Source organism: Aythya marila (genome assembly GCF_965140915.1).
Source record: "Aythya marila genome assembly, chromosome: 3".
NCBI classification, from domain to species: domain Eukaryota; kingdom Metazoa; phylum Chordata; class Aves; order Anseriformes; family Anatidae; genus Aythya; species Aythya marila.
This window is the reverse complement of record NC_139044.1, coordinates 43505198-43649376: the sequence shown is the minus strand read 5'-3', so window position 1 is coordinate 43649376 and position 144179 is coordinate 43505198. Positions and strand designations below refer to the sequence as shown.

At 41.7% G+C, this 144179-nt stretch overlaps 2 protein-coding genes across 4 annotated transcripts; one reads left to right on the top strand and one right to left on the bottom strand.

The window, feature by feature from the left end:
* Positions 1-70898: 70898 nt before the first annotated feature.
* On the bottom strand, positions 70899-79885 carry DLL1 (delta like canonical Notch ligand 1). The gene is made up of 11 exons (XM_082756225.1): positions 78622-79885; positions 78130-78441; positions 77936-77996; positions 77514-77771; positions 75067-75127; positions 74446-74576; positions 74120-74289; positions 73768-73984; positions 72250-73042; positions 72020-72137; positions 70899-71637 (listed from the first exon to the last, which is right to left on the bottom strand). Exons 1-11 carry the CDS (start codon positions 78679-78681, stop codon positions 71632-71634), a joined length of 2187 nt encoding a protein of 728 aa, XP_082612351.1. The 5' UTR covers positions 78682-79885; the 3' UTR covers positions 70899-71631.
* Positions 79886-86569: 6684 nt separating this feature from the next.
* Positions 86570-140338, top strand: FAM120B (family with sequence similarity 120 member B). 3 transcript variants are annotated; one of them, XM_082756333.1, is made up of 11 exons: positions 86570-87190; positions 88770-89815; positions 93045-93225; positions 98707-98802; positions 104501-104673; positions 108747-108839; positions 125823-126029; positions 130044-130152; positions 131856-131966; positions 135050-135107; positions 138497-140338. In XM_082756333.1, exons 2-11 carry the CDS (start codon positions 88796-88798, stop codon positions 138507-138509), a joined length of 2061 nt encoding a protein of 686 aa, XP_082612459.1. In that variant the 5' UTR covers positions 86570-87190; positions 88770-88795; the 3' UTR covers positions 138510-140338. The 3 variants fall into 3 exon arrangements, with proteins under 3 accessions (XP_082612459.1, XP_082612457.1, XP_082612458.1); XM_082756331.1 differs by having other exon boundaries at positions 131853-131966; positions 138497-140337; XM_082756332.1 differs by lacking the exon at positions 86570-87190 and adding an exon at positions 88256-88276 and having other exon boundaries at positions 131853-131966.
* The last annotated feature ends 3841 nt before the right edge of the window (positions 140339-144179 follow it).

Genomic DNA, 144179 nt, shown 5'->3' with positions numbered 1-144179 from the left:
CTGTCCTGTCTGTCACTGGGGAAGCCCAGGCTAATGCTGCGGTAACGGAACATCCAACCCACATTGTTACAGCCAGGTTAGGAGTGAGATAAATCTACTGGATAAAAGGGTGAAAAGACCAAATCTTCCTTGCGGTGAGTTAATATGATAGGGCTGAATGAGGTGAGCTGAACCCCTGTGGATGCTGTATCCAAAGTCCAAGCCAAATCCTTGCAAGGCACAAAGAGGGGGCAGGATATTAGGCTTTGCTAGAGAGGACTGATAGGGATGAAGCAATCACCTCCTGTATAAATAAAAACTGAGGGGAAAAAAAAAAAAAAAAGTAATTTTTTTCCTAGTAGAGGAAAACATGTATTTGCACAGGACAGCCATCAGGCCTTTCCTTTGCAGGCCTAGTGTCCTGGGGTGCTCTGCTTAGAGCCAACCCACATGTATGCTGGGCTCCCAGGTAACGTTGCAGGGGCCACGATCTGTCCCATGTGTAGGCAGCTGGGGAATGAGACCCTTTGCACACCCCTCCCAGGGCAGCCACAGTTTCAGGGTCCGAGGCCACTTGCCAGCGAGTGGAACACTCTCACTGGGTCTGAGAAACAAAATAGGAACAAGCAAGTTGCTGAGATGTTCAACATTCACACCCACACCCAAACACACACACAAAAGAGCAGGAATTTCCCACTACCTGCTGATGGACAAGATATCTTGGGAGCCAGGTATAGTGGGAATGCCCTAACCTGCCAAGTAAATAGAGAATGGGAGCAAGGTTTCAAAACAGAGAGGAGAAATGCTGCAAGCTACAAAGACCACAGCAATTTGCAGGATGGGGTTTGCAAAGTTTCCTCTTCCTTCCAGCCCCTGAAAGACACCCTCCTGGTCCTCTTCTGCTTCCCCAGTCTGCCTGACCTCACTTTGTCCCTGCCACTGTGTCTCTGGAGCTGTTTAATAAACCCCCAGTCTCATAAATACCTTAGAAGTCCAAGAGAGCTGCAAGAGCCAGGTCTACTCTGGCTCTGGTGAAATGCAGGAAGTCCATGGGGGAAAATGTTGATAGTGAGGGACACAACACAGAGCCACAGCAGGCAGTGGGAATGGAGCAGGCACGTGGCTGAAAGCAGTCAGGATCTGATGGGATGTAGGGAAATGTGTAAATATAAAGCATCCTGTTGTCCTTCTGAACAGGGGAGCTGGAAGAGCCTGTAAGAGGATGTGACTGACCATGCCAGTGATAACAACTAAAATCAGACAGGTAGCTGCTGAAGGGGACTTCATGCTTGAATGGTACCAGAAGAGATATGGAAGCCATGGTGGTCTTCATGGGCACTACTGATGGCATCATCTGCCTGAGATGTCCCTCAGATTCAACTTCATATTCAGCAGATGACCTGGATCAACTGAAGGGCTGGAGACTTTGGAGACTGCACTCATTCCCCAAACTGTGAACCTCTGGGAGCCATGCCCCACTTCAAAGTGAAAATTTCAAAGTAAACATACAGCTGTGGAGACCTTCCAGGCCAGGCAAGCTGCTGCCCCAGGGAGATTTTCTACCATATTTTTATCTGTTATGAGTGCAAAAAGGTTCCTTTCATATCTTGCTGTGCTCCCTTCCCCAAACAGCCATCAGGGCCTCACGTTTTAGTCAGCTACTCAACAGTGAGGAGCACCCTTCAAAGCTTACCCTCACTTCATGCGCACAGAGCCAGCTGTTATTTACCGGAGCACAACATGCAGGCTCTTTCTCCTGCCCTGTGGGCAGTGCATGCCGAGTCTGGTCCTTCCAGCCTCTGCTAGCACAAAAGAAGGCAGAAACCTGAGCTTTTGCACTTGGGCACAGAAGCGCTGTCCCTGAGCCTTGCAGCATGGAGCTGACACATCCCATCAGGGCCCATCCCCAGGGGCCCTGCTGGTGCGTCCTTGCCTCGAAGGTGGCCGAGCATGCCTCCTGCACACTCCCAGTTCATTTCCAAAGCAGAACCCAAGGGCTTGCTGGCACTGTAAGGCATTCGTCATCCTCCAAAGCTCACTCCTTTTGCCCGGGTGCTTCGGGGGGGGGGGGCTGAGCGTGATGCAGCAGTTCGGTTGCCTCAGGGCAGCAGATGCAATCTGTCTCCAGCACATTCAGGTCTTGTTTGCGGTCAAACCCCTGCTCATGCTGCACGCAGATGAATGGCAAACACCCACAGGAATTCACCTAAAGGATATACACCTCGCCAGCTGAGCGGGGGAGAGAGTTTGGAGCGAAGAGGTGCTGAACAGCAGCTGTCACGTTTCTTATTGCAAGCACTCTGGCACTGCAGCTGCCCTCACAGACTGTGGCAGCATCAGGCTGCACTAGACAAACCCCACGTCCCCCCTCACAGCCGCTGGCACCCAGCAGAGATGTTGAATCCACCCAGGCCCCAGGTGGCTGCAGACACAGGGAATGCAAGCACCCAAATGCAACCTCCACGTGGGGCTAGGACTGGGGGTGACCAGCTCCCATCCTCGCCATGAAATGACTTCGCACCCTGCGACTGGCACCTTCCTCCCAGGCTCCTGAGCAGCTGCCCTGGCAGCACGAGGCGAGACCATGGCAGAAACGGAGGTGCAAGGGCCGGGTGTTACTGGATGCCGGCGGCGAGCGGGTGGTGTAATCTGTCTGCTTTTGTTCCGTTGGCGTGGTGGTGTGCTCTCATTAGCCCCCCACGGACAGTCAACCTGTCAGCAGGTCTGCGCTCCAGCCGCCTGACCTCTGACTCCCACTCATTCTTCCACAAATTAATTTCCCAAATTGACAAATTAAAGTGCACAGTATGCCCAAGGTCACTAAATCACACTGGGTTCTGGTAAATGTCATCCAGCATTGGTGGGGGAAGAGCAGAAATAGGGGGAGAGAAGGGAGAGAAGGTAAAAAGAAAAAAGAAGAAAAAAAAAAAAAAAAAACTTTGTTTGAAAGAAATGGACAAAATAAAAAGGGAACTGTAGTTTCTGAACTGCAGATGACAATGCTGTGCAATTAAAATGGAGGCTGAGGGTTCCCTGCACATAAGCACAGTTGGCTGGAAGCTGGTGCCTCGGCAGAAGGTTGGTGCAGCTGCTCCAAATGGCCTCAGCCAGCCTGGACAGGCCATGCCTCCCTCAGCACCAGGCTGGGCCCCCTCTCATTGCACTGCCACCACGCTACCATGGCTCCAGTACGTTTCTCTTTGAACTTCTTCACGTGCCAGCATCACCCTGATCTCAGCTTGTGCTTTCCTCTCCTGTGTGTTTACCCCTCCTGCATTTAAAGAAAGCTGCTGTGTCCCCTCTGGGCCACCACTTGCTGGGCAATGGAGGCCAGGGCTGGCACGATGATCTCCCACTCCCCTGATGCTCGTAAAAGGCTGGCTCTGCACCTGCGTTGGCTGGGCTTCATCTTTCTCGACCACAGCAGACAGCAGTGCTCCAGGGAAGCTCTCAGCCCTCTCCGGTGGCATTAATACCTCCCTGCCCCTTGGGAGGGCTGTGACTCATATGCCCTAAGCTCACATTTGCTTTTTCCATGGTTGCATGATATCTCTGCTTCTTAGTTACCCCAACCAACTAATACGCCCAAGTCTTTCTCTTCCATGCTTGTTTAGAGCTGATAAGCATCCAGCTTATAGTGGAAATTCATGTTATTAGTCCCTAAGTGCATGACCTTGCACTCTGCAATATTGAGTTTCATCCCATTTCTGTTTGTTCGGTCCTCAAGGTCAGCCAGTGCTTCCTGCACTGTACCCCAATATTACTCCACAATAACTATGCTCCCAAACTTATCTTCGTCAACAAATTTAATTTTCACATTCCTCCCTTTCAGTACAAAGTTAGTAATGAAAATATGAAGCAGAATCTGTCCCAAGACTACCCCTTTAGCAACTGCGCAAGGAGTGTCCTCCCTCCTCATCACTCCCACCCCAACACTACCTGTATTCATCCCTTCCTCAGCCAGGCCTCCACACGTTTACCATTCTTCTACCTAACCCCATCATCCTCCTCTGAACAAGTAATTTCCCCTGTGGCATCATATCAAATGCTTTGCTGATAGCCAGACAGATCAGCCATGTTTCCTTTACCAGGAAAACCAATTAGTGTACTTTGATAAGATATCAGGTTCTTCTGGCACAATTCACCTTTGATAAAGTCAAGCTTCACATAATCCACATTCTGTTTGCATCCTTTATTCTTTCCTGTAAAGATCTCAAAGGTGTTTTGCTTTGCAGAGAGTCTCAATGAAAGTACACTGCCTATGCAGACAAAAGGAGCGAGCACTGTCCCATTAGTGGTGTTTTTACCTAGGACGACTCCAGAAAGAAAGCACCACTGCTGCAGTGATCTTCCCTCTGCTCTTCACGTTGTATGATGTGGCAGTCACAGCAGCTGGTACAAGCCCTGGCCAAGTCCAGGTGTGGACCTGGTGTAGAATTTAGGTGCAGGTATACAGCCAGTGCCACTGTATCACCAAGAAGGTTACTGAAAAGCAGAGAATTGAGATGTTACTCTTCCTGCATCAAGGCAAAAGCATCAGCCTGCTTTTGCTTGGATTGATGTTGTATTTCTGTAGGGCTCAGTCCTGTGCAGCCTGCTGCATGGGGAAAGAAGTACGGGATGTGACTTAGGGCAAAGGTATGAAATGTTTAGATCCCCGGTTTGTGTTTAACCCGAGCAGGCAGAGTTTAAAAACCCATGGCTGTTTCGCAGCTCTGTGAAGGGAATCCCTGCCTCAGTCACCACTCTGCGAACTGGGGCAAAGAGAGGCTGTGGCTCTCATCCCCTCCCCGTTTCTTTTCAACAGGATCAGGATGGAGACACACAAGGGAGATGTCAGGTCTTCTCTCTCTGAAGTGAGGCAATGACTTCTAGGGAAGGGAACAGCAGTAGATTCCTTTGAATCTTACAGGGATTTCAGTAGAAATCCCTCTGGGCTTGAAGGAAAGCAGATGCTTACTGCTGCTCTGACACAGCACAACGGGACCACACTGCCCGTGGCAGCCGCTGATACAGCTCAGCAGCGAGGGAGAGGGGCTCTGCTCATCCCTGCCTGGAAAGTGCTACTGAGAAAAAGCAATCAGGCACATATCCCTATATATTTTATCGGTTCGGATAAAAGGATGCTTCACCCCACCAGAGGTATGACAGGAATCGTTACGCTGCCTGACTTCCTTGCACCATCACGAAGTCTGCGTCAAAGGCCAGCTGACAGCAAACTCCTCTCCATAACTCATGTGAGTAAGGCAGGCATGAATCTGTGCATGTTGCAGTGAAACTGCCTACTCTCCTCTTCCCTGCTGCCAGGTGGTAAACCACAGCACAAATGCAAATCGTCATCTGAAGAATTGTATTTCTATTTCCTTTTTAAAATGTGGTTTATTCTCTTCCCTGTAACAATGACATAACACCTCTCTTGGTCTGCAGTTCAGCTCATACAATTTGCTCTTCCAAGTAAAAACTGATCATGTCACCAAGAAGTCTTAATGTTACTTCTAAGACCACTAATTGATTCTGCTGCTCTGATATCCTCTTGCAAGGCATTCCAGAGCCTAGGAACATTAACAGGCAAATGCTCTGGCACCAGCTGTCTTAAGCCTAAATCTAGCCTCCACCAAAAGGCTGGCATTAGTTGTCTTCTCATTTTACATGTTTGCATTTTTACAACATTCCACGGTTTTGAGGCTACTCGAGGTTGGCAGACAAATCACTTTGGTGATGTACAAGCTGAATCTTACCTCAAGAGAAGAAAAGTAATAATTAGAGTAGAAAGGAAAAATCCAAGTTTTTTCTTTGTGCTAGCTCTGGAGAGTGTACAGCGGGGTGCACCTCCCAGGTCATGGGCATGAACTAGAGTGGTAACATCTTTTATTCTCCTGGGCCCAGGGCCCTGCCTAACCTAAGCAAACAAGTATGTTTAGTAGGCATACCAGTTGAAACACATGAAGTAGTATGTGTTTTTAAAATACTAGTTCCTCTGTCTTTTCAGGGTGCTAATAGTGTTTGAAAACCAGACATCAGGACAGATTAAAAACTGACATACTGGCCGTATCAAATGTCTTTCTTAGCAGTACCCTGTACAGAGAGTGAAATGGCAGCCTTCAGTGGCACAGCAGATGGGAAGATGGCACAATCTTTCTTTAATATCACACAAACACACACACAGCTCAGCTGGACATGCTGTCATGTACATAACACCACTGACTGATGGCTCACAGAGTGCTAATTCATGCCTGAATTGTGTTACTTGGTGCATGTGACACGGCATCAGGTCATCCCCTCAGTTCTGATGAGGCCAAAATGGCCTGGAATTTATGCTACAGTGCCAGGATGTGTTATGGAAATGTTAAAGAATTGCACACATTTTAGTCTTGTGCAAAAATACTCCCCTTTCCTTGTGATGCTGGATGATACCACACTTTTCTTGCTCCTGCTCACGGCAGCAATGTTGCTCTTCCACAAATCATCCTGACAAACAGGTAACACAAAAAACAAGTGGACACGAAGCCTGTTGGAGTAGCCAGCACAGCTTCAAGTCCCAGGGCACTACTTAGAATCAGCTCTCCCATCTCATAACGTAGCAATTTTAATTTAAGAGAGATCAAGCCCCACTCCTTTGTCCAGGTGTCCCTTTTCACAAAACACGCTGCCTACTCAGAGAAGTAAAAACCACAAGCCACAGAGAGCATAACAAAACTCAGGCAGGCTACCAGTCTGAGCTGCTAGCTCGGAGCTGGCAGGCAGGCACTCTGGCTTAGCTTGCTGCACGTGAGACCAGCATTTGACCCGTTTCTTTCACAGCAGTCTGCTGGTTGTGATCAGACTCTACACATGGGATTTGCTGCTTTCATTGCTGTAAAATAAAGCACAGCAAAGCAAGTACAAAAGTCAAACACGGGCACAGGAATGAAAGGCAAGATCATTTATTATAACCAAAACCTTGCACTTCATATCACCAAGTGGACGTGTCAGTCTCACATGCATAGCCAAGGAAATCAACCCTAGACCCCAGAAATTATGCTACATATCATATGACCTGCTGGCATATTAATACCCTTTCCTTTTTAAATCTTTGCTCTCCCTTTGGAGCCTGCCCTCTCAGTGGGGATCAGACTGACACATTATAGGCTCAGTTTTCTTTCTGAGCTGACAACTCGTCCAGGAAGAGCTGGCTAGGATGTCAGCCTTTGGAGGATATGTAGAAAATTCCAAAGAGGAATTTGCATATCATCATTTTACTGGAACGTATGGTGAGAAGAAATAAATACTTTGCTCTTCAAGGCAATACCTTCAACTTTTATTCAGCATACCTCACTTAAAATTTAAAAAAAAAAAAAAAAATTACTGAGTACTGTTGGTGACGATGTGCTCAATAATGCTGAGCTGAGAAAAAGCCAGCGCAGAGACAGCCGCTCTGGGCATCTCCCTTTTCTCGTCTCCCTGCATCTATTTATGGAAATATTTGGAAATTGCAATATAGCCCTTATTTTAGGTGACTCCAGTTGTTACCTTTGGAAACCTTCCTGAAACTGCCTATAAAAATGAACTGCATAAAAAGGAGTCCAGAAAGATAAAGTAGGAAACAGAAAACCTGAGAAATTGATTTCTGAAATTTCTGAGTTTCTACAGTCCTCCCAGCAGATAGACTGACTGAAGGAAAACCACACCTGAAGTCAGTATTGGCTGTCCCCAATAAAGAAAATGTTAGAGATTTTTTTTTTTTTTTAAAGCAGAGCAGAGCAGATGATTGCATAATTATGGCAATATGATCAAGGGGCTGGAGCACCTCTCCTATGAAGAAAGGCTGAAAGAGCTGGGGCTGTTCAGCCTACAGAAGAGAAAGCTCTGAGGTGACCTTTGGTGACCATTGCAACCTTTCAGTACTTGAAGAGGACTTAAAAAAACTGGAGAGCAACTATTTACTCAATCATATATTGACAGGACAAGGAGAAATGATTTTAAAATAAAAGAGAGGAGATTTAGGTTAGATATTAGGAGGAAATTCTTCAATCAGAGGGTGCTGAGGCACTGAAACAGGTTGCCCGGAGAGGTTGTGGATGCCCCATCCCTAGAGGTGTTCAAGCCCAAGTTAGATGAGGCCCTGAGCAACGTGATCTAGTGGGTGGCATCCCTGCTCATGGCAGGGGGGTTGGAACTGAATCATCTTTAAGGTCCCTTCCAAACCAAGCCATCCTCTGATTCTGTGATTCTGATTCTTGTAGTTGTAACAGAATAATCCTCCTCTGAGTATTTTTACTCTGGAACAAAGGTTTCTTTCCCCAAATTACACTGTAAATACACATTGTATTGATACAAGGTTAATGAAATTAAGGTTAAGAGCTACACCTGGGACCAAAGCAGAAGCTGTTTGATCATACCAGCAAACTTCTCCAGGCAGCTTTCACATAAGAGTCCAGACTGATTAGCATCTGGAAAATGTGTGCCTCTCTTCTCCACAGCTCAGTCATGGAATTCAGCAATGAGAGTCAAGTCCATATTCATGCCAGCTATTACTAAGGCCTAATTTAGAGGCAAATCTTTTGGTGATGTTCACGGCCAAGAGTGAGTAAAAATTGTATTTTCCAGTGCTGCCCACTCTCAGCAGAGACAGTTGGTCCGAGGACCCCAGCAGGTCTACCAGGCAGTCAGGTCTGCATGTGAACAGTAACATGGTGATGGGAAAAGCACCACCAGCCCTGGAGGCAACATGCTGAAATGCAGCTTTCAAACATCTTCTTTAGTGGAGTCCTCTGCAGCTGATGCAAAAAAAAAAAAAAAAAAAAAAAAAAAAAAAAAAAAAAAAGTTCTGATTTTGCCATCTTCCACAGTTCCTTGCCTCGTACTACAATTGGAAGACAACCTGCTCCCTCCTGCTGAACAACAGATGTGAAAACAGGGATTATTTAAGCCTTCTCAGCCAACACCGTGTTCTCCTGTAAAGCCTGTCACAATACAGCCCTTAATGACCTAGCTATGATGTAATTACATTTGAAGGTGCCAGATTTACAGGGGGCAGGCCACAGAAGTTTAACAAAAGTAGAAAAACTACCTACATCCTATGTTTATTTTGTGATCTGCCTTTACATGTTTTGGAGCTCCTTTCACTGGAAAGTATTATCTCACAGAGACTCTGCACAAGATTAATTTATTTAAGTATAGCTCAAACTTCTACCAGCAGGACAGATGAAGGATCAGAAATGTATGAACTCTTCTCTCACAGCTTCTGGTAACCAAATACTTTTCTCCTAAAAACTACCCGCAGAAGTGGGTTTGGGTGAGCATTTCCAGAGGCCTTGCTACTTTCTCTGAAGGTCAATGCCCACATGATCACAAGAGTCCCACCCTGCTTTAAAGACCATCTTGACTTACATCAATCAGGGAGTGATGTGTGTCCAACAGCTGCTTGTTTTTCAACTCTTGAAAAGAAGACCACTCTTCAAAAATGTGATATGCTTAAAGTTAAATCCTTTTCCATGTACTTCTATCCAGGAAGTACAAAATAAACATACTGTGGCTCCTAAAAGCAGCTTTAAATACAGACTTACTCCTCAAACCTGGGGCCATCAAGAAGATTTTAGTGCTTCAGCTCCGAATGTACCTTCTTCAACAGCTTTGGCCATGCTGGAGTGGATACATCTTTGTTGTAGTCCTTTGGAGTCACATTCACATGGGCCTCTTCATTGACTGCCTGACTTGTGGCAGGCAAAGCACCTTAAAAACTGATTACAAATCTCTGCAGCTAACAGGTAGTCAAGAACATGGCTGCAAGATGATAACAGAATCTCTTCCACCATTCACTGAGACCAGAAAAGTCCATGTCTCTTCATTCCTACATAAGACAGGTGAGAGCTTCTAGGGGCACATACCAGTCAGACCTACTGCCTAGGAAACACGATGCATGTTGGGCAATGCACACTTGTTGCACAAACTCAGTAGGGATGCAGTGTTCTTGGGCAGAGCAGTTTGGTCTCGATTTCCTGACACCTGTAAACCTAGCAATGGTCCATCTTATACTTCGGGCTATCAGATTGCTCCAGAATACAGTGCCCTTCTTCCAAAGCTGATAGATCAAGCAAGCCTGTATTTGGGGATTTTGTTTTTTTTCCTAGAGGGCATAATCTAGTCCATGGTGTTTTCCCTGTACAGTAAGCTCACACCATGTTTGAGTAAGAACTGGGATTTCAGTCAGGAAATCTCTGAAGAGAAACTAAGTACTTTCAGTGTTGGCTAGGGTTGGCGTTACAGATGAATCAGCCTCAAGAATAAAAGCCCTGGGTGGGGCATGGACGGGTCTCCCTCCTGGCCCCCACCCCCAGGGCTTTGAATAATGCAGTGTTTTGATTTTTAAAACATATGTCCAACAAATGTAGCAGTGATAATGAGGAACATGTCAATCTGCCATGTTTCCTGTTCAAATTTCCGTTTTCATTTCTAAAGTTCAAGTACATCTTGATCCCCAGGAGATAAACGTGAGCAAGTACAACAGAAGTATGGAGAGGAGAAGAGGTGAGAGCTCACAGTGGCAATGAAAACCAGAACCACTGCAAAACACAGCTGGGCTCTGTTGGGGAGCAGGGCTGATCCAGCAGCCCTATCTCTCCCTGAAGGACAGGTTAGGCTGAAGGATCTGACCCCTGATACAACAAGGCTTGTGCACCACCTTGACATTGCAGTCACTGTCTGATAGATTTGCTTGCTACTGCCAAAGAGATGGTGAAAGTTTCTCTGTTCCAGCTCTCCACTTCCCTCTCCTTTCACAACTGCACATAACTACTCTAAGCACCAAAAGCCACAAAAGCCAGCACTTAAAATCCCTGAACAGCTTTGTGCTAAGTTTTCCTCTGTCCAGGGGCTCTCCTGACTCAGAAGATGATGCTGAGACCTCGCAACCACAAGAAGTCACTTGCACACATTCCACAAACACACATGTCACCCTTCCATGCAGGAGAATGTTTCAGGAGAGAGACGACAGAGAGGCATACTGCTCTCTTGCAAACACAGCACACGTGTAACATCCTCCACTGTCACTCAGTGGAGGATGATAGCCACTCAGCTAAAATTTTATCAGCCTGAAAATACTATTCAAGTCTCTCAGCACACTCTTCAGATTTTTTTTTTAAACAACAACAACAAAAAAAAGTGCATTTTGACTCACTTTTTGAATCATGCACCAATTCCTAGAGTTTGTGAGTCAGTTCAGGTCAGTCCATCCTGACAGACTTTTTTATTTTTATTCTAAGAACATCTTTACTAAACTTAAGATTAGATATTATAAGAAATACAAAAATCTTGAGGGGAAGGAAAAGGGAAGAGTGAGAAGATCATTATCTAAGGTTATAAGATAACACTTAAGAGGTTTCAGAAAAGAGGCAAATAGAGCTACAGGAAAGTTGATTGGTTTAACCAAAAGTCTTGCTGAAAAAAAAAAAAAAAAAAAGTGTCCAGAAGCTGTGTAAGTAAGGGCAAGGAGGTAAAATATGGAAATGCTACAAAGAGATGAAATCTCATCTTGCTTGCCACAGCAATGAGCAGTTATCTTAGGCTACCAAATTCTAACTATCACCAATGGATTGGTATACAAAAGGGCAGATCACTTTAAATATAGTACGTTTATCCATGGCAAGCCTTTAGACCAGCAACCCCATGCCAATGAGCAGCATGGCCTACTGCCACAAATTATTCCTGTCTCACCAGGCAGGAAGGAGGGTCCCCTTGATTTCAAGGGTACCCTCTGAGGAGGGTCCTATTGCTATCTGGAATTTAGTTCTCTCCTCTTCCAAAGGAGCATCAGCCATTACAGGCAGTTTGGGCAATCGTCCAGTTCGCTGGCAACTAGAGCATTGCCTGCAGCTAGTGAACCATCACAATAGCTAACCAGCCTAACAAATGGGTTAAACACACTTGTGTCATATTTTACCAGTACTGTGATTTTTCCAGACCTCTTAAAATGCAGCCACTAGATCCAACCCATAGGTGTCCAGTGCCATTTTAGATGTCTTCAGGTGTCCAGGACATCTAGGGGAGATCTGCACCCCTCAGGAGTGGGAGCTAAATGCTAGAGGCATGTGAAGAACTGCACTGGGTGCCTCTGTGTGGGCACCACATTGCTTCCTCCCTCTGGGCTGAGCTAACAGCCTCTAACCACACTTGCTTTCTTGCTTTTCCTAGTTTGAAAGCACTGACATCTTAAAAAAAAAAAAAAAAAAAAAAAAAGATCAGTAATACTTCAGAAAAATCTTATCTTACAGACCTTGACAAGCCATGATTAAGCATTTTCCTGTCTATATATATCACTGTGGGGAAACACTAAGCATCGAGAGAGCAAGTCCCAAGACAAAATTGCAGAATCTGGCAACAGAGCACCCAAAATCCACTTCCATTTAACACATTAACTAACCCATCATCCCATCATTATTAATCTTTTTTTTTTTTTTTTTTCCCTGGCAACTCTTTACAATTCACAGCACTTATAATAATGCTGATTATTCATTAGTAATGCACCGCGAATCGGGTATTAACTGTTCATTATGTAATAACCTATCAACAGATACTTTTGTTAGGGAAAGGGAAGCATCACTTCAAAAGCTTAAAAGATATGAGGACATGCAGGGGAAGGTTTTGCTGCCTCTTGCCTAAGGTTGAGCAGCCTGATCAAGTGTCACACCCAAGGTCACCCTGCAGGCCCATAGCTCAGGAGGGACTACAGCACAGCAAGAGCCTTTGTGACTCCTGCTCTTGTCCTCTGAACTCTAGACCCCATGGCACCTCATCAAAATATGACCTGCTTGGATAAAAATATCTGTCATTGTTTCACCCGGGAGCAACCGGTGTACATAAAAACTACAGCCTAGCTTTGTCGCTTTTTTTTTTTTCTTCTCTTCCTCAGTGAACAGTACAGGCTTTCTGTCCTGCCCGTGTCACTTTCAATATAGTGTTAGTGGAAAAGTTACATAGCTAAATTGCTAGCTGGTGTCACTGGAAATGAGAATGTGCACAATCAGCATATGTTTACACAAACACACCTCACCCTGTAGTCAACACGTTTGGTAAGATCAGATCAATTAATTCTTTCACCATCTGCTGGAGATCACAGGAGGAAACACACAGCACACTGGTATAACTGGGGTTATAGTCTTTTAAAAAGTTCTGTCTGGGCTCCACAATCTGTATGCTTTTGCGATGAGCAGGACAAGTCTTGCGAGCAATAACCCGTGGTTTCAGGCATACAGTCTCCTTATGGGGCTTAAGGAGTTACTATTTGTCAGCCAAACCTCGGTAACTGTCTATGTCTGCATTTTTAATCTGTTTCAGTTTAAGCGTCTTTCATCAAGTTTTCAGCTAAACAGCATTACCTCACATCTAGGGCAGAGCAAGAGCATTCACAGCAAACAGCTACTGAGGTTACCACAGATCAGCTGACACATGGTAATCTGCTGGGCCACTGCTACTCGCTCCAGTGCTATAGCACTGGCTTTTGGAGACTGCCACAGGCAGGCAAAGATGAAGAGTGGTGGGTGAAAAATAGCTGAAGCTTTTAACGTTTTCTTTATTAAATTCAGAAGGTTCAGGAAACTTCTTTAAGGTAGAGAAGTTCAGAGTGGGAATCAAATCTTGGGATTTAGTTATTAAGGAGATGCCTCCAAAATACATTTTCAGCATGAACCCTTTTGTTGGAAGTTTTCTTGCCTGGAACTAGAGAAACCTAAGAGCTGTGCAACCACAGTGAGGTATTCCCTGCCTTAAAGCAAGGCCGTCTTACAGGGTCTTTGTTGATGTAATAGATGACCCTTTCAATGAAATCATAAACCTGAAGCTACTGAATTTTGGGAATCCACAGGAACTGAGTCCTCAAGAGGCACTCGTGTCTGATTACAAAAAGCAGCTGATGTCATGACGTTTCCGAGTTTCTCAAAAAGATCCTTAAAATGTTCAGTTTTGATTAAGGTTAAGGTTGTTATACGGGTTATGCATCATCAGTGACTTCCTACAAATGAGGAATATTCACGGCAATGCAAAGGTCAGAAAAGCACATCTTTCTGCTATGAGGATTTTAAGAGAAAGATGCTACTGTTTGAGGGCAAGGGAGCTGGGAGAGGCTATTTAAGCTGGAATGTTATCATTCCACTTTTCCAAATCAACAATTTCCATGAGACTCAGACATGGAAGTCCCTTTAGGTTTCATCTCCCATCAGAATCTACTGAAATCAGAGCTCCAAAGCACAACTGTGGACATTTCATTTTCTTTCTGTGACTTTCTGTGACACCTCTTCTCTAAAGAGAAAAGCAATAACTAGTATTCTTCACTGGAGGTGTTCAGGGGGTTGTTTCATGCTTGCTCAGCAACTTAAGGCCTTCAGATAGTCAGCAAAAAGAAATGCAAAAGAGGGTCATTATGTGAGGGTCCCCTGGGTTGAGAAAAAGGTTCTGCACTTTTCGGCTGCTGTTATTTGAACATGTGACATAGTGTGGAGCTGCTGGTTTTCGCAGCATTTAAATCTCAGGTGTTCTTGAAGACATTTCCGAAAAGATTCACATGGTGGGAGAACAAACATGAATTCCCAACTCTGTTACCAGCAGAGAAGTTTTTGCAAGCCAGGCTTTGCACACAAAGCTGGAAATCTACTTGATCATATTGGCATACTGTGGTGTGATAGAAAGGGTTGGTTTTGTTTTGTTTTGTTTTTCTCCTCTCATTAGAACTGTTCATTCCAGTGACAGGGAATGCACTTGGGGTGAAAAATGCCAAAGTTGGGCCTTCATTAGTTTTGGGTTGCTGACAGAACCTCTCTATTATGTTCTGGCAGCCTGTCACTCCCCTAGCAGGGCCACATTACACCAAATAAATGTCCTCAGAGCAACAGAGATCCAGCCCAGCCTACAAGTTGTACCATGAGTCAGGTATTTGCTTGGCAGAGAGCCCAAGACATCCTCCCACGGCATCCCAAGCTCTGCTGGATCCAGTTGTCCAAGGTGTCATACAACAAGAGATATTTTATTGAAGCAAATTCCCTTCAGAAAGCCTGGTTAGAGGCTAGGTGAGCCACCTTGATTCCTTTACAAGAGCTCCTGAACACTGTCTCAGGATATCCCAGTATAGGTCTCTGGCTGACAGTGGAGTCACAGCTGCTTTATACCTCATGAAAAATGTGGCCCTGTGCCACCAACATTGTAAACCGTCCTTATCATTCCAACCAGGACAGGCCAAAACATGCAAAGAGCCTGTGTCCAGCCACTCTCACTGCCTCTCCCCACTGTGATCACCCATCTTTTCAAGTGCTTCAGGAACACATTAAGTCATTCCAGACAAGCTTTGCTATCCAGTGAAACAAATGACCCTTTCTGAGCACCAAAAAAAAATAAGGTCTGGGGAACAATTGAAGGAAGTGCACCAAACAGACGCTCCGGCAGTAATTACCATCACTCACTTGGGGAGCAGGGGAGCACCCTCGCTAGGGCCACCCTCTCCTCTGAGGCCGGGGTCTGCTCCCATTGTTCTCACCGGGAGCCATGCTACCACGTCCAGAGGGAGCAGGATTGGGCCCTTAATCCCCATTTCCTCTTGGCTGAGTGAACTGCAGTGTATGCCAGTGACAGCTAAATGAAGGATTCCTTTTTCCAGTTCCAGCTCTTAACTCATAAACTCAAGGTAATTGACATTACAAACAAGCTTTACCCACAGGGACCCCAGAACAGTCAACAATTGAGCTTTAATGAGTAGGAAGGGAGAAGGGGGGAAGTCCTTGCACGCCGCTGTAGGACATTCTAAGAAAAGTTCTTTCCCTTTTCCAGGCAAAGCAATGATTAAAGTCAGTGCACAAAACCCAGCAAGGAGGGAGGCCTTGCCGAAAACGCCTTTCTTCCTGACTTTCCTGTGGAAAAAAAAATACCAAAAGGAATGAAAAATGGTTTGGGGGACTTGAGAAGGATGACAGCAGCCAGTTAACAAACCCAAACAATAAAAGAGGAAGCCAAGCTTAGATGAAAAAGGTGAAGATCCCAGAGCTTGCACACAAAAGATAGCTATCAGAGTCCAAATGAACTGACACAGAAACGGAGACTGTAAGGTGGAAGTGCCAACCTAGACATTACATGAACCCAGCAGCCTAACCAACCTAACAAATTACAGAGTCACCTGCCTCATGGGCTCTCTTCTGTCTCTCCTCCTGACTCAGCAAAGCCATGGTCGGTTGGGTGCTCTGTGTCAGCACTTCACAGTGATACCAGTCCCAGCCACAGAAGGGAAACGAGCAGTACATGGGATCATTAGTGTCTGCAGGACCATACTTGTCAATGCTTGACGGTGCCACTCAATTTTCATTTGCTGGGCAAGACGAGGCACTCATACTTAATAGGCACATTTTTGTTTAAATGGATCCTTCTCCTGAAAGCCTAAATCAAATGGACCTGAGCCAGAAATTGTGCATCTATTAGACACAACATGTTAGCAATTTATAGGAAAGAGAATGGCATAATAGAAAATCCTATTATTCATCTTTATGAAAAAATTAGTGTTGCTGGTGATGTGTCTAATTGCAAACCACAAAGCCAGTGAGCTATCTGTTGTACAAAGATGATAAGAATTGTCCCTGCCTAACAGGATTTTCACTTTGATTAGGACCAGGGAGATACAGACAGAGAAGCATGGAAACACTATGCTGTTTATTTGGAGGATTAACAAATATTCAGTATGGACATGCTTCTCTGAATGACCTAAGTGAGATTTGGTCACATCTAGAGGACTGAGAGATGGAGACAGATTGTGATGATCTGTACATGTACAAATCCCATATGTTTTATGTCACAAGTAAGTGGATGGACACGTAAGAACAGAGTGACATCCAGGAAGAGGGGAGAGTTTCTGTAAAGGTTGCTGTAAGATGGTTTAAACAGACTAACCTGTCCTGAAAAGCCTCCAGGAAAGGACCAAAGGAGAGCTGGGAATGTATAAAGGGTGTCCCTGAGCAGAGGCAGGGCCCATCACCTCCTCAGTCCGACACCCCTATGAGAGGCATCCTGTCCTCTCTTCTTCCCCAGAGGCATAGGACATGGAGGAGAAGGGACATGTCCATCTGCATTATGAGATACTTTCATGTTCTCATGAACTAGTGAACCTAGGAGGTTTGGGGTTCATGTATGCCACAGCTTTCATTTGATTGACTTTTTTTCTTTTGCCAGACCTTTGATGGAATGTAGCTGGGTAACAACAATGCACGCCGACGATGAAACATAATCAACTGGGTTGGGTCTTGCCTATTTTTTTCAGTACACACAGAGCTCAGTTTTTGCCAGAAAGGAAGGAAGGTCTTGTAGGTGAGCTCACAGGAACAACACTCAGTGTGAGCTGTCTCCAGCTCAGCACCATGCCCACTGAGCTGTGATCTCCACACCAAAGGTAAAGTGCATCCCGTCAGCCCAGAGGTGGAGCACAGGGCAAGCAGGGTCAGCTCTTCCATTAACCTGGACTCATCCTCTGGGGCTTTACATGGTGTGTTTGTGTTAGGAACCGTAATGTTGGCTAATGGGCCAACAAGTTTAAAAAAGCTTTTCTGAGACGGTGAAGCATTGCCATTCACAGCAATGGAGTGTGGTCCTGAAGCAGTCCTGTGTGCATGGGGATCCAGCAGTCTCATCATCCATCTGATGATATACCTCTAACAATACATACCCCAGTGATGCTAGACTACAGCCTTGAGCTCTAATCTTCCAAGGACACTGTTCAGACTGTCCTGGCATTCACAGTGCATGTTGTCTCCTGGTGAAATCGTGGGCTACAGTCTTATTCCTGCTGTAGCTGACATAGGACTGTCATGCTCACTGGAGGCAGCAAGGGTTGATACAATGCCATGTCCTTGCTAGCTTTGTCATCTAAAGTATAGTCACCCTGTGGAGAGGCAAATCAGACACAAATTCACAGCTTACAAATCTTGTCCAAAGAATACTGAGAGTTGTGTAGACTTTTGGCATCATTTTGTTTGAGGCCTCAGGCTGAGCCCACACCATGTTCCCAGCTCTTAAAGGCCAGTTTATTATCTGCTAAGCCACCCATCCCACTGGAATATCTCCTCCAGGTTCATGCAAAGCAAAACCAAAAACTGGGATGCTCTGGGAGCTACGCCAAGTTCGAACATGACACACTCCCCAACAGGCATGGAAAGTGTGGCACCAGGGCCTGGCAATTATGTACATGTATGAGCAGCCACTGACGGTTGCAACCTAGTCTTCACTCACAAAGGTCTTTATGCTGATAGCCTTGGGTATGCTCATTTGCTTGTAAGCTGCAGGTACGTTTCCTAACTAGTGTTATTGCATTCCTCCTGGAAGGGAGGGCAGAGCTGGAGAATATTAGCCATCAGTAGATCAGAAGTATTTGCAAAGAGACACTTTTGAAATGCAGGGCACCATCTTGTTTGTTCTTTTATTCTCTGTCCCCATGCACTGAAAGCATCTTTGTTTTTCAAAAATATTTACGGAGAACAGCCAGGCACACAGGGCGAGGTTTTCTTCAGCCTTGTTCTCTTTTTCAAAATCTCTGTTCACTGAAGTCATCTGTGAAAGAAATACAACTAGGAAGCCAAGCTGTTTCATATATTTCATAATGGGAGCTTCCTTTTAGTTATGCTCAGCTATTCTTTCAGAATACGTTCCATGTGAGTATCCATCACAGTGTGGATCTGTTGCTACTTTGACCAGAATGATTTACTGTTTTGTTCTATATCAAAGCAAGGGAATATTTATTGCCCTTCATCTATAGGCAAGGGGGGAACCTACATGACCCCTCTGAGGTCACCAAAAACGTGCCCATACTCAGCTGTATGTCATTGCAAATAAGCCACTTGGGCTTATCCCAACACTTTGGTCATTGGCCGATAACACTGCCTGCACTACCATGAGGAGATATGCTCCTGACGGTCACACAACTATTTCTTATGAACTTTCTTTATCATGGAAAGACTTTTCTAGAAATGTAAATGAGCGTACACGGCATTGGAAGAGAGCCTGCCAGCACCACCAAAGATAGGAAGGAGGGATTATTTTTGCATCTGTGAATAAAGAACAAGATGTACAAAAAAAAAAAAAAAAAAGAGCAGGAGCTGTTCATGTCACAGAGAATTGCAGTGCTGTTCCTTTGCTTTGCACAGTATTGATCATATTTACATTTACACAGCACAGATACCCCAGAAGGCTTTAAAATTCATGCACAATATTGTACATTGCATATCAAGAAGGCTGAGGAGCTGAAGTCAAATTGCATGCAGCAGCTCGCCTGATTAGCAGGAAAAGAAATTTGTACAGTGTCCTTCCAAGTAAACCCCTGTTTTTATAAGAAGCACCATACACTACATGCATCAGCTACTTCTGCATAGCAATCAGCTCAGTTTATCAGTTTCAGAATGGTGGGAGGCAGTATTGGTTTTGCCTAGATTTATATCTGCAGACCCAAAGTATAGAGATAAAACAAACTTGTGTTTAAAACACCAGTTGTTATTGGCTCTTTCACCATTTAGATACCGAATGAAAAAGACAAGCTGACACTAGTTCAGAGACCATTCAGATGCACAGGGAGTGTTGTCTCTGAAGCCCTACTTGCACACTGTCCACACCAAAGGAGCACCATGATGCTTTAAGACTTGCCAGGTGAGGCAGGGTTTTTTCCCAGCCACATATACTTGTTAGTTCACAGCATTTACCCCCAACAAGATCTTTGCTGCTCACCAAGAAATAATTCCTAGCTTTAGGAATTGCCTCAGATTACTCCCCTGAAGTATGATTGCCATCGGGTGCATGGTCACACATTATTTTATATGTGGAAGGTGGAAAATGTGAGCTCCACAGCTTCCTGCCCACAGCAAAGTGATCCTGTGGCTGCCTAAGACAAGCTTTCTTTTCTCAGAGTCGCTGTGTCATCTCTAAGTAGTGGGAGCTGTAGGCGCTCGGCACTAAAAAATATGGATTTAGAAGTCTAACCTTTATTCCCTGTGATCAATCACTTTAACCCAGCCTTGCTGCTCAGAGAATTAGAAGGAGAGGCACACAGCTAGTTCAGAGCAGACTTCTGTGGGCTGTGACTCCTACTGTGTGGCACATAAACATCTCATCGGTAATGCATAAAACTGATTTAGGCTTCTGGAGAAAAAGAGAGCAGTTTGAAACCAGCACCTTCTGCTCGCCAAGCCAGGCCAGCGCGGCTCCAGTGCCCAGCCTGCCGCCGCCCCACCAGCCACCGCACGCACGCGCTGCCTGCAAAAGGAACTCCTTCACTGGAGATGGAAGGAGCCATTTCTTTGTCATTAACAAAAGGCAGAGTGTCTGTTCAAAAATAAAAGGCGTCACAGGACAAACAAAATGATTCATTGGGATTTTAGGACTCACCTCTAAACACAGCAGGGGGGGAAGAGCTTGCCGTTACCCATTCTGGCTGCAGAATGGGATCAGCCAAGAAAAAGTGTGTTCCCACAGTAGACAGTTTGGGCTTGCTTTGTCAGACACTGGGGTTCAAATGACCTTTCCTTTTTGGCACAAGGATTTTGGCAGCCTGGAGAGCACTGGTGCTAAATAACAGTAACACCAGCTTTTCCCTGGTACCACATAGAGTAAACAATGCCAACAGTGTTTCAGGGACTTGGTGAGGCTGAGTTGCCAATTGGGATCCAGAGACGGATCAAACTCTGGTTAGCAAATGAATAGCTCCTATTTACTTGAAATCTCCACTGTGGTGTGGGACACAGGCATGCATGTGAGAGAAACTCTCTCTGTGAAAAGATTTTTCACCTTTCTTGTCTCCGTGCTCTGCTTCTTCAAATACCTTTGTGGATACCATGTCTGCAGCTGATGGGTCATGCAGAAAAGATATAGTCACAAGAACAGCATTGCAAAGTGAATGTATGGTATTAACAGCTACAGGAAAAACAAATATTATCCTGCATCACACATCTGATATCTGAAGTTACCTGATACCCTGAAGGTACCAAAAGTTCTGCTTTTGCTTGTTTCTGTCATGTCAACTTTCTGTTTAACAACTTTTGAATCCATAGGCCAATTTCAATAGCAGAGGGATAAGAGTGTTTTATACATTACCTTCTCACAAGCTTTGTGGAAGACCTGCTAGAGAAAGAGCCTGCCTTGTGGAGTGTCTTAGCCCTTATTAGACACTGAAGAATACGAACAGGGACTCAGCCTCCAGACACCACCGCAGGGATCCAGGTCTGTGTGGTTCCACCGCTTACAGTGCTGGTCACTATTTTATTGCACATTTCCACTGCCAAGAGTCTTTACCCAGGAGCTAAACCCCACAATGCCAGCCATCGCATAAATGTGTGGTGGGAAGCAGTGTCTGGAGTGAAATTCTCCTCATCCACATAAATGAAAAAGAAAGAAAAGAAAGAAAAGAAAATAAAAAAAAAAAGAAAGAAAGAAAAAAAAATGCACATTTTACAGATGGAGATTTTCCAAGAACCTGCACTACCAGAATCTCCCATTGCTTGACTTCAAGCCCAAGAAGCCTACAAGGTCTTCAGTCTTCCTCTTCCGGAACTGCCTCGTCTGTATTGTACTACCTGCACTCCACTCTGAAAGGGCTCCCTTCAGCTTCCTACCAGGAGCACATTTATCAGAAAAAAAAATCAATCCAAAGAGCTACATGGCATTACCTTTTGACCAGCTTTGCTTTAGATTCACTCTAAGCCACAAGGGAAGAGGTTTTGCTGGGAACCCTCAGTCAAAGACATGGGAAAGGTATCATCTGAAAATGTTTCATTTATTTCCTCAAGGCACAGTCCATCTGAAATGTTCCAAGAAGTTTACTTCCTTTTGGTTGTTCTTCTCTCTCCTACATTTCAGACTGACCCACCCCCCCTCTCACCACCACCACCACCCTGGCAGCTAAAAGACACCTTTATAATGAATTGTTTTACGTGTTTTTGCAACATTTAAATGAATCCAGGTGGGAGCTTTCAAAGGAGCTTAAGGTGGAAACTCAACATCTCATTTCCTTTCAGAACCTTTGAAGATCACATCTAATGGGCCTCAAGGGTTTTAAAAGTTGCAACAACAACAACAAAAAAGATGTAAATAGACCAACATCCTCCCTCAGTTTTGCACCCAACAAAGCTAGAGCCTAGAAGGCAGATTTTCAATACTTGAATCCTTGACTGAATTTGAAGGTGTTTGAGGAAATGAAGATAGCTGCAGTCTGTCTGCATTTATGTGGGTTTGTATCCCATCCCTTAAAGTTCCTACCTGGCAGAAGGATCACCACCTTGTATTTTCATTCTGTTTGTGACATAGGGGAAGTCACAGCACTTGACAGCCTGCTGAGCCAGCCCTAGAAATGTGGGACCACAAGGAGACCACTCTGACCCCTTCCATCATCCCCACCACATATCTCACCCTTCCTCACACCTGGTGCCAATTAGCTTGGCATCAGTGGTTGGAAAGAACCTCTGCATTTCCAGAGGAAAGTAGTCATGGCCCTCCCCAGTGCTGACCAGTGCTGGATCAGTGCTAGTGCTCCAGTCTGGGCCACATTGCCAGCCAGAGGTGTCTCCCCCACACCTCCTACAGGGATGCTGCCACCTGCAGAGCTACCTGTGCATTTGGGTCTTGCATGGGACTTGGCAGCAGGAGATGTCAGTGTGTTTGCTGGGTGGTTTGTGGCTGGGCCGTCAGCTTTGTTTTGCATTTTGGACTGGAAACCTCTAAAAGAAATGATTTCTAGTATATGGCACTTGGACCTCTCCCAAGGTCTACAAGTGAGGTCTACGTCAGCACATTCCACTTTCCACAGAGAAATCTGATGTAAAAGATCTATGGAAGCAAAATTTCTTTTCAGATTGTCTGAAATATAATAAGGTACATGGGGAAGTATTTTTCTTCCTTTGAAAATGTTTGGTACTGATTTTTCACAGAAAGTACATGAGTGAGTTACTACTTTTGATCTGTACAAATGTAACAAATACTGCCTTAACACAAAGAAAATAAAAAGTTAAGATCTAGTCAAGAAAAACTCACAGTTTGACAAAATAGTCAGTGGCACAGCCCCTTACTATTTGCTTGAGTCTGATGCACACCCAGGATAAGATGCCCACCTTGGCCTGGCATTTCCTGGCAGCAGACCAAGTCCTCAGGAAGCCCAGGGATGCCCCAGGAGCTGCTGCTCTCCTGCAGCCCTCCTGAAGTTGCAGTTGTGCCATGTCCACAGGACAGAGGAAATTAGACACTTATTTCCCCACTAACCAAAGTAGGGTATGGAAAGTCAGCTGAGTTGGGAGTATAAGCAACTCAAACTCCAGAACTAAAGGGGTGCCTGAGGTGGCTTGATCGTGTCCCATGAACTGTTAAAACCCCTTCTAGACCAGCCAGCTGTTCAATGTCTTTGTCATTAACCACTGATGCTTCTGTTCTCTCCCTGGGCAGGAGGTCATACTACCCAACTACCCATACTGTCTGGTTCCTCCTGCATCCCTTTCCCCTAGCCCTGTGCACAGTTTACAGACTTTGTATCCCCTGCAAAATGAGAGCCCCAGCTCTCTTCTTCAGGCTTTGCCCAAGGGAAACTTTTGCCACAAGTGATGCTCTGAGACTGGAGCAGGCAACAACCAGAGACCCTTTCTGCACTTCTGGGATGAAATGCCCAGTTTTCAGATGCAGAGAGTGAAGCTCAGCACTGTGGCCTGCAGCACCTCCCTCAAGCTTCTTTTAGATCAGATACTAAAATACAATAGATACTAAAGGACCGGTGCACTCATTTGGATGTTCAGACACAGTGATTTGGCACCCAAGATTGATTCTGGTTTAAAAACTGGGTCAACTGTTAGTTTCTCCTCTGATCTGACTCTTTGCACGGGTACCAGCCAGCAACAGCTGCTTTTCTCATTTGAGACCATTTCTCACAGATTGTCATAACTGGGCACTGCAGGAGAATTCTTATCTTGGGCTGCAAGAGTATGTGGTGACTTACAAAAAAGTTTGTCTTGGTAGGATCTCAGCAGCCTTTGCAAGGCTACTTCCTGAGTGGAAGCATAATTCTCCCAGCAGAGAGCTGTGAAGTACCTTTAGCCCTTGAAAAATATTCATATCCAGTGGCTGAAAAATGCTGTAAGCAGGGTCAAGAGACATCATTTGCAGCTTCCCATGAACAGATGATCAGGTAAAAGATTATATGAATGGCAGCTGAAAAGACCGAGCAGGCAGTGTTTGTGGAAAACACTTGTGTACCACAGGCTGAGTAGGTATCAGTTTCACTCCTGGTCACCCGTGTGAAGTCACAGTAATGAAGGCTTGCCGATGATGATTGCTCAGTTTTACTTTTTGTTGTGTCAATCCTGTACATAGAGCTGACCACAACCTGCAAGCTGGAGCTTTTTCTCTATTTCAATTTAGAAATTACCAAACTGAGAACTGTTGACCTCAAGCTCTCTGTTTGCTGGAACAGAACCAAAAGATGGCAACACCACAGTCACTCGCTTGGGTCAGCTACCAAGAAAAGTGTGCTCAGACCAGGCTCTGTGTGGTTCTGGACTGTGCGGGTATTGGATCCCTGCCCCATCCACAGTGCCTGTGAGAAGGAATGACCGAGGCAGAGAAAAAAAGCAAGAGTCAAGGCTGGCCACCATGGACTAACCTTGCCTTCTGAGATCATGATGCATTATCCCCAGCCCAACTTTTATCTCACCTGAAGGTTCATCCGTCACCCTGGATGAACACCCAAGCACCATTACCAACCCCAAGATGGCTCTTCACCATAGGTGCTACCCTGTAACAGAGGCAGCCTGTCATCCAGTGGTATCTTCTGAGCGTGATTCATTAGCAATAATTCCCTGTACACCATAATTGGTGGGACTGACACAACTCTATTTAACCTCTCTGAATGTTGTCTGTAACCTATCGCTCCCTGTTCCAACTCGTGTGAACTCATGCCAGTTAACCTTCATCCCAGCCCAAATCTTCTGTAAACATTAGGTCATCCTTTCCATCACAGTGGCATCACCAACTGTGGTGCAGACATCCTGCCAGGCTTCGGCCCCATCCTGCAGACACCACCCTCAGTGTCCCCCAGCTCGCCCATAGGGACAGGACTTCTCCAAGCTCCTGGGACATCCCACAGGAAAGAGCTGGGGGTGACCAGGGGATTACCTCAGTTGTAGCTTCAGGTGTTATTGTGAGCTGGTTTCAGTACCCTTGCCGCAGTCTCTGCTATTCTCAGCGGGCTAGAAATACTTTAATTTGGATTTTCATTTATTCTTGGTGTCTCTGTGTTACCCGGTAAAATCCAAATTGCCGTTCTGAACAGCACGCTGTATGTTTATGGTGGTAACTCATGGGATGTTCATATTGACAGATGCTTGTTTATTAGGCTGTCAAACAAGGCCTGAGATCATAGACTGTGTTTTGGCTATGATTTTTTTAAAGTCCTAATTCAAGGTAATTTTTGCCAGTTTCAAAGCACAACTGAACTACCAGAGGGTCTCATGCTTCGCTTGGATTCATTTACTGTCCAATGTATCACTATAGCTCTCATTTTTCTAAATTCTCAGATCTTGTGCTTTTGCCCTTTGTTAAGAGGCACACCCAACCATTTTTCAGTTTCAAAAGAGACATACAGAGCGGTCACCAATGCTCTGCCAAGACCTGGGCTTCTCCAAGCCCTATTTAAAGAAAGTTACCCCAGATCAAAGCCTGGCTCCAAGAGTGCATCACCCCGGCCATCCCCAACCGGTGGCAGGACCAAAGTGGGGAGCGTGGAGGGCCACCTGTGTGGCCAAGGACTTCCAGCTACTCACATCAGGATTTCTCCAGACACACACATACTTATACCTACTTCAGAAGCAACAGAATACTGCATCAGCACAGAGAATGTTTAAATCTTCCAGAGGGTTCTTTTAATTTTATGTAAGTAAAAGGGGAGGGAGGGGGGCTTGACCCATTTCACTTTCTGCTTCTTCTTTTCCTTCCTGCTTGTTCTATATTTTCCCATCAGTTGCTTTTCCCTTGAATGGTACTGCTGAGATGGCGAAGTTTCCCCATTAAAAAAAAAAAAACCTCTTGCTAATATTTCTGCAGCCTGACCAGACTCCTCTTGTTTTGTTCCAGTGTGCTCTGCTAGGAACTGTTAGGATGAGCTCCGCAGCAGGACCCGCGCTGTGAAAGCATGGGGGTGCACACAGAAAGGGAACGAGAGAGGCGAAGTATGTGTGTGTCCTCAGTTTAATTAGAAAATTTAATTGGATGGAGTTCGGGTCATTTTTCCCCCCCCCCTTAAGAGCTGGCTGCAATAAACAGACTTTTCTCTCTCCCTTTCATCCTTCAGTGGTTTGTAGTTCTGCATCTGCTCTGCTGGCATTGTCTCTGCTAACGGCCATACCGATCAGGAAGCCAGAGCCAGGAGGCAAATGAAGGGACTGCATTGATACCACTGATCACTGAGCCCCGGATAACTGGCAACTGTTTCTGTCTCTTACCTCTGGAGATGGGTTGAACAGATTGCGCAAAATTTGGTGGCTTCCAAAAAAAGAAAGGAGGGTGGGGGAGGAGGCAGAGGCATCTTACTGCCTGACTCCCTCTCTACCTGGCACCAAAAGGTCTGTCGAGCAATGCTTTCAGCACAGGAAGAAAAAGTGAAAAATTTGTGGAAGTGAGCAAATCCGCTGATTTGAGGGGACGTTTGTACAAAAGAGCGAGAGAGTAAATGTGCTGCACCCTCTTCTCTCTACGGGAGGATGCTACAGGCTTCAGTCCCACCACAGAGCCCTCCACCCTGGCTGTGCTGTGGCAGGAGGGCAGGCAGAGCCGTGCACTGGTTGCTGGGGAAGGTGCTCGGCTTGGACACGGGGCAGCCAGTGCTGGGAATGGTGACTAACAACCGAGAGAGGCTGATGGTAATGCGGGGAGCTTCTCACCGATGCCGTTCCCCCTTGCTCAGCAGCACCTCGCCTCACAGGATATGGGGCACAGTCATAAGGCAAGATGAGTATTTGTCATCTCTACCCAGAAAGAATGGCCTGGGAAAGCTGACTACTTGTTTTTGCTCTCCTAAGCCCATCTTCAAGCAAGACGGTAAAGAGCTGATAATATAAGTGGGCAAGTGTAGATTGCACCATCTCCTACAGAGGCGTGTTTTTAGCCATACGACACTGGTGAGAGCTCACCCTCCACTGCTGAGCACCCAGGTGCTCAATGCAGTGAGCAGCTCACCATCTGCAGGGCAGATCGGGGGCTGGGGCAGGCTGAAAGCCCAGTTGTTCCTCAGCTGATCTGCCCCACCATTTGCAACCTGCCAGCACACTGATGTGGGATGAAGAATGCTTTCCTCACTTCTCCATCACAGAGTCTTGTCACCTTTCCATACAAGTTTGGATGCACAGGTGAAGTACATATCAGTGGATGCTTGTCCATCTTCACCTGACTTTGAGGATTATAACAAAACAGATCTCTACTAGAGAACAATTTTTGCTGCAAACAGTTCCTTTATTTGAATCTTAGGTCAAATGGGACAAGGTGGGCCCCACCGCATCATCCTGCTGGTTCCTCAGGTGGATCAGGTTCAGACACAGGCATTATATGGTCCGCACACCCTATAATCTCTCTTTCTCTCTCCCTTTTTCTTCTTGCTCTCCCTACCCCCACCACCACCATGACCACATTACAAAGTCAGGCCAGGATCAAATTCAGCTTACGTGAATGTATATCATTTCCAAGTTGAAGTCTAATCTGCAGCCTTGTCCCCAGTGAGATACTCAATTTACCACTCCTGTAACTAAAGCTCATTGTTACGACTATAATAATCAAATGTATCATTTTTCTAAAGGATACTTCTGGTCAATGTTTTGCATTTTTTAAAAAGCTCTCTATAAAACTCTTCTATTTGTTAGGTCACACTCAGGCTTCCTACTCTATTCAACCTTTCTTTTTTTGTGTATGTGTCCCATTCATTACGCCAACGTGGAGGCAAAAAAAAAAATGATATTTCCCCTTGGAAGAATCAAAACTGTTCATGTCTATGAAAGAATACTAGCACAACCAGGGGACTACAGATCAATGTTATCCAGATCAGCACTTAAATGGAAATCACTCTGCATGAAAAATTCACGATGCCCTCTATCCTTTACATGGATAATGGGGACATCTGGTTACAGGAGACAGAATCATTTTACGTATGTATATATGTGGGATACAGACCTGTGTGCTTTTGGTGTAATTCAGACAATGACTGGCATTGCCTAAATTAGTCACTCTGTAACTATTTTGAGGTGTTTAATAAACCTTCCTCTAATGAATACAAGTCCCCAGTAGTGGTATCATCAGAGGTATGGATAATGGATAACACCACAACTGAGACCCCGTAATGCCTGCAGGTTACCTGCTGCTATTTTCTAACTGATGTCTTTCATATTAATAAAAGGGTCAGTAGCCCATCCTCCTGTCCATTTATTCCTCCCTCTGTGAGCAGAGCCCCAGCAAGTTTTCCACTGCCCTGGGATCTCAGCATCTCATGCACAAAGGAGGGAGCACAGAGCCTCACTACTCTGGCCCTGTGAACTCTACACCATTTTTCCCCACTGGTGTCAAAAGCAGCTTGTTCATCAGCAGCCTTTTAGAAAAGATAGTGGAAAACTGGGGAAATGCAAGTGTTTCTTAAATCTCTGAGCACCCTGCTGAGGATGGTATAAACAGGGCTATGCTGCCCTAACCCCCATTCTGATGGCTGGTCCCATGGGACTCAATCACATGACCCCACCAGTCTGGGCCGTGCCTTGGGGAAGGGGAACAGCCGAGAAGAGGCAGTGCCCTTCATCCACCTCCACCCATGGGTGGTCACCACCCCACTAGGGATGAAGGCTTCAAGGGCTAAGAGGAGGCACAACACCAAAGGGAACCCTACCCTGCAGTCTTTGCCTTTCAACGCATACACAGTGAAGGAGTCTCAATTTCTCGCTCCTGTTCCTCTGTGGATTCATACTTAATATGATCCAGTCTTTGGACAGAAGCTGCTAGTTTTGATTTGTAATGGGGATATATCTGTCTTTAGTTAGGCTTTTGAAAAAAAAAAATAATCAGGCACATATTGTGTTTCAGAAGTTTAAGGAAATCAGTGAGCTTCCCTCATATATCTTGGCAAAGCTTAGGGCAAGTTTGCAGCACTGTGTAGCACTCCAGAGTCCATGGAGCATCTCCTGCCCCTGCCCACTGACAGCAAAGGACAGAGGACAGGAGGGACAAGGTGTGGAAGGGGACAAGCAGCACCCTCCTCAGCATGAGGTCACACACAAGTGGGAAAAGTGGGCAGCCAGACCACTTTTAGTTGTCAGACGTGAAATATGAAGGCAGAGGCCAGCATGGAGAGAAAAGCAATCCAAGTAGTTTCAGGATACACACATGTATTTGCAAAGGCGCACATATGTTAACATTAGAGATTAAGACTAAGTGTACCTTATACCTGGAGAAAAGCCAGGAACAGAAGGTATCCAGGCTCAGCAACCCACAGATAGAAATGATACCACTTGCTTCAAGGTTATCTCCCACTATAGAGGGAAATTAAGTTGTATATTAGCTGTCCAAGTTAACGATAATATTGGCATATGCTTTTATTACCTATATATTTAGCTGTCTTGGATAATGTAACCAGATTAGACCAGCACAGGAGGATCCCATACCATGTACTTATGTCCTAATGCACATGAGAACTGCTTCACACGCTGCCCAGGCTGTGCTGCTGCTCCCCCCATGGCCATTAATATTGATTGGTGGTTAAGTGGAAGTCACTGTCGGCCTCTTGCTCTAGCTCTAACAACCACGGCCAGGCTCATTTCGGCTTCTAACGCAGGCCTTAACCTTTCTGCACTTACTGGTGCCCTTAGTGCCTGCTGTCTCCTCAGGAGTGCTGCCTCGACCAAATGAGGGCCCACAGCGCTGCTTATGAAAAGGAGAGGAGAAATTTTTTATAGGATAGCATAATTTGTTTATTCCCTATCACTCACACGATTTTCGACATTCAAATGAGGAAATTAACTGTTGAGTGGCACAGGCGAGATCTAATCTCATTAATCCAACGATAATTGAAGTACAGGGCTTCCCCTGAGGCCACGGATTAATGACCAGCTAGGTGGAGCTGCTGACATGAAGCGCAGCCAAGTGCCATTAACCCCAGCCAGGCATTATTTAATCCCAGAGGAAACGTCCTGCACAAAATTCGCCACCACTCGGGTGGGAGGACGAGGGAGGCGAGGGGCACGTGGGCTGGGCGCAGGGGGCATCCCCGCATCCCGTCACCTCCCGGCATCCCCCTCGTGCATCCCTCCCAACCCCAGTGTGGGCGCACAATTAAAACGAATTAACGACCTGAAGCAGAAACTGTGTTTAATGAAGCCCCGCGCAGACTCATGCACTAATGCCAACCCTGTTTGCTGACAAATATTTACCAACCCTCTGCGCATAAAGGGCCAGGCCACCTGCTCTCCCCCCTCACTGTGTCTCCCCGGGTGTAAAGGTGGCCCTGTCTGGTTCAACCCGTGACATCTGAGCTGCCCAAATAGCTCGTGAACGTCTCCACAAAGCTGTGCCAGGTCTGCCAAGCTCCATTTGTTTCAGCCTCCGTCTTTTTTCACTCCAGACATTGTTCACTTCCTAGATGTAAACTCAACTAAATGCTGTTGCCTGTTTTAGCAGAAGAGGTAATTTCCTGGCTAAAGGTTCCCACTGAAACACTTTCTGTCTTTACAGCCAGAAATTGGAAATCCTTTAAACTGCACGTATTGCTCTCAGCCTTTACAAGGTGCTCCAAAGCAAGAAAAAATTGGTAATAAATCATAGTATTGGTTGATACTAGTTGATAATAGTGATACTAGCAATATTAGTAGTACTTGTACTAGGCATAGTAGTCATAGCAGTAGTAATTACCATCATCGTAGCATAATTAATAATAATAGTGTTTTAAGGGCCTAGTCTTGTTTTCATTGAACTTGAGGGGGGTTTTGGAATTTACTTCAATGGGAACAGGGTCAGATCTTAAACAAGCACCGAATAAAAAGGAAGCGGTATAGGATTAAGTCTCCCTGCCCTTTCTACCCCAAGTAAAAGAAAACCAGGAAAGATTAGAGAGCTGTAAGGGAGACAGATGAGCCGGGGATGAGCAGAGGTTAAAAAGCAAACAAAGCTGCAGGCACAGCACTGGGTGGTGCCCCTGTTCACACCAGCAAGGGGATGTCCACCTAGGCAGCCCCCCGCAACAAGAGCAAGGGACTCCATGGAGAATAAAAATGTGCCTCGCATTTCACCTCTCTGCCCTGTGGTTTAGGAAACCCATCTGGCACAAGGGCTGGCTCCTGCCCTACACAGACAAGTAGGCACCTCAGCAGGCACAGCTGGGCGAGCAACCACGGCTCGGACAGCGAAGTGACACCAAACCCACCCTCATCTACAGCAGGCCAGGCCTGAGCTCACCACAGCTGGAGGGGAGTGGCATTATTCCCCACACGGGGCCAGAAGGAAGGACCCCACAGCCCTCAGCTCAGCACAATTTTGGGTCAGCCACTCGCATGAGCAAGGCCCAGGGGGCTGCTCTGGCAGCTGAGGTGGGCTGAGTAATGTGCTCCTGGGGAGAGAAGGAAGAGCGGTGGTGAGTGCAAGATGCGCTCAACAGCTTTTTTCCACCTCTGCCTCCTCTGATCCTGCCATCGGCCACAAAACGCTCTGTTTCACATCCGTATTTTTCTGGGAATGGCATGACACAAAGCAAAGCCCCACGGTATTACAAGGTCACACACACACGAAAAGCAACTGCCTGCTTGTTCCTCCATCTAACCATAGCCAAACATTAACAACCGATTGTTCCTTTGTAGATAGTTGGCTCCTTCCAGTCCTGACATGTGCAATTGCTTTCTGGTCTCCCACCCGACAAAGCACAGTGTGAAAGGATGTACACATGAAAGCCAGGGTAAATTCAAAAACATCAGTCCCAGGCTGCGAGGGAGCTGAATTCAATATCAGCAAAACATACAGGAAAGGACAATGTATAATGGAAGTGGAGGGGGATGGAGGGGGAGCCTGCAGGGGGAGGGGATAACGTAAACATTCACGCATGAAAATATTAGACAATTCTCGTTGCACAGTGACTTGAATTCAAAGTATTTATGTGGTCATTTCCATTTCTTTTCCCAAGAGGGTGCTGGGACTGGCATGGCTGTCAGAGGAGTGTGAGAAGATGCCAGCACAGGCAAGCAGTTTCCAAGGCAGAACTACAGCAATGCCTGATATTGTATTAATGCGAGTGCTGGCCATCTGGCCATTAGGGACAAGCTGCTGCCAGGGTGTCTCTCTTTTTCCATCTCATTTCAGAAGCTCTGGAGCCTGGGACTGAGACCCCTAGGGAGATTCTGGCTAAATATCATTCCAGCATCCACTCAGATGTTGCGGAGAAAGGGCCAGAGAGCTGATAAGGCAGGAGAACGTGCTCACACCCACACAGAAAAAAAACAACAGAGAATAACACTGGGGAGGGGGGTTAGAGGCAGTAAGAAAACGAGAGCAGAAGAACAAGGGAATGGTTTAAATAAATAAGAGGGAGGAAGCAGGCAAAGGAAAAGAAAAATAAGAGGCACAGCGCTCGCTCAAAGGAGCCTTAAAAGAAGGAGAGAGGAACAGAGAAGAAAAGGAGTAGAAAGGGTTCAATAAGGAGAAATGGCTATCATTGAAGAGGCAGGGGTTATGAAAGGACCGCTAGCACAATGCACCTTTTTGGATTTTAACTCCTCGGGGCTAAAGTAAGAAAGCTTTCAGTTCACCCCTGTGAATAGCACCTTGTCCCAGGAGCCTGCTCAAGTCAGCCCTTGGTGTAAGGGGTTAGGGAGTGTGAGGAGAGGTGCCAAAACTTTGCCTTGTCAAAATAAATGCTCTTCCTTATGCTTGTTTATCTACTTCTCAAAGGTCATTGGAGATCTTTAGGCTAATCCCCTGGGAATCCTTCCCGTGTATAGAAAACTAAGCACAAAGCTGACAGTCACCATTTTACATCAATATGGAAGAATACATTCCTAGAAATGTCCGTGGCTTTGCAACGCTGCTGCTGAAGCTGAAAACTGAAAGGCAGAAATGACAGCACCCCATTCTTCTGTAGAAGAAAGCAAAACATTTACCTACAAAATAAATTTTGGCTAAGGACTGAGGAAGTGGCATGGAAGAAAGAGAGTACCAAAATGACAGCCTGCAAAGTCTCACTTCCTGCAAAAGTTGCTCAAGTGCTAGCTTTATAGTGTGATTTCCTGTGTACATTACTGAAAAGTAGACATTATATGTTATTTTTATTCCTGTTGTTGTTATTATTATAGAGCCATTATTTGGATCTATATCCTCTGAGATGCTCTGCAGGCACATATGGAAGTCTGAAAACAGGATTCCTTCTGAGATTTCCGTGCTTCCTCGTTTTGCCTAATGTTTGCCTGATAATGGTTAAGGGCTGCTTTTCAAGAAAATGCTTCTGAGATGGAAACTCAGCTACTAATGCTACACCAAGCAGCCAAAGTCCATCTCTCAGGCCAAACCAGGGGAGCTGGTTTGAGCTGCACACCAGCAGGAAAAAAAAAAAAAAAAAAAAATCTTGTCAACATTTTGGGGTGGAGTGGGAGAGTAGATCCATGTTCCACTCAAATTTAGAGCAGCAGAAATATTTGCTGTCCATTGTTAATTAAACCCAGATAAGCCCTGCTGTAGCATTGCCCTGGAGTGAAACCAGTACGACTGGGACCAGAAGTGAGGCTTGGTTCCTGTAAGCCCTCCCTACAAGTAACTCCTCACCACAGCCACCGCTCTGAGGCACGGCCAGAGCTTGTCTAACTTCCCCTTAGAGAAGTGGCAAAGGAGCATGTCCATAATGAGTAAGAGGATGTTCTTCTGGCTTTCCGGAGTTTCTGACTTTTTTTGTTCACATTCAACTAGCCATTCCTGGAAAGGTTTGTAGAGATGCCTAGGCACGATATGGCCATGACTGCTCTCTCACAGCAACGATGGCTCTCTCCAGCATTTGAGGGTCACCCCTCAAAGGCAGCCAAGAGCCCCCCATCCCCAGGGAGGCAGCTTTGGAGAAAGACAACCATGACGAATCCCAAACAACGCAGGAGAAGGGAGCAGGAGGGCAAGAAACCTGCCCAGGTCTGTGGGGAGCAGCAGTGCACTGTGCCGTGCCGAGGAGCTGGGGTTTCTCCATCAAAACCACACTGCACCACACTTCATTTCTAACAGTCACTTGCATGCTCGTTCTCCTAAAAAGGGTTTCCAGCCACCTACACAGATTTCAGTGAGGAAAAAAAAATACCCTCTACAAATAGATAGAAAATGTACGAGCCATTGCATTCACTCTGTTCCAAACATTAATTTATAATAGAGTCTTCTAGCAGGGGTAGTCCCCCAGTAAAACATTAGGTGAGCTGCTGCAGGGGGGATCTTGGCTTCACAGTCTGCAATGCGCAAACAAAGTGAAAAATCTCATAGAGAGAAAAGCTAATTGGAATTAACCAAATTAAAATCAACCTATTTTCAGCTTCCTGGAGTATTTCTAATGCTTCAGAGTGCTCTGCTTCCTTTATTTTGTATTTGATTAGCCAGAGTGAAATTGATAACAATCATAAGATTTTTTTTAATTAAATTAAATAATTTTTAAATTAAATTAATAATTAATTATGTGAAAAAGTCCTGGTGAAGAACAAAGCATTCTGTCGGAAGATGTGGTAGGAAGATGAAAAATCCTTGATCTTCCACAAAAGGAAGAACAAACTGAGGTAGAAGCTCCTTCCCATTCCTAGTTTCTAAGATTCAGTCTGCCTTCCCTTCTCCAGCAGAACTGACCAAGATTCAGGGAAAATATTTCACTAAAAAGGTGTGCAAACAAAAACTAATTTTGTTTTACAGAATTTTCAGTGAATACATTTTTGCATGATTACCTAGGGTATTTTTTAGATATTCTTTTTATTTACAAAAGTTTTAACAAAGTTTTTGGTTGAAGTTTTTTTTTAATTTCTGTTTTTAAATATTTTTGATAACAACATATTTAGTTATTTATCACTAAGAAAATCTACTGTGTTTAATTTTAAATATATATATATATATTGTTCCAATTAAAAAAAAAATAGAAAAAAAAATGTGCAAAATCATACTGTTCTGACAAGGACTTGGGGTGTTCACCATCTTTAAAAAGATTTGAAAATAAAAATAGTTAGCATAAGAATAAGAAACACCTCTCCGAGGATAACCTTTTCAACTTCACCTTCATGTAAGAACCCAACAGCTCCAACATGGCCGTGCTTTCTTCCTCTGCTGTTTGAAACAACCACTGATGAGGAAACAGTGTTGCAAGGGACAAATGTGAGTTATTAATCAGGTGTCAATGCCACTGTTTGCATTCTCTCACTATGTTAAACCATAGGCACCCAGGAAGCTCTTTCATTCATTGATGTCTAAGTGGGATGGGACAAAAAATAAGATGACTCAGTGCACATGGCTAGGACAAAGGCCTGTGTGGCTAACAGAGTGCCATCCCCACCCACGGGGATTAAGGAGGAATTAAATGGCACAGGGACCCTGTCTAGCAAAGGGATGGATTTCCTGCAAGGCAGCAGGGCAAAGGCCAAACAATGGCAGGATGGGGTGGTGCTGGGCAGGAGGGGAGCTGGGAGGACAGCTCTGGTCACTGGTGTGGTCGCTGACACAGGAGATCTACACCAGGAGTGGCTAAAGAAGATACCAGAGCCCTCAGGGGGCTCTGGGTTAATTTGGTTGGACAGAGGAAACCCAGAACCTGAGCATCTGCTGCTTGGTGGGGTGAGGTTGGGTAGTTAAGGTGTTCCTTTCCCCTTGCAGAACACACAGAAAAGTACAATTCCTCCCTCCTGAGAAGCTCGTGACTTTCACTTCTTCCCCAAGCAGAAGGCTTCCTTGGGGCTCCACCTGTACAGATGTGCACGTGGTGCTTCTGCTCCTTCTGAGGCAACCACGTAGCCACTGCTGCTGTATGGCTGCAGTCATGCAGCTGGGTCACAGACACAGCTACTTGGCTTGCCAGGAGTGCATGCACTTGCAGCTGAGGAGAATACAGCTCTCTCTCACTTCATCTGCTTGAGACAGTGGGGAGAAACAGCAGAAGGGAGAAGCAGAAGAGAGATGAAGACAAAACCATGGGATGTCAGACCAGAATCCAGCCAGCACCTCCCAAAACAGGAGAGTGCAGAGAGTGGTTTGGCAAACAGCCCTACAAGTGGCAGTGAGACCATATCAGTGCAGTCCTGCTGTCTTGGCTGAACAGAGAAGCAATAAGACAAAAATCAATGGCAAAGCTCCCCATGATGTCAGTAGTACCAGATCAGGTTCACAGCATATACGAAAGCTGAGGATCGTTCTGCAGGAATATTATGGTTAGTGCTGAGGACAGGTTTACAGTATTTACACCCTGTGATTATATTCTTGGTTAGGAGAACCAACAACCAATAGATTGCTAAATGATAAATAAATATTCACATTGTTAGGGATTTGATTTTATCCCATTTCATGAAGGCAGAAAAACTACGTATTTTGAATGAGGTATTGTTTGGAAATAATATATTTTACGCTTAAGAAAAACCAATGCTAATGTAAACATTTACAAATAACTATGACCTTCTTCATAAAATGCACTTTAACATTAGAGGCCAACCTTCTCAAGTCCTGAGAGACGGAGTTCTTCAAAAGCTAAAGGTTCTCATTACCTTTCAGGACCAGCCCTTACCCTCAGCCTCTCCTTAATGTTCATACAGAACTTTCTTCCCTTTTAGGCTTATTTTTGTTTTTAACCAAGAGCCAATTAGACGGATTTTGAATAAGGTTGAAGCACTTTTTGTTCAAATGAGAAATTTTTAGTCCCTTGAAGTGTAATGGGTTTTCAATAGAAATCCTCTCCTGCTGTGCATTGATCAGCTATTGATTGGTGAGGGTTTAAACTAAATTATCACGGCCAAATAAAAGACCTTCAGGATGAAGGAACTGAGCTGAGCACAGTGTTATATGAAAAGTAAGCCAAGCCTTTGTGGTGGAATCGAAAGGCCCTGGTCACTCTTGAAGAAAAAAAATGTTAATTGAAAAATTCCTTAAATAGGTAACAGCTCTGAAAGTCTGCTTTACATAAAAGATATGAAATCACAATCAGTCGACAGAGAAAAAAGGATCCTGCAGTTCAAGTGGTTTTTCCCTCTAAATGGTGCTGATTACTTTCCCATTCAGGGATGACATGGAGTGATGGAAATTAGTCATTTCAGAAGAAAGGACTAATGACAGCTGAACCTGCAGGCAATGGAAGAAGTTTGACTATTAGCTCCTTGAGACAGAAAGTTAAAACAAAAAACTTCCTATTGGGTGAAAAGATTTATCCCAAGTCTAGCAGGAAAACAAATACATGAGCCTGATTAAGGTCTGAAAGATCTATTTTTTATTTTTTGCTTTCATCAGTGATCACAGCTCTCAAACTTTGTTGAAAGAGCAATGAAAGACAACTGCATTGACCATGTACAAAGGGCTAGTAATAAAAAATATGTTCCCAAACAAGTTGTCTTCTTTACAATTTGGAAATGAAAAGAATGGGTCTTGCTGATCCTCAGAGGCAGGTGTGGAAGGCTGGAGCTCCATCCAGCTGGTAGAATTTCAGTCAATGGCCTGATCTGCAGAGGTGCTGAAGGCTTGGGGTAGCCCCCACGTAAGTTAAAAGGGCAGTCAGTATTCTTAATGTCAGGCCAGATCTTTGAGGAGCTGACTCTTTATGCCCATATCTCAACATGTGCAGGTCTGCAGGACCAGGCAGGATCATACCCTGGCAGCATCACAGAGCACTGCAGTGCAAGTTGCTCCATAGACGCCGAAGATGCCTTCCCACACCAGTCTGGAGCGTGCCCATGCCTTGCCTCGCCCACATGCATGCTGACACTCAGCTTCCCTGCACTGCTCTGGACACGGCTCTGCCTTCTCTGCTGGGAAGTTTCTTTGCTGCCAGTCCTTGGAATGAGTTTTTTTAAGGGTCAAGTAGCATGTAATTAATGCATACCATCTTTCTTAGCATATCAAAGGGTAACATGTAATAGGATCATTTAGTCAACATATTGAAGTGTTTCATTTTATTGCTAGAAAATGTATTTCAGGAGAACAAATCTATAACCTGCTTGCAAGATTTCAGTTCAAGGGTCAGGATTGTCCAGTTTCACAGATTTTTTTTCCCATTACTAAATAGCTGGCTCCATAACTAAACATGGACTCCAAAATAGCAGCATTAAAATTCATGTTTACAGGGCTCTGTAGTGTCTGGTTCAGGGGTCGATTTAGTTTGTTATCCAGACATCTGGGAGATAAAGGTCTGGCTTGGACTCCACAAAAAATTCACCTTCAATCTGGCACTTTGCACATCAAAATCATGTGCACTTCAAGACTTCAAAGAAGTCAGAGCCAATATGGTTGCTTGATTTCTTTCAGTTAGAAGAACCATATCCATCCAATAAAAGCTTTCTCTTTGATTATGCTAATCTGTGGGCATTTAGCTGCTGGTAGCTGTAAATTGAGTGCTTGCCCAGATTTTGATACAAATATTTCACCCAACAAGATCCAATAGAGGTCTGCCATACCTTCTCAGTTGAGCAGGATATCACAGCAGTAACAGAATAAATATTTATCCATCAAAACTTTGCCAGTATCCTAAATACACTGGCCAATGCCAGAGCCTTCAAAAGAATAATAAAATCCCTTATAAAGCCCTCAGTTTTCTAACTGTAGAAACCTTGAATCTTAATGTCCCAGAAGACCCTTATCATTCATAATTTGAGAGCAGATAGCATTAATGTAGATAATATTCTTATCCATACAGATGTCTATTGCTTTTTCTTTATCTTATTTATGAGTATTGCAAAGCTGTGAGTTTTGTCAGCTAAACACACATGCATTAGCCAAGCACAAGCTATGCTTTAGGCAAGCATATATGCAAATAGAGTTAAGAGAGGTAACATGGAAAATGAAAAAAAAAAAAAAAAATGATAACGATGAGGCCAAACTAAGGGATCTAGCTGTCCCATATGGCTCAAAATTCTGTGAAATAACTTAGCCTGAAGAATCAAGCCCTTTCATTCATCTTAAACTTTTAATTGAGCAAAGGTTTTTTTTCATGTATCCTGTATGCAAACATAAAAAAGAATTAATATGTATTGCCAATGTAGTCTCCTGTTGGACACATAAATTCCACTTCTGTTAAATAATTACAGTAGAAGAGTGTCCTGAATAATGAAAGCCCAGTCTTCTTACCATTTCAGTAGTGATGAATCAACTGGCTTTAGTAGGAGAAAGATCAAGCCATAGACCCTGAGGCAAATGAATCTGATGATGCTGAAGATAGCAATCTAAGAGAAGGAAAACTTATGCAAAGGAGACTGGAAATATTTTCTTCCTCTGCCACCCACAAAATATCTTCTTCATTCTTGCTCATCCTGGCCTATTTATGCAACAGACATTAATATATTAGCTTGTGCTTCTCTAATCTCCAGTTTATCCCCAACATATGGATACAATATGCTCCAAATCCTCACTCACTGATAATTAGGATGAACTTTAGAGTAAGAGTTAAAAGGAAAACCTCTTAGGAGGATGTAAAAGTTCATCATGCACAGTGCAAATATCTACAACATCACGTCACTTAGAATCTAATGGTTGGATTGCAGGACCTGATTTGACCCACAACTCATTGTCAGGTTCTCTGTCATGTCTCTAGAAAATCAATATTTTGGGTGGCCAAAAAGATCTACTGGCCTGGAAAGTCAGAGTGCAGGGGCAATGCTGGTCTTCCTAGAACGCTCCTGAGATGCTCAGGTCCTGAGCATCAATTAAAAAATTCAGTTAAGGGAAGTCATATCTCACCTCTCCTGCACCCTGAGTTTCAGAACTGACATTTTAAGCGTCAGTTTCATATTACAACCACCAAACCATCAAGCTTTGGCATCTGGCACAACACGCCTACTGGGCATGTTTTTCAAAGACTCCACAAGCTCACTATGCAAGTGGAGAATAATTTGTTTAAGCATCCACACTACTCCTTTGATGCAGATACAATGAAAATCTCTATTTCAACAACAGAGAAAACTGAGGAATGAAAAAAATATCACCTTCCTAAGGTGAGGAAATCAGCATCAGAGACAATGCTAGAATGCAGATCACCTAATTACTGGACTGTGTTCTCCTAATTGCCAAAGAAAACCACAGCCCTAGGAGAAGAATGATTACACCTTCATCACCATCCTGTTTACTAAACAATCTCGTAATAGAGCAATGACTAGGAGAAAATATGTTTTGGTTTTGAAAGACGATCGCAGAGATTTGACAAGTCCTTGCAGAGACCTGTAATGAGTTCAAACCACTCTTGAAATAAAACTAAAGTCTGAAACAAGCTTCTGAAAAGGAATCCGTGTCACTTTCTGAAATGAACTGTTCATTCACATTCCTGTAATGATCTGACTGTATTGAACCCAATGCACTGAGCAACACACGCGATAAAGTCCATTTACACTTTCCAACTTTGTGTTTTTTTTTTTCCAGGGGAGATGTGTTATTTACCTCCTCATTTGCTTTGGAGCTCTCCCGATTGGAACTATAAGCTAAAGGTCTTAAGTAATAGATGGGAGATGAAAGGTGACCAAATACATTCAAGCCGATAATAAACAGAGAGCATTTGTAGGTGAAAACAACCAGCTTGGCACAAGAGCCAGAGAGATAATGCAGTCAGTTTAATAGGAGGCTTTTAACGTTTCCTGTTCAGGATTGGCTGGCTTATTAATGATTTAAGCACAAATTGAATTAACCAAATATTGAACATATGTTCGTTTAAACTCTCTTAAATCTACCAGAGCCTCACGCGAGAGAGCTATGTGGCCATGCTGTTGAAGTGGGGGGAGGATGACAAGGGGGTATTGAGGGTGACTGAGTAAGTAAAACATAACCTGAAGGTGGTCAATTTAATGCTGTGTTAGTGGCCTGAACTTTCAGTTCCCAAAGGGAAAGGATGATTAATGCCACTACCAAATGTATACCCATACCTGACCCTGATCTCATCAAATCCTGCTGCCACCATCTGCTGTTTTTAATTCCTCCGCAATATTTGTATTTGCTACCTCCCTCCTACAAAGAGAAGGAGAAAAAAAAATGTTCCCTGCTTATGAATGGTGTGATTTGGTAGTACTGGCTGAACGCTGGCCAGGAGGCATCTGTTGCTTATAGTCCTGACAGCATCTGCTACTATTTCTCACTTTTCCCAGCATGCTGTGAGATATGGTTTCTCCCAAAGGTGGCCTTTGTATGCACCATTGTCAATTCCATCATTGTCTGCCACAGCCTGTTCCCACGATGCAGTGGTAGTTATTACCACGCTGCAAAACCTTTTCTTGCAAGCTATCTGTAATCTAAGATATTGTGTGATTGAGTTATGCAGTTAACCCTTTTCCTATGCATCAAACCATTACAATAAAAAGAAGCAGCCTGGACCATTTTTGGAAGGAAAACCTTTAGGGCTTACAATGGATGGGAAAGTGAAACACTTTTGTTGTTGTTGTTGTTGTTGTTGTTGCTTTTATTGCTTTTAGAATAATGACAGTTTAGCGCTAAGTAAATTGGAGGTTTACAAACAAACAAAAAGGCAAAAGCAAAAAATGTCCTAACTAGCAGTTTTAATTCCTTTAAAATGCTATAAAGGATGCATTGTTTTTTCTCCTGATTCCTGATACGGCTATTAAGCATTGTAACCAAATGTGTGTGAATGCTATTATTTATGTGTCTGATCTTTAAATACCCTCTGCTAGGGGGATACAGGCTGAGACTTCTGATGGACATAGGCGTCCCAAGCTGTCATCTTGCCTTGTCCTTCTGTCAAACAGCTAGTGTGTCAAGCGCTTCTCCTGGGAACTTTTAGAGTAAGAGACTTGGAAGCACAGAGCAGTCCAGTCTCCAGAGAGCTACTTTTAACTCACGACAATATCCTTGGTGTCAGCTCAGAATAGCCCACTATGGGGCACAGAGAGAGAAAGCGCAACAGATGTTACTAGTAAAACCATGTTTACAATTCTGCAAAGTTATTGCCCTGACGTACCTTCTGACCAAAAACTGCTCAAAAGATGACCAGGTCCCTAGCAGTTGGATCGTTTAAGCCATTTCTGTTCACAGAAATGTTCTCATAGAGAATTGGTACGATTAAAATAAGACACCACATCTCTTACACGTACGTGCCCCTCCCTTTTCCCCCAGATCATTTGTAGCAGTATAGCCTTTCAAATAATATAGTCATCACTTACAGCTGTATTTATGATAATTTCTGTACCTATAACAGAATTTCAAATATATTTCCCTAAAATATGTAGGATGTATGTGGTGTTTTATCACCCAAATGCATTTATACTTCTTTTATCTCTCTTTTTTTTTTTTTAAACGTTTCATTATTTTAGGACTATTTATTATGTATTGAACCATAACTCCTTCTTATGTAAGATTTAACATAAGCAAGATAGATGACACTAGAAGCAACAACAATTAGCTGATTTTTGAAATACCTTGAAAAGGATCTGTCAGACCAGACTGAAACTCTGAAGAAACAGAAAAAAAGAAACACTGAACTTGTGAAGATAGCTTTTCAAATGAAGTTCCTCAAAAATCCTCACCTCTCCTTCCATCCACTTCTGATTTTCAATGATGTACTGTCAGAAAGTGCAATACAGCATGTAATGACAGAGTAACTATTGGCATACCATTTAAAAGACAACATTTGTCTACTATTCCCCTGTTAGCCTCATTTGTGTTGTATTTTGTATCATCTATATTATATTTTCCAGGGAGAAGGGCTTCCAAGGAAGGGGAAAATTGCATTATTTTCTTTCTTTCTTTCTTTCTTTCTATCTATCTATCTATCTATCTATCTATCTATCTATCTATCTCTCTATCTATCACTGTGATTCCTATTTTGCCATGGCCTTGCATCCTTTCAACTGTGTTTTTACCCTTTCCGCTTCCTCACAAAGGGAACTAGGGGCAACTTTGCAATATGGCACAACATCCCCATTAAATAAGCAAAGATGAGGGACCAGATCATCTGACCTGCCACAGAGCAGAGCAGGACCAAGAGGACAGTAAGTCAATGAAGGCAGGGACATAACTCTCTCCTGCACAGTGGCTGCTCTAATAATGCTGACTGCAGTACCAGTATGGAGTGATCAAAATGAACAAGTACTGTACAGACATACCTCCCTATTTGGCACCAGTTTATCATGCTTTCACATCTTTACTAGCTATTTAAAGTCAATTTTCAGTGTTGTCATCAATTTAAATGAGGAAGTGTGATCTGGAACAGGTTTACATTCTATTCTCTCCGCACACAGCTAGGGAGAATAAGGCATTTGACAGGATAAGCCAGGTATTATGTCAGATAAATCTGATGAGCTGCTGTTCAGTAGGACCATTAAAGACACTTTTCTGAATCAAAGATTGAGTTTCTCTCTGCATCCTGAAATTCTCTTTCCAGAGTCAGCAGATAGAAGGTAAACCATGGCTGGTTGACTCAGTTGAAGTTTTTCTATCGCCAAGGGAGGATGAACTTCAGGAAGCAAAGACTGTGCCTACAGCTAGACCTTCAAGCAGCTGGTCTACAGGACAGCTACAAAATCTGCATACACAGATTTGCATGGAGAAAGTCACAACTAAAAAAAAAAAAAAAAAAAGGAAGATAGCATATGCATGTGAAGGAATCCACAGGTACAATGTGTGACCCAGCTTTATGAAACACTTAATATCCATTGGTGGAAAATAATAAAATTATCAAATTATCAAAGCAGCCAGATAACATGTCTTGTAAAAGAATCAGACTGAGGCCACAATATACAAATGCTCTAAACTACAGGTTTCAAGCTACAGATTCCTCTCCAGTTGGCTGCGTAAGCTCAACTGCTTACCTACCATGCCTGAGGTGGTAGTTCCCTGGGGCACCACTGCAACCTGTGCTATTTCCATCAGGACACAGAATCCTTTATAGACAGTTTGCTTTCCAGGAAGAGCTGTCTGTTTGTTATGTCCTGCAACACACTAAAACAAAGTAAAACCTACTATGAAGGGCACTATCCACTTGATGAGAATTTCATTAAAATACAGTAGAAGAGGAAACCAACCCCCAACTGTGGTGTTAAGGAGGTACAAATGCACTGCTTTCAATATAAAGCAATTTACACTCCTATGGTATACAATTGCTTCTATAAGCCTTATATTTTTTTTTCAATTTCAGGCCAATAATAAGGACTTCATTTCTCCTTGTTTTGACTATCTCCTCTCTCTGATACAGTCTGGCTGAATACTATGCTCTGCAAGAGGTGCACAATGACATCGGCATGGGCTTCATGAGTGTTATAAAACAGAATTAACTTCAGGCATGCCAGTACCTTCACTGAATGAAAAGGAGTACTGGCAAGTCTACAGAAAAGCATGTGTATAAATGTTTTCCTGAACCAGAAAATGTTGCACAGAGGCAAATTTTTTTTTTTACTCTGTTTGTTTCAGTGGGAGAAACATGTATGGACAAAATTCCTTTATTACAGATATTTGGGTAAGCATGGTATTTAGCCTAAGATCTGTTGTCTCTTTTCCTCTCTCCAATTTTATTGTCAGCAAATCCTTTTGCAAACTAGAAAAAAACAGTCTGCTGTGTGCAGGTAGGTTTTGATAACATGCGTGTGCCAGAGGCTGCTTTCACTCACCCACTGTTTGTTTGTTTTTAATTTAGCAAAGCAGCCACCGCTCCAACCATGCAAAACAGATTAAAATAATATGAATCAGAGGCAGGAGAAGTATTTATGTAGATAGGTCAGGGGTTACTGGAGGGGGAGATGGCACACCAGGGGAGAATGGCCACCCAGTGTTGGCAGCAGCGTGCCAATGCAGATCCTTCTGCATGCCTCACAGCCCTAAGCGCCATCTTCCCCATTGCCTGCGAGGTGCCAACATGTGGCGGCCCTCCTTCTTGCTGACCCTACCATCCCATCACCAGTGCCACACGGTTGGGTGGGCAGGGCCCCAGGATTGCTGGGATGCACTCCTCCAGCCCTCCTGTCATTCCCTGGCCTCCCCTGGCCTCCGCAGCCTCCCCTAGCCTTTTGTGGCCTCCCTTAGCCTCCATGGCCCTCCCCGGCCTCCCCTGGCCTTCCCCAGCAACAGCCATGGCGGCAGCCAATGGGGCCGGGCCGGGTCAGGGCGGCGGCAGCGGCACAGGCCTTTGTGCAGGGTGGCAGGTGACCACGGCGGGGGAACAAAGAGGGGTCAGGGCGGGAGCCGGGTCCCTTTTCTCAGGCCCATGTTCTCCACTCCTCACAATCTGTCTAAATTTAACTCGCCATTGAGGGCCCTGGCTGTCGAAAACAGCTTTATGTTGACTAATCCAGGCAGAAGTAAGGGTAGACACAGAGACAGGTTTGAAGGCGGGGACGTGGCTATTCTGCCTGATTTTTTTTTTTTTTTTTTTTTTTGGCTATTTTTCCCTCCCCCTCTCTTCCCCTCTGCCTCCAGTGAAAAGTTTTCTGAACAAAAAAAAAAAAATGGTGACAAGATTAATCAGCCCGTGGAGCTGAAACACATGCTTGACTTAAACAACCTCTTTGCTGTTATTAACAACTGCTCCAGCATTTCTCTTGTTATGCTAATTGTACAGATTAGAGTAAAATCTATTCCTTCTTTGCTGAACAGGCCAATTGATAGAGGCAGATCTATTTTTCTCCCCTGGTTTAATTCTTTTTTTTTTCTCCAGGAGCAAGTATTTGCGGCAGCAAGGACAACAACAACAACAACAACAACAACAAAAAATGTCCACAAAAGTGACTAGCCCTCACATACACTAAAAATCATTAATAAATACAAACCTATACCAGTCTCCACTCCTGCCTGAAAATCATGTCCGGGTGTTGTAACACAGGCGGACAACAAAAGACAGGAAATCCAACACAGTGGCTGATGCCCTACCTTCAACTCATTCACTTTTTTTCTGTGTAGACACAAACAGCCTGATAAAGGAGACAGCTTTGGTTAGTTTTAATACTTTGGTGGCATGAAAAATGGAGGAGGAGAGAGAGTCCCTGGGAGGTTCTGGCAAGAGCAACTCGACTCAAAACCAGACCCCACTATTTTAGTAGTCAAAGACTGGCAGCTGTTTCATAGATAGCTGCAAAGCTGACATTTAAATCTGTGAGTTTATAACATGCTAAATATTTGAAAGCCTGGTATGTGTGACATCTCATAGAGGAGCTTTCAACAGGTATATCGTATTTATATTAACTAGTATAAACCTTGTACCACTTCCTCTGGATTTGAATTGTCCCTCTGTAAGTAAGCGGAAACATCAGGACCCTGGTTCTGCCTCACCCTAAGCCAACTCAAATCAGTGAGACTGCTGCCAGGGATTTTCCCAGTTGCTAGATCTGGCCCTGCTGTTGCCTCTGTATGCAGCCACTGCTGAGCAGCAGCCATCTGCTGCTGCCTACCAGCACTTCTTCAGCCTCCCACCAGTTGGTTGATATGATAAACTTGCCCAAGTTGTCTGAGTTCAATGAATTTCCAGGATCCACTTGCGAAGCCTGCACTAACAGCTGGTTTATCTGCCTGGGTCCAAAGACATTAAAGACTCTCCTGGGCTAAGCCTGGATTTGGAGGTCAGTGCTTTGCTAGCACTGAATTTGATCAGACAGATTTCATAATTTCACAGAGTCAAAGACCGCAGGGATTGTTACATCATCTGCTCTGACTTTCTGCATGCCATATGCCGTCATATTTCACCCAGTTATTCCGATACTGAGCCTAATCACCTGTACTTGATCAAAACAGATCACCTATCATATCCTAATGAGATGGAATCAAAAAAATGGAAAACTATCACTTCATGATAGCAGTTTGTGCCAGTATGTTGTTGACCTTCATTCTTCAAAAACATGTGCCTGGTTTCTTATTTGTGTGGGTTCAATGTTTGGGTTTGCTCAACTTTGCTCTCGTGGAGTAAAAGAGCCTTTGTGAACCTGGTATTTTCATCCTGTGAAAGTATGTAGATTTCTTTGCCATCTTTGTCTCTTTGTATTTTGTTGTTGATATTTTTTTTTTCTTTTCAATAATTTAAACAGGTTGAACCCCTTAGGGTGTTCACTGGAAGCCACTTTCTTGACCTTTCTCTGGTGTTCCGCTAGTGTTGCCTATTCTTACTTGCTAATCCTGCACAGGCACCCAAGGTCTGCTTTGAACTCTTTGCCATAGCCAAGCTCAGGCTGCTTATCTTCTGTGAGTTCCAATCTTCCCCAGATTTTCTATAGTTCAGGAGGTGGCCTCACTTTCTCAAGCAGTGGCCCACTTTCTTTGCTCCTAGGAGGGCAACAACTTTCAATTTGCCTGACCCATGATCATATTGTTCCATATGATTGCTCTGCCTTTAGCCATTCTACTAACCTTTGTATGAATATGTGTATTTAGCAGGACACTTTTTTTTCTTTGACTCCAAGATGAGCAGGATGAGGCTTGCATGTGGCTGCTGTCAAACATAATCTTGAATTACCCAGGAACAACTTTTCTTCAACACAGGCCAGTATCTATTACTCTGTTTATCATATGGTCTAGTGATATTTTAAAGAACATTAGCCTAAACTTTACATTTGTTCCATGGAACATCTTCCATAGCATGAAGGCTCTGTGAAATGTATTGTATCTCTGCAGTTACATTGAAAAGTCAAACTTGGAATTTCACTGAAGTAGTTGACAAGTAGTTAACAATATCCACTTTCTTTGGTATTGCGAATCCAAAGACATTTCCATCTCTTAATCCTTTATTAATTAAAATCTATACCAGTCTAAGTATTATTGCCGCACACACACAGAAATAGTAGGTTAATTGTGCATCGTTACTTGGGTAATCCTACATGACATCAATACTCTGCAATTAATTGAAAATGAGCATCAACAGGCTGAAGATTTCTTCATCCAATGATTTCTGAACTCCTAGATATAGGTTGCTGAGCCCTGATGGTTTATAAATCATTATCATTAGAAGTCTTCACCTTGCTTTCCTTACAGTAACCCAGTATATGAAAGGAGCTTCCATGGACATCATAAAATAAAAATACATCAAGAAATGAACAGAAATAGCTACGGAGAACCTATTTTCCCATATTATGGGAATTCTACTTTGTAATCTCAAGCTGTTAATGTTTATATCCCACCATTAGGATTTCTTTTGTTCTTACTGTAGTTGAAGAATTCCTTTTTATTGTCTTCAGCAACTTCAGATTTTCCCAACTTTAGACTTCCCCTACCAATTTTCTGCACTTTATGACTTATTATATCCTTTGTTCTCTATTTTATCTTTTTCTTTATGATTTCTTATTTCTGACTGCTGCTTTTAGATATTTTGCCAATGCTTCTTAATATTTTGCCAATGCTTCTGTTTCTTCTTAACATAAGTGTACAGTTATAGCAAAATAGCACTTCTATCCAAAGAAAATATAAAAATGTATTTTTAGCATATCAACACTGTGATAGACTCCCTAACAGAAATCTAAGAAATCACAAATAAACTCTTTGGCATTCTGTGTAGAGTTGTCCTCTTTCTCAGACAAAAAGCCCTCTTTCCCAGACAAAAAGGAGATACATCAATAAGTTCAGATGCTGTACAAAGCTGCAGGCTGCACCACCATGTTCTCATGACCAGTTCACGAGGCAGAAGAATGCAGAAAAGGCATCAAAACCCATCAAAACCTGTTCAGGAACTCCCATGGTACATAGGTACGTGCTATACAGGTGCATGTGGCACATAGTAGGTTATGGTCACCAGCAGGACTGTCTTGGTAAGCTGCAGTCATACCACACCTGAACAATGGCTGGGAAGCTGGCCAGAGGCACTGCCCTGCTTGGACTGATGGACACTGGAAACTTCCTGAATGAAAAAATATGTGAGGGATACAGGGCATACAGCTGGTTTAGGCTACTGGCACTCCTTCTCACCCTCAAGTAAATCTGCTTCCTTGAATAGTTCTTTGTGAAACGAGCGTGAGAGTCCACATGGTGCTAACAGTTTCTTAACCAGAAAGAGAAATCCAGGCATATTGTGTCACCTAGTAGGTAGAAGTTCTTACTCCTCACTGAAGAAACGTTGTTTCCGATAGCATTATTCTCCTCTATTCTCAAGTAAGAACTCAAATAAATAAGTAAATATTGTATGTATATACATACATACATACATATTTCTCATTTTCACCCATATATTTTAAAGACATGTTTTTTTCTAGACAGCATTTCAATACCCAGTTGCAAGTCAAATATTTCCCTCAATGAGAAGACTGACAGAGCACAAGGCCTGTCAGTCCTACTATAGGACACTTTTGTCCCCTGCTTAGAATATATGTCATTATTTCTTGTTCCAGTCTAACTGGTGGGAGCAGTGGGAGATAAGTGAGAGGAGAAACATGTTGGGCTCTGGTGCCAAATCCCTGAGTCTGAGCTTCACAGAAATAATGCCCAAAAAAAAGATCAGACAACATAAGAGCCAAGATGCTGTACACGCACTGGATGCCAACTTTTAAATAAAACTACTGCCCTGAAAGAGGAAACTATTAGATTTTAAGAAAAGTCACCACATTGTCCAGAAGTAATGCCTCCCATAGCCAATAACTGCATCACAACATAGTATTATACAAAGCACTAGAGCCAACTATTCTTGCAAATCAATGAGGAAAGAGCAAAAATTGTATTATTGCTACTATATTATTACTATTATTATTATTAGTGCACATTTTTTTATTCCCAACACTGCAGCCAGAGACAGTGAGCTTCCTTTCACAGCAGATAGTCAAGAAAGCTGAACAAAACTCTGCAATTTTCATTTACCAGCATTCACACAATTTGTTTTGGTCCACATACCATACAATCCCTGGTTTACCCAGAAATATCTTGTAGACAGAAGTTGTGCCTAAAAATAAGCCAGCAAAAGAACTAAACAAAGTAATAAAGAGACTTTGTTGATATGTGTAACATCTTTAAAGAATTGCACAACATCCAGCAATAAACACTTTCTTAAGCTGTAACTACTCTATCATTAGTCATGATGTGTGCTGCATCTCCTGTTGTTCATATTTCTGTAGCACTACCAAGTCCTATTTGTAGACCCATTCTATTTAGCCATCAGCACTCTGTTGAACAGTACCAGATTTTGTGGTCTTGCAAACCAGCTACTGGTTGGAGAAGAAACGAGTGATCCAGAGTCTGGAGATTTTCTCAGCGTGGGAGTTACCAGACTTTCTGGATCAAAGACTTTTAACAGCCATCTACATTTCTGTCAGTCACCAGGTACCCTAAACATTCGTCTTTAAGCCAAAATACTCTGAAGGGAAGATTGTTTCATAAACCAGCTCAGTGGACTGCTGCTGGTGTACCGTGCTCAAACACAGGCTGGAAAACAACTGGTTAGCCAGTATTTCAGAAAAGCTCCAGGGGCCAGAGTTTTTGAAATGAATCAGAACAAATTAAAGAAATACCTAGACTCTGCATCACTGTCTTAGGGTTTGGCTGCAAAAAACTTTGTAGGCTGACACAAGCTCGCTCTGCCCACACTCCAGGCAAGCACAAACTCTTTCCATCCTAGTCAAAACCAAGGAAACTGTTCTAGAAGCCATGCTGCAGTATTAGTGTTGTATGGATCCATGGTAGTTTCTCCTGCATCTCTCAGCAGGACTTCTTAGCACAGGCTCAGCCTCCCTTTAACCACAGCTTCCAGTTTGGAGCTGTCATGGGTGCAGCTACCCCATGAACAAGAAGAGTGAGGTATCTGTAAAGTGCCACACAGCCATTGTGCCATACAGGAACCTACTCTGTATAGTCTGTCTGTGTACATGAGAGATGCATAAAAAACAAAGTCCATTGGCTGAATAAAAAATAATACTGTATAATTCATCAGAATACAATCCTGTTTCTAGAGTTTCTTCTAGGTATAGAAAAGCAGAGGTCAAAATCTAATAATGCTGGAAGCAAATTCTCCAGGGAAAGAGGCAGCATAACTTAGAATAGCAGTTTTTCAAGGACAAAATGGTGTTCTTCATAAGAAAAACAACTGGTAAAGCCACATGTGCCAGCCCCATGCCAGAAATATATCAGACTACAGTTACTGTGTTCTTCTAATGAATGATGTCACTGCTATCTTAATTTGGCTTGTATAAACATAAGAATGTATGTTATCTGTTTCATAAATAAATCTAATATTAAATATATTGTATATGTTATAAATGTAAAGATATATTGTCTTTACAGCAGGTAATGTCAGTATATGAGTGAAAAAGAGATGATGAAGCAGTCAGAATATTTGAACGGGGCACAGGTACTCTCGAACCAAAAAATGTCAAAAATTTCAGACCTTAGACACTGAAAAAATCTCCATGCTTCATATCAGTTTAGCATTGACTGGTTAGAGAAAGAAAATATTTCTCTTTAAATGCACACAGAGGAGGGCAACCTGTACAACCAGGAGTCTCACTGTTTTGGGGAAAGCTCATAAAAATTTCCCTGCCATGGTATCTTGCTCATTTTAGTGCTGGGAAACAAGGGGCTCACCAAGGGCTTGGGAAAGGAAGTGGTTAGGTGTTACTATGGAATATCACCCAGTATTACATGAGTGGACATATTCATTGTGAAAGCAGGTCTCATCCACCCTCTTTCTGATAGTTTTCACTGATAATCTGAAATGGATCAAGCATTAGCTCTGTCAAGTTTTCAGAAACAGATCACTGAATTTATATTGAAGACAGACAATTTTGTTAAGGGACAGAGTAGCTTTTGAACTGATTTGAAAAACTGAACAAAAGGATGGATAAATCAGGATGAAATTCCTAAGAGAAATGTTCAAGGCACTATGTATAAGGATTTGCAATTCCCCTCCCTTGGAACTGCAGCAGTAATGGACTGTGCAAATACAGCATGAGACTGGTTGGATAGCAGCCCTTCTCAAATAAAGGTGCAGCCTAGAGCTGAACAAGAACGATGCCATGCAGTCAAGAAAAGTCCAAATACCCTGGTGGAGCATATCAATTCGAGTCTTGCCTGCAAGACACATGAAGTCATCCTGAATTCAACTCATCACTGGTACGCTGTGCAAATCTTAGTATCACCGCTGAAGCAAGGTTTGTGCAGATTGGGGGAACCCAAAGAGGAAGAGAGAGGACTGAATAGATTGGGGTGGTCACATTAAGAAAAGTCTGAGGGACAGCAGGATGAGCATCTTCAAATACATGAAAGGCTGCTAGACAGAAGAGAATAGTCAGCTTTTCTTATCTGCTGTGAAAAACCTAAGTCAGGAGCTCATCCAGATGCTAGGAAACCTTTCTGATAGTCATGAAAGTGAAGTACCTGAAGCCAGTTCCATCTGGTCACTGATACAAACTTCAGAAAAATCTGAAGGCTATCTGAAGGAATTAAGATATAGTGTTTCCATGGACGTTTGTAGGATTGACTCCTCCTGCTGCCCATTCCTCATCTTCAGCCATCACCCATGTACTGGAAACGCAACAGCAGACATGACAAAGAAGCAATTATCCCAACAAAATCAGTTATTACCAGCGATTCATATGGTAATGATGGTAGTGAGGATGATGATGATACCGCTCAACTGTAGCAAGGATGATAATAACAAGTGTTTTAGAGGATGGATTACAGGTTTAATTATAATGAATAGTTTATCACAGATAATGAATTTTACAGAGGAGTACAGTCCCTAGGAAAATGCCTTGTTCTGAATGCCTGAAAATTACATTGATTTAAGTAGTGAGCTACCATATTTGCACTATTCATTTAGGAGAACAGAGAATGTAGCACTTTAATGTAGATATTCTTTGCCAACCTTAAAAAATGTGTGCTAATGTCATGATCATAGGAAGGAGAGCCATTACAGAGTCCCACGTTTATTGGTCTACTTTTTATAAGCTCTGTTTTGTTTTTTTTCTTTTGAGTCCCATCTATTTCATTTTTGTTTTGTCTCTGGCATAGAAAGAAATAAAAATATCCTTGTGCTAAAAAGAAGCCAAGGTATGTGACCATCTCATGAAATTCATAAGCAACAAAGATCCTAACTCAGGAGAATGTTCAAGCTCCTGTTGTTAGAGTAGGACTTAAACGTAAGCATAAGTAAGAGGAAAGCTCTCTCAAATAAATAGAGGTAGTTGAGAACAATATGTTATCACTAAAATACTTTTTTAAGCATATTCATTTCCCAAAACATTACCTTTTCCCCTAAAAAAATAAAAAAATAAAAAAAAAAAGAAAAGATTTTAAAAAGCTTTGTTTATATGTCATAACAGTAGTCAAGAGAAAAGAAAAAAAAAGAAAAAGAAAAGGAGAGAGAAGAAGGTGGCAAGATATAATTAAAGGGTTACCCATGTTTTAAAAATAGAGAAGTTTCACACCCAAGAGAACATAACTTTACCCCTAGAAGTAGATTTTGGCTACTAGTGTATCTGCTTTCCCATTCCTTTAACTTTTCCTTGTATTTGTTTGCATGAAGAATTCTCTGTAGTATCATTCCTGGTATTGTTAATGATATTATGCTATTATTGTTGATTTCAAACCAGGCTCTGCTTTAGTTCACAAACTGCCCCCCAAACAAGCTGCAGAAATGCTGAAATCAATACTTGCCTCTTGAAGGATAGATCTTTTGTAACACAAAGGAAAGAATGACTAATATATTACTGAAGCCTTAACAAAACCGCAACAGATCCCCATATGGTGCATTGCAATTAAAAGAGTGGAGGATGGATTTATAATTTTTGGGGTGGAGGAAAAAAAAAAAAAAAGAGACTGAAAAGAAAGAGTTTGGGACAAGAAAATGAGTGAGGTGGAGACAGAAGTGATGTGTGACCATACACAAAATAGAAACCCTTCTTTCTGAGCCTTTCATCTCTGGGTCACTGGTTCCAATCGAGCCCAGGTCGATAGTGAACAAAAATCATTTTAATCTGATGGCTGTTTGCTGACCTATGTGAAATGAACTGGTTGTGTCAGTGCACTTCCCAGCTGACAGCTCTCCCCGTCATCATGGCCATTGCTACAAGTGGCAGTAATTAGTACTTTTTTGAGGCCAGCTCAGCTAAAAGGCTGAAGAATGTTAAAAAGAGTAGGTCTGGACCACCTCCTCCTCTTATACAGCTGCTTCCTCCTCCAGGTGAATGTTGCCTGCACCACATCTGCTCTTCAAACCAACAAAAGATTTAGGGGCAAGGGAGAGTCCTCTGAAGTGGTAAAGACTTCTCACAAGAACTGAGATGATGATACAGCTGCTTGTTGGAAGCCCCATGGGAGGGTTTCTGTGCAAGCCTGGGACTCCAAAGGGACCAGTCCCTGGTGGAGAGGGTCTGTAGGTATAATTCCACAAGCAAAAAAGGAGCAAGGAGACCTAAACTTAATTTCTACACATCGTGGTTCACTCACACACAGGTATATCAAAAGGATTTTAATAACATTTTCAGAGAATTTCAGTTTTAATGGAGCAAGCTCATGTGAGGGGGAACCTGAGAAAGTGAGCTGAATCAAGGATGTTAGAATAATAAAGGAGAAAATAGAAGATGAACTTCAAGAGGTTAATAAAACTAATGCCCTCGAGAGGACAGTTTTAATCATGTATTTTATCAGTGTTACTCTGAGCAGCTGATACCTCCCCTATTGTGAAGAGATAACATATTATGAGAAGGATATTATGATGGGGGCTTTCAATTACACTTTAAGCTATGGTCACCCTGATTCCTCAGATATCCCCTGGGAAAGATGACTTTGCCATGGGAGATCAAAGAGAACAGTCCATCTGTGCCAGGACATTCTAGCTAACTGGGAGAACCAACAGGTCCTCTAAAGCCTACCCAAATTGTGCAGATATTTTCTGCAAGGTAAATCTGTGCCTGCTGCTACAGACAAGAGGGAAATCATCTCCAGCAAGAGTCAGAACTGATGGCAAAGCTGTGAAATGAAGCCTTGCAAAATGGGAAATCCACCTCTGAGTATCCATTTCCACTTTCAAAGATGCACAGAGTATAAAAGAATGAGGTCCCATCAAGCATCCTCAAGGTGGAGGGATCCATGCTGTAAGTGTGTTTTCTGACATCTGAGTTAGCTGCTCCAAACTTTGTACTTCACAAGCAGATGGTGTGATATTCCAGCTATGGAACATAGGTGAGTGGGGTAGGGACAAGGAAGAAAAGATGCCTAAAAAGATTAGGAGGAAGCTGGTTTTGCAAGTCACGTCTTGTGCAACTAAGTCTTTGCCATACATGCTCCTCTTTCACATATATGCAAATGTCCTTTCCAGCACCTATATCAAGAATCCCTGTTACTTCACAGAGAGAGTGCTATGAAAAGAAACACCTCAGTTTTCAAAGTGGGGGCAATAAAAATAGATGCTCTCTCATGCAGTGCACTTCTGAGCTCCTGTCATTCCCTGTCAGTTGTCAGACAGACCACAGCCAGAGACAACCTGTGGAAGGGTGGCAGTGATCCTCATCAGCACATGTACCTTCTACTAAAAGAAAGTGAATTGGAACTTTTAAGAGCTTCAGTCTGGATACTAGTGAACATTGGCTGCTAGGAAAGCTGTCTGTGCACACTGAATTCCCTTGTAGCTCCATGTCAGAAGAGAGTGCAAATACTCATGGTATCTCCAAAATCTAAAAGAGTGCAGTTGCCTTCCCACTAGCTGAAATCTTTGGGAAGGGAGTGGGAACAGGCAATGTTCTAACAGGTACTGGTCCCACCTTGGCCTGAGTCAGTCATCAGGCAGGAGGGTGAAGAACAAGCACTTAAAACAAGTGAGAGATGGGTGTTACTAAACATCTGGGCTTTGGCTGGAGTCTCATACTCCCTCGTATCCTTTCTGTGTTTAATCCAAGTTAAGCTCACTTTGCTCAGAGCTTTGCCAGTAAGGTAGGTACAAGATGAATTTTTCTGCTGTGGATAAAGAGCTGGGCTGACTGTCCTGCCATGGGCAAGGAGTGATGGAGAGCTTGTGGGATGAGCCCTTTTCCACAGTATGTTGTGGAATAAAAAGTCTGTGATTCACAGGAGGGTAAGGAATTATATTAAGAAGAAAGTGATTCATATAGCATCAGTTGGCAAACTAAAATGTATGTGTATGTTATATATCCTCATCTCCTAGAATACAAATCAGAACAAAGTGTTCAGGGGCAGGTAGAAACCTCATCCAGAGGTGAATTGCACTCAGGCCTTCATCTGAAAAAAAAATTACTCTTTTCAGAGATTATATCAAGACTGTAAAGAATAGCCTGAAAACAGAAGAACCCCCTTTCAGTCAGAAACAGAGAAATTTTCACAGTGGCTCAGACCTCTGGTCCATTTAATTCAGTACCACAGTGGAGCCACCAGCACATGATTTTGCAGAAGTTGGTGAGCCCCTGTGATAGTCAGTTGTGTCACAATATACCTGTTTCAAGCTGTTTCTATCTAAATACCACAATATCGTGACCTCTACAGAATTTATGTGAGTCACAGTGAATATTCGTACCTTGTAAGCTACAGGGTTTAGAGGACTGGTGTTCTGCAATAATTAGGAATTACATGAGACCACCTAGTTCATTAAAACAAAATGAAAGAGTCAAAGCTGGGCCCACAAAGGTAAACAGTGCATGAATTCACTGCCTCCATATTTAAAACCTTCAAAGCCTTTCACTTAAAATCCCTTTCCGCTCTGGATCTCAGCATGAGTCTGGCTGAGGGGAGGTTTTGTGTGGTGGCCTGTCAGCTTCCATCTCCAACACAGTGAAATTCAACTAATTGTAAGTGCACATTGCTCCAGGCGTGCACTACACACCGCCACTCGGGCTGTGCACACGCAGCCTGACCCCGTCCACCTACAGTACAACACAGCATGCTCCACACATGCACATTTTTCCTTTTTATTCCTTGAAATCACCAAAAAGATGACAGGCCATGGCCAGGAGCAGAGATCATCACTGTGTTTCTGCAACAATTGGTCTGGAGGGTTTTAGTACCACAAGATATGTGTTATATGCCAAGAATTGCACCAGTCACTGGATTGTGCCTCCATTAACAACAACAGGCTGGACAGAGAGCACAGTGTGAGGCTGCGTTTGCCTCCTGACTTTTATCTTACCTGCTGAAGCTGACCTCACTGTCGTGTCAGGCACTCTGCACAGCAGCTGAGGATCACAAAGCATCAAGGGAAAAAAAAAAAAAAAAAAAAAAGAGGAACAGAAAAATGGGAAATACCTTGCAGTTGAAGACCCTCTGTGACCCAAAATAGCCTCTAATCCTCCCTTGCTTGTGAGGTTCTGAAAGGTCAGCAGCCACACAGGCCTAATGCACTCATTATGCAAAACTCTTTCATTTCTGAGCTTTCATGGCAATGGTATAGTCACAGACTACTGCCAAACTGTCCCCAGCAGGCTATTTTCAGCACGTATTTGTTCTTCAGAACCTGCGATCTGAACTTCACAGAAGTCATTTGACTTGATTCCTGTTTCTGGATTCTTCCCTCTCTGCTCACCTTTTTTGCCCACATTTGTGTGCTGACTGAGGTAAACAGCCACATGCTCCATGACAGCTAGCGTCCTTTGTAAGGACCTCTATACTCTTGGGGCACATTGAGCAAGGTCCAGGCACACAGAGATCAGCCCCTTCTGGTTCTCAGGTGGAGGGTAAAAGTGTGAGCTTGGCTTCGAGGCAACTGCCTGCCCACAGCTCCTGTGGCAATGAAGGAATCTGAAGTGCCCAGGGTATTTCATGAACCAGAGTTCAAAAGCCAGGTAGTGCTAGGTACTTCCTCAGCAATGGGGAGCTGGGTTTCTGAATTCGTAGATTTGTTCCTCAGTCTCGTTTGGCTCTTGTAATAGGTGCTGGAAGAGGTCATTTCAATCCCACCCTACGCCTTTATTGTGCGTTAATACCAGTATAATGTGAACCTGATCCTTCACTGGTGACTCTAGGTGCTATTGTTGAATGAGTCATTTAAATAAGATTAATATTTGGCTAGTTGTTGGCACACCTTTTAGGCTGATCCTCATAAAAAGAAGTTTAGTTCTGAGCAACCTTCCCAATGTGACTAAATTAATTTTCATTACTCTACCGCAGAAGCCTTTCTTGTCCTTCAGATCACCTGCTAACTCTCCTCTCTTGTTCAGCCAACCTGTGACACTCTATAATCCAGTACTTCTTCTGTGACAATAACACTGAAATTCAACCACACAAGATCAACAATGTAAATAAATAGTACTTTCAAAGAACTCGCAGTCCAAAAGGCTTTCACTGCCACTCACTGCTGAACCTCACCACTTATGCTCACCTAATTATGCAATGCTTTTCTTCCCAAGCCATTGCACCTTAAGTGCTGATTATACTGTATTTGGAGTAATGGGTGCTCTCTGAAGGGCCGTTTAGGGTCTCTGTGAGGTTGCCACGTGGTTCCTGATACTAGTGATACCATTGCTATTTCCTACTTTGTTTTGGAGGCAATAACTGAAGTGCTGATGTTCAGGATTGCATCCACAACAACACAAGAAATTTAAATCCAACAATTCTCTTTTTGGATATGACAACATTGGAGCAAAGAAGTTAACCGCAAATCTCATTCTCTTTTCTGGGCAGTGTGAGAACCATGACCAAGAAATCCCAGCCCCTTCTCCTGGTTGTGAAAGAACACTTCTTGGAAAATGAATGCTAGGAAGGTGGCCCTGGGGAAAATACTTGCTGCTGCTAGCTTCTTTGGGAATTACTTTGTTAGAGATAAGAGTTCTTAAAAATATTGGAAGAGGGCAAGTCAATTTTATTAATTAAAAAATTATGTTAGGGGAGAGATCAAATATGATAATGTGTGTGGTGCATGTGGGCATATCTGCATGCATATATATATGTATGTATATGTGTATGTACATGTACATGTGAATGTATACATATATCCTTTCTACCTAGTTGAAGTATTCTAATCAGTTCCACTGCTTCATTCTTTTATTTCTAGGTGTGTTTTGTTTTGTTTTTAATTTAAAACAAAAGTAGTCATTCCACAGACTAGAGTCAACGAGACCTTTTCTTGGGCCTTTTTATGTTGATTCAGAGTGCACTGGGATTTTCTAATACGTCAAAGACAGCCTCTGCATATACAGACAAAATAAACCAGTGTGCCAGTGAAGTCTTATTTCGAGGATTCCAATGCTAAGGACTTAAAGCTTTTTACTGATTTGCAAGATACAAATTTCATCCACAGAGCTTCACAATGTACAACAAAGTGGCACCGTAGCAAACTGGAAATACAAGTGTACTTCTTTTCACTTGTCCTTCAGCGTCTTACCCATTTGAACTCACATTTCCTAAAAAAAAAAAAAAAAAAAAAAAGATTACAGTTAGGAAGAAGCAGATTAGATAGAATTGAGTGGCTCAGCTGATCCTGACATGTATTCTGATAGGTTTTGTGTTTCTGGAAATAGCTATTCAAGAGAGTTAGGGCTCCTTCCTTTAATGGAGACTCTAGGTCTATGATATCAGTTGGGTTGTCTCAGAGCACCTCACCCACCTTGTGGGCAGGGGGCTGGTCTCTAACACCAAAGCACAGAGGGAAGTATAGGAGGTACAGTCCAAAGGAATAAAGAAAACAAACATCACGGCCTTGCATGTCCTTCTTTAGACAGGAGCTCAGCAAGGACTGGACCCACCAATCTCACAGATTCCCCAGAGTCACAGTTCCTACCTCCTGCCTTCACCCCAATTCCTGCTAAAGAACACCAAATGTTACCATGCAGACAAGTTCTCATAGGACAGCTTCTTCTCCCAGCTGAGTCACTGCTGGGGAGCAGAGGGCAGCCCACGCTTTGAATGCTCAGGCCTGTATGTAGGTAATCTCTGATATCAGCAGGTAGGTACTCTGGATATTGAGGGTAAGCATTTTCTCCTGGCAGGGCAATTTCCCTCACCTGTTCTCCCTTGCACTTACCCTGTGATTCCTCTGAGAAGCCATAAACCTCTACAGCGACTGCTAGGATGACTTTTCGCCATTTTGACAGTAAGCAGTAGTCATTAGTAAACAAATACTGAATTCCCCTCTCTAACTGTTGCATCTTTTGCATTCATCTTAAAGACGCTATTCATCCCTCTACTTTCTTTCCTGCCAAGATTTTTCTGAGGCAAAAATTCAGTACAAAATCATAATTATTCTACCACTCCTCTATTCCTAATCTTAGTAAGCAGTAGTGGCTGAGGTTTGGAGATTATTTTTGAAGAGTCACTGACAAGTCCAGAGGATCTGTTGGTTGGAGGTTCAGCAGAACATTGTTAGCCTCCAGCTAGTCACTAATCCCCAGGAAATGTCCACCCTGCAGTCATTACTGCTCTTGCAATGAAAAGGTTTATATAAAAGCAGAGTATTATTATGAGGTAAGAAGAAGGGGGGGGAAAAAATGTTCTTCTGAGGATAGATACCCTTAGAATTGCATTTGGTTTTGATTTCCTTTTCCTAACACTATTGAACTTCAGCAGAATGAACACTGGGTTGCTTTAAACCATTGCTTCCCTCATATGTAACTCAGTTTGTACAGGCATGTATTTTTATATATTTTTTTTTGTTGTTGTTTCTCTGAATACTGTTTATTTAAGTAATTGTTGGCTCTTTTCCTGTCCTTTGTTGACCCCAGGAAACAACTTTTTTTATGTGTTTCCATTCTGGGATTTCTATTATCTATTGACTTGAGCTGGGTGTACTTCCGTGAAAAGACCCAAAAGAGAAGGAGAGAGAACTGAAGTTGCTCTTGAACTAAAGTCAATTTATCTTCCAGCCTGAGACCCAAGAAAACCATCACTGGAAGCAAAGCACTTAGAAGGTAGTTAAAATACCTACTTCCTAAGAACAAATGGGGATGCAGTGCTATGTTATCACCTTTATGAAGCTACAAGAGGTGATTTTACAATTTGGTGGAAAGAAGTCCTGCTGTTAATTAGTCACATTTATTTGACAAAAAAAAAAAAAAAGTGGGGGAGGGTGAAAAGGGGAAAGGAAGTTGGGAAAGCAAAACAGAGCAGAAGGGAAAAAATCTTTATGATGAGGTGCTCGGCAGGATGAAGGAACAAAAGGAAGGCTTTCTGCCTGTCTCCTGATATTTTCCAACTCAGCAAAAAAATCCATTGTGTAGCTTAAGGGGGAAAAAAAGTTAAAGTTGAAAGCTTAGTGTGTGAAAGCAACTGCTCAACCATTGTATAATATGGGCTAATGTAATGTCACTGTTTCCCCATGATGTAAGTTGCAATTTTTGTTCCAGTTGCTGTGGTCAATGTTATCGCTTTCACTTTTCAAAAGGGGGTAAAGGGGCGCGTGAAGATGGTATTTCTCTTTACCCCCCCCCAGCCCTTCCCCAGCCTGAAACAAATACTTCTGTTAGGAAATATCAGTGTTGACCAGATGTCACTGACTTTTTTTTTTTTTTTTTTTGCATGTGTCCCTTAACAGCTGGCAAGAATATCAGCTCAAATTATTCACCACAAGCACACTCTTTCTGTTTGTCTCCAGATAAAGGGATTTGAAATCCTGGTTGTCAGAAAGGGATGCTGAAAACTGTGGAATGGATTTCTTTGGGCAGAGGGAACACTTCCTGAAGATCTTTTAAACTAGTTGGGGATGGTCACAACTAGTATATAAAACCAAACAGATCCATTAGGGTTGGGATTAAACAGTCTTGTGTCCCCAGAAACTGTTTTATTCAAGGACGTTTTCTTGGAACCACCAAGAAGTGACTTGTTCATAACAGTCAGCAAATCTAAATGTAGCAACACTTTTCATTTCAGTCATGTCAGCTGAAAAAAAAAAAAAATCTTAGATGTGGTTACAGATGAGAAATATAGTGGGTGGATGTTAAATAGAGACTGCTCTGCATGGATGCTCTAGAATTGCTTTGGATGAGAGCCATTTGTCTTTTCTACCTTTTACTACTATCTCTACATCTCGCCTGCATATCGAGGGCACAAGACAGCTCTAGGCTTGCAGTGTGACTGCTCCATGCACAGTCCTGGTGCCACAGGGCTGGGGAGGTGGTGGTGGTGATGCAGTGGCACTGTTCCACCTGGAACCACACGTGGTAGGTACAGCTGTGCATGGCACAGAACAAGCTCTCATTTCACCTCATAGGTCACGAGCAATGGCCCTTGTCAGCCACGTCAGTGAGGACCATTACCTTCTGCCTAACTATAATCTCTCTTTCCCTCATATGTACAGTTGTATCTGCTTTTCTCTTCAAAACTATCATAGATAACTGAGGGTGTAGACATTAAAGCTGTGTTCTTCCCCAGTTATGACTCCATCTCAACAGCATGTTTTAAGTATACAACCAATCAATGATTATTAAGGAGCTTGCTGCATGAAAATCATATCATGATACTGTTACTGTTAACATTATCTTCAGATGAAGGAAAAGCCAAAATCAGATGAGGATAGCTATGAGTTTCTGAAAACTCCCAGACAATGAGAAAACAAATCTCAACTTAAGCTCTGTCTCTAAACCAGAATGAACCACTGTTTTAGTTAATGCTGCATCTTGTCTTTGGGGATGATCTCAAATAGTTACTTTAGTGGAAAGAAGCAAAGATTTTTAATGAATAGTGAGGACACCAACTAGCCTTTTGAGAATATGTAACACATAACATGTCCTGCATAGCTAATGGTTATGTTATGCTTCAGCAAATTAGGGTTTGTATGCTTTCATTTATCCTCTGTAACGTAGCTGTAGAGATCTCCACTATTGGTATGAGCAACAGTCCTTTTTGAAAGCCTGCTAAACTTTTGAAATGACATCAGAGTTCAGAGGCACTGAATACCACGGGTGAACTATGTTGTAGTTTCAAGTACTCTTATTTTGGCCTTTTCCAGCAAGCAAGTAGAACTCTATTCACTGTTCTATATATTATTGTGTTCCCTTTAATAAATAAACCCTAGCATTGTCTTATGATATAGGAACTTTTCCACATGCCTCATCACCTCCACTGTCAATCTCCTCAGCCTATTCATTTTTGATCCTACCTGATTTGAAACACAGATCTGGGAACTGACTGTGGCTTTCTGACCATTTTATGATGTAGAAAGGTGGGGCTATAGACTACTGGAAAGGCAGTCTTGTGTGACCTACAGTAAGCACACATTTCTGTAAGAAATCCTAGCTCCAAGTCAATACCAGCATTGCCATTGACTTCAAGGTGGGCAAGACTGCTTCTGTGCCTCCATTTTTTTTGCTCAAAAAATAGATTATACTACTTGCCTCTGTTTCTGAAGTAGATTTAGATCAATTCGAGAATTAGATTGTTATATAAAAATTAATGATAATTATTAGTGTATTTTCCATATTGTTTTCCATCGCACTATTTTGTTTGCTTCTCTTGATGGCCTCAAGGCACAGAGCAGATGTTTTCACTGAGCTGTCCTCAATGACTTTTAAATTACTTCATCATTGAAAAATGGCAGCAGTGCCAGCCTTTCTTGTAAGATTCAATCTCATCATTCCTCATATACTTTAAAAAGACCACTTCAGGGCCAAATATACGTGGCCTTGGAAGCACCATATTCAGGTACCTCACGTAAATGACAAGAGGGAGATGGAGAGGTAAAGAGAGAAAGAGAGGGGGAAAAAAGAAAAAGAAAAAAGAGTGAGAGAAAACACAACACAGAAAGAAAGGCGAGAAAGAAAGCCTATTTGTGCACTTGAAAACCATTATAGCTTGGATTTTCCTCAACTATTGATGGCCTGAAACTCAAATATTAATTTAGCTTTATTCTTAAATCTGTTTTGCCTTAGAAATAACGGGATAGTCCTTTATTAGAAAAAGGAAAAAAAATTCCTCAAATGTCTGACAATGGAATGTTTCTGAAAACCTTTGATTCCCCCCAACAGAAAACCTACTTAAAAAAAAAAAAAAAAAGACAAGTCATTAATCAGTAACAGCTGTTCCCAGCACCTGTTATTTATTCCAGTTATTAACACTTCCTTTAGCATTTCTGACAAAAAATGGGTATCTCTCCTACCAAATGCACTGTGTTCCTTGGAACGTCCTCAGTACTTGGTGGCTACTTTTGATCTACAAGGTGCATTTGCAAATTACCCCAGTGTGGTAATGCAGCTTATGCAGCTTTGTCACTTACAGGCTCTTTTTTTTTTTTTTTTCTTTTTTTTCTTTTTGGTAAACATAGGTTTAAAAAGCACTGGGCATCCATCCTGTATCTGTTGCTGAAAGCTTGTGCAGCCTCAGTTCTTTGATGTGCCCCAGTTGGTTGGTGATAGGGACACAGCCACATGCTAAATCACAGAATGTTGTTGGCAGGGCTCTGGAGGCCATCTAGTCCAACCTCTGCTCAAGCAGGGACACACAGAGCAAGCTGCCCAGGACAAGTGTAGATAATGAGTGACCACCCAGGCCATACAGGCATTTGGATATGGAGAGGACAGCTCAGAAGGGTTTGCCACCTCACTGGTGATGCAAGTGCTACCTTCACCTCCTAGCTCCACCCTGACTGTTTGATGGATGCTGTCTGTGACATTTAGGGCCACCTTCTTACAAGTATACGGGTGTCAAAATATTCCCAAACACCAAAACTTCCCTATGCCTAATTATCACTGAGGCAAAAGGAAATTCAAAGGGCCTGCCCCCACAGCTGCCTCCTGCTCCCTCCCTTCCCAGCACAGGAGACTCCAAAATCTCCTCTAGAACAGGAAAAAAAAAAAAAAAAAAAGGGGGGGGGGGGGGCAGGGAAACTCCACTGTCAACAACCATGCAAAACTCTCTTTGTGCACATACAGAAGTGAGCTCTGAAAGCCCAGCCAGCTCTAGCAATTGCAGTTCAAAAATCCTATGGTAGACACTTACATATTTCTGCACATAGTTAAACACATCCGGAGCAGTGTGGGAATGCAAGCATACCTGTAATATTTGTGCTCTGTTACCTTTTTCTTTTTCCAGCTTTCTGTTTTTGCTTAATAAACATCAGTGAGATCTGTTTCATGCTCGTTCATAGTTTAAACATTGAGATTTGCAATGGTTTCCTACCACCATTAGGTAATATTTTTCATCTGAAAGCCACTGTTTTCATTTATGGCTGTTGAAGTTGGGGCAACATTTATGTTGGTCTTGTGTTTTGTAACATAGTTCTAGTTAAAGGCATGCATGGGGTTGGATTTAGGAGAACATTGTTTAATACAGATAGATAAAGAAAGAAGTGTATTGTATTTATCAAAAGGAAATGTCAGCAGAACTTTATAGTCTGGTAATTAGATAACGCAGATAAGTCTGCTGAGTTTGTGTGCTCACAACTGCCATTCCAGATAACACTTCCTGAAGCAAATGAGAAGAACTTACACAACATCGTACATTTTTCGTGGCTCCTTTCTTTAAGCTGATATAGAAATTAAAAAAGAAAATTCAGATATAAGCTACAACAAGCACGATACATTATATTTTTTTGTTCTGAACAGTCCAGCTTGCTTTGAGTGAGTGTGCTGGGCATCCAACTTTTCCAAAAACGCCCACAACCACAGCAGCAGCAGCTGTGCCAAACCATCACCACTGCAGGCAGTGGAGCATTCCACGGTCCCTTTGATTCAAAACAAGGTAAAGCCAGAGCAAAGCAAGGGGCTTACATTTTTCAGACAGGTGGCCTTTGTAAACACCCATGTTTGCATATATGGAAAACCTCATAAAGGAAAACCCCATAAAGGAAAACCTCTTAGTGTCTTGAAAAGGAAAACACACAAGCAACAGCCAAATTGTCCTGGATGTAGAACTCAGGGCCATGTACTGAAGGCCTCATTCTCTGCTATACTTTTTTTTTTTTTTTTAATGCAGTTGAGGTATTTTGACTCTATGCTTCTTGAAAACACACCAGAGAGGTTATTACTGGTAAAGCACTAGCCTTTTACCCTAGGAGCTTATTTCTCATAATGCTTTGTGCCTTATGTAATCGGCTGTTCCTGAGGATTCCAGTTTTCCCTTGCACAGGTTACCCTTAAAAGTATTTTATGACATGTGGCCAAACCATGAAATTGGCTTGTGTTTAACGCCGCCTTCCTCAGGCCACTAACGTGCTACTTATTAGGGCCAGGAGATGTGGTGAGGGGGAGAACTTAGCTTTAAAAAGTTTCATGTTCTAAAGCAAAATCAAAAGTAAAATAATACACATCTTGTTAATAGGACTGAGTTTCCAGATTGATTCTATTTTTGAAATTGAAGAGGACCAAAAAAAAAAAAAAAAAGAAGAGGAAGAAAGGAAGTTTTCAGCTAACTTGCTGTCTGCCGGGAAACACTTACTTACTTGTCATTTTGTTATCTTGCTTTAGGGAGAAAGTGAAACCCATAGGAGCATTTCAAGAGTGTATTTCAGTTTACCATAACTGCAAAACAGCTTCTCCACTGAAAACAACCTTTTTAAAAGTAATAACTTGGAAATCTTGTGCAAAACGGTAATTTTCTGGCAGGTAAAAATTCTGGTTCTAAATGCTTACCAGCCCTCTGCAGTGCTGAGAGCCTGGTGGTGCTGGGGGCTGGCTGCAGAAGTGACTTCGCAGTGCATCTCCTCCTGACACTGAGAGCTGGTCAGAATTTCTCCTGCCCTGTCCTTTCCCATGGAAAATGCTGTCCTCACAAAGTTCAAGTTTCATGTTACAAAAGAGAACAGAGGACACCCCCTCCCAATCCTTTCTCCTTCTAAGCCTTCAGCACGCTGGAGAACCTCCCCGTGGAGATGCATGCACCAAATTGTATGAGCCCACACAACGTCCGTGCTCAAGCCTTGCCCAAGCAGCTGTGCATCTTCTGATTTATACCTGCATCTCCATAGCAGCACAACCGTGCTTTGGAGAACACAGTGGCATAAAGTTGCTTTTGCCAGCGCAGTTTAGATAAATAAACAAGGGAAGGGAATTTCTTTGCGCTGTACGTGACCTTTATTTCAACATAGTTGCATCCACACTGGCGGTTCTGTTGCTGTAGTTTTGCACCAGGAAAAAGATCATCATGGTCTTATATAGCCCACGTGTTGAGCAAGCTTTTGTGTAAACAATGCCATGTTTATATAGCAGCCCTGAGCAGCTGGCATGAGTCTGCACTGCCCATGCAGCTACCCCACAGCTGACACACGACATTCCTCCTCCACGACGCAGAGCAAGCTTCAGCACAGTGCTAAGTGAGATGCTCTAGGTGCATCCCTACTAGGAAATTAAATGGCTCCTGCTCCCAGGAGCTCAATTATTTGTGCTGGTGCACAGCTACAGGCTTTCCTGACATGCTTTTGTCCCTATAGTGAGCAGCATCTCAGGCTGTCCGCAGACACAGAGCGGGAATCATCCCCAGTGTGGGTGTGAACAGTCAGTATGGGAGGTCAAAGCCTTGTGGTTTTTTTTTCCTGAAAATCTGTTCCATAGAGTACATTATGTCTCTTCCAGCCCAGCTCTTTGTTCTCTGACTTGCACGGTAGGTAACAGAGGTAGGTAGCAAGTCTTAACAGCCAGGTGAAATGAATGGCTCTGCAGGAGGGGAGGGAGCTGAGAGGATCCCCGTACCACACGAGCAGAGGCTGATGGCCCTTTGGGCTCTGCTCTACTGCCCAAATGAACGCTTCCCTGTGCGGCATCTGTCCTGGGCCAGGGGCACACAGCACATGCCCTACACGCAGCAGCATCCAGCCCTCGCCAGCATGTCTGCTTGCTGCCAGCACAGAGCTTACGCATCCTCCCTCAAATGATGGATGTTTCAATTGTGACAGGGGTCTTTATTCCATGCAAGCATCTCGAAGTGCTTTACAAAAATAGCTCATCATCTCGCAGACAAGCAACCAGACATGTGGGGATAGGAAATAGCTTCACTCGCCTTGGAGGGTATTTTAACGTTCCCCACCACCACAATATCCTCTCACAAGTACCAGTGACCTCCTCACTCCCAGCACAACCAGGAGGCCCCCATTTTCCTAAGGCCCTGGAAAGATTAAGTGACCCAGGTCCAAGGTTGCACAGGAAGTCTGGAGGGAGCACTGGAAATAGAAGGGGGCCCTCCTGGGTCCCTCTGCAGCGCCTTGACCACCAGACCATCCTTCCTCTCCCAAGGTCACACATGGAGCCTGTGGTGGAGCCAGGAATAGTACCCAAGTTTCCTGACGCCCATGCCCTTCTGCACAAAGTACAAATATCGATTTAAGGCAATTTATAAACCCAGGTCTTGCAGTTAAAACTAAGACATGCTGCCTGAGCCCAACACTTCCTATATGTTGAAAGCTGTACGTGTCTCATCCAGAAAGTCCCCACACTAAAAACTTTGTGGGATGCCACCCACATGCTTGCTTTCAGGTAGGGACAGGGCCTGGGGGTGCCCTCTCCAGCAAGAAGGGACACCCTTGTCCCAGGGGATGAGCCCCCAGGGAGGGACATAGGTGGCTAGAGCAGCCTCGGGCTTTCTCACTGTGTGGGTGCGTGCCGCTGCCCCGGGGATGTGCTGCGCAGGGGGGGGACACACTGCCACGTGCCCCCACAGCTCGTTGGAGCCTTTCCATTAATTTTAATGGGCATTGGATCAGGCCCTGAATTCTCAGCTGTTCTGGATAAATGGCCTCCCCATGCCAGCTCTTCTCTCTTTTTAGACCGGGGAGGACTTTTGGACACCCTGCTGACAGGGGGGGTCCTGCTGCTTTTTGGCAGCCGACCAGCCTTCTGCCTGTACACGGGGCTGGGTGGACAGGAGTGCACAGCCACCTGCATGACCTCCTTGCACTGCTCAAATCGTCCTTTTCTCCCCAAAAAGAGTCAGGTGCTAATGATGTGGAGCAAGGATCCATCGCTCCCCACTGCACACCTCAATCTGATCACCAGGAGCCCCTGTATATGCGTGCAGGTGTGGGGGACTTGGTAACTGCAAGAAATAAATCCTGCCTGTGGCAAGAGCCCCAACTCTGCTCAGAATAGAAGCTGGAAAAGCCATTCAGCTCATCTGCGAAGCTGTCATTTCAGAAGGGGCTTCAGAAGGGCAAGACCCTGCTCTTCTCTTTGCCCACAGCACTTTTTCCCTCATTCCCCAAACTCAGCACATCTAGCAGTTCTCACACTGAGACAAACTGAGCTTTCTGAAGATGTTTTATCTTCAAGCAAAGTTGCTTAAAAGCTGATGCTGTGCCTCTTCAGCAGAGCAAGGAGCTGCATGCTTCTCCGGACCTTTACCTGGCAGTACGTCGAAGTGGTACTTGCTATAGCCCTGAAGATCTAATGTTATCACAGAGGCGCTCAGCCATCAATGGCTTCCACTTGTTACTGCTGTTTATACAGAAGCAGCATTAAGAGGTCCCAGCTGAGACCCTGGCACTGACTGTGCAAAGTGCAGCAGATCACAAGGCAAGTCGGCCCTAAAAAAGCTTAGGAAGAAGAGGAAACAGAAATTAAGTGATTTGCTCAGGTTTGGAAAGCAAGTCAGCAGCAGAGACAGCAATAAAACCTGCCTGAGCACACATGCTTGTCCAGCCTGGGAGATTACATTGCTCCGAGCACCCTGCTGCCATGCACACTGTCATGCCTGGGTCACTGTCTGATTTATTGGCTGATTATCGGCAGGATGTTATGTGACCGTCCAGCTTGAAAATGCTGTCCAGACCATCACTCACAGGCTGCTTTTCAGTACCTCACGTCACTCTCCTTATGAAAACCTTCCCTAAAAAGACCCTTTGGGATAAATGAAGAGCATATATATACCCTCTTGGGTCACTTTGTGGGCAGTGAGTTGGTAGATCTTGTCTAAGGATTGGCTTAGTGAGAAGACCCTACAGATGGAGAAGCCCCTGCTGTGAGTGTGTTATCTGCTGACCCCACACAGAAGTACAGTTCTAGTTGTTCTCACATTCCTGTACAATAAAATAAGGTGAGAGGGTATATAGTTTAGATATAGATCAGCAGTTGCCATTATTGCTTGATAAATTACATGTGCTACCCCATCCTTTTCATTTAGGATAGCAGCCACATCCACCTCCACTGAAGTGAATGGAAGCAAGTAATTTTCATCAGCTCCCAGAAGCTGTGAGAGGTGGCCTACAACAATTGGGGTGAGGTTGGCTTTAATGGGTCAAAAAATAAATTATTTCCTAGATTAGTATTTCCTAGATTGTCCTTCTTTTTCCTGAGGTGGAAGCATACTGCATGTTTCCAAAGGGTATCTGCTAACTAACAAGCATGACCCAAAGGAGAGTTAGTTAGGGCAAACTAAACAGCCTAGGAATTTGAGGCCAAGCCAGGGGATGGGGTCACACACTGCCCCAGTATGATGGCAGCAGGCACCAAGGGCAGGGTTGAAATTAAAGACACAACTGGTATTTTAGGCAGGTATCACAGTCAGGAGAGTTGTGGCCATCAGTCAACTCAGTGTCCCCTTTTCCTGGGGAGGGAAGGGCCAGCCCTAGGTTGGTGTGACTGGGGGAGCTCAAATCCCATGAGTGGGCACCAGGGGCCTCAATGGGCATGCCCTGGGTGTCCCAAACTCCCCTGGACTCCAGACAAGTGTTTGAGGTTGCACGAAATGAAGAACAGAGTCAGGACAAGCCCCATGCCTGTGCTGCAGAAGAGCGCATCTGCATGGCTCTTCCTTGGGAAGTGGGGCCATATGTGTTTATATATACACAACCCAACAGGACTGAGCAAACATTACCCAAGGTTTTGACAGACATTTGCCTTTGGGATAAGGGTGAGCATGACAATGGGGTCAACAATTCATTAAGTCAGGAGGGGAAAGAGGGGTTTACAAAGAGCAAGTTGTTCCCCAGGCTTTGTGATAGGTATCGATCCTGCCCTGTCTCCCCGTGAGTCCTCAGAAACCTGTCAGGTATCTGTCACAAGGTTCAGTCCAGTTCATCATCAGTTATGAAATAAACATAGGACTTCAGTTATCATTAATAATATTTATTTTGGAAAAATATTTTAAAAATGAATTTCTTCATTAACAAAACAGTAAAAAAAAAACTCAAATAACATTTGCACAATATTCCATAAATACATTTATATACAAAAAAATATAGTCACATAGACCCGAAGTGCCTTTGTACATATTTACCAAAAAATTTAAATTATAAAAAAATGGACATCACAAAATACTCAAGCTTTACAATTATCATGAAAATATTTTTACAGATTCAAAAAAATAACACACTTTTTCCCACCTAGTAAAAACACATTTTAGTATCAAAAAAGACAATAAAGGCAGTGTTTGTGTCTCTAATTCAAGAAAAGACTGGCTCATAAGAATCCAAAATATACACTTCAGGCAGTGCATGCTTCTTATGTAGTAATTAAGTCCATTCATTTAAATATATATAGAAAAGCAACTGACCATAGTGCAATGATAAAATTCATAAAAGGCAGTGCAACAGTAATCCTTGAACACAGACCCTTGCCTGGTGTCCATCTTGTTTCTTTATTTTGCAGTCACTTTGCTAACTTCAGTAGAGAACCAGCTCAAGCCTGAATTTAGTTTCTCAGCAGCAGTCAGTGAAGGAATCTATCTCCCATTCCTCTTTCAGCAGCATTCATTGGGGCACGTCTCCTTTGAAATTGTTCTGAACAACATCTTTGCCATATCATGTCTGTTTTACACCTGTTGGGAGAAAACACAGAGACCAGAAGAGGTTAATAAACAGTAAGAAGAGGACAGTAAGGCTGAAGAGGTTCAGGACTTCACCTTCATTCCAAGCAAGAACAGGCTCTGCATGAAGGATACGAAGGGGTGAGTCAGTAGACCACAACCACACTGTAGCTGTCCCCTTGCCTGAAAAAGTCACCGTCCTCTAACACCCGCTGGGGCTTATCTTAATCCAGTACAAGTTTTTGCAACATCTGCAGTACTATAAACTCAAGGCAGCCAGATTTCAACAGGTTCAAATCACAGTGGCCGCACAGAGAACAGTTTGGCTGCCCCAACATGCATTGGAAGGAGATCGCACACCAACTCTTGTCCAACTGCCAGGTGGGATACTAACCTCAGTTGCTATGATGCACTCATCTTTCTCTTCTGATATGACGTACACCGACTGGTACTTTGTGTCCTTTGAAGTGGAATATACTGAATCTGGCCGTTTTCTTTCAGAAGTGTCACTACTGAAGACAAAGACAGACAACATAGGTGAGATGGCTGTTGCTTAACGCTACCTCTAAGACACGCACACCCTTCAGAATAAAGCCACCCCCAACACTCGAGTATGAACGATACCTTTTTAGCTGTACTGCACTTTTCTCCTCTGCCTCTGAATCATACGTTTCACACTTGGCTTCGCATTTGCCATGCTCCTCTTTAACAGAGTCCTCATTCTTGAGTTCATGCACCAAATTGTAATCCACGGATGGGTATCTAACTTTGTAGCCATTTTTATCAGAGTTATCACTGTGAAAGTCTACTTTCTTATTTGTGTTTTTAATCTGAGTGGCACCAATGACACTTATGGAAATGTCCTTCTCACGCTGGCAGTTCGCCAGGTTGTTCATGGTCTCTGTTTCGCTCCTGCAGGCGTCTGGCTGGTGGTGCCTCTTCTGCACCTTAAGCCTGACGCAGACAACCACGGCGGAGCACCCCAGCAGCAGCATGAGGACCAGAATAATCCCGGCACACACCGCGATCCAGGGGAACTGGCCGTTCTGGCCCTCCGTGTACTTCTCAGTGAAGTCAACGATCACCGGTCCCTGAGGTGGCTCGGGGAGCAAGAACTGGCAGTTGAGCCCACCGTAGCCCCGAGCACACTCACACACGTAGCGGTTGCTTCTCTCGTGGCAGGTGGCCCCGTTGTGGCAGGGGTTGTGCTCGCATCTGCTCACTGGGGTGCTGCAGTTCTTCCCATTGTATCCGGGGGGGCAGGTGCAGGAATAGTCATTCACCCCGTCCTGGCAGGTCCCTCCATTGACGCAGGGGAAGGAGGCGCAGTCGTCCACGTTGTCATCACAGTGTCTCCCAGTGAAGCCAGCCTGGCACTGGCATATGTACGAGTTCCCCAGATCAACGCACTGGGCTCCTGCAAGGCATTAAGGGCACGAAGGCTGAGAGGGCTGTAGTCACACCCTCCCTGAAGTGTGCCCTGAGTGCTGCTCTCAGGGTCATCGTGACAAACCACAGCTGAGGAAAACTTCCCTTTTGAGAGGTTAGCCCAATCTTTGCCAAGTATGAGCCACCATAAAAGTATGTGGTTTTTTTTAAAGGAAGGTATTTCTTAATCGGATCTATTTTTTATTCACCATTCTATTCCCTTTTTGACATTTCACTTAGCTGGGACAATGAAGCTAGTCCAGATCAGGTTCACACCACAATCTCACATTACAGAGGTAAAGTGGCACTGAATAAGAAGGACCGCATTTAAGAAAATCTTTACTACATTAGTCAAAGGAAGAAGATTACTATTGTTGGATTATAAGTAATAATAATACTTAGTATTAGTATGGCATTTCATATCCATAGATGCCAGAGAGTGCTATCCATCATTTAGAAGTATAATCCTCCACAGTTTAATGCATGAAGCTTCAGGCAAAGTTACCCCGCCACAGTGACCCCTTAAGAAAACATTATCTGTAGCAGTGACCCATGCCACACCATTACTTTTAAGCACACTTCCTCCACCAAGTCAACCATTGATATGACATAGCCCGTGGTTTATCACTGGGCCTTATTATTCACTCCTGACCAGTAGCCAAAGCAACTGGATGATCTCTTTTCAGAAGGTCACTGTATTATATTTGGCCTTACCATTAGCACAAGGGCTGGAACTGCAGTAATCAATTTTCTTTTCACAGTTGAACCCAGAATAACCCAGCGGGCAGCGGCAGCTGTATCCCCCGTCGGGGTTGTCGGTGCATCGCCCACCGTTGAAGCACGGTCCATCAGCACAGGTCATGGCACTCAGCTCGCAGTTTTTACCATAGAAGCCCGGTGGGCAGGTACAAGAATAGCTGTTCTCGAGATCCTGGGGAAAAGACACAAGAAACATTCAAAATATTTACCTGAACTTGCTCTGAGATCCAGAAATGGATTCTGAAAATCAGAACTGCCATTAACTCGCCCCTTGGGGTTTCATACAGCACAAGTGACTGAGACTTACAGTGCAGCTTCCACCGTTCTTGCAAGGGTTCGCATCACATTCATTGATTTCAATCTCACAGTTGGAGCCTGTGTACCCAGGCCGGCAAGAACAAGTGTAGCTCCCCTGACCAGTGTTCGTGCACGTGGCACCATTCTTGCATGGCTTGTGGTGGGTGCAGTAGTTCAGGTCTGTAAAACATTGGGAAAAAAAAAAAAAAAAAATGAGAGAGAAATCTGTCAAGATACTTGCTCCTTTGCAAGGTTAGGCTAGCACAGATGAGCTGGAAATAGCAGCCTGCTTTCTGCATTTTAAGACAGGTCCTCAGGCAAGGACTGAGAACTTACCCTGGTTGCAGAAAAGGCCACCCCAGCCTTCCTGGCAGTTGCACTGCCACGGCTGCTGACAGGTACCATGAAGGCAGCCTGGGTATCGGATGCACTCATCACAATATCGCCCCTGCCAACCCACTCTGCATCTGAAAAAAAAAAAAAAAAAAAAAAAGTTGACAACAAAGTCTCATCAGATTTAGACTTCTCACATTTGGAAACCCTATCTCAAACTCTGCAAACACACTGATGCCAAGGATCAAGTTTCCTAAAAGCCTTCAGTGATCCTTCATCTGAGAAAGTCACCGAGTCCAACCATAGCATCAGCTTTCATCAGTCCCAGCTATTTCTTCCACTTCCTTAGACAGAGCCCCAGTTGCAGGTAGTTAATTTGTTTACTCTAATAACAAACAGCTAAACCTTACACACAGCACTGTAAACTTGTTAGGTTAATATAAATGGCACTGATGTTTGACTTGTGGATTAATACTTTGATCTGGCATCACCTGGATTTCTCGAATTACCATCTAATATGAAGAAAGGCATTTAAACTGCCCCTCGAAGGACCGGTGGCTTGTTTAGCACCAGAGCATTGAAGTTAAAGACAAAGGGGGGGGGGGGGGGTAGTGGAAAACTTACTTGCATTCCCCAGGTTTGTCGCAAAAGCCATGCTGCTCGTCACATCCAGGCAAACAAATCGCTGTAAACAGACCAAGAAGGAAGAGGCATAAGCTCCAGGGCCGAACGCCTCCCTTTTCAAAGTCCCCTCCTGAGAGCACCTTGTGGGTGGGGAGCCAGCCCCTTTTGCTAGGTCCGGGCAGTTAATAGCAGCTGAGTTAATCTCTGGAGCCTGCAGGAGTATTGATCTCGCCTGGTAGCTGGGCACTTTACTTATCGCCAGGGATGAGCATTCTTCTTAATACAGTTGCACACAGACAAAAGAGGGCTCACAATTGCTGCCTTCCCCGCAGCCCCTCGCCCCCCTTCCCTTCCCAGCGAGGGTCAGAAGTCCTTTTTTCCAATTCTATGCACACAGCTCCACCTCTTAATATCCCCCGAAAGTGTGTGTGCAGATAAGAGTGGACAGCTGGTGTGCAGGGTGCCAGTGCAAGACAGCTGCTCTATTGTCTATTCTCTCCCAGCAGCTGCCCCACTGCAACAATACCCCCGGCCCCGGAGCCAATGGGGCCGGTGCCGGCGGCCGGGCAGCCTATCCCTGCCCACAGCTAATCTATGGCACGCGCGTGATTTCGCTGCAAAAACTTTTTTTCTTATTCAAATAAATAAGTCTAAAGTTCTTCCTCCCTCCTCCCCCCCCTCCCCGCCCCGCTCGGAGCAGGGGCGGGTGGGTCCGGGCATGGTAAAGAGGTAAGCGGGCCAGCGGGAGGGAGGATGAGGGGAGGGGAAAAGGGACTTCTGCTCATTACTTCGCCTGGTTATGGAACTCATTAAGCAGGCACTGCAAAGTTTTAATTCAACAAAGCCAGCCGGAGACAATGGCATGCGAGGGGAAGGGGGGTGGAGGGGAGAAAGAATCAGTGCTGATAATCGGATCGCCTCAAAGTTGGAAAGAATGGAGCCGAGGGCAAGTAGACGGGAAGCAATCTGCCACTGGGAGCTCAGCTTGCTAACAGGAAAACATTCTTTTCGCATGCACACATAAACACAGCTCCAGCGCCTAGCGGGTTTGCGCTGCTGCTGTGCTGTGTTTTCTGAGATGGAAAGCAGAGCAGCATGCACAGCACAACGAGTCGAGAAAGATGGACAGCGTTCTGCTTTGCTGGGGGAAGAGCGGCAGTGCACAGGCATCCGAAAGTGCTGACAGCCCCGAAAGAGCTCATTATCAAAATGCTTCCTTTTTCCCCACCCCTTGACATAACCGGGATAGGCACTTTTGATCATGGGAAAGGTTGTAGATCCTATTTAAAATGCTATCAAAGGAAATGCAAGCCCCTTTGCCTGCTGTTTGTTGTGCAACATCGTGCCATGAACTGCTAAAAGCATCTCAGCAGCCACTGACGGTGTGAATAACCAATCTGAGATCATTCGATAGCAGCTCAGCTGAGACCACAGTGTAGGTGGGCTTTAAAAAAAAAAAAAGTACAGAAAACAGAGAGGCTGCTTTACAGACTATAGCTGCTTTCTCTCAGCCCACCTGGCCCTCTGATGGCTGCAGGGGAGCACTCAGTGCATCATCTGCCAGTGTACTTCAGACATATGTGTGCACACAGAGAATGCCATCACACACCGCAGCAGGAGCTCTGTGTCTGTATGTTTGCCTGTATGCTGCTATGTGTCTACGAAGGGGGGTAACCTCATAAAAACCGGTGGTACCTGACATTTCTGGCTATCTGTCCTCTCTGTCATCTACTTACTAGCCCAGCTTTTCCTGCTGTATCAGTACACCACATTCCTGAACAGTTTCAGGATCAGGCTCACTTTAAAACTCGTGTCCCTTGTCCTGTTCTGTCAGTAGCAATGAACCCGGCAATGTCACAGGAGAGCCATGGGGAGGAAGCTGACCTGTGGCTCCAGGTGAAAAGCCTCTGTCAGTGGCAGTGTGTGAGTACCCCAAATGAGAAATCCTACAGGCCACAGGGCATATCTCGGCCCTCCCACTACTTTTTTCAATGCAAGGTGGCAAGACAGCAGACAGCAACAAGCCTACCATTAGGCCTGCCACACGGATGTTGCCGAGGCCTAGCTTCCTTTCCTGGAGCCCCGTACCCCATAATGATGGTATCAGTGTACCGAGGTTGAAGGGGTGGCTAGGTGTAAAAGGGACTCCTGATGCATTTAAATACATCCTCAAGCAACTGCTGAGCATTCTGCCTCCAGATTTGACAACTACAGTGAATGAGCAAGAGTGTGATGTTGGCACTGACATTTTATGAGCTCAAGGTGGAGCTGCCTGAGCTAACTTTCTGTGGTAAGCCTGAGGGCCCCCTGTCCCCCACACCAGTAAAGCCTGCACGCAGCACCGGCCCTCCATGCGCTCCAGCCCGGTTCCCCCTCTCCCACGGGGCCTGATGTCAGGGAAACACCTCCCAGAGAGCTCACGGGGAGACACGAAGGTGGACACTCACGCTCAGTGCAGTACTGGCCCTTCCAGCCCGGGTTGCAGACTTTCTCGCCACGCTCTCCGCAAGTGAAGTGACCGAAGGCATCGTCCCGGGGGCGGCAGAAGACGGAGCAGCCTTCCCCGTAGTAGTGCTCGTCGCAGACGAAGCGATACGAGTACTTGAGGTCGGTGCGGCCACTGCTGTGCAGGTCCTGGGACCACTCCTCGCCCACCGCCAAGTGCCTCTGGGTGGCCAGGCGGCTGATGAGGCGCTCGGGGTTTTCTGCGGGGAGACGAGAACCGTGATCAGGGTGCCCAGAGCGGGCAGGGGGATGCTCACAGGGGGGTGTCTGGTGGGATGGGGACTGCGGAGATGGGGCGAGGGGGGCTGCGTGCCTCCCTGGAGAGAGGGTGGCCCTGGGGAGGGGTCCGTGGGGGACAAGGTACCTGTGGTGAGGTCGTCGGGCGAGTCCGTGTGGAGAGCCTCGATGATGAGCGAGAAGGTGCCCTGCAGAGACAAGGGGCAGAGACAACCCGCCGCGACGGCGTGAGCACAGCCGGTGCCGTGGGTGGGCAGCACCGCCAGCCCCCACCCCGGGGTCGCCCTCCCTGCCACCCCCCCTTCGCCTCCCCTCACTTACGGGCCAGGTGAAGCCGAAGGGGAAGCGGATGGGGTTGCTGAAGGCGGGGTCGGCGCCGCCCGCCCCGTCGGGGACGCTGAAGGAGTTGGCGCCGAGCACGGGGGTGATGGCGCTGCCGTAGGTGCAGGGCGGCTCGGGGGACACGCTGGCCTGGTAGTGCTTGAGGCAGACGCGGAAGAAGGTCTTGCAGTCGCACTGCTGCAGCCCGGCGCCGCCGGGGCCGCCCCCCCGGCAGCAGTTGCGGTTGCTGAGGAGCCCCTTCTTGTTGACGAACTCCTGCAGCTTCAGCTCGAACACCCCGGAGCCGGACACCTGGCGGGGACGGGGACGGGGACGGGGACAGGGGCCGTCAGTCCCCGGAGCGGCCCCGTGCCCCGACGGCTGCCCCCTGCCCGCTGCCTCCTCCCCCCCCAGCCGCCGTGGGAACCCCCCGAGGGGGCGTCCGGGTCCCCGTCCCCCCGTCCCCCCGTCTCCTCGTCCCCCCTCACGTACCTGGCGGCGGCAGGGCAGCACCGAGAGGAGGGCGAGCGCCAGCAGGAACCGGCCTCCCATGGTGGAGGGGCAGCTCTGGTGCCCTCGCGTTCCTCCCCCTTGTCTTGTCTGCGGGGGGGGGAAAGGGGAAAGTGTCTCTCGGGGGAAATCAAAAAAATAATAATAAGCACGAAGCGGCCAAAGCCGCTCGCCCCAGCGGAGCTGGAAGAGTTACTGTCACGGTCTCCTTCTTTCAGGAGCGGCTCTGACTTTTTTTTTTTTTTCTCCCTCTGCTGACACCTCTGGGTGTAGCCTGTCGCCGACTGACAGCTCTTTCGGATGGCAAAAATAGAAAAAAAAATAAGAAGGAAAAAAAAAGTTTACGATTGATCTGCTAAACTCTCTTTCTTTCCCAATCCACGGTGCTCCTCCTTTTCGCCAGGAAAAAAAAAAATAAAAAAAAAAAATGAAAAGCAACTTAATTCCCAACTGAGGCAGAGAAAAGGCTTGCCGAGGAAGATTTAAAAACAAAAAACAGACAAAAAAAAAAAAAAAAAAAGAGTCGGCGCTGTGGAAATCCCTGCCGAGGCGGCAGCGCGGTAGTTCCCGGTGCGGCGCGGTGCGGGAGCGGCTCTGGCTCTGCGCGGCTGCGCTCGCCCTGCGCACGTCGGGGCTGGGAGGCGGCGAGCGGCGGCTTGCGGGTCACGTCGGAGCCTTGATCCCCCCCCCTTTCTTTTTTTTTTTTTTTTATTATTATTATTCTTTTTTTTTTTTTTTTTTTTTTTGCGAAAGAAGCGAAGCTCTCGTTCGTCGTCGTGGGCTTCCTTTTGTGTTTTAGAGGAATCCCGGCCAACTACAACAAGCTCGTGTCTCGACGGCGGCGGCGGCAGCAGCAGCAGTGTCCGGGGGTGCTCCTGCGGGGGGGCAGGGGGTGCCTGCTCTGCGCCGCGGCTCGGCGGCTCTCTCCGAGGGTGAAGCGCTAAGGATCTGCCTCTCCTTGGGCGCCTGCCTCCCTTATATCCCGCCGGCCGCCTGCATGCCTAATGAGATGCAAATGAGCAGCCCCCCAATCTGGCTAGAGCTGTCACAAAGGAGCCACTTTTCCAAACCCTCCTCTCAATGGATCGCCAAATGGTCAGTGAGCTGTAAAATGTGCAACCCTCCTCCCCCTCTCCCCTCCGCGCTCACAAAACGTGCTCATTTACATTCCTGCAAATTTGGTAACCGCGAGAATCCCCCTCCTGCTCCGGGCAGAGGGCAGCACCCCCTCCGCACCGGGAGAACGAGCCCCCGGGGCCGCGGGCAGCGCCGCCGTGCCCCCCGAAAGTCGCCCGGAGACCGTGCCCCCTTCCGAGGGGCTTTAAAGGGAACGGGGGAGGCGGGCGGCAGCGAGGGAAATCCGATCCCTTTAAACTCACACCGCATTGCCCCCGGTATAAGCGGGATAATTGGGAGCGGAGGGGGGGGGATGCGAGCGAACCCAGCCCCGGCTCGCCCTGCCCCGGGCTCCGCTCGCAGCTCCCGTCCCGCCCGCACGGGCACGGGGGGCTCGGAGGGTCCGGGGGGCTTCAGGGGTCCGGGGGGCTCGGAGGAGCCGGGGGGCTCGGGGGAGCCGAGGGGCTCGGGGGAACCGGCTGCCCGCCGCCCCCGGGGGGGTCCCGGGAGCGGGGCGCTGCGGGTCCCGTCCCCACGACCACCGCTGGCGGAAAGAGCTCCCCGCTCCTGCCGGGTCCTACACCTCTGTATGATTATTATCATCATCACCAGCAACCTCTCTCCCCCCCTCTCTCTCTCTCTCTTTTTTTTTTTTTTCCTGCTTCAGCTTAGTAAAAAGTGAGTTTGGTGTGTGTCGTTCGCGTGGCTGTCATTAAGGCCGTTTGTTATTGTGTGAGGGCTGAATCAGTTAGCTCTTTGTGCTCTCAGCTGTATGGTAATGTAGACAGCACCTGCTCCCTGCACAATGCGAGGGAGAGAAAGAGCTCCCCTCGGCGCACGCTACTGCCTCTACAACAATGTCCGCACATTTTTTAAAGAAATCCCTTCCAGCACTTCCCCCCTCCGTAAAAAAAAAAAAAAAAAAAAAAAAAAAAAAAAGACTTTACACACCAACCGTCACCTTATTATTTTTTTACATATCCATCAGACACTAGAACTTTTGTTTTGACCTTAAAAACATCGAAAAGGAGTTTACTGGGGCGGTGAAAGAGGAGCAGGGATGATTACCCTTTGAGCAGCTTCTTAATGACGGATGGGAGCGGGGGATAAAAGTTTGAGGGCGACTCTGGCATGTCACTCGAAGCGGGGTTTTCCACTTTGTTGGGGCCCTCTGTTAAACACCTTCGGTAGGCGCAGGCGGATTCATTAGGATGCAAGGTGTAACTGTCTCTGTAAATGTCATTTTAATTGTAACAGATCATTTCAGCACAGATTAAGCTTGTGTGCGAAAGGAGAGGATTTGGCTACAATAACCTCACTGTAGGTATGCCGTGCTAAAAGCCTTATTATGGCGACTTTATTGGGTTGAAACGTGCATTTGCATGGCAAAATGTGACTTTCATTGAAGCAGATGTCTTGATCACAAATTATCTTACAATGCGCTAGGAAAAAAAAAAAAAATCTTAAAGAGTTCTTAAAGTAAAAGCACTGGGTAATACCAATTAAAAGAAAATCACTAATGAGTTCATTCAGCCCAGCTCTTCTCGACTGCTCCAGGACTGCGGCTGCCCACATTCATCTGCGGGGTGTTTGCGGCACCCACCCCAAACCTAGGCAGGTACTTTATCAAGCAGCCAGCCCCTCTACCTCCCTTAAACCCAGTCGGGGCCCACGGAGCGCTCTGTACACAGGTAGAGGAGGAGAAGGCTCTTCGCCCCCCTCCCTGCCCCCGACCCTCCAGAGAAAGCTGAAATGTGCAGGAATGTTTGCTTTTCCCCCGTACCCGCGGCCGGGCAGCGCCGTGCCGAGGCTCTGGGAAGGCAGAAGCGAGGATGCTCTCGCCCGGGGACGGGGGGCGAAACGGGGAAAGCGACCCCCGAAGCGGGCAGGGGGCAGCGGGCAGCGGGCGGGCGCCGCGCACCCGGCAGCCCCGGCGGCACGAACCGTAAATTACTTTTGCCACCTAGCGACAACATCTTTTCGAGTGGCTTCGCCGCTGCTTCGCGAACTTGGCTGCAGGGTTATCCCCAGGAAAGGGAGAGAGTGGGGAGGGAAAAAAAGAAAAAAAAAAAAAAAAGGATCGCCCCACTAAGCAAGTGGATTGGGGGGGGGAATATCTCTTGAAATTTGGAGGTGACACGTCGGTGAGACGTGGTGTATCACCAGGGATCTTTTAATCAACGAGAGGTAGAAAGTTGGTCCAGTAGCATCCCCTTGCTTAAAAAAGTGGAAATAAAAAGTTACACGCGCGAGGGCTTTAACCTAGCGAAAAAAAAAAAAAAAAAAAAAAAGCCCCGAAAAAAAAAAAAAAAACCTTGCCCCCAAATCCTTAACAACCCCCCTTCGGTACCGGGTATTTGTTAAATTGACGTGGCACAGATTTCTCGATTACCGCTGCTGAGCGTGACTGAAAGGCGCCGTGAGAGCCGGCAGGATCCTGCCCACGGCGCTCATTCTTCTCCGGCTTAATTTATGCCACGCGATTCTGTATTGGGGAAATCAAGCAGAAAGCTCCTTTTTCTGCTTTTTTCCCCCCTCTCCCTCTCTCTTTCAGATGCTGGGCTAACGGGGAGACTGTTTAACTTAAGTGTTTCTATAGGAGGCTGTTGTAGTTTAACTCCTGCCCACCAGTAGCTGAGGCGAACAAAGGAGGGACTCGAGGTCTAACTATTCATCCATTCTCTGCACTTTAATTTTCATTGATTTTGAAGACAAGGGGAGCCCTTAGGGATTCTCGCTGAAGGGGGATGACACGCCTTTAGACGCGATCAGCCCCCTAGCCAGCCATCTGCTCCTAACCAAATGGCGCTTTTTCGCTCCCAACCGCGTGTCTCCGCACCGCGCTCCCCCCGCGATGCTGCCCGCCTCCACCGGCCCGGCTCGGTTTGGCCCGGCCCGGCTCGGTTTGGCCCGGCTCGGTTTGGCCCAGCTCGGTTTGGCCCGGCTCTGCCCTCGGGGAGCGGCTCCCACCCCGGGGGTCCCGCTCGATGCCCCCGCTCCCCGGCGAGGCTTTGCAAGCCGAGAGCATCCCATCGGCCGCTATTTCCAAACAAGCCAGATTATGGGAAAAGTCACTTCAAAAAGGGGGGGGGGGGGGGGGGGAGCTGCTAATGAGGGCGAGGCGCTGAATTCACCGCCCTGCGAGCCTCCCTCGCCCGGGCCGGGGGGCTGCGGGCATATGGCGAACGGTGCGCCGCCGTTCCGTGTGGAGCTATGTGTAGCCGAGTGTGCATAATATTTTAATTAGCCCCCTAGCCCCTCCGGAGGCATGCGGGAGCCCCTCCGCCGCAGCCCCCCGTCAGGTGTCCCCGGGGCCGGCGGGGGAACCGGGAGCCGCGTCCCCGGCGGCCGGGGCTCGGCGCGGTGCCCGCCGTGCTGCCCGTGTCCCCCCTACCCCCCCTCACCCCCTCCCCGGGGGCGCCGAGCCCCCCGCCCCCGGTCCCCGACCCCCGCCCGCGGTCCCCCGGGGGCGCCGGGCCGCGCTTGCCGTGTGCGGGGAGGGGGATTACCAAGTTGCGCATGTAGGTTAGCCCAAAGTTGCAAAGGCATGTGCTGATTAGAATAAGAAAGGGCAGTCGCGTGGCTCAGCTGGCACACAGAGAGGCCAGATGATAGATAAGCAGCTCCGGGCCTTCCCTCCCTTCCCCCCCCCCCCCCCCCCCCAGCCCCCTTTTTTCAAATCGCAAATCATCTGCTCCAGCCCTATCCTAGCCCCTCATTTTCATGACAATGGCTGTGTGTTTACCTGTGATCCTAGGACCGGCGGGGCATTCCTTTGTCTCCCGATGAGATTACCGCAGCCAGCTGCTCTCCAACCCTTCCCCGGGCAAATCCCAAAGTGGCCCCTGTATGTGTTTTTCTGATGGCACACGAGGAGAAAGCGAGCCCCCCCCCCCCCCCCCCCGCCGCCCCCGCTCCCCTGCGCTACTTGTTTGTTTGGGTTTTCTCCCTGGCTCGTTTCCGACGCGATTTTGCTTGTGGGAAACTGTGAGGGATAAAATTGGCCACTCGTGTGTGTGTGAGCACGCTCCCAAAAGGGGAAGGGTTGCGGTGGGCTGCACATCCCTGCTGCGGGCTGGCCGTGGGAGAGGCTCCCCCACTCCTTGCCCCCTGCCATCCTCCAGGCCCTTGGGCTCACCCCAACCAGGGAAGGCGCCTTCCCCTGGCTGTCCCTAGGCTGGATGAAGGCCTGCTCACTCCCTTGACCTCCAATCTGTTGAAACTGCCCAAACCTTCCACCCTGTTTCTTTACCTCAGCAGCAGAAGAGGTGTGGTACTTAAGTTACCGCACCTTCCGTGCCCTGTTTGGGTGCAGCTCAGCCCTACAGCTACAGAAGTTTGCCCCTTTTAACCCCAGGCTTGCGACCTTAAGCATCCTAGAAACCACAGTTCCTGTGCTGACCACCAACCAACCCAAAACACCCTGCGATCCCAAGCACACCACCTGCCCCATCAGGCAAGGCCAGCGTAGGCCCCTGCGGAGCCGTGGCCTGGCATGCGTCAGTGTCAGTGTCCTGGAGCAGGGGGGACAGGCCATGAGCTGGCTCAAATCATGCACACAGGGAAAAAAAAAAAAAAAAAAAAAAAAAAAAAAAAGTTATAGCACTTCTTAGAAAAATGTATTGCACTCTGGCAATGAGATTTCATGGGATGGCTGGAAATATTCCCCTCTGCTACCAACCTCAGTAGCAATATTCACCGCGTTCACCATTTCTCATGGGGAACCCCCCTCTTCTTTTTCCCCTGGCTTTATTTATCATCGTCTTAAGCCAGAACTCCAAAGAGTATCTGCAAACTGCTACTCCAAGGAGCTCCTTGCCTGTGACAGTCAGCACAGCGTGCCGCTGTACTGTACCGCGTTTCATGCATGAAGGGGTTTTCTGCTCCCCTGTGGCCCGCAACCCCCCTTGCACGGTGCGCACATCTTGTGTATTGTGTGCTGGCTGCAGCGCAAAACCTGCTGCTAATAAACTTTGGGGGGTGGCAGCGGTCTGGTCGTATGTTTTCAGGGCTTTCCGAGCCACTTCCAATTTGCGTTATTTCCATTTCTTTCCGCATCTCTCTGCGGCTTCGTATGCGCGGGGAGGGGGGCAGAAACTGCTCCGCAGAAGGTGATTACGAGGCAGAGGATGGGTATGGATGGGGCGGGCCCGTGCTTTTGGAAATGCTCTCCCCTTTTCTGAGAGCATCTGCCCGGAGACGAACAGATGTGGGCACCTGCGGTGACAGGCCACATATGCTCCGTCCTATTCACAGGCATTCAGACACGGCCACAATGGCGAGGCTTTGTGCGCGCGGAGTCACCAAATATATTAATCTGTGCTCCCCAGAGCACCGCTCTGTTTAATTTTTCACCGGCAGCAACATCTGATCTCAGCCCTCCATCGGCTCCCCGGCCCCCTCCTTCCCCCCTGAAAACATGTGGAGTTATCCAGGCCCCCACCTGTTGCCTGCAGGGCGGAGGTGGGCCTGCCACAGGGCTCCCTGCTCACCACAAAGCCCAGGAGACCCAATCTGGCCCCCCAGTTTTGCCCTCGACCACCCCAGATTTTGTCCTCGAGGTCCCAGGGGCTGCTTTGTTGACCAAATCCCACTGTTTTTCCCCCAATGTGTCAGTCAATAGGTTGCGCAGCCAAAAGGTGACATAAACCTTGGATGCGTGGCTTGGGGTTCTGTGCTTTTTGTTGTACTTTTGTTCGTGGTTTTTGTTTTTTTTTTTGTTTTGTTTTTTTTTTTAAACTGCTTCAGGGGGTGTTTTGTTGGCATTTTTTATTTTTCAAACCGCCTCAGTGGGTGTTTTGCTGACTTTTTTTTTTTTAATTATTATTTTTTACACTGCTTCACTGCGCGTGCCTCTTCCACATCCCCCTCCCTCGTTTTGCCCGGGTTCGTTCCGGGCCACACCGAGCCCCTCAGCCCCACGGTGCCCGCACGATGCCGGGGGGCACCGAGCCGCGGGCGGTCCCGTTCCCCCACACCACCCCCACCGGCCGCCATGGCGCTGCCCGCGGCCCCTCAGCGCGGCCCGGCCCGGCCGCTGCGCGCATGCGCAGCCCCGCCCGCGGGGAAGCGGAAGCGCAGGCTCGGGTCAGTGCCGGGGGTGCCGTTTAACGGCCGAGGCGGGTGGGCGGGGGGGTGTGAGGGGAGCCCCGCTCGCAGCATGGCCGCGGGGGGGGCTCGGCCCCTTGAGGCCGGGAAGGGAGCGGGGGGACCTTGCCCCTTGTCCCTCCTCGGCCCCAGGGTGTTCTGCGAGGGCGGCTGGGGGTGCCGGCAGCAGCGCTGCGCCTCGCGGGGGGACGATAAAATGGCTGGGGGGACGATAAAATCCCTGTGGTGGTGTGTGGGGGGTGCTGGCGACATAAAGTCAGCGGTGTGCGGCCTGCCGAAAGTTCCTGGGGTGTCCCCTGGATCCTGGTGCTTGTGTAAACATCGGAAGGAAGGAAGACACCCCTGATTGCTGGGGTGGTGGAGGATTTTCTTTCCTTTTTATTTTATTTTTTTTCTTTTTCCTGCAGATTGTATTTTCTGAGAATAAAGAACGTTTTTTAGCCTTGCAGCTGAGATCCCGTGTAAACCTGAGGTCTCAGTTTCACAAAAAAATAAGTATCCGGCTTTAAACAGTTCATCTGTTGCACAAAGCTCACAGGTTTGCCACTCTTATGAAACAATGTTCCAACATCCAGCACTTCAGTCCTTTTTCTACCATTATTGACCTTCTTCTCAAGGCAGTAGATCTTGTTATGTTTTCTGATACCGTGGTGAAACCCACCACAGTATCAGAATATATACGAAGAGGGTTTCCCATTACATTGAGGCTCCTGGATAAAAAAAAAGAAAAACAGGATGGGTGAAAGAATGTACAATCTTGTTATTAATATTATGTTTTCTGCAGATGTTTGTGATAATGTTAAAATGGTAACACCACCGACGAGTCTTGCCTACGTGCTTGGCTGTTAACTTTCTGTTGATTAGGCCAAGCTGGTACTGGTCGTGGAGATTTTTCTGATAATGTCAGTGTCACAGACTTGCATAAACTGTTATGCAAGAGGAATGCTTCAGATATAAGAGTCTGAAGGTGAAGGGAAAAGACACTTTGAACTTAATATAACATGGTACAGCTAGTAAGTTGTTCTACCTCACTTTTTGCTCTAGGTGTGCAGCCACTAAGGCCAGAATCTGTACTGAATTATAAGTAACGCTTGGGCACAGCACGTTTCTGCAGCAGTAAGACCTGCAATGACACACTGCATCTGTGTAGTGAACTCCTATCATTTAGTCTGAGAGCACACGTTAGAGCCTGAAAGGTGAAGATCTTCACACTCACTGCTAGATCTCCATGGAAAGTGATAGGTAACCTGCCAGCGCTCAAACTGTTTGCGATCAGAGGTGGAGCTGTCCTGGAAAAGCAAATGGCTGGAGTGTTAAAGGCACCCAGGTATCACTGGAAGTAATGTTTTTGAGAACACAATGCCCTACCTTGCGTACCTGTGCCTTACATTCGTGTATTTCATATTGTATTAAAGAGGATGGTATTCAGAAACTGTATCTGAAGGGTATTAAATATTTAAAACTCCAAGGAAGAAGAACTGAAATACCTTTAAAAGTTGTCAATTCGCAGTATTTGTTTGAATTCAACTTTTTTTTTTGTATATATCAGAAGCATGTTTATTGTAACACCCCTGGGACAGTCTGTAACTGAAATGTCAGAAACCAGCAGTGTGAGAAACAACAACAAAAAAATGTACCTGATTAATTAAAACATGAGTGTCTTCACTGTGTAACTGAGAAAGGATTTGACTTTCAAATAAAGTAAAAATAAAAGCAAAACAGATTTTCTGAGAATAAAGATCAAAACAAAGTGGTGAGAAAGTCAGCGTTGTCACTTCCAGTTTTCATTGGAAGGTCCTTTGAAATGGTGGTGTGGTAATGGAAATTGGTGTTGTCATAGAGGAAAGAGCACATCTAATGTCAAAGCTTTGCCAAACTAATTTGCATTGAGATTTCTAGAAACAAAAACAGAGGTCATCTATGGTTTTAATTTTATCCCATGACTCTCTTTTTGTGGAACACATATATTGGTTCATTCAGGATGCCAAATAAAGTTCTGCCACAGAATTTGGAGGCTATGCTTCAATTTTTTGGTGTTCGTAAACAAAAAATAGACATTTGATTTTTAATTTTTTATTTTCTAGCTAAGGTTGGCGTGTATATCTTTTAAAATAGATTTGTTCAAAATTGCTGTGCATGTTAGAAATCCCACCTAATAAAGTAACTTCACTATTAATGATAGTCAAATTTGTAGATTTATCAAGTATAGGTAAGCCTGTAATCCTTTAAACATGTCTTGAAACGTAACTATGTCTTCAAATGCCAGCATGGTAAAGTGGATTCCGTTTCTGATTCAGAGCAAACTGACAGTGCCAATAATGTTGGGGAAGTCGGTCTTGCATGTGAGTGGTACCACACTGATGGAGTGCTGCCTGTAAACTGTGACGGCAGCTGAGCGATTTGAACACTCAAGGTACAAGACCAGTTTCCAAAGTTACTCAGAACAGTATTTTTTTCATCTAAATACAAGATGTTCATACACCTTTAGTGTGAAAAGCAAGCCATTAATTCCTGTGTTGCACATTGTCAGCTGAGATGATATAAAGCTTTTAATTACACCTGTATTTGTTTTTCTAGCAATGTATACTTTTTAATACTTCGTCGGAAATGTTTCAAGTCACACAGATGAAAATGTTTTGATTATTACAGTTTTCACTGATACAAAAAACAGAGATGGAAAGCAAAGCAAATGGGCTTTATGTCCAGTTTGATGATGGGATGAAAACTGGGTCAGACAGCGTAAAGGCCAAGATTAATAATAAAATAAAAGCAATTAGCAAAAGCAGAGAAATACCAGTTCAGTTTCTAAATGTTCTTTTGTTTATTTTTCTGTTTAACAAACTAGCAATTTATTATATTTCTTAGTACTGCATTTTGGAATTCTGTTTTTATGTTTCTTCTTTCAGGCTGCTGTGAGTTTCAGAGGTCAACCATGGGCATTAAAGGCTTGCAGGGGTTTGTGACAAGAGTTTGCCCTGACGCCTGCAGAACGGTAGATCTGAAAGAGGTGGCGGAAAAGCATCGCATCGATCACCCAGATATCCCACCTGTTATCGTAGTAGATGCCATGAGTTGCGTTAGGCACTGGTACACGCCGGAATCCTGGGTGTGCGGTGGCCAGTGGCGGGAGTACCTGGCCAATTTAGAGGCTTTCATTAAAGCTTTTACAGCAGCCGGTATCACGCTGGTGTTTTACTTCGATGGAGTGGTAGAAGAGAAGAAGAGAGATGAGTGGATCAAACGGAGGTGGCAGAATTACAAGGAAATAGCTGCGCTGTTTCAGTTTGTCAAGACTCACAGGAAGCAACCAGGGAGAGGAATGTTCGTTCTTCCCTCAGCGTTGCCTACTTTTACACGGTACGCCCTGAAGTCACTCGGTCAAAAAACAGTGTGCACGTTGAAGGAGGCAGACTTTGAGGTGGCTGCGTACGGTTTGCAGCATAACTGCATAGGAATTCTTGGGCAAGACAGTGACTACCTCATCTATAATACATCTCCCTATTTTTCCATTGAGAAGCTCTGCTTGGACAAGCTTGTCACTGTTATGTACTGCAGAGAAGCTCTTTGCCGTGCATTGGGTCTTAGTTTGACACACCTCCCTCTCTTTGCTTGCTTGCTTGGCAATGATGTTGTTCCAGAAAGCTTGTTGGAAGGCTTTTGGAGTAAATGTTTAGCCACCTGTCCGCCCAGGAACAAGAGCTACAACAGAAGAACAAATGTACTTCTGGCTGTAGCAAACTACATCTCGAGAGTTCCGTGCTCGTACAGCAGCCTGAAACACTTGGAAGAGATGTTGCCTTTGGGATCAGACAAGACATTACTTCTCAGAGGAATGGAGTCCTATCTTTTGCCTGGGCAGCAGTCTCCATGGATTCCTCCCACTGCAGAACATCTCAAAACGTTCTCAGGTGTAGAAGAAACAGCCATGTGTCAAGATAAGGAAATCTTTCAGGTACCTTGTCTTCTAAAGCTCAGTGGTCTCTTTATTGTCATGACTACGTAGTGAAAGTTGGTAATGAGTACACTGCACCTATTTATTTAAATTTGCTTGAACAAAATCTTTTGCTTGCTAAGAGCAGTTGTGATTAGGGGTATTATATGCATCATGCTAAGGGCAGATACAGCACATTTTAGTTAACTTCTTCCTGAAGTGTCAGGTCAAATAACAGGGAGCAGCACGTGTCTGGGCTGGTAGCTGGGCACAGAGATTGCTTTCCTTGTATTGCACCATGGAATAACTTGCTTTTTGCTTTGAGAGCCCACAAGTCGGATGCAGCTGGTTAGTGGTCTGCTGGGCTGTGCTGGCACGTGTAGTCAAGGTACCAAAGGGGAGCTGTGCTAAGAACACAGGAGTTAAAATTGCTGTTGTGGAGGAGACGGGAAAGCTTCCAATAAATATATATTTCAAGCTTTTAGGACTTACCATTCAGACGCACTGTCCTTGAATGAACAGTGCAGTGGCCTGTTAATCCTTAAAGGGCAGGGCTGCACTAAGGTTTCACATGTGGCTTCCCACGGGGGCAGAGATTCACTGCCAATGGGGTGAGAAGCTGCACAGTCAGACTGGCTCACTCTAGCAGATTGGATGTGTTAGCTCAGGTAGCCTGCCTGGCTAATAGAAAACTCTGCTGCCAAGACATGGACTGACCTTTATACCAACTGAGCTGCCTTGCATTGGAGTTCATACAACAGCAGTAAGCCTAGAGCTGAACTCTGTAAATTCATGGCAATTCAGAGAATATATTGAGCTTTAATTGGAAAAAAAAAAAAAAAAAAAAAAAAAAGGCTACAGGAGGTAGTGGCTTTTGTACCCTGTATTAGTCATCTACTACTCCCTATTTTGTCTGTCTCTTACTTATCCTGCATCTTTGCTTTAAGACTATTTTTGTTTCCTCATTATATTGCTCTGATTATATAATTTACATTTTCCTTTTCAAAAAGACTCTGAAACATTTAAAATTAAAATTAAATTAAAACCTATGCAATGCTCATTTCAGCTAAACTGCAGACGTCTTTGGGTTTGATGTTAACCACATGTAGATACAATACATGTAATTTTTGACTGTACAAGTTAAATAAAGGACATCATTAGAAAAACAACAACACTACATCCTAATGAAGTGTTGAAAAATACTGTTTATGCTTGAAGTGCAAGGAAAAATTAGGCAGAATGTAATTATCTAGGTTGGATTACAGCCAGGACAATAGTATTAATATCCTTACTCTTTAAGAGAATGTACCATGTGGTCTTTATGACAAGTGGTCATTATTTCTTGGTTTAATCTTTCATTTATAGTGTTGCAGTTCTTCAGCATCATGCTGAGCTACTGCTGTACAGAAATAATAACGTTTAGAAGCTCCATTCAAGAAAGCCTCACTCTCACTGCATAAATCCCACATTAAGCTCGTACCTGAGCCAAGGAAATTACAGTCAAAGTTGAAGACATGTTGTCTTCTGCTTTTCTGTTATGGGTGTTTAAATATTTATATATGGTATGTGTGTGCTTTGTTTCATATTTTGAAATCCACAATGTAATTCTACTTGCCTTGCACATTATCTAAAATGCACATAAGTGGCATACACAGCTCAGTTCCAACCTCAGGGACGTAGCCTCATGTTCCTGATTCCTTCAGGAAAGAACATACCTTTATAGCTGTCTGCATGTGTAAATTAGAAATATTTTTCAAGATACAGCATTGAAAACAACTTTACTATTAAAATCATCGTGGTTTTTTTTTGCTTTTTTTTCCAGTACATTAGGATGTGTATGCTATTTGCAAATGACAAGAAACTAGCATTTTCAAATGATCTCATATTTGTGAAAGTTTGTCTGAAATAGTTCTGTGATGCTTCATTCAAATCATGCTCAGAAAACCCTTTGGTTTTGTTTTATACAAAAATGGATTTGGGAGATTCTTTCAGTACATGAAGTATTTCTTCCCAGGCAACCAGTAATTTATTGCTATAAGAAAATGCTCCGTTGATTGGCAATCTATACAGAAGCCTATCATTCACTGTATGCTCATGTGAGCAGTTATTTGGAAAGTATGATCTTTCTGTAGAATTAGTTTTGATCAGTAATGGCCAGTGTTTGATTGCAGCTTTGAACTCCTGAGTCCCTAGGCTTGTAGGTACCAAGATCCTGCAGAGATGATGAGTTTCTTTGGCCAGTGGTCTGGTAATTCCCTGCAAAAAGGACTGGGGTAGCTGTGTAGATGGCACAACCCAAATAATATGGATAGCGTGACACATGCAGGGAATGCTAAGCAGAGAAACTTCTCTGCCTATGTGCCATAAAGCATGGGTCCAGGAAAATTACACCCCTGTAGTTTGGGTTTTAAGTTTTTAAGTAGAAATTATGGCTGGCTCTGGACTTGGCCAGTCCCGGTTAGTTAGTGTGCGGTGCCTGAGAGCAGCTTTGTTTGTAAGATGGTCCAGACCAGCTGTCCCCGTAGGTACCCAGGCTGCCTGTAGGCATTTGACGTTCCTGAATCTGGTGGTGGCCAACCTGCAGCCTGATGCTGCGATTCTGCTTTTCAGCAAGGCTGGAGACCTTGTTTCCTCACTGGAGTAGACTGTATTTCTTTCCTTGGGGGAAAAAAACTATCACAAAGTAAAAGTGTGATGAAGTTTCAGTATTCTAATTTCATCACTATGTAAACTACACAAATTCAGCTACTCTCAGGAAAGAAAAGGGGATGTCTTGTATAGCTTGTCTTACAATAAAATGAAAGGTTTGGGTTTTGTCATGCCTTCACTCAAGTGTTGTACTTTTTGTGTTTTTTTTGATGTGTATATACACTTTTTAGAAAGGGAAGAACTCTTTAAGAAGAGTGGCTAATGGAGGACAGCTCATTTTTTCATGTCTGAATTCGGAACTCATTCTAAAAATGATTACTCTCTAAAAAGGTGTTGTGAAAAAAAAACCTTCAAGATTTAAGAATTCAAGGAGCAATTAAGAGAAGGGCAATGATGGGAAGTTTCCTGGGAATTCCTGTCTATAAAAAGATAGGTGTCTGAAAACATAGTGTACTCCTGTTTTGTTTTTTTTTGAAAAAGTGCTTGTTCCTTTCCTGACCACTCTGTCCACTTGTACCGATTCCTCTAACAATTGATAGGTTTTGTTACTTTTTCATCATTCTTAATTTTGGAGATAACACTTTATTCTTTCTTTGAACAGTTAGCTAAGGAACAGCACATCCAATCTGAAAATTATGTAGTCTTCAATATCCTGTGTAATGGAGTGATTGAGTGCAGCAACTCTTTGGAAGATGATCGTGATACAGAGATTCCTGGACAAGCACTCATCTTTCGCCCTGTTCGTCAGCATGTTTATTCTGTCTTGTTGGAATCTGGAAAAGGTAAGGGTGAGGCTACTTACACCATTATTCAAGTGTACTTTAAATTCTGAAATAGGAAATCTTGAATTTGTTGTTTCAGTGGCTACTTCTACATGGCATTTAGGATAAAAACTGTGGGCAACTGAAATGTATTTTGTAAGGAATCTAAAGAAAACTTGACAATTAAATTGTAGTTTTGAAAGCTGTTAATCATCAAAAGATTGAGCAAAACTAAGACATTTAGAATATTTTAAGAGTTTGAGAGGATATAAAGCCTTGTTTTGTTTTACTAAGTATCTCCCGATGAATTAATGTCAGCTATAATACACTTCTACAAAACAGTTACCATTTTACCCTCTGTTGATTTTAAGTCTATGATTTTAAGAACATCTGATAGGCAAATACAGTTATTGCAGTAATACACAAGCAGTCATGCCAGTGATTATTAATTCTTTCATCAAGGTGGAAGAAGGTAAAATTTCTTTATCCAGTTGTATAAACAGATACTGCAGTAGGTATGTGTCTGTGCTTCTATTCTACTTTAAGACACAAAATTTATGTGCATCCTTGTACAAATTTTGCACTCTTAAGAGTTTACTTAAATGTTATTTTTAGCTATGGTGGCTTTTATTTCATGCTCCCAGTGGCTTTTAGGCAGTAACTTGAAAAAACGCACCTTTATTCTCTTTAATATGCTGTTTTCTCTTTGTCAATCACTTTACATTTGTATTGATGAAAGTGCCCCACCATCAACTTAGTATTCAAACTATGTGCTTAGAAAGGCCATATAAATGAAGTACCTGACTTCCTTCACCAACTAGAGATTGAAGTCATACCATAATAGGAAAAAAAAGGAGGAAAAAATGAATCAGAGTTTACATAGTCCTTTAGAGAGAATTACAAAAAGCTCAGCAGTAGTCATGCACATCTGTCATCTTTCATTTTTCAGCCTATTGCCTCTAAATTTTGTAGACAATTATAACTTCATTGGGTTTTGTTTGTTCCTCTACACAGCAGGATATTCACTGATGTTTTCAGAAACACCCAGTACCAAAACTTCTAATTAACAATTGTTAATGGATGGCAGGGTAGTAGGCAGATTTGCGATTGTGTTAGTGTTTGTAGTGGTCAGATGAAGAAGATTAGAATTGAAATACAGAAACAATAATTTAGAATTGTAATAAAAATGAAATTTGGACTTGAAAGAGATCTTCTTTTAAGAAAGTCATTTTATAATAAAACCATGGATAACATGTTTTACTTGCTCTCAGTTCATGGTTCAAATCCAGAAACAGTTTTTTAAAGTAAATCTTGTTGAACACCCCCAATCCTTAACCTTTTCAAAAAGGTAGGTAGAGCTTGTCTGCGTGGCTACTGTAATAAATCTGCATTTTTATTGCTTGTATCTACCTCTATCTGCTTTAACTGTGTCACTTCCTAGTCGTTCATGGGTTGGTTGGTTGGTATTTACTCCAGTGTATAGTTGCTTTCAGGTCAAGAGTGTAGACCATTAACAAGATTCTGCATGGAAATTTGTAAGTGAATGTCAGCATTATTTTTTAATGAATTTCCTTGTAGAGCTACAAGGCAATAGTGTTCTCTTCAAAGTAAGTAGAATCCTTTACCAGTTTCATTCGGATAAAGTCTGACTTTTTTGTAGTTCAGTGAGGGGTAGTAAGGAGAGATGTAAACAACACTGTATGTAGATTGTCATATAATGTAGAATTACTTTGGATTAGCATTAAAAAGAAGAGCTTACTGGAAGGAGGCAACCAATTAAATTAGTCTGGAGCCTGCTGCCTTGGAGAAACAATTGCCAGTGTAGCTCTTGTAAAATCAAGTTGGCTAACTACACAATGTTCCAGTTTGCAGTGGAGACGTATGTATACCCGCTTTTATTCCTTAAGATCCCTCAATTATAAGATTCCTGGTTTGGATACTAACCTCTTTGCAGTTTGCAAATCTTCTCATTTACTGTTAAATAAGGATAACAAAACAGCCAACATTTTGTAAAAGCAGTGATTGCAGTTTTAGTTAAGAACATGTTAAAAATAACATAAACAGCTCCATCAACCCTGAAACAAGAACCTCTTGGGCTTTGTTTATTTAGGTTAAGATTTTCAGATGCCAAAGATACTTAAGAATCAATAGGAGCTGGATGTCATCATATCCTTTGAAATCACCTGCATAGACCAAGCCACTTCACCAGCATTTATTTTGCTGCCACTGCCGGTACAATTTTCTTGCACAGCCATTCCTTTCAGTCCCTGTGCAACCTCTCAGTTGTGCTGGTGCAGCTGTTTGAGCAGCTTCACGGTGACCTATATTGAGAAATTGAAAATAGCCCCTTTCTCTTTTCCCTGACTTTCTTGCAGTCAGGTAACTAACCTGGTTCTGTTTCCCCATCTGACTCTTTGTAGTCACAAACAGTTGTGGTGAAACAACCTGAGGGAACAGCAGGGAGTGGGAGTGAGCAAATCAATGGTCATAAAGCTGTCTCTTTGGCTGTAATTTGGTGTATGGTAAGCACGTGCATACCTTTACTTACCAAAGTATTACTAGAATCAGAGACTTATTTTCACCCCACCAAAAAAAAAAAGGGGGGGGGGGGGGGGGGGGGAGGCAGATGATCTTGATCATACAGCACTTGTTGCTTGTGTTTCTAAAAAATATAATTCTTATTACCAGAGGTTCTTCTGAGCAGTACTAGTTGGAATATTGCTTTATAGTGATACATAAGTTGTCAACTTTTAGCATTGTTCCTAGAACAACTGTACTGTTAGAAAAAAATTGAGGAGGAGGGAAAAATAACAGTAAATAGTGCAGGCTGAGATGCCAGCCAAGCTCTTTCTTTTGTACACAAAGAGTTCAGAACAAAGCCGACAGGTTTTGGCACTAACTCAGGCCATGGAAATACCTGCACCAGTTGCAAGGTTATGTAATGTGGCCCAAACACGTGGCCAGCTCCTGGAAGTCCTGGCATCACTCCCAGTTCTAAGATTAGCAGCCCAGGCTGACCATGCTTTCGACACTGTCAAAAACAGGCCATTAGTAGAATTTTTGCCAGTTATCACCAGTGACCAACCACTCAGTAGGGTTGGCGTTGGTGCAGGTGCAGAGGAGCACACCGTTTCCAGCAGTCTCTTAGTTCAGTGTTTTGCACGTAGCTGAAATTTTCCTTCAGCTGCTAGGCAATGCTCTCACAGGTTGTACAGGGTCTATTTTAGCAAAGGAACTGGTGTTTTTGAATTTCACTGTTGATATTCTTTACGTGTATTGGGGGGAAAAAATGTTTCAAAAATTAGGCTACCTTTTTTCCCCAGAGATAATTCCCTGCCAGGGGACTTGGCTTTTAGTAATCACCTTTCAATTCAGCTCTTGCTAGGTTAATGTGCTGTGAATTTGCAGGACCTTCTGCAATATATTGTGTTCTCAAGTATGTCCCCTCTTGTTTGTTGCTCTACCCAAATCCCATGTATTTTTTTTATTTTTTATTTTTTACTCAACTCTGTGTCTTCCATAGCTATTGGTTTATTGCTTGGCCATCCAGTGCATTCAGATAGAGCAGGTAACTTGACTTTCCTGCCTTTCTTTCAGTTGGTGCCCTAATAGGATCTGTCAGCTGAGTCACCAGTTTCGTGCAATGTTTTGCTGTTTCATACAGCTGAAATCTTTTGTGCTCTTTCAGATTTAGTTGAAAAAGAGCAGTGGGTCCAACAATTAGTTAAAAGACAGACATCCTAATTATATAAGCCTTGCTTCCTTAAGAAGCCAGGCTAAAATTTAGGAGGTTGAATGGATTGAATAAAGCAGTCATTTACGTAATGGCTTCAAACAGTGCTAAAACATGAAAATGCTTTCTGAAAGTGACTTTGGGTTATTAAATTAGAAGGTTTTCTTAATGGAAAAACATTATCATTGGCAATGATTTATAATGAAGAATTGAGACTCTTCAGCTACTGGAATGTGCAGTTGAATGTGGTTTTTTGTTTGTTTTTCCCCAGCCTAGGCATTTTTCATTTTATTCTTCACATCAACAGCTTTCAAAGAACAAAGCATGGCAAGCACAGGTGTAGTGCTATTCCTTGCAGTCCAGTTACTGGCTCTTCAGTCCCTCGCCTGTATTTGGGAGTTTGTGCTGCGGGTCCATGCTTAAAGAAGGTAGAAGAAGCAGGACAGTAAAACAGATTTTGTCGTGTTCTTTTCCTCTTCTCTTATCGCTGAACCAGCAGCCCATCTGAGGTGTTTCTTCCCCTGCACCATGGCATGCTATTGCTCATTCAAGCCAGCAGCCATTTTCTGCACTGAACTATGGACAAGGACAGGAAACTAATGACCAAATTAATGACCAAAGTTCTTGAGATGGCGGAGACAAGAGGAGGAGAGTGTTGGAGAGTTGGTTGTTGTTTGTGTGTCTTTGATGTTTTATGCAAGGTAAAGATTTTTTGGGGGCTCAGATTGCAGCATTAGAAATCTATGTGCATTAAAATGCACAGTGATGGGAATTAATGACAAAAGGCAGGCATTTGTTGTTAGTACCACTGAAACCCCTGTGACTCAAAAACAGTGAGTGAGAGATGAATGGATTTAGAGATGCAATTCTGTGAATGTGGTAACTGACCTTGGTTAGGTCAGCTTTGTACAACAGAAATCAAAACTGGTAGGTGACTGTTCTGTCCTCCTCACCCCAGCACTCCTGCGGCAGACATGTTCTGAGTGATGCAGAGAAGTAAGGTACCAGCTTCCCTTGGATTTTAATGTGAGCTCAGCTTTAAAGCCAGTATGGGGTGGGAAGTGTGTGGCTCAAGTAGTGAAACTTTTAAGTTAAGAGACGCCTTAATCTGTACATGGAGCAGGGGGTGCAGTTGGGGTTTGGAGGGCTAGGAAGCCACTTGAGCTATTAGGCATAAACAATCCCTTTATATCGGATAAAAGATCTGGAACAATTGTTTCTAAAAGCTCTGCATCTGACTGGGGTGACTCCATTGCTGTCAGCTTTCAATAGATAGCCATCAAGGCCTCCTGTAACGATTTTGTTGTAAGCCCTGATACAGGAATTGTCAGGGCAAGCTGGCAGGAGGACCATATTAAGGACTGTCTGCGTTTGTGGCCCCAGGAGGCTGAGGTAGTTCATGCAGGTCCCTAAACTACACCAGATGCCTCAACCCTGCCTGAACTGCCTTGGAATGGGAGGGCCTAAAATTGGCTGAAAGATGCTTTCGAATGCTGTCCACATACTTTTGTACTTATATTTTTGGCTGCAATTCCCAACTCTAAACTCATGTTTATGGTACATAATTCAAACTCTCTTCACTTTTGCTGATGATTTGTCATAAAGATCCTAAAACTAATCTTTTGTGCTTTTATTTCAAAGAAGTTGAGCAAACAAGTTGTTATGAAGTACTTCCTATTACTTAGAACCCTGACCACCACTGCTTCCAACTTTTATGCAAGCGTCAATGCTTGTACTCAACTTACTCACCCAGTTCTGTCTTTGTTTAGGTGGAGCCTGTCCTTCTGTGAAAGAGTGGTTTGTCTATTTTGGAAATCCTCTGCAGCAGCCAGAGGTGATACAACCTGTCCAGCCTCCTCTTCCAGGTAGAATAAAAATGTGTTTAAATCTCAAATAATGACATCACTAAAATCAGGTTGGAAAATATATCATCAGACATTTGATATGGTATCCAAAATGATTGTGGAGAACAAGGAGCTAAATTAGAAATGCTGCATGCCTGTAATTGCTTTTAATTGCCCTATGTAATTATACTAGGATTCCGCTTTGAGCTACATTTTATTACTGTGTCTTGTTAAACCCGGTGCTAATTCAAACATCCATTCTAAAATGCAAACAATTCCTTAAAGGTTCTAAATGCTGCTCTGAGGCCAGTATAAGTGGTGTGTAGGGCCCTATGAAAATACTCCTATTGAGCTGTTTGAGAGAATGTGTTAATGAGGTTGGTGGAGAATATAAAAAAGGGTCATTTTAGATCACTTGAGACAACCCAGAAGAGAGAATCCAGTTTCAAATTTAAAAAAAAAAAAAAAAAAAAGTAGTTATTTGTTATCAACTGTTTCTGTGTAGTGTCTTTTACTGTCTTAAACATCAAGTGTTTTGTGTGTTCATATTTTTTTTCCTTTTTTTTTCCTTTGATTATGTACAGATTCTTGAACACTCTGTGAAATCAGTATTATTAGGAATGTATTTATGAGGAAGTACACAGCAGTTAAAAGATTGGGCTTGGTGTATGTCACTTACCTTGTTATCACTAAATGGTATGATGCTGTACAAGTTCAGCATAGGAAATAAACAGTAGTGTATTATTTTTGTTATTTTAGAAGGAAAATTGTTCTAATTGTTAATTTGATAATGCTGTTGTACTTGTAACCCCTCTACCTTTATTCTCACAGCTGTCTCTCTCTATTCAACCACTAGCATGTGGATCAGAAGCTGGGAGATTTTTAGTTTTTATATGAAATATATTAGTTCCACTGATATATCACTGATACCTTGTTGAGGAAAATGCCTTCACTTCTTTGTAGTGAACATAAACATCAAGCTGGAGCATTCTCTTTTTTTTTTTTTTCTTTTGGGGGGGGGAGCTTTAGAAACTACCGGTTTTTAATTTTCTGCAGTTACAATAAACTGTCTCAAAGTATCCTAAGATGGTATGTTTATCTTCATGATTAAAAGTTGTAATATTTAATACGAGTCTTCAAATTCAAGGATGAAGGAAAACCAGCTGATCTTAGATAGCAGCCTTATCAAAATCCTTTTGAAAAAAAATGTTTGGAAAGAATTGAGTTATATAGACAAAGTACAAACAAACCTTCATTTGATATACAGTAGTTTCACTGTCCAGTAGCACTGATATGCTATTAGAAGAGTGATTATCTAATTGACTTGATGATAGCATGAAATTGCTGTGAAATTTTCCAAATGGATATGAATATGCACAGTAAAAGTTGATTTGTCTGTCCTGTAGAACTGTTTTATTTCAGCATGTAATGGTGTGGGAGCATGCATTTTTAAAAACAAACAAAAACTCAACAAAGTATAAATGATACCTATGTCGTTACATTTCTGTTTGCATGGCAGATATACTGTATTCATTGTTGTGAAATTTTCTTTCCCAGATAGTATAGTGCCTTCCTCCTTTCCTGGAGAGGAAAGTGCTCTGTTTCGACTGCCCTGCAACATACTACACGCAGAATCCACTTTCATGTTGACAGTAAATAGGATTTCAAATTACTATGTTTGTGTGCAACAACTGCATATCAGGAGTTTGTAAAAACAGCATCTTCGGAGACATAATCTTTACTAAATCAGCAATGAAAGACTGTTCTAGCAAACTATTAAAAAAGGGGAGGAGGACTTCTGGTGTTTATTTTTAGTGCTCTGTTGTCATTCCTTCAGCGAACAAATATTTTTCTAAAATTTTTGCAGTCCATATTTGTATGCCTTACATTCGCTCATGCATCTTTTATTTTCCACAGCATGACTTTCTAATTCACCAAATAAGGTTCTCAACAGCGCATCACATTTTTCAGACAGGGATTGTATTTAGAGTGCACTTAAAGAAGTTAAAAGAAGTTGGAGTTCAAAGCTGTCAATCAAGATCAGGTTACTCAAAAAAAAAAAAAAAAAAAAAAAGGAAAGAAACCTTAATAGAAACTATTCGAAAAATTACAGGTGCAGTCAAAGTGGGAAAGTTCCTTGTTTCATCTTTTTGAGAAAAAACAATAGCCTCATCATCACAAGTACTTCAGTAGTTCATTGTTTAGTAATATGCTGAGAATATATGTGAAATCTTGACTCTGTTGTGTTTGATTTAGATTAAAAAGTCTGAACAAGTATTATTCGATATTAATTTTGAACTGTAATGTATATCACTAAGTATAAATTTCATATTGGTCTTAAAGAAATTCCCACGATAAATATGTTTTTTTTGTTTATAAAACAGCAGAACTGTTAACTGAACATCTAAAAAGCTTGCAGGTAATGTATCACATGTAAGAATGTAAGGTTTTTTAATGAAACATTGAATCCTAAAGGCTGTAAGCTGGCAGTTTAAAATATGTTTAAAGTACAGTGTTTATTATGTGTATGTATTTCTCTAGAGAGATAATCCTCTGAATTATCATCTGCGCTTGTTCATATCCTCTGTCTATCTCCCTTCTGGAATGTTTCCTTTCATTTGAGTAAATGTGGTTGTGATGTTTCCCACACATTGACAAAACACTACTTAAATTGATAAAACAAAAACAAAATTTGTCTCTGAGAAATGAATTTTATTAGAAGGTCAGAGATCTAAGACATTACTGTTTAACATCCATATCTTGTGAATGTAGCTGATCTATTCGATGTGTGTTCAGTTTGTTATGGAACAGGAGATTTAAAAATCTTTACTGGGAAAGTATGAATTCTGCATTCCATTTTATTTTTGAAAACATAGGATATTTTAGCTGGTTGTGCATGTAGACTACTTTATACTTCAGGAGTCTGGATATACTTTCAGTCTTCTAATCATTACATCTTAAAGGAGTATGTCGTGAGTATGCTCAAGTTCCAATTACCGTCTTCTGAATGTTTTAATATTCTGAATGTTTCAATAATTTCAATAGTTATTACTTCAAACAGACTTGAACAGTAAATAATATACATTTATATCCATATACAGAATGATGACATAAGTTGGTATGAATGTGAGGAGTCACCTCTGTATAAGCCCAAAGTTCAATGATACCATATTGTTAATGCCTTCCACAACTTTCACGTGCACATAGCACCTTATGGTTCCTATGACCCAAATAGGATAGATAATTTTCTCCTGACTAATCTTTACTGTAAAGATGTATCTGTTATACTTTTAAGCATGGTTTGTTCTGCTTCACTCCCTTTTGATTTTCAGGTTTGTTGTTATTGTCATTTTTTAAGTTAATTTAGTAAATATTTAGATGTGTTCAGTAAGCAAAATATTTCTCATTCCTTTACAAGTAAATTTATCTCTTTCAGAAATGTTTTCTAATTGCTGTAAAGTATGTAGTGAGGTTGTAACTAGAGCAGAAGACTGTTTTGGGGGGTCTGCTGTGTATGAATTTAGGTCTGTTGTTGGCTGTACATTTGGTCATGGGAAAGTCATTAAACTTCAAAATATTTGTTCATTTTTACTGATCTTTCATCTGACGGTTAATAAATGTCTCTCTCTCTCTCTTGGTTATGACATGGATTTAATTATTTCTTGAATGCATTGAGACCCCTTCATAAAAATAATGTTTTTGGCAGGTATGTTCCAAAAGGAGGTAGTGTCAAGTTTTCTTCCCCAGAGTAAATAACTCATAATTCATCAGTACCTCTTTTTCCCAGGCGCAAGTTGATGTCACTTCTGAAAGTATAACGAACTGTTTATGGAAAAGATGTCTTGAATTTTTTGTTGAGCTCTCTCAATATAGATATGTAGCCTTGATTATTGATGTAGTTCATGGTTTTACTCTGAAGGAAGAAAAATTTCTATTATTAGGTATACCCTTGGATGCAATTCATTTTTTAAAAGTACAGATGGAAAGAGTACTTTACTTTAACTGATTCTTAGAGTCTTTCTCCATATGTGGCTGAATGTGAACCTTTGGGAAAGCAGAAGCCATCGAAACTCTTTGAGTTTACCTACCTAAAAATTATCTCGCTCCTTACAGTTGGTTAGCCTTGATTGGGAAAGTTGGCTTTGTTTTAGTTTTATGCATGTTATCATTGCACATCTACTTCTTCTTGAAGCCACTGTGCTGTTCTTTATTATGATTATTATTGTTGTTGTTGTTGTTATTGTTATTATTATTATTTTATCTTTTCTTTCTCAATGCAACAATTATCACTATCAAAAACAGCAGTCTGAGTCTCTGATGGTGCTGTCTAAACTGGTCCTGTCGCTGACAGTGTTTGTGATACTGCAAACCGCATTTCTAACCCAAATCAAGCTGTTGGTATTTTTTATGTAATACATATGTTTACAAGTAAAGTTAGAAACTTATGGATTGTGCAATGATAGCTCTTTACATAAGTTAAAACTTTTGAACAGAAAGTTGGTCTTAAAAATAGTACGACAAACATACACCAGGGAGATGAAGAAAGAAAATACCGAGAACTTTCTAGTTTCACCCTCTCTGAAGAATTAATGCCATTTGGTTAATGAGTTTTCTTGGCTAAATAAACAGCATCTATGTAAGATTCAGCACCTTGTCACTTTAACCATTTATTATCACCAAGTGTTCCTAACTGGACTACAGCTGCTGCATGTCCCCCCCAAAAAAAAAAAAAAAAAAAAAAAAAGGTGTTACCAAATGCAGCTTAATTGGTCCACATTTAAAATTCACACCTTTTTATTTAACTACAGAAGCAGCAACAGTGTTTTATGGTAGGGCTCTGTCTTTAATTGGGATTCTTAGGCATAACCAGTTAGCTGGTCTGTTATTTCACATGCATTGGTGTTTATTTTGATAATGGACTAAATGTAATTTAAATGGGGAGCAAATTTTACATTAGTTCACACGTCACAAGTTGGGAGATGGCAACATGGAATAAATATTAAGCATTTAGACACTGTAGTGAATGGTACTATAGAAAAGCCTGAAAACATATACATAAATGATGACTGCTCTTTTGCATGTGTTTGTTGTCATGTTTCATACAGTAGACTAGAGAGCATAAGGTGCCAGATAGCCTTGATTTTTTTTTCTTCCCCAAACTTTCTAGTGAACCTAGTGCAGAAGAATCATGCCACCAGCGTTATGTGGAGAGTGCATGCCAGCAAATGGTGTAGGTGGCCAGTTTGTTCCCTAAAGCAGGTGGCTGTGAGAAAAGCAATTCTAGCACCCTGAGGGGATCTGATGCACTGTTGCTAGGAGAGAGAAGAAAGATGTGGTTGTATCCTATGAATCATTTTTTCATTGTGAAACTTACCTCATTTAAAGCTCTGGGTCACCAAGGAAAAGCACACCCTTCCAGGGAAACATTGTTCTTGCAAACGCTAAATGTCTGTTGTCTGGAGGTTGTATGTGTTGTTGTAACAGTTGAATTCAGCCCACTCTGCTTACATGTTGCTGTATTTGATACAATTTGTTTAAATTAGAGGCCTTAATATTTTGTGTTTCTTTCAAATGCCAAGTTGTGTCAAATTCATTTTACTGTCGCTCTGTGGTCCTTACAAGTGCCAAGAGCAGATCAGTTGTTTCCTTTCAAATTTTACTTAGGAAGGCATGTTTTATCTTGATGCTGCCAAGATAAAATAATGGATTTCTTTTGTAGGTGGAACACCTAATTTGAAAACACTGTGGTTTGCCAAGGGACCTGAAGTGGAAAAGCAACGGTACAGTACATTTCTGGCATGCTTTCATCTTCAGGATTTGATGGAAGAGCTCCAAGCTCTAGAAGCACCTGTTGCAGGATTCTGCTGCTTGCTGGCCTATCTAATGCTGCAGGTAACTGGGACAGTTACTCTTTCTTCAGCTGTCATCCCTTATAGGTGTGATTGACTGGTAAACTCTTTTTTGTTGGCCTACAGTCAATTTTTCTCATAATCTTTACTGTAGGCATAGTTGGTCAAATATAATAGTACTGCATTACAGTATTTTAATTACTTCATTTAACATGCATCATCCTGTTTAAGAAACACTTTTTTTTTTAGTAGTTCATAATAACTCTCACATGCCCATGACAAAACCCCTTGGGCAGTTTAACAGACAGAGTGTAAACTGAGGGATTTCCCACCCTTTTGGGGACCCGTTTGCAAATTAGAGCTTTTCTTAGTGTTTCCTTAGTGTCATCAAAAGGAAACATCCTCTCAGGTGACTATGCAGGCTGGGCAAACAGGCAGTATAAATATTTAGTCAGCTCTCACTATTTTTTCACACTACTTTGTCAATCTATTCCATTTCAAGCCAGAATTGAGGACATGGTTCTTCTCATTAAAGTCTGAGTAATAGGGGGTCATTAGGTAGTAGTTTTGCTATAATTCCAAATGCTTGGCAGCCTGCAGACTACCTTAATTGTAATGAAAAGGAATGCAAGATTAAATGCAATAACACTTTATTATTTATATTTCTCCTAGGTATTTAATATGTTGCCTGTACTTGCCACCCTTCAAATGGTGATCTCACAAGTAGATTTTCCTCTCTGAGGATGAGAAAATTAGAATGTCTTTATCTAATCTGATAAGCTTTGTTGCACTTTTACTTACACTGAACTGTGTTTCGTCTCTTGTTTTGCTTTTTCATACTTCACTTGCCTCAATGACAATTATAGTGTTGTATGATGCATGAAAACAGGATCTCCATGGCTTTTCTGTTCTTTTTCCTTCGTATATGTTTGCTTAAACTTAGATGACGCATTGAGGCAGTATGTATGGGAATTATACAAATGATCCATATAGCTCCTTTTTTCTTTAATCTTTGCGTAGCAAAATATTAATGGAAAGTTTTTTGAAGATCAAAGTCAAGAAACAACATTTCATGCCTTACAGTTTCAATTCAACAAGATAAGAATTGTATACTTAGCTTTAAAAACATACTTTACGTGTTTTTTTTGTATTTGGATATGTTTTCACTGTTGCATTCATTTATCATGCTACTCTATGTACCCCTTTGTAGCATGATTACCAAATTATTTGAGAAAGGTTTCTTTAGTGGCATTAAGAAGTTGAGTAACATCATGTTACTCAACATCCTACAGATGTATGGATTAATCACAGCATATTAATAAAATGGGAAAAAAAAAAAAAAACCTGTTTAGGAATATGATCTTCAGAATTTATTATCCAGTGGCTAACATTGAAAACAAAGAGGAAAAGCAGCTTTGCAGCTTGTAATTTCAGCAAGAAGACTAGCTGAGAGATCATGTTAAAAGGGCTTAGCTTGATGGAAGGTTTTTCATGGCAGTACCAGTTTCTCAACACCTGTTCCATTTTCCTGATTCTCTTCTGCCCTCAGAGAAGCATAAATACAATCTACCCTGTGAACCAGACTAGCAAATTGATTTGGATCAAAATGTTTTTCATTGCTTAGTTGTTTTTAACTCTTTTTTTTTGTTGTTGTTGTTGTTGTTCTCTGATGTTGTCCATTTGTTTTCATGGTGTGTTTTTGAAAGGATGAGCAAGAATAAGTGTCAGAAGCCATGCTTTGAGCTGACAATGCTGCCTCCATTTGTTTTTGTAGCTGAGAAAACAATGCTTGTCTAGCTGTGGCCTAATTCTTGTCTTTACACTTCATTCTTGAATTTTTATTAAAGAGTTAAAGGAGATTGTTAAATCCAAGGGATTTAAGTTAATATTAGGCTTCCATTTGAGGTACGCTACCATCATTTCTGTTAAGTCATATGAGGGAGAAATTTCCCAACTTTTTGTCTCAAGGGAGAAACTTCTCAACGATTTTGTTAGATATCATTTAAACCAACCTGAAACTTTTTTTTTTTTTTTTTTTGGAGGAACCAGCATACTGACCAACCAGGCTTCCTCAAAGTGTATGCCATAACAGCATATAAAGCATGATTTAAAGTGTAATTTTTTCAATGAGGGTACTTTTCAAATATACTCTAATTGAAAAGAAAAATAGTGAAAAAATGACAATAAAAAAGACATTTAAATGTCTTTAAAAATGGCGAAAGGAGTGAATCACTTCAGAGATAAAACTGTAGAGCCACCAAAGAAAGGGGAGACAGAAACAACATTTTAAGCTCCTACATTTTTTGAAGAAATCTGACAATGCAAGCATGATAACTGACTGAGTTGGGATACTGAATGAAGTATTTCTCTAAAGAAATGCTTTGACATTGGTAAACATTTTTATTGGCCTACTCTCCTGGGGACATTTTTTTTCCTGTTGTATTTGCAAAAAGACTTTGACTTACTTTTCTTAAGACAAAATTGTGCAAGTATTGAGAATTGCTCTGTAAATATAAATCACTTTTTCTGTTGCTGCAATGGATAAAATTTGCAGATGTGTTGCCATCTACACAAAGATGACAACTGACTTGAAATACAGGGTGAAGTAGGGCCATTATCAGATCTCAGCAGCCAGGTGGAGTTAATGAATACCAAGGAGCAATTGGAAACTTAAAATTTCTAAGACATCCCTTACACTATGCAAGTTTTAATAACTTCATAGAGAGGAAAGTATTTTACTATGGGATAAGCAACAAGGCCTGATGAGAAAAGCAAAATACAACAACTCTCAATAGTGGCTGAGTAATTTATATCTTGAAGACTACTCTTAAGCAAATAAATGAATGAAGTAATCATAGATGGCTTCTTAGTATTGTTTTGTGTTTGTTTGTTGTTTGTTTTTTTCCTGTTCATTTACATCAATATTTGTATTTTCTCTCCTTCATTCTTTTTTTTTTTTCCTTACTTCATAATTAATGATAGCCTTAATAGAAGCTCATAAGAGATTGAAGTAGGATATGCACAACATTCCCTGAAAATCAAGCTGTTAAAAGACAGACAAAGCAGAGTTGTAGGCAGCCTTTTAGCTGTACTGTAATTACACATTACACACTTCGTCACTTTTGCAAGAGATACCTTCCCTCAAGTTCCAGTTGATACTGAACTTCAATGCCTTGTGGATCTCACTTAGTCCTCTTTGTAGTCTCAACACTTGTATTTTGTCTTGTTGCACAAGTATAATTTACCGTTCTTACAGAGGAAGCAGATGATCAGAATTAGACAGCCAGCTGCTCTAGAGGCACTGTCTTTCCTCTGAGGTTAACCATGTGCATCTACAAAATCCCAGAATACTTCTTCACATCAGTAAATGTACCATATTCTCCCTTTTCTGGTAGAATTTGAGTGAACTGTTACAATAATTTAGAATTTTCCTTCATGTTTTCTCACTTCAGCATTTTAGATGCATTTTTCTTAGAGTTTTGAGTTTTTCTCACATCACTATGTAACCTAGTGAAAGAATCCAGGTATGTTTTTTTAAAAACTTGAAATTTAACTTAAAAAGGTAATTAAAATAGTTTAGATTTTTTTTTTTTTTTTAAGTTTTCAACAGGTAACTATGTAAGCATTTAAAATAAATCCTAATGGTCATCAGATCTGTGGCTTATTGAGGTGGTTTTTATTTTGAGACTTGGTTATAGAGTAATTTTTGTTGCTATTATTGTTTTGTTTATTTGTTTTTGTTTGATTGTTTTTTACTATGCTCAGCATTATGGCTATGAAGAAAATTCCTGTTATTAAGGAACTTCAGGGGAATAGGAGAAGGGAACATGTAAAGGGTGTGCATTTTGTTTGATGTGTGGAAATCATGTAGATACGCTATACATGGGTATGGTTAGCTATGCATTTCATTCAAATTGTGAAAGTTTTTTGTTCTATGTGAATGTCTTTTCCTAGACAGTACATTCAGGATTGTCATAACTCCATGAGGTCATTGATTTAAATCAATGTCTTGATGTGCTTGAGAAATGTTTGACATGTTTGAGAAAAAGAGGGGCCAATTTTAGCAGTTTCTCTTCAGAGCCTTCAAATAACATGTTACTTTCATCTCTGTTTTAGGTCCATAGCCTATCTCTGGAAGACTTAAATGCATTTGTGGCACTCGTTCTCTGCCTCAGAGGAAAGTCAGCATCTCAGCTGGAACGTTTGCAGGTATTGATTGGAATAATTGAGTAACATGAAATGTTCATTGTAACTCAGGAATAAATATTGGGGGAGAATTCTGCTTTATTTTATTTTTTTTTTAATACGGGAATTGAGCATTGCAGAAAATAGTAGGCTTTTAATGTCGTACAGCTAATTTGAATATTTATATTTGTTAATCATGTAGAAAAAACGATAGAAGGGACATTCTCTAGTGGTTGGGATCCTAGGGTGAGTGAATTAGTCTCAGTTTTCTTCCTGACTTGGTTTCTGGATTTCTAGCTGATGGAAATTTTTTAATGGTCAATCCCATCTTGATACATTGCTTCATTCCTTTTTCCTGAGGAGGACAGAGTTTCAGGACATCTGTTGTTTGAAAATCACTACATTTAATAAAGCTTGGCACTACTTTGTGTGGCTGAACATAAATCCAGCTAGAAAAAATGCCTTCTTACCTAATGTGGCCCACTATAGTGAAGACCTATTGAATCACTCTGTAGAATATTGGATTGCAGAGAGAGCTATTCTGTGTTTTGCTTGTTTGTTTGTTTGTTTGTTTGTTTCCCATGTTGGTGTGGTCTAGTCTAATCACTTGGATCTTCTGATTTGTGGATCAAACTTTTCCAATGCAGTCTTACAGTAGGATAATGTATTTATTTATTACTTCTTTTTTATTAATGTGTAGCAGGGAATTAAAAGTTAAGACCGCAGAAACCATATGAATTATGTAATCATGGATGCTTATGAAATCAGCTAGAGAGGTAGAGACTTTATACATGTATATGAGCGGTCAATTAAGTAAAGATCTTCTTGTGATACGTTAGTAATAGTGCTGTATTGATAAAGGCAGAAAGAGAAGATTACCTAATATTTACAAGGGCTTCTAGAATCTGCTTTTAGATCTGGGACCAAGCTGTAGTAAGTTTTGAAAATAAGTTTGAAGATACTGACAGTGGTTAAGGAAATCTACTTTGTACCAGTGTTTTTCTGTACAGTGATTGTAGAGGATCAGCGTGTTCTCTTCCATGAGCTGTGTAGTCATGAGACTTGAGGGATGCAGGTAGGAAATCTCAGTTAAGATCTAAATTTCATGACTGTCAATTATTCAAGAGTTCTTTTAAAAAAATTATACACTTTGCAAATTTGTTTTCTCCCTTTCCTATTTTCATAAATTCACATGTGGAAAAGCAGGTTCTTAGATAGTTATTGAAATGGAGTCATCTAACTAGTTTTTCTTGTATACCTGATTATGCAAGAGGATTTTCAAAGTCATAACTTCAGATTGCATGTGAATTATTAGCAGTGTACAAAACAGACTGCATGTGTCAATGGATATTTGAGTTGTGGGCTTACTTAAAAAAAAAAAAAAAAAAGGAAGAGTTAAAAATGGTTGGAAGGTCTATCTTCTCTCTGAAAATCTTGTTTATATTTCCAGGGAATTCTCTGTTTCTTTGAACAGGCCATGTTAGAGTTTTAAAAGTCCTTTTCGTTAATGCTAAGGTAACCAAACACTCCTGTTACTGTCTCTTGGTTTCTAGTGCATGGGGACCAAAAATAAACCCAAAAAATTAAGTGATTCCAGTTTCATTATTTGACTCAGTCTGACATACTTTTTTTTCCCTCCAAATTTATCACACATATGTTCTCTAGACAATCAGTGTTAGATCTGTGTAACAAAAAGGAAGCAATGAAATGAAGGCAATACAGAAACAGCAAAAATGTAGGATTTATTTCTGTCTTGAAGACGTTATTACACATAATGTTGCACTTAATGTTGAGCATATCATTATTTTATCAAGTCTGACATGGCAGTCATTCAGTAAAAGCATAAAGGCAGCCAAGCGTAATTAGGAAGTATTGAAACAATTGGTTATAGATGCGCCTACAGGTGCTATTACATAAATTTATGTAAATCTAAATTATGTAAAGTGCTTGGAAGTTTATTCACTTTGATTTGGAAGTCTTTGTTCATTCATTCATGTTGTAGTTCTATGGAATTATAAATCTGAGTTTGAGATGCTTAGTATTGCATCCAACCATGTACTTATCAGCAGTCATTCTGCTAATTGAACCTTGTTCACAAAATTTTGTAACTTACAAAGCTTGTGGAAGATCAAGTATTGTCTGTTCATCCACTGCTGGCATAAAAGTACATGAAACATGAAGTTGGTGTTATGCTGTATCATGCACTCTACCAAAGCAGACAGTATAATGTTGGGATTGAGTTATGGTTGATATTGGCAGGTTTAACTTTCAAAAGTTAAATCACTCTGCTGTTTATATCAGCACTTCATGCACTAATGCATTCTGCTGTGCTAAAAAACAACAAAAGATTCACGCAATGCAGCTGAAATATTTGTATCAGGCTATTTCTTGTCATTCATAAAGCACTTCCTAGTGCTTTCTGTTGAAATTCATAGTGGTGCCTTTGGTAAATGTTCAAGCCAGAATAAATCCCTATAAAGAGAATAATGAGGAAAGATTTTGGCCTGTGTCTATTCTGAGGATGTGAATAGGTGAATAACAGTTTGAAAACTTTCCCTTGTTACAGTTGAATTAATCTACCTTCCTGTGTTTTGATGACTTGGATCTCCAAGTGGAAAATAGTTGCTCTTTGGCAGTTTGATGCGTATCTCCTGAATTTTCAAGTTATATCATGAGAGAATGTCATGTTGAGTGTATTGCCGTAAAAAAAGCTTCTCTCTTTCATATCTAAACCACCTGTAATTTTGTGGTAGGATTGACTTTAATATCTATATGAGGTGAATCTCACTTGACTGGAAATGTAAAAAATGGTCTGTTTCTCATTTCTGTGTTTCTGAAAAGTGGTGTGTAGATGAACTCCGTTATATCCTCTGAAGTTTCTCTTGGAAGGGCAGGAGACAAATCTAATAGAATATTTTATACAAATATTTTGATGATAAATACAGATCAATAAAGCAAGCATTCTGAGAATTGCAATTTAAGCAAGTCTTTTTCAGAATCCACTTCAGAATAGTTAAAATGTTTTTACACATTTCTATGTTTATTTTGTAGATCTGCAAAACTGAATTATGATGATAACTTTATTTTAATAAGTATGAAACATATTATCGATAGATGTTTAATAGTTTAAATTTCTATGTTTAAAATCAGTAGAGGACCCAAATATAATAATTACACTATAACAAGTACACTAGTACACAGTTAATAAATACACGAGCCTCATAGTAGAAAAACAGAAGAACAGAGTACTTATCATACTTTTTCTTCTCCTCTGAAAAGTTAAACAAGATATCTAGGAATAACTTAATAAAGTTTCAAAGAAGTTAACATTAAACTTAGTCAGCATCTACAGATATTTATGAAAATGTTTGCTTATTTGCAATCTTGGACTTGTTTCTACATTTTAAGTAATAATTCTGTATTAATATTTACTCCGTATAAACAATTCTGTGAAGAACACTGATTTGGTCAAAGTAGTTTTGCTCTGTTTCTGCACAAGAGTCCATTAGCAAATATGTTTGAGTAGAAGAAAACAACTTCTACTGTTAACATGAGAGAAAATGTAAATAGAGCCTGTTCTCATGTGGTGATCTTTTCAGCCTTCAATTCCAAATCTGCTTTCTGATATACGATCCATATTTCATAGTTAATGAGATCCATAAGCCCACAAATTCATTAACAAATGTCTGTGGTTTGAATAAAATGGGTTAAAGCCATAAAAATATAGTTTATCTCATGCTGAAAGAAAGTGGCCTGTGGACATATAACTGAAATACACGATGCCAGTTGCAGAAAGTAACTGCTTAATATTTGTATGAGAAGATTTGGTTATTTTTCAAGATCAATGGTTTCAAAATACTGAAATGTGCACGTGACAGACAAGGGCTTTTGTAAATTCTTTTTCTCTTTTTATTTTTTATCTAGTTTCCTTGTACACCCCTTTTATGGTATATTAACATTCTGCTTTGCCCAAGCCTCCCATAGAGCTTATACATAAGGTCAGAATTAAGTTTTGGACCCCAGGTTGCCTATTTCCCTTCTTTCTATTTTAATCTGGTGTGCTGTTTTGGCAGAAAGCCCAGAGAGCCATCAGTCTAACTCTGCAGCCATTGTAGAGAGAAAGAGGCACCAGCAGTCGTGCTTGCAGTGTTGTTCCTTACATTGTGCTACCCATGGTTGTTTACAAGTGCAATTATAGATCATCTTTCACCTGTAATGCATATAGAACACTGTCCAAATGGGAGAGGCCACAGTGAGTTACAAACAGAAGTAATACGTTTCTTCTAGGATTTCTTCAAATATGTAAACACTGGTATTAGAGGTGGAAAGTTGTGAATCACATATTTCTGAAAGTCACAACCAAAGATCAGTTTGGAAAATTTGGTTAAAGACCATGCCTGGAAATTGGTAGATGAAACTTAGGTTCTGTAAATGCTTTTAAAAATGAAATGTATGTCATAATACATGAAGAAAAAGTTAGTAGCAGATGCATAATGGATATACGCGTCACTTACTGCTGGTATTTATGGCATTTGCAAGCTCTTTATAGCTTCGCCATAACATACCCAGTTATGCCATAATATCTACTTTGGACTAGTTACATCTTTTTGTGCTGCTCATAAAAGAATCTCTTTTGCTGTGTATGAAATATAAAAAAGTCAAGCCTGAAATGTATATCTTCAATTTTTCAAGTGCATTCAGTTAATTGAAAAATATTACTGATATGAAATGCGGACAATCATTTTAAGTCTTAAATGATAAGTTCTAGAGAGTCTATGCAATTTGATTGCAAATAGACTTACACACAAAAAAAAAAAAAAAAAAAAAACAACACACTAACAAGCATTACTTCATTAGATGTTGGAATAATGTGAGGAAAATAAAATCTCAGCAAACTAGTTTGACAGGCAGAAATAGCTTTAGCAATAATTGCAGTTGTGTAGAAGGTTGTAATATTTTCTGTTGTATGGTGCAATAGAAGGAGAATTACCTTGGTAATGGTTTGATATCAATATTACACAAGTTAATTTTTTTCTCAAGTGTTTTCCTAGGGATACTTAGCCACATTCATGCAAATAAATTAGTATGTTTTAGAGTAACATGCAAGTATCTTAGTTAGGATAACTCATACTTCAGAAGAATATTGCTAAATCTATTCTGTATTTTTAACTCAGTATTTTTGTTCTCCTCTGCCATCCAAACAGAAAAGCATAAATAATACCCTGACTCTGAATATTCCAGAATTTGTCTTTGACCTATTTGGCAAACCAGGCTACATTTGTCAACACCATTAGATGTGATACTGTTCAGACAGACTCCAAACAGCTTTTGTAAGCAATCTACATTTTTCAAAACACAATTGTTTAAAAATAAAATAAAAATTTCTCCAGGAGAAATAAATCCATTTCTGTGTATGTTTACTGTACCTGTGTGACTGTTTCCTATAATAAATATTTACTTGCAGTCTAATTGAATTAAGGAAAACATAAAATACGAGTAAGAATATTGCAAAGGTCTCCTAGCTAAAACTCTCTTAGGATCTGCTTTCATGATATATTTTTGGTATTAACTAAAGAGGAATTTTAATGCATTCCCAAATTCTTTACTGAATCAGGGCTTCATATTCCCACAGAACTTGCATCCGACAATACTGTTTTTAAGATGATTGGTGAGATTGTAACTGGTCAGGTGGGAGCAAGGGTGGGCTGAGGTGTTTTACTATCATTGCTTCAGAGCCCATTCTCTCATATTCTGCAGCCCTTAGGTTTTCTCAGTGTTCTGGGCTAATCTGGAACAGAAGCACAGTAGTATAGGATGTGATTTCAAGCTGAGAGTGGTTAAGTCCCTGTTCAACTGCAGAAATAAAACTTTTTCTCATTGCCTCAACAAAATCTTAAGTAAATCAGTCCAAATAACTGGAGTTCAAGTCTTCAAGTAGTTAAATTAGTTTGGTTTTTAAGCATGTACATGGTTAATCAAAAGCAAGTTGCATCAAATGAAGACAGCAAGAGAGTACCTCATTTGATTGTGCTGAAATTGTTGAAAACCTTTCACATTCCACTAAACAAGTTCAGAGAGTAACCAGTTTCACACTGGGAATCCTGCTTATATTAAATCTATATATTAAGTCTGAATGTATTCAGGCTTGCATACTCTATTTTTTTTTCCTGTTAACTGTATTTGGTCTCTTGGGCCTGCATGCCTGCTTCAGCGTGCTGCCTTTGCACTGCAGGACCTTTTTATTTTCTCTAGTAAATGTGAAGTGGTGGGTATGGCTCTAATACTTAACACTCAGTAAGAGAATTGTGAACTTGCACAGGTTAAACATCTGTGCAAACAGAATTATATCTCAGGAGCTCAATTTACTCACTGTTTGTAGTATTTTTTGCAAGTCCAATATGTAGATCTGTTGGTATTTTCAGAATCATCCCTTGAAGTTCTGAAGAAATCCAAGTTCTCTTGGTCCTGTTGTACAGACAGCTATCTCTACCTTTCTTTGCTGGTGTTGATTCATAAACATATAAGAAAAAAACTTTAGGTTGCCATATTCAACTTCCAGACAAGATTGCTGTTTTCTCCTGCTCCCCAACCATTTTCTTCTTTACCAAGTTGGATATAGTCATTAGTATTTGTAGAGTGCAAGTTGGATATGGTCATTAGTATTTGTAGAGTGTGCTTCCTTGAACATTTTTTACGTTTGACATAATCTCGAGTATCAAAATTCACATAACTGTGTGAATTCAGTTATGTGTCAGTGGCACGGATACAAACCCCAGCATGACCAGATCAGCTCTTCTACCTTCTGAAAATAAATAAATAAATAAATAAAATTAGTTGGATGCCCTTTTCTTATGGAGAAAATCGTTGAGCAAGTGCCTTAAACCAGAGGATTTATATTTCTTTTTGTGGAAGAGATCTTGCATTTTTTTCCATAATCGCATGGGCTTGCTATGCCTTTTTTTTTTTTTTTTTTTTTTATTTTTCCCCTTAACTGTCATGTAGCTTATTAGCAAGGTTTCAACAGTAAGGAAATAGAAGCAGAGTTTTGGCTGTAAACTGCTTTCAAGCTTTATATAGCATAAAGGTTACCTTAATGTAAAAGGTAATCTGGCATTTCAACTGAAATTACTGTTACTTTTTAATCCATGCTCAGTAATACTGCAGAAGATGAAGTGTAATTTTTGCTTGTGGGAATAATAAGATCTCACAAATATTGATTAAGCAAACTGTCAGCTTTCAAAAAAAGAAAGAAGTTACTACAGAGCAGGAAATATTAATTTCTGGTATCAACTGATTCTTTCCTGCTAGGTTTGTCTTGGTCTACTCATAAGACAAATAGTTTAAACTTCCTTGCATGCTGTGTTAGAAGGAAGAAGTGGTACCTGAGGGCTGGAGCTGGTGTTTGCATGGCAGAGGTGGGGTTGCTCTCCGTTGCATCTAAGGGCTGACCTGACTCCCCGTAGGGCAGGTGACGGGCAGGGGCTGAAGCTGGGGAGGGAAGGGAGCATGCCATCAGGAAGCGGTGGCACCCGTGCACCTGCCTGTCATCTGCTTCGGGCTGCCTGCACCTGCCTGCGTGTCCCTGTCACGCCTGGGCAGGAATGCAGGCTGCGCATCTGCCTGGCCTTGCCCTGGAGAAGCAGATGGCTAAGTGTAACTTGGGAGAAGCAAAAAACGATTTTCTGAAATGATCTAATGAGCCACATGTAGGTGGATGGGGAGAGAAGATGAAACAAGCCTTTCGGCATGTGGTTACAGGGCTTCATAGGATGTACTGGAATTTTTCAAATGGCTATGGTAGAGATGTTCACCTTGAAGACATCAGAAACAGCAAGGCTAACCAAGAACCGATTTGTTCTCTTTCTTTTCAAGTCTATTCTTGATTGACATCATCATTGTCCAGGGGTTAAAAGTCAAGACACAGTCTTATTCCTATCTCTTGCTTCCTGTATGACTTTGGTCAAATTGTTATTTTTTTTTTCCTTTTCTAGTTTTTACTTGTAATACTCAAGCAACCAATAATTTCAATAACAGTAGTTGAAAAACCAGAAGTGCTCTACAAAGGTGCTTTGTTTTTTTTTACTATGTTCTTAACAGTAATATTGGAGTGATGTTGCACATATATTCTCCTCCCATTTACCTTAATTTGACATTTCTTTCATGACAATTTCACTTGACACTAACTGAACAATAGTTGAGATGTGGTTGAAGGAACGTTTTATAAAAAAGTGGAGCTATTTTAAGAGAAAGATTGAAGTATACATTATAACATTCCTTACCAGTGTTGTATCTTAGCACCTCATGATATTACCACTTGCTAAGACAGCTTTATTCTGTTATTTTAAGTGAGAAAACAAAACCCAGAGAAAATAATGCCAGATCTATAAACGTGGTTTTGTTACCTCCAAATAAAATTTGTAGGTATGAGCAAGCTAAATACAATTTATGGGGAGATTTATTTAATTGCTCAGAAATCTAACCAGAATGTCTAGAGTAACACCAGCACTAGTAGAAAGCGTATGCATATTAACTAAAAAGGTATATTACATTCAATTATGCCACTATATATTCATCTGATGCATTCAAAACAAGCAACATTCAGTTCCCTGCACAATAAGAAATAATATATGTATTGGTTTTAGCAAGGGCAGTTAATGCATGCCTAAGGATCTTTTCCTATGTAGCAATAGCTTTCTGCTTACTTATTGCATATAGGATACAGGTCCTTTCACAGGTCATCTGAGATACTGTTGTATTGATCCATGGTTTGATTTGTCTTGGACCTGAAGGTAGTCCTGAAATAGAGTAGACCTGCTCTTTTCTTCCTCAACCTATGGACTCAACACCTGGAAAATCCGTTAGCCAGAACTGTTTACCTTGGACCCTATCACTTCCAAAGGTGAACTTTAGTATCAACTAATCCTGTGCTACAGCTGCTTTACAATACAAAGACATTAGAGGGGGGGCAGAGGGGGAAATAGAAAAACACTTTATTGTGCTGGCAAACAGTGTTTGTTCTCCTGGAATTCCCTGTACAAACCATCTTGGTTCACTGGCAGTTTCATTTATACCAGATGTGACATTAGTAACAGCTGTCATAAGCTTTCTTGGAAGGTGCAAAGCCTCAGATATACCAAGTAATTAATGCCTGATCTAAATTGTGCTGAAGTTCACCAGTCTTTCTGTTGATCAGAAACAGATCAGGCTCCTAAAAAGTATATACTCAAAAATTAGAGGGGGATTGGTCATACATTGAGACAAATAGGTCTTGAACATCTGCTTTGACTCCAGGGAGAAAATAAGTTCTAGCTTGGCTAATAAGCCTTAGGCAGTTTTAACAGTAAACTCCCACCTATCAAAATTTCTTTGTACATGTAGTTGCAATGATGTCTAAATCCACAGCAATAGTTTCACAGTACACTAAGAAAAAAGCCCACAGGAGAGGACACCAGACTGTGGCACATGGAAGAGTTGTATACCAAACCAGTTAGCATTTGCCAATGTAGTCTGCAGCTGTGGCAAAGGTAGCCAAGTATGTTCTGCTGGGCAGCTGTGTTGGTGGCAGATTTTTTACTTCTAAACTTTTTTTGATTGACCAGTCCTATGATTAAACAAAGGGGAAGGGCCTGGGGTAAGAAATGGATGAGGTTTTTAGATTGCGAGTATGGTTAAGAGGCAGGTGATGGTAAATGAAGCCCCTAATTTAAAAGGTTTTGTTAAAGGAGCTAGTCAGCACAGAGTAGAATACAGAAATATAGAGTGAGGGTCAGAAAGTAAGGGAGTGGAAAACTTGGGCTTTGGAGGCTTACGTTGGGAAGTTGCTGGAACTAAGAAAGGAAGGCGTCCTTTTGTACAGTTCTTTAAGTTTGTTGTCTCTAGTAATGGTCTCCTAATAACTTTTGAATATGTTGGCTATTTTCAGGAGTGTATGATAGGGATGGAGGAGTCTCTGAGAGAAGCACATCACTGCAGATTTTCTGAGGTTCAGAGAGACCATTGGTTTCTGGTGCAGGTGTACCAGGATCCCGTCAGCAGCTTGCCTCCCATGGGGGCAAACTTCATTTGTTGTAAGGCATGTGGAACAAGTGATCCTTCTCACAATTCCACAATTTTTAACTAGCATATGAAGAAGAAGAAAAAAAATAAATGAACATGGGAGTTTTCAAAGTCCCAAACAAATAAATACATTTTGCTACTTAATAAATCCCATGTTATCTGTATGAGAGAAAGGTGAAGAAGTTCAAAGATAAGTCACTAAAAACACAAATGCATATTTAAAGTTAAAATCCCAGTGAATCCATTTCTGTGGAAAGGATGTGGCTGCTGGCAGGGTCGCAGTTAATCAGTTGGTTAGCCTGATGGCTGTAACTCAGAGTTTATCTGAATGCTCTGTGAATGTCACACGTATTACAGACTGCTATTAGCTGTGTAATCATTAGATCAGAGTCTAGCAATTGTATAGTTGTAATTAAATTAAGGAAAGTGTTGCTATTCTAATTTTTTTCTACAAGTACTATTGCACTGTCCATGACATATCTGTATGAATAACTTGAAAGGGCTCAGCTTCTTAGCTACTGTACTATTCCTCATTATAGAAATCTGAGTTAAAGTAGGCCATGCTGCAGATAGGACTTCAGAGCTCTGATAAAGACAGGTATTTTTGAAAATGAAACAGGTAATTAAAAAGCAGCCTTTCTGCAACCAAGGGAGATTTTTATCTGGTTGTAGACTGGTTAGCAGTAGTATTTTTGCTATTATTACATCTGATGCTTAAAGGTAAAGGCCATTTTGCAGCTTTGTTTAGGTTGACTTCATTGAAGTTTTTGGCCTCCTGTAAACAACAGTGTATCACTTTACATCAAACTACTGATAAAACTCGGTAAATAAACCTTCTTCAAGGTATAAACACCAAATAATTGGGTTGTTTACTGCTCAATATTTACTGTGAAGACTTAGAAGTGTTTAAGAACTGGTTTTGCTAGTTTCTCTTGCAGCAGAGGCCCTCACAGGATCTGCTCCTCTTTCCAGCCTCCCTTTTCCTTTGCACCCACCTTGTTTAAGCAGGAAGAGCTTAACTTAAGCCATAATCTTTTATCAGAATAAACCTTAATCTTGTTTTCAAAATACCGGCACTTCCCTCTTCCCTCAGTTTGACAGGTGAAGGAAGCAGGTGAAGTGCTACACTTCCAGCCACCTATTGCACAAAGCTGACTGATGCAAAGTAAACACAGTTTTGCCAGCCTCTCTGTCTAGGGTAACACTCCTTAAAATCACCACTGTTGCACCAATTTAGCTTATTTTTGCTCAAGAGCAGAGCATATCGTTCCCATGCATGGGATTTATACTATCTTTGGACAACTTGCACTGGGAATTTATGCCAAGGGCCGAAGGCAAAATCTGGAATTCAAGCAAGGACCCTTGTCTTTAGGCTGAAAAAATTTCCTCGGCGATTCTTCCATTGTAACAAATCCAGCTCCAGTGAGGTGGTCATCAGTTGACAGTTCATCAGTTCATGTTTGAACCACAGCATGCCTTGCCTCTCCCAGGCAAAGCTAGGCCTTTCTGGTTTAATGACAGGTTCCTGAGATAGGATCTACCTGCTGCCTTTATTGCTCAAACATAAACTGCCTATGGTTAAATATTTGATCTTTTAAGACACAGGTGGGTTTGAGAGCAATAATAAATGAAATAATATACTGATAATATACTGACTGAGTTCAAGTGGGCTTAAAAAGAAGTGGTTAAACTAGGAAAGTACTTATATTTTGATCACCATCATTTGAATTCTAGTGGTTTATTGCTTGGATCAAGTTACATTGATTTTTAATTATAATTCTTCAATTGATTAATTTTAAGCAGAAATTAGTGAGTACTAACCTGTCCTTGAGTGCTATGTTTTCCTTTTTATAACAGAAACAAATATTCTTTTGAGGAAAACTAAAAGAAAAAGAAGTATGCCATTTTAAATCATATTTTAAAATCTACATTTTAAAATGTTAATCATATTCGTATCTTCTATATTCAAATAACCACAGAAAGAAGGCAACAGATTAGGGAAAAATGTGCAAGAAAAACTTTAACCCAAGATTCAATATTTTTTATATATATATATATAATGAATGTATGTCCCCAGAATGTTATTAAAAATCTTACTAAAGGAACCAGTTCTTAAATGAAATGTAGTATGTGGAGCATTGAGGTACAGATGAAGTGTAAAGTAAATAAATGTGAAGTTATTACCATCTCTATATTGTTCCTGTTTTCTAGAAATGAAGATAATGAGATAGCTTTGCCACTGGTTATGCTTCTGGCCTTCATTTGTTTCTTCTGACCTTAGGCATATTCAGAGACTTACCCTTACCTTTTAAGTGTGGTAGAGCCTATTCATTCTTTTAACAGAATGTGAACCCTCAAAAATCTTCAGAGTTTTACCATTCCAGAGGAAAGAACTGCAAGGTTGGTTGGTTGATTGTTTTTGCCATACTCCTACCATACAAAAGTGCAGCTTTTGAAGCACATACAAGTTCATACCTCTCTCAAAGAAGTAATTTGTGAATCCACAAAGAAGACTCAGGGGGCTAAAAATTCTTCCTTAAAGCACAAAGGTATTTTTACATCCTGAAAATGTGTTTTGGTCTAGATTTGCAAACTGTTCCTGTGAGCAAATGGTTCCTGCATGCAGAGCCTCTCTCTGTGGTCAGTGGGGATGCACGCAAGCACAGAGATAGCCCAAGCTTGTGGTCCATAAGCTGAAGTACTGTGCAGAGCAGAAAAAAGCATGGTGTGAGATCAGTCCCTGACAATGGCTCTTCTAGCAAAGATGTTTCTCAAATTGTTGTAACAAATGTTGACATTAGTGATGTGGTTACCACATTTCTCTGTCTCTTTTCAAATTGGGTTACCGGTTCGTCTCAGGCCTTGTAAAGCATGGTATCAGTAACCTCTGATGCACTGTTATGAGAGGACTGTGACCTTGGAGTGGTCTCCTCAGTCTTCACGTGTGCAAATTGGAAGAGCAATCTTTGTCTCCCCAGCCCTGAGTGGTAGGAGCAGCAGCAGGAGCACAGCAGAGGCAGCTGGTGCAGGAGGAGCAGTTCTCACGCACCCCCGGGCTCCCTCGTGCAAGTGTCATCAGCTGGTGGTAGAAGCAGCAGCAGCAGCAGGATCACAGGGGTGTATCTCACATGATTCACTGGGGTCCTGAGTTTATAAAAATAGGAAAAAGAGCAGACACAGTTTCCAATAAGAACTAATCTCTAGGGTGTAATGCCCTGGAAGGCAAGGCTTCTTTTCTTTTGGAATTTTCCACTTATCCTCATCGTGACGTCTTTGCATTGCAGACACCAAGCAGTTGTGAGCATTCCCATGGCAAAGCAAGTCTGTGGTTTGCCATGTGCACGAGCTCATTGTTATAGACTCGCTGTGCTTTCATTTTCTTTGTTTTTCGTTGCCAGACATAGAAAATAGAAACTACCCTTTAGTGAATGTATTTCCTGTCTCATTAAAATAAAGAAATCACTGTTGATAGCTTTTGACACGGTCTTGCCAATATTGATTTCTATGAAAAAAAAATCAAGCCTTCCCTTCGTCCCTGTCCTTCCATTACATTAGTGTTTAAGAAGAGTTCTGGATTGATGTCCTTGGACAGTGAAACACTACCTGTAAAAGCTGTCACCAGCAACTTTCTTTTATCTTTTTAACCTGTGTGCCTCAGCTGTAGTTGGAGAGTACAGCTGGGGTTGTGTTGGTAGCTCAGGCTTCATACTCACTTAGGCAGAAGGAACAACTGGTAGCAATGGCAGTACTACACTGATCTCCAGCTTGAGATGGCAATCAAACTGGGACTTCAAAGTCCCTTTCTGTATTTGATGATTTTGTGCGTCACCATCAAAAGCAATTTTTTTTTCAGGTTCCTGTTTAGACACTTGTTCTGCAAGTATCTATGCATTTGTTTTGCATTAATTTGAATAACATAACTGAAGAAAGTTGGGTTAATCACATACTTGTGTTGGGTGTATGCTTACAGCTTCCAGAACACAATAAAATAAAGATTTGAAATCTTTATCTTAAAGATTTGTGGTCCAGATGGCATCCAGCATCTATGTATAGTACTGGTAATCTGTCCTAACAGCTGTTTTACATCCTCGGTACCAGTGGGATTAAAATGGACAGTAAGAGCAGATCTTCATTAATAAATGTTAAAAGGTATGAATTAATAGGCATCCAGTACACAGATGTTAAATTAGAAGATGAGAAATTTCTTGCTGCATTTACTATTTTCTTTTCAGCAGCTTATATACCTGCTTTTGCTAGTCTTGGAAAGTGTGTTTTCAGCAATTATTTTTTTTGATGTTATCAGTACTTAATGATAATCCAATGACAGAAGATACAGATTTGTGTGCCAGGGAATAAAAAATAAATATCTATAGTATCTATATTAAAGCGAATATTGGTGGTATGAGTCATACCAACACAAATTTGGCCAAATTTGATTCAGCTGATTAGCGTGCAACTGTTGTTCTTGGACTCTGCTGCTAATTTTAGCCTGATACATCCATTTTCCATATAGCTTAAACAGAAAAAAAAATAACCTTTATTTTGTACTTATTTAGTATTTGTCAAAGCATTTTATTGAAGTTATTTGAAGTTCAATTTATTGCTGCATTGCAAAGGAGACCAGGGTCCATACATCCTGAAGGAACTCCCTGCCTGGATTAGTTTATAAAAAAGGGAGTTGTGAAGATTCCCAGCAGCTCTCCCTCACTGGATTTGCACTCATAAAGTCTCACTTCAGTCACAAACCAAACAGCTTCTATCTGAAAGCATGGACTGACATGAACTTGTTTCTGAAGGTCTTGAGATTTGGCCAGGTGATCAGAAATGACTGAGTCGGTGTGATTTAAGCATCTCTCAGCTGCAACCTAATAACTGTCTGCATGCACTTTTACAGTCTACTTTAGTACAAATAATACTGGTTCACTTAACCACATTCCTTTTTTTAAGTACCTTTCAGCATTGCAGATTTCTGCAAAGTACTTTGCAGAAACCTGCTTTACTTGCCAGAGCAAGAGAGTTTTAAGTGTGCATGTAGTTACTGGTCTCAGCTGGGAAGATGATTACTAACAGCTGGAGGCAGTAACTTCCTGAAATTCACAGCCTGAAAATGAGTTTCAGCCTCCCATCCTGAAAATGCTTTTATTTTAAAGTGAGTAATGGGGGAGGAGAAGAAGGTCTTCCTTACTGAAGTATGAAGTATCACAGTAGGTGAAGGATGGGCCTTTCATTTTCTAAATGACTGCTCAAATTAGCTCCTGTTTTCTGCCTTTGTCTGATTGTCCATGATTGTCTGCAGTTTTCTCGGGTGAATTGCAGGTACTGGGTGTCACCGTGGACCAGTGTCCTGCTGGTCAGCTTGATGTCTCTGCAGAAATCACTGGAGGCAGCTGTTCTTCCAAGAGGGTTCTGGATAAGCAGGGCTCAGAACACCCTGCCTGGTATCTTTTGTCTGTATGGACCTCTGAGTCCTCTTTTGCTTCTTCACTGTAGGAAAAAAATATAAACAAACCAGCTAATAAAGGTGCATCTCTCTTCAAGGTGGCTTAACAGAACTGTACTGCCCCTTGTCTGTGTTTTAACTGACTTCAGCTTATTGAATAATATAGAAAGCTTCTGTCTTTGACCAGGTTCTAGCTATATTCTTCCAAACTATTTACTGTTTGGCTCTTTCATAACATGTTTTGTGGCTTTGTGTTGTTAGCAAAGGTTTTCTGGTTTTGTTATGTGGACTTTGGGTGCCAGGGATGTGGTTCTGATCTATTTTAGTACCATATTTTGTGTTGTATGCTATGATCTTTTTGTTTATATGTGTATGTAGGGCAGTGATAGTGTGTGTGCATACCTGTAAGTCTCTTGGGAACCTTTTCAGTTTTAAGATGATATTTTGGTTGGTAATGGTGAGCCAACCCAATGCGTTTCAGACAAACCTCTCACAGCTCCTCAGGAACCACAGGTGAGACAAATTTGAGCCACCTCTTTGTGCTTTCTGTTCTGGGCTGTTATGGATGCTGTTCTGTTCCTGGTAGAACTTGCACTGAAGGAAAACTGTGCTCTAGGGGTACAACAGCTGCTGTGGATTACTGTATCGATGGCCACATTGTTGTGAATCCCTCCTGTCCTGACAGACTGCTATGGTACAGACTGTAGAAAAGGCATTCCCCACTGAGGAGCCTGTACAGCCTATAAAATACATAAAAATCCCAGTTTTCCACTTACTAGATTCAAGACTTTTACAGTTTGCTATACTCTGTCCCAACAGGATTTCAAATTCACCCATCAAGTTTATTTTGGCCAAAAGTTTTAATTGTCTCTTTGAGTTTCTCATTTTGTGTTTTTCTGTATGCTGTCATACCATTCCTGTATTTCTTCTAGAGACATCCATGTTGAGGAGAAATAACTTGGCTTTCAGTCTGCACTCAGAGGAAATTTTAAAACATTTAAAGTATTTCTGAAGCCTGAGCACAATAAACTTCATCCTGTCAAATTTTATAATTTAAATGATCTCTAAGTGCTGTGACATATACCAGTTGATCAAGCTGGAGAAGGGCAACAGATCACTGTTCAAATCACTTTTTTATACTCCCAGCACATGCCTTTGCATTCCATTAACAGAATTCCTTCTGGGAAACTGCTAATGTTTGAGAAATGCTATAGAGAATAGTTATTTCTTTTGTCTTTCGGTTTTCATTTTCAATGTATCTGTCTTTAATTAAAAAAGAAATAAATAAAGTATGATGCTGTATTTGTTATCTCAAACTTCTTTCACTTTATTTAATAAAACTAGATACAGTATCCTTTGAATTCTACTGTGCAATAGGAAACCATCGTTGTCACAGTTTGGGGGCTATTTATCATTTGCTCTCCTGTTTGCATGGTTATGTCATGTTAAAATTGCTTATATTCCCTGATTTTTTTAAGTCTATTTCTTTGCTCTTCTTCTAATGCTAACAGCTTATGGAAGTGGACTCCAGAGCTGTACATCTTGGTGCTGTCTTTATTCGTGGCCTTACAACGTTGCTTATGGCCAATAGTGCCTGTGGCTTTCCATTCAGAATGGATGACTTGATGCCTTGGAAAGTGTTTGATGGAAAACTTTTTCAAGAAAAATACCAGCGGTCACACCGAAGTTGCTCTGTAGAGGAGCTTTTGGAAGGCAATGTGAGTAACTACATTCTCTTAGATAGATCTGTATTTTTTTTTTTTGAAAAAAGGTATTTGTCCATATTTATATACATAAATCTTAATGTTGTTACTTTCTTTGTATCCTTCCTTTGTATCTTTCCTCTCTTAATTTTTCCTGTTTCATCCTTCTCACCAAACAACATAAAAAGATAGAAATATTGGTACTACGCTGGAAGCTATAAATTTGCCTTTATTTTTGTTTCCAAATCTCAGAAAACAATACAAGGGAGTATCAAAATAGTTGTCAATCTCAAAAAATGAAAATTACTGTAACAGTTTTCTAATACCGAGATACTAATGAGATTTTTTTTTATTTATTTATAAGAGTTTATGCAAAATCATATGAATGTATTTTAAAGAAGCATACTACATGTAGGTATGATTTAAGAGTAATAGCTTCAAAGGTACTTAAGGGAACTTAAAATATGAGGTGAAGATTTGATGAACTCCATGAGGAACTGGAGATCAGAGGAAGGCATATGTATATATCTAGATATTTTTAATAGAATCCCACCAAGTAATTTCCTGTGCCTTTAAGTACTTAACACTCAATTCCGTTTTTCAGAAGCTGGGGTTTTGGACAATTTGCATTTGCATGCTATGTTACCTAAAACTGGTAGGATTTAAAACAGGCCTGCCCTGGTAAAAGCAGACAGGTAGCAGCAGTCTTGCAGGGTACGGGCCATATGTGATGCATTAAGGTGGCCATGATCAGACATGGGATCCACCTGACCAGGTGCCGTGCTGCATTAGTGTACCAGTGAAGCCTTAGATGAGAACTGGCTCATGTCCCACTAGTACAGAGTATGTGGAGGGGAGCTTGGGAAGGTCTTTATTAGCATGTGTAGATAGCTCTTAAGACCTTAAATTTGTATCTCTGTTTTCATTGCGGAACTGGAAAATCCATATCATTTAATAATTCCTGAAAGATTTACCTTTAAAGTGTTTTTACCTGTCTTTACACACTGTCTTTTAAGCCTCACTTGAGGCTCAAAAAAAAATTATTACAGAGAAAAGATTTTGTTTTTCAGTAATATTAACCTCGTACATTTAATATCAGTTGTGGTATAATTAGTTTGCTTTTCCAATTTTGTATCTAATTAGATTACATCCTGAACTGGAGTGATGAGTGGAACACGTGGGTGGGTGGAATATATTTCTTTTTCAGCAGGAGGATGATAATCCTTTCCATACGGAGTCAATTGTATGATTAGGACTGTAGCCTCTATCCAAACGTTGTGGTTCCCACTGATCAGTCGTTGATTTCACTAGTTTTTAGATTGTTCCAGTGGTTCATCCAGTTTTTCATGTAGAACTTTTGCAGAACAGTAGAGGGTCTGAAGAATAAATGGAAAACTACATAAACCTGTATGAAACTGTTACGTCTTTCCATTTGAGAAGAATTCAGATTTAGTTTTAAAATACATAAATCTGAATAAAATTGATATTGGCTGAGACATTCTTAGCTAAAGCGTGCTAGCTAACATATCTAACATTTGAAAATCCTAATGTTGAAGTTATATTTTAGCATGTTTTTGAAGGGAGATAAAGAAATATGCTTAGATCCCTAGAACAGAGCTGGAGGTTGACTTAATCAACTAGAATATCTAAGTTAGGTTTTTAAAAGGCGTGATGCTCTAGTTTAAACAAACCCTAGATAAACTGTTCCATGATGGAGAAAAAATAGTCTAGCCCCATTAAATTTTAGAGTAGTTTAAATAACTTTTATTTTTTAGGTACAGTTTTATGGTACATATATGGCAGAGAGTGTTCCCAGACTAATAAAACAGCTTTGCAGCTTATCAGTTTGAGAGGCAAGAATCTGGTTTGGGGAGAATTGCCAAGAGATGCCAGTTTAGTTAGGGACACTGGCAAGGCAACAAGTGCATATGATTGGTTGTTCCTATTATTATAAATTAAACTTAATAAATAAAATTGGTCCGTAGTTCCTGGCAGAGCTAAATGTACTGCTGGAAGCCAAGATCTTTCAGCACTTGTTTGTTAGCAATCTATCCTTGAGCACCATAAATCTAACCTGATGATAGCTACAGCATTGTATGCAGAGGAGGGGGGGGGAAAAGGGGGGAAAAAAAAAAAAAAAAAAACAACTTATTCAATGCGGGTGTTTTGTTATTGGAAAGATAAGTAAGAGGAAAAACTTACTTCTTTTGTTGTTCTCTGGTTGTTTACTAACTGCTAGGGTTTCTCTATGTACATTAGATCTGGACAGTTAGATTACTTCAGGGAGTTCAGGAGATCTCAGAATTGGTGTTGTTTTGATTATGATGGTTTAAATATAATTAATAACTTTTAACCAAGACTGTATTTCTACTGTAGTTTTCAGAAATACTCACATGTGTACAAACAATGTTGAGCATTGTAGCATTTGCTTAATAGAGATTCTTGTACCAAAAAAAAAAAAAATTAAATGCAGTTAATATATTTGTGACATTTTTTGTGTAATTCTATCTAGCCTTAGAAATTGTTAAAAATAAAAAAAAATAAAAATAGAAAGCTTCTGATAATAATGAATAGCCATCCTGTTTTTTTAAATATACCAAGTTCTTATTATGCTAGTTCTCTGTTTTTCATAACAGTAATCATATTAGTTTGTTTATTCACACAGAAAATTGGATATAATAGCCTCATAAAGCATTGAGACAATGATATTATCACTTCATTAGTCTTTTTATTGTGCTTCTCACTAATGGAGTATGGTTGTGATCACTTTTCTTTTTTTTTTTTTTTTTTTTTTTTAATTAAAAACAAATTACCTAACAGGGTCATCTTAAGTGATATATTTTGTCCTTTTTTGATCATGTCTTTCATCCAACCTTCATAAACACATTCTGGATTTATTCTCCCAAGAATACAGTGAAAGGATTTTCCCATTAGTGGGAGTTCTTTGCAGACTGTACTCAGTCTGTGTGGGGGGAAAAAACATCTCTGGGCTGTGTTTGAGGCTCCATCTCTAAAGAGCACAAAAAATATGCTAGGAAAATTCACAAGGGGGTCCAGGGATTCAGACTCTTACCTCTGCTTAAGAAACCTCTTTAGTTGCTCCAGTCTTGACACCTATTGGCTTTTTACCTTATCCTGTAATCCCTCTCCCATTCTTGCTGCTCCCCAGCCACCATGTTTGTTGCAAAAAGGGATTATCATCCTCATAAAAATCAGCTCAGCTTTATGAAAATAAATTATGATACTGAATAATCTGCCTTTTTGTAATTCTTTTCAATCTGCACAACTTTTCTTTGCTTATTGATTTGTATTGGGCACATGAAAGATTCTAAGATTTAACGCTTCTAAGACACTTCTTTAATGCTTCCTGAAACCAGTAAAAGTTAAAGATCTCTTGCATCTCTTAGTATTGGGTCTTCAAATAGTTTCAGCATGTCCTTTGGACAGCATAACTTTTCATCTCACAAGGTAAACACTTATTTAATTCCTTCATATCTCTTTAGACTAGATTATATTTTATGTGGAAACAACTGTCTGGAGTTAGGGCTGATGTGTTACTGTTGTGTTAGGTTTTGTTTGTAATGCATGAAATGCTTTGATTTCTTTACTGGTGATTTTTTTCCACCAGTTCATCAGTCTTCATGTGGAGCCTTTAATTATCTCTGCCTGAGGTATTGTGTTGATAGACCTAACCAAGTCTAGTTAGGTATATTTGCAGATGCAAGGTAATAAAATAGGGAAGAAAGTAATCTACGGATGTGAGCAGAGGAGAAAACAAACTTCACCAAGAGAGGAAAAAGCATTCTTTCTGTAGCCCTACTCACCTCTCCAAGAGTCCACTTTTTCAATATGAAATGTTTTAATTTTCTTTCCTGAAAAATGTGAATTAGAAGACCTGGTACATGACCTTGTGCATGTATGAGTGTGGACTTAGAAAATTATTCTGGTTGTTAGATCTGTGATTGATTTGTGCTGTACCTGATGAGAGAAAAGCAGAACAGTCATTAATGTTAACCCTGTTGTCTGCAGGAGTCTTTGTATACACCCTTCCAGAACCTGAAGTCACTCATTTGCAAGGCTTGCATGGCGAAGAAAAGGACAATACAGAGCAGACCAAGAGGGAGGGGATTTGTTGCAGGTTGGCATTGTTAATTTTCTCAATATACTATTGATAAGCTCAATCATTCTTTAACTGCAGCAGTGTTTACTTAGGAAGCATGTCCAACTAAATAAATCATAAGGTCTTTCTCCAAGAAACTGAAGAAGGGATTTAAGAAAATATCTCCTGCTCTTTGGAATTCATATGAATTTGATTACCCAAGTTTGGATAAAATATTTTCATCTAGCTACATAGCTAGTGAGATATATGCAGTAAATAAAATATTATTCAGTAACAGAAACCACTGCTATTTACTCAGTGACTAAAGTTATTTTTATAGGAATAATTGAATGACTCAGTCTTTTCTTCCTTTCCCCCAGGGGAGCTATTTTAGCTATGATAGTCTTAGGTCTGAGTGAGGCATTGAAGATTGACTGATACAGTTCAAAACAAAGGCAAGCTCTTGGGCAACGTGGAGAAGGGTTTTTGCCTAAGACCTTGCTTATTTATTTCCAGCCATATGGCTTGGTTTACTAAGGACATTAGTTTTCCCAACTGATCTGCCTGACTCTCAGTGAAAAACATCTAAAGTGTTTTCAGCATCATTCACAGATCAACTTGATTGTTGAGGCTTTTGAGACTTCGATCACACTGAATTAATCATTCTGTAATTATTAGATCTTAAAATGCGATTATTACTATTTAAAATGTTGTTACTAAATAGAATGTGTATATTATTGAAATGCAGATAAGACTGTGGGCATAATCTGCTAGTCTTTTCTATTAAGCAAAAGTATGTCCTCAGCTTTTGATAATATTTGTACAGAACACGAAGAACCTCTAGTATCCCTTTGTATGTCAACTTCACTTTATAAACTTGAGTACTTTTTTTTGTTTTGTTTTTTAGAGAAGGGAAGGGGTTTTTTGATAGTTTTTTAATTGTATAAGTGATAGATAAACTGTGGACCTTCTTATTTGTATATGTTGTTGCTCTACAGTTTCAGTGTCTACTGGTGGAGGTGTGGTTCTGCTTTCAATAGTAATCAATCTATGCATGACAGAATCACCTAACACTACAAATTTGATCTGGTTCAGCCATGAGCAGATGATTGCATTATGGTTGAATTAGCTGAACATCATGTGATGGAGTGTTTATGCTGGAATTATGTTTATTGCCTGCTAAATACCTGATCAAGTATGATGTCAGTGAGAATAAAAATTACCCCTTCAAAATTAATTGAGCAAATTGCAACAGACAGAATGATTTTCTTCTAGTTCAGTACTCTGCATCTTGCAACAACACTTCTGTCTATTTCTGATCTGATACTACACCATACTGGTGCTGGACATTCATATCTGTTGGTGATTTATGATACCAAATCTTGTTAGTCTCTGCTAATGCTTGAGAGCAGTACTTAACCATTTTAATTATGATTTGTGATTCCAATTTGGACAGATTTCTGTTTCGTTTTAATGACTGCTGTCTCAAAATCTGTGTCATAAAATTTTGATCTGGTTTCTAAATACACTTGTTAACAGCTTGTAATCATGATGTGCATAGATGGAAATGAGGACAAGAACCATACTTATTAGGCTGACTGCAGTTTGGAAAAATAATAATTGAGCATAAGTATTTTGGCATAAATCTAAGAAATGTTGTTTCCCAAAAAAGAATATGCTCTCCTTTATTCTTCATTTAATCTTATATACAAAGTTGGCTAGTAAATACTGTTTTTCAGGAGCACAGCAAAGAGAATTTAATCCCAGGTTCCAACAAGCACACAGAAGTTCTTTTGTTCCTCCATATCATAATCAGATGAGGGGGTTCCTCTGGAGAAGTCCTCAACCACAAGGTAAAAACTTTGTTTGTATTTGGAATTACCTCTATCAGCAATGTAACAGCTGTCTCTTTATGCAGTTTGTGTTTGTATGCATGTAGTTACCCTGTGCTGGCAGCATTCAGTTACAAACCTTTTATCAGTTAGAGTTGTGTAGTACCATCAGCAGAAACTAACTGTATAAGGTGGAGAGTAGCACTATTTTCTGAAGTTTTTATTTACTCACAATGTTCTGAAGAAATCTTTGCGGTATTTCAACTTTCCATGCTTGGTCTCAGCTGAATGATGTTTAAAGCTGTAACAGGTCTAAAACAAATCAGCACAGCTGCACTGAAATGTCTGTTTAAAGTCTTTGGTTGCAAATCTTAGTTCGTACTTCAATAAAACACTTAAGCATGGGAATAAATTTAAACACATTTTAAGTGATTTTCTATATCAGGGTCTCAGCTTCAAGGTTATTGCTTAGATAATAGAAATGAAGTCCTGTTTTGTCTTGACAAAAATTAATCTTGAGTCATTCACCGTTCTCACTTCTTGAACAGAACAGATGCTTCAATGAAGCATCACTGTGAATAACACCACTGAGCTCATATTAATGCAGTTTTACTTCCTCATTATTACAAATTAAAGCATATACACATAGATTAGAGAAAATAACCCAAAGGAAGAGAAGTGTCTAAGAAAGACACATTGTTTTGTGAAGTCTTCAGAGCCTAAATTTCTTCTGTGTTGCTAAATGAAGTTTTCAAAGGAGATTTATTAACACTCCACACTAATTGAATCAATAAATACAGTAAAGTCTTGAATGTGTTTCAGCTGCTTTTGTTGTATGCTTGAGAGTGAGATACTGTCATTTGATTCACAGATAAAATTGTTTGATGTAGGTTGTCAATACTAAAATACAGTGTTCATGTTCACTGTAAGCAAAAAACAGAACTTATCACTGTTATTGTGACCATCTCAAAAATCCAGGAATCACTTTTGTAGGCACTCTGATCACCTCCAGAGATCTCACCACTAGATGAATTCCATGAAATATGTTCCACAGTAACTGCACTGAACTGTGTTATAAACATGGTTCAATTCCATTATTAAAATATTGCATACTCTACACAGGCAAAATTAAGCCTTATTTACTACCCTCAAGACACTCTTAAAACGTGATGCCATAAATGCAGTTAAATATCTCTGCTGTAAATAAAATAGATCTATTAGAAAAATATATTTGTCATTACAAAAGAATCCTGCAGTGTTTTTAGAGCTCCTTTTAAACTGACTTGCCAAGATTTTTGACATTTTGAGAGAATTCCCTTTTTCATAAGTTTGCTAGTATTAAAACAGGTATTTGGTTTGCTTCATTATGTAGCTGTTGTCTCTAGTATGTGTACCTCTTACCACAGAGAGGAGGGAAAAAAAGAAAAGGGACCAAAAAAGTAGACAGTGTGTTCCATGATAGCTTGTGATAAAACTTCCTAGTAATATTACTGATACCTATCAATTCTATCCCTTATCTTCCCATGCTATACTGCTATAGTTGCTGCTGTTGCATATAATATAAAAATCACTGGATAAAATGCCTTAAAAATTAATGGAACAGTAACCATGGGACCCATACCTTCTGTCAGAAAAGTACCCAGTGATTAGGCATTCCTTGCTTACTCTTACCAGTTAACGTTTAAGAACTTTGTGGCAATGGCTCAGCTTCAACAGTGGAGGAAAGTATGCCTCCAACCAGAAAGTATAAACTGAAGAAGCAGCAGTATTTCTTTGAAATGATGATTTCAATACCTTCAAGCAGAAAAAGAATCACATTTAGCTATCTCATTTTGTGCTGAATGCTAACCTTTAATCTGTTGTAATTAGCATTTAATTCTCTACCTTTTTTGTTTTTGAGAGAAAGGAATTCAGCTTGTATTTTTTGTTTGTTTTGCCCTTTTTTTTTAAAACAATCATTCTCTTAATAAATTTATTGGCCATGTGTCACAAATTGAGAGATTGCATCCAAGTAACAGAGCAGGACACCAAAGCCTTTCAGAGAGGTAGAAGTTTTATCCACAGTGTTTCTTGTCTGTTAATTTAGAAGACTTCCCAATGAGTGTGCTGAGTTTTGTATATCCTGTTGAGTGCCTGAATATTATGATGCTTGTTAAACAGGTTCTAGGTATCTAACTTAAAGCTAAGGTTAGGCTTCTGTTATTAAGCAGTAAAATGTCTAAAATTTTGGCTTTGCAGATCTTGCTAGTCTCTGTGCTTTGCATTTAAAAGTATTCCCTGAGGTACCAGAGATGTTTGTAACAAAGAATGACTGTCTAAATTCTAGGTTCATGGCTAAAACAGCCCATCACGTGCTAGCTGTTGCTAGATAAAACTTTATTAATTAGCAGTTAAGACCACTCATATTGTCTTGAATCCCACTGTCACCTCATTCTGTAAATAGCTGAAAATAAACTGAGCACTAAGAACTATGGAAATCACTATTGCCATGTATCTCTGTCGCTCTCTTCAGCAGTCCAACTGATAAACATTTATTTCTCTTATAATACAAATTACTACCTAGGTATAAATCAATATACAGAAGATAGACAAAAGAAAGTCTAAGCTTATCTGTGTATTGTCATATACTTCTATAACTTTATTTAAACATATCAGTAATCTGAGTAATGATTGTCATACTTGTATTTGAAAACCTGTCTGGAAAAGCACAAAAGTGAGCTGAAGACAGGAGAAAGACATAGTAAAGATAGTGTCTATAGGACCACTTGAAATAGCTGTATGAATGGTTAAAATTGACAATACTCTAATACATTAGAAATAGACAAGGGACTTGGCAAGACTATAGCTTTTCTGATCTGCCTGTGGTAAGGTAAACACCAGAACTCTGTCTGATGGAACCATGTAAAAAGAAGAGCAATTCCATCATGTGCTTTAGCCTTCAACATCTCAAAATACTGTCCATGATTACATACCAACTGGAGAGGAACATGCTTTTTTTTCAAAACATAAATACATATTTGTTCTTGCAGACTGTCCAAATAAGTGCTTGTTTTCCTGTTTTAATGTTAATTAACAGTATTTAATTCTTCTCCTGCTTCCTCCAGGTAGAGAACATAGAATGGGACATCCAGACCGGAGGCGAAGATTCCACCTTCCTCCTCGGTAAAGAATAAATGTGATGACCTAGCAAACTGAGATGGTGGGATAGTTATTGTTGGGATCATTATGTCTATGAAAATTTCTTCTTACAAACTTTAGAGAGTAACTGAACCATATGACTGCAAAGGAAATGACTCAAAGCTGAGGCTATTTAGGGTGTTAATTAATTCCTTGTCATGTTGAGTCTAAGCTTACAATGAGACCAAAATCACTAAAATTTAAGTTAAAGGTACCAACTGAAGCAGAGTAGCATCTAAGTGTACCTACGTTATTTTGTGCTATTGACACTGGATGTTCTGAAGTATATTTACCACATCATTATATATTCCTGACTATAAGTTTTAAGACTTAAACTACAAGTTTTGCACACTTTTGTTATACTTTTCTATGTTATAAGACTTTGCACACCATGAATCATGTGGAATGTCTATGCTGAATTGTGGTTTGTGTCTTGTGTAGATTATATCTTAATTTTAAGGGTTGTACCATTGTTACTGAAACCTGTTGAAAAGTTTGAAACATGACATCACTGATTGTAAATATCACCTGCCAATGAAACAAAATGACCTTCCTGTAAAATGCAGTGCTTTTCTGCTAGAGCCAAAAGCTGCTGTTGCTTTTGGCTCCTTTAGTTAAGCAGTTCTGTCTCAGTTGAATGTGCGGGATGAACCACATCATTGCTGAGGAGAGAAAGAATCTGAGTCTTGTCATGCTTTACTTCTGCAATAAATAATACTTAGGAGAACTAGTCTTCTTTTCACTTTCCCGAAATTCTAATTCAAAGACTTATCTTTATAATTCTTTGTTAAAAAATAGGTAGGCTTCACTTTGATTCAATTTCAGTAACAAACTTAATTATAAAATTAATTAATTTGAAATAAAGTTAATATAATACTAAAGGAACATAGAACAGAGCACATGCAGTTTTTAACAGCATTGTCAGATCATATTGATAAATTGGTACAACAAAAACCCCTCTTCATGCATTACAGCATGAAAAACACACTACTTATGTTTTTTAAGAAACTGTTCTGTTTTGTTGTTTTTTTTTTTTATGAGTTCACAATATCCTTCTCATGTCTTTCATTTGCATATCCATTCAGTTAAAACAATCAGAGGTACTTTGCTTAATCGCTGTCATTAAGAAAAAAAAAATAGGCAGTTATGTACAAATCCCATTTTAAATCATGAAGTGTAAAAATTGTATCAGGAAAAAAAAATGTCAACACTTAAGTCACATAGAAAGTGGGTGACACTTAAAACTGTAGTTAGCTCGTTACTGATCTGCATCTCAACAGCCTAATTGAAAATTGTATCCATCTATGTAATCTTCAACAATTTCATTCTTTTCTTGGGTTTGTAGTGATTTTTTAATTGGCCTGGCTCAAGTGGATGTTTATGGAACTGATGGGATTTCCTCTGTTTATGTGCTTTGGAATCACCCTATCTTCAGTTTTGTACTTCAGCATTTTCGATAGGTTAAGTTATGTAAAAAACTCTCTTCTCTTTTGTATAGGAAGTATATGATGAAAGGAAAATGAAAGCCTGATGTCCTGTTCCCACTCGCAAAAAAGATTGAGCAGCAGAAAAAAAAAGGCATCAAAATGTTAAGAGCATGTTTTTAAATCTGATACAGTTTGCAGCTTTTCATAAGAGTCAGCTTTTAGAAGTTTTCCACTTCCCTAGTTTTCAATCTCTGTAAGAATCAGCAAACTCTTTAGTGTACCCAGTGCATATGACGTTTTGACCTGATCCTTGCATAAGTTGAGTCAAAAATTACAGGTTTTCTAATTGCCTTGTTCTTTGACATAGCATTCAGAAAATAAGTATATTTCACAATTTAATACCACTACAACCCAAACCATTTGAAATTGCATTAAAATACCTTATGTGGAATTGTGACAGATTTTTGTTTTTGACATGTAAGCTTTTCTCAGTAAGAACACTTCCTTAAGTTTCTTTACATTCCAGACCTGGAAATTATTTTACTTGAAGGACTTTCACCAATGTCAATGGTGTTGAACGAGAACAAAACTTTGTAGGTACTCAGAACCATGATGTTAATGTTTATCATGTCTCAGCTAATTTTTCTTTTTTTGTTTTGAATAACATTGAGTATCTTGTTAATAGTTCTCAAGATCATCATTCTAGATTTTACTGATATAAAAACTATATTTCAGTGTCATACTTCTGTTTTACTGCCATGTTTATTATTTTTATAAACATTTTGAAAATTAGATCTATATCTGAAAACTATCTCATGACCCTTACTGACAGAGAGTAGCAGATGCAATAATGCTTGCATTAAGATTTGCATAACAGAAGGTTCAGAGCACAAATGCTGACCAGGATAGTTAGTATATAAATCACTGAACCTGGAATGCATCATTATGATACTTTAATCACCTACATAATAAAGACCACAAAATCTTACCCTGCATCAGACCCTAACTTCTTTTTAAGGTAGATTACACCAGAAATGTGTATCTTATCAAAATAACAATACTTCACATACTGCAGAATGTGTAGTATTTCTAGCCTTTCTAGATTTCTATCTACTATTTCTTTTTTGGGTGGTTTCGTAGAAGTTTACAATAGTTACCTGAATTTATTTCCTCAAGCCAAATGATTGGTAGACTAGAACAAACGCCTTTTAAGCAAAATGTTCGTAAAATGGACTAAATAATCTGTTTTCCTGACTTGTTAATCTGTGGGTTTGTTGACAGCCAGTCTTCAGATACTGGATTTCTATAGTAGATATCTATTTCTATCTACTAGATCCAGATACTAGATTTCTAGATGAATCTAATTTCTAGATTACTGTTGTGTTACTGTAAAAGAAATATTCTGTGCCTTCTTTCTGGATTGAAATTGTCTAATGCCTGTTTTTGTCTCTAAATTCTATTGAACTATCTAAGGAAATTCACAACTAAGAGAAGAAATACAAACAGAAAACCAGAGGAAATTATTTTTTCTGAAAGAGGAACAAGGGGCTCCAAACTTTATAAAATTGTGGTAGATGCCTGTCTGCATCTTCAGTCATATAAATAAAGATCCACAATAAATGTGGTCCACAGTCTTGCTCAGATAGTAAAACATACGCTCAGAAACATCTAACAATTAGGACAGGTTTTTCAGAGACACCTATAAATCTGAAGATATACTTTTGGAAACACTCTGAAAACAAGACTGAAAATGTTACCAAGACTGAAAAATGTAATGAAAAGTATTTCTTGCCTTTCAGGCACGTTTCATTAATTTGTGTCTTTCATGAGCAGTTTGAGTACTGTAGCTTTTCACTGTTTGTTTGTTTGTTTGTTTTTTGTTATTAGACTTTTTTCAGTGCTGTTGTTGGTGTCTTATTTGGCTCCTCACAACTGTTTGTCTTTTAGGTCGCCCAGATGACCCTACTTATTACTGGAAGTGAATGAAAATGGATAAGAGAACAAGATACGTTTTTATGAAAGGCTGTATGCTGAAGATCCCAAAAACTTTAAGTAGTGGTGGTGGGAAGGCTCTAATCAGAATTTTATCATGCATCATTTTCAGTTAGGTTTTACTTTGTATACATTGTTTTTCTAGACTATTGCTTACTGAAGTAAATTACAAAATGTAGCAAAACAATTCTTATGTATTTTAGGCTTCATACAGTATTGTTTGGAGCACTTCATAAAAATGTTTTTGACAGAGTTATACAATGATTAAAAAATTTGTAATAAAAAAATCATGCCTAAAAACAGAAGCCAATCCTAGGTGTTAAAAGGCTGCACAAATTTAATTAATTTACCTAGTTCTATTGGCAAAACTGTTATGCCTCTTCTGTGAAACCTTTATGCTATATGAGGATGAAATTGCCCGGTCTTGGGGGGGGAAAAAAAAAGTCATACTGGCTTACTTTCATAGGTCCTCAGTCTCAGAAAAAGAGAAAAGGGCAAAAGCACTGCTGAAACACTCCAGATTAGTTTTAAAATCAGTTTATATGTATAAAACTGCTGCAGCTGTCCTGTTCTTTTGGGGCTTTTCAGAGCTGAGTCAAATACATAGTCCTCTTTTAGAATACCTAGAATTCTCCTCCGTATGCAATGAGTAATTTTTGAAACATTTAAGGCTTATGTTAGTCCTTAAACCTATCTTTAGATAGCCTCAAAATAAAAGTGGAAGTGTGAGCCTCTGGCCAGTGTGATTTTGGCAGAAATTCTAAATTAAGAGAAAGCTAACAGACAAGTTGAATGCACTCATGTTTTTATAAGTGACAGCTACTTGAAGCACATGTGTAATTTTTTCTCTGTTGACAACTTTGATACCTTTTTTACAGATGTTTGTGGAGACATGATTTCACTCTATACTAGATAGTCCTGAGAGATACAAGTAAATGGACAGACAGAGTACAGGTAGGGCAATCAGGTATCTCCTGTTAATTTTCACTAGTCTTACACATCACACAGACTTTCTTAATACTTCTGAAATGTGTGATTTTAGAATAGTACATAATTATGCTCAAATGTCTTCAGAAGTGTTTAGCATGTGGAAAACATGCTATTTTTATGTTCCAAAGAGAAAACTTAGCTCTCATTTTGAAATCTATTTTCATAAGCAGTACTATAGCTATTTCACAACTTAGATTTATCCTTATGGTATAGTGATTACTAATGTAAACTCTGCTGGTTTTAATCCATTATTGCTCAGTTGATGTATTTCTTAGGCCTTGTGCAGGTAATTCCTTTGAGCCAACTGTCAGTGGAATTTAGTTCCAATTTAGTATACGTGTTGTGTTAAAGTGAATAGTATTGTCAGATGTATATAACTTGATACTATTATTTCCTTGTATTATTTCCTTTCTCTGTTTGTAACGCAGTAAATATATTCTTTCATACCCTGCATGTAGCAACAGTCTATCTAAACAAATAAATTGGCAGCAACACAGAATTTCTAACTCAATGAAAAATGTGAGCAGACGCTATTTTTACACGATGCAGTGTCTGATATACATTGTAGGGATCTGGTTGTGATAGGGATATTCCCACTTCCTTTTTCTCTTGATTTGTAACTGACTGTAATTGTACTGCCTTTTTTTCCCATTTTTTTCCTTTTTTTTTTTTTTTCTTTCCACAAAACCTTTTGAATGATGTGGTCTGAATTTTACAGAAGTTCTTTACTTTCAGGAATCTCATTTTTATAATGGTGTATTTAAAAACAATGTGACCATGTGCCAGAATTTGCTAGTAATTCCTCCTTCAGGTTCTGATATGGGGAAAGATTTCTGTTGGCCTCAATAAACAAAATTAAATACAGCTAGAGTAGGAGTTTTGCTGTGCTTGTTGTGGTATATTGTGAATTGCTGGTAATAATTATCCTGGCCACTGAAGAACTGTTAGTTTCTCTGTGAGTTTGTTGGTTGGTTTTTTTTTCCTCTTAAGGTTAGACCATAAGTAGAAGCTATTATTATTATTTTTTTCCAAGCCAAAAGATTTTTTCCCATCAGGAATCAAAGTAGAAGCAGGAAGCTGAAACACAGAGGTGCTAATTTTCCTCACTGAACTTTAGATTGGTTAGAGTACTGTAAAGCTTATAGACTGTAGAAGGCTGTCGTATACAAGGAAATATCCTTAAAGCTTCCAATCTAATAGTGTCTCCTTAATACATGGACTGCAGGGATACTTTGAATTAGTTTTTTTGTTTTGTTTTGTTTTTTAAAAAAAAGGGGGGGGGGGGAAACTGGTATGGATTTGAAGTGAACAAATCTATTTTTTGTGAAGGAAAGAAAATGCAAGGAAAGCAATTTTTATTTCTTGTTTGGCTATATTGCTTACTGTCTTCTTCAGCCCATGTGAAGTGTAGCTGACCCTCATCAAATGTTCACTTGAATTGTGTGTTTATTAGCTGCTCTTCTGAAAGAAGATTCAGGGAATACTGATTAACATGGGTAATTTGATTAACACCAGTCAGCTGTGACTCAACAGTAGTGACCAACAGGCAGACATTTTACTTCCTGGTTTCCCCAAGACATCAATGTGCCTCATCACCGTGGTCTTGTACAGTGATTATGGACAAGAACATGTGATTACATGTGCGAATGTGGTTACCATCATCAGACTTGCCCTGCTCTTGTTCAGGTACTGTGGGACTGCACCCTCACCAGTGATGCCACTGCCCTGCCGGCACTGGCACTGGCAGCTGCTGTTTTGCCTTCCCTTGTGGAGCAGCCCACGCGTGCTGCTCCGTGACAGTGGGATTCAAGACCCAGACAGAACAAGTGGTCAGAAAGCTTGGCTGTAGGTACTGTAGTAACTGGACAGTGTTAAAAAAAAAAAAAAAAAAAAAAAGGCCCCAAAAAGACTAATGGTTTGATGTTGGTTTTCTTTTTTGTTGTTTTTCACTTGTGCCAACTGTGAAAATAAATATTTTGTGTGTGTGTGTGTATATATAGAGAGAGAGAGAGAGAAAGAGAGGAAAAAAAAAATCTGGTGATTCAGGTTAGGAATCGAAGCCAAGTACTGGCCCTGATCTTGCAATGAGTAGGAGTTATGGTAGTGCACAACTGAAAATTCTCTAATACATTTGAAATAAGATCTGTCTCCCACGTCTCAATTTACTACAAGTAGGAGTGGAGACTGGGGACAAAGAACTGTGCTGACTGCAGAATTCTAGTCACATGGTGTTGCATTCTGCACTAGGTGTTCATATTTGATATCAAAATTGTTTCGTTAATAAGCATCCTCAACAGACTCTCTGCACTGATTACATTTTGAAGTACTTCTCACTAGTCCCACAGAGGTAAAGGATTTGATTTGTTAATCTGCTACATTCACAAACCTGAAAAACACACCATCTAGGGAAACAAAGAAGAGAGTAAGATGGAAACATACAACTTTTTATATTTTTAGGCTTTTATCTTTGTGCTGGTACTTCTTATTCTGCTGTGGTTGGTAATTAAATCACTTACTGAATGCCCTATTATTACTACTGGTTACAAGATAAAAGACAACGTATTCAAAGGCAATATGCTTACTCTAGGCATGAACTTTAGTCTGAAATACATTGGTATTTCAAGTGTATTAATATCCTTCATGACGGAACACACGCAAAATACTAGATGTGTAAACCAATCCTAGATATAATGCATCTGACAATGCTTGATAACTGGAGGCTTTTAAACAGAGTATGATGCACTCAGTCTTAAACATTCAGTACCCAACTATGCAGTTGACCTTTGGACTTTTATTAAAGACCAAAGCTGTACTATAAGAACTGCTCTGACCTCAGGTGTGATTTTTAAATATGCCATAGAAAGCTCAAAATGTCATTGTTCAGTGAAAACAATCATAATTTTTAGAACTGTGATGAGGAGCTTGTGAACAAGAAGCTTGTGTGAGAAACATTTCTGGCATATGGAAAATTTATCTCAAGGTAACTATTCAGGAGTTACCTTTATCAGATACATCTTTACTCTAGTCAAGGGACGGTTTGTTTGCTAATAGCAAACAAAGTCCAGCAGGCTCTGTATTTATTTCCTGAGAATTCCTTAATTTTCAGTTGCAATGAAGATGTAGCTCATCTAAAAGGATGCAAACATGTAACATGCTGCTTTTTGATAATCATCTTTGCCCTCTGGTGTAATTACCCATCAGATGCTTTGTCCTTCTAATCTACATTCTGCTGGAGGGTTTTCAATTTGTGTAAAGTTTATTCAGGTTTGAGGCATGCTAGTGTAATACGCATGTGAAAGATCACCAGTTTTAAATGTGTTGCTTACTGAATACAGTGATAAGGCTGACTCAGAATCTTAACCATCTTCGGGCAAATTACAATACTTTTGTCTTTGAGAAAGCCTTTATTTTGTAGGTGTTTTATAATTTCTCCTCTACCTTCCTTGTGCAGAGAACAGACTGCATGAAGCAGCAAATAGGGGAGGTTCCACAAAATCCACTTGTGGTACTGCATTTCCAAAGAAAAGACAGAGAGCAGTTACACAGGTGCTACCCAACAGTACAGAGCATTAAGATGGTGGTCAGTGCATCTAGAACAAAAGTTCTGTTTTTTTAAAAACAGTTAACAAACCTAGGGCATACTGTACTTCCATTGTGGTTGCAAAACACTTAATACAATTTTTTCTTTTTTATTAACTCTGCATTCATGTTGCAACTTCACATGACCTCTGCAAGTCTAGACAGTGACTGATTTATGCTTTACGTAAAGGTTACATTTTGAATGATTTCCTGAAGTAATCAAATGGAAGTAGTTAATAACCTGCCTTTTACTTTGAGAACAGACTTTTATTCCTTTGCATTAGTGATTACTGTATTAACTCCTGACAGCAAATAGTTCTGTAAGAAAATCTTGCTTCAAGCAAGTTTAATAAATAGCATTTAAAAAAAGGAAAAAGTTAAGTGCTAGTTGGAGCCAGCTTGTGTGTCCTAATACTTGCTTGTTGGGAGTAGGAAAGAAATGCCAAATTTGTGATTGTGCATTTGTTTCCTCTAACATGTTATTGCTTGATCAATCCTCCATTCTCTCCCTCCCTCCCTCTCTGTGATGAACACTCCCATCTGTCTGTAGAGAGAGCCCAAACCAGCAAGGCTGATAGCTTGTTGTTTTAGAAATTAAGCTCTGAAAGACCAAAAAAAAAAAAAATGTTCCTCTTCTGTTGCTTGTGCTCCCAGAGTGCAGTGATTCAAGGGGTTGTTAACTGTGCCGTGTAATGCTAACTAGGGGCTACAGCTGGTGCCAGCCCCCATTTAGTTTTTGAGAGGATGAGTGTCCAGCCCTATCATGCTGGGTGTTGAGATGCATTTGCCTTTCAATGTGCTGGATATGGTATATCCTTCAAAAAGGAATAATGTCAATCTTCAAATGGTTATAATTCTAGGTATGTGAGGGTAACGTGTGAAGTTTCTATAACAAAATTTGTAGCATCTTCCTCCCATAAAGAGTTTCCTCAGTCTTCTTTATAACTTCAATCAAATCACTGAAAGGCCAGAGGGAGGATGCTTTTTGTTTGTTTGGTTGCTTTTTTTTTTTTTTTTTTTTTCATGAATTCTGTAGGTTTTATATTGGGTCCACCAGAAAAGGTAATAA

What these genes read in the sequence shown, in the direction of transcription:
- FAM120B (XM_082756332.1), top strand. Translation starts at nt 88,796, where the DNA reads ATGGGCATTAAAGGCTTGCAGGGGTTTGTGACAAGAGTTTGCCCTGAC. An exon ending in CTTGTTGGAATCTGGAAAAG is followed by an intron (nt 93,226 to 98,706) that starts GTAAGGGTGAGG and finishes GTCTTTGTTTAG; the next exon opens with GTGGAGCCTGTCCTTCTGTG. An exon ending in AGGAGCTTTTGGAAGGCAAT is followed by an intron (nt 126,030 to 130,043) that starts GTGAGTAACTAC and finishes TGTTGTCTGCAG; the next exon opens with GAGTCTTTGTATACACCCTT.
- DLL1 (XM_082756225.1), bottom strand. Translation starts at nt 78,681, where the DNA reads ATGGGAGGCCGGTTCCTGCTGGCGCTCGCCCTCCTCTCGGTGCTGCCC. An exon ending in GACAAACCTGGGGAATGCAA is followed by an intron (nt 74,577 to 75,066) that starts GTAAGTTTTCCA and finishes TTTTTTTTTCAG; the next exon opens with ATGCAGAGTGGGTTGGCAGG. An exon ending in AGTGCAGTACAGCTAAAAAG is followed by an intron (nt 72,138 to 72,249) that starts GTATCGTTCATA and finishes CTTTGTCTTCAG; the next exon opens with TAGTGACACTTCTGAAAGAA.